This window comes from Pseudorca crassidens, chromosome 17, assembly GCF_039906515.1.
Source record: "Pseudorca crassidens isolate mPseCra1 chromosome 17, mPseCra1.hap1, whole genome shotgun sequence".
Lineage (NCBI taxonomy): Eukaryota > Metazoa > Chordata > Mammalia > Artiodactyla > Delphinidae > Pseudorca > Pseudorca crassidens.
In genome coordinates, this window is record NC_090312.1 from 68,204,903 (window position 1) to 68,349,081 (window position 144,179).

The 144,179-nt window shown below is 42.4% G+C and overlaps 3 protein-coding genes across 8 annotated transcripts; 2 read left to right on the forward strand and 1 right to left on the reverse strand.

The window, feature by feature from the left end:
• Positions 1 to 904: 904 nt before the first annotated feature.
• On the reverse strand, positions 905 to 28,183 carry RDH10 (retinol dehydrogenase 10). The gene is made up of 6 exons (XM_067712060.1): positions 27,545 to 28,183; positions 25,679 to 25,914; positions 5,475 to 5,573; positions 4,117 to 4,262; positions 2,401 to 2,532; positions 905 to 2,294 (listed from the first exon to the last, which is right to left on the reverse strand). The coding sequence occupies exons 1-6, from the start codon at positions 27,831 to 27,833 to the stop codon at positions 2,171 to 2,173; spliced, it is 1,026 nt and encodes a 341-aa protein (XP_067568161.1). The 5' UTR covers positions 27,834 to 28,183; the 3' UTR covers positions 905 to 2,170.
• A 1,104-nt stretch (positions 28,184 to 29,287) lies between these two features.
• On the forward strand, positions 29,288 to 32,962 carry RPL7 (ribosomal protein L7). 2 transcript variants are annotated; one of them, XM_067712061.1, is made up of 7 exons: positions 29,288 to 29,554; positions 30,346 to 30,454; positions 30,730 to 30,896; positions 31,423 to 31,560; positions 31,653 to 31,762; positions 32,098 to 32,307; positions 32,605 to 32,962. In XM_067712061.1, exons 1-6 carry the CDS (start codon positions 29,541 to 29,543, stop codon positions 32,304 to 32,306), a joined length of 747 nt encoding a protein of 248 aa, XP_067568162.1. In that variant the 5' UTR covers positions 29,288 to 29,540; the 3' UTR covers position 32,307; positions 32,605 to 32,962. The 2 variants fall into 2 exon arrangements, with proteins under 2 accessions (XP_067568162.1, XP_067568163.1); XM_067712062.1 differs by having other exon boundaries at positions 29,529 to 29,547.
• Positions 32,963 to 34,956: 1,994 nt separating this feature from the next.
• Positions 34,957 to 113,609, forward strand: C17H8orf89 (chromosome 17 C8orf89 homolog). 5 transcript variants are annotated; one of them, XR_010936465.1, is made up of 7 exons: positions 58,132 to 58,170; positions 58,728 to 58,881; positions 61,129 to 62,914; positions 71,090 to 71,128; positions 73,107 to 73,294; positions 97,783 to 97,949; positions 109,605 to 113,609. XR_010936465.1 is itself a non-coding variant. In XM_067712063.1 (6 exons), the coding sequence occupies exons 1-5, from the start codon at positions 35,044 to 35,046 to the stop codon at positions 73,244 to 73,246; spliced, it is 696 nt and encodes a 231-aa protein (XP_067568164.1). In that variant the 5' UTR covers positions 34,957 to 35,043; the 3' UTR covers positions 73,247 to 73,294; positions 109,609 to 113,609. The 5 variants fall into 5 exon arrangements, 1 of the variants encoding a protein (XP_067568164.1); XR_010936463.1 differs by lacking the exon at positions 109,605 to 113,609 and adding an exon at positions 106,381 to 109,594; XM_067712063.1 differs by lacking the exons at positions 58,132 to 58,170; positions 71,090 to 71,128; positions 97,783 to 97,949 and adding exons at positions 34,957 to 35,213; positions 57,007 to 57,173 and having other exon boundaries at positions 62,570 to 62,634; positions 109,609 to 113,609.
• Positions 113,610 to 144,179: the final 30,570 nt, after the last annotated feature.

The following is a 144,179-nucleotide window of genomic DNA, read 5'->3' on the forward strand; positions in this document are numbered from 1 at the left end:
TAACAAACAAGAATAGAAATAGGTTTAAGTTATAACACATGAGAATAAAATTAAATGTAAAGACGACTTTCCTCAGTCTTAAGATTAAGTGGGTTGTTAGAGTAGAACGGATCTCTGTAGGATGGTTGGAGGGTGCTAGGGGTTTACTGATGGGCAGACCCAGAGAACCGCTGAAAATAAGTCTCCACCCCACATTGTTATGAGGTTACTTCAAAGTACAGTTGACCCTTGAACAACACAGGTTTGAAATGCACAGGTCCACGTGTACATGAATTTTTTCCAGTAGTGAATACTGCAGTACTACACAGTCCAAGGTTGGTTGAATCAGCTGATGGGCAATTGCGGTTAAGGAGGAACCACAGATACGGAGGGCTGACTGTAAGTTACACATGGATTTCTGACTACACGGAAGTCGGGGCTCTAACCCCCGTGTTGTTCAAGGGTCAACTGTTCTTAAAATCCAAAATGGAAAGTAAGAGGCGGCCAGTGCCTCAAGTGTTATAATGGCTTCAGGTTTAGCTGTCATTTATAAAAAGAAATTCAAACACAGAATGAAGCTGTTCGTTAAGACCAGTGTTGGGGACACTAGCAGCGAGCCAGCACTATCCTGTATGTGGGTACAGTGCAGATTTGAGCTGTGGTGCAGCCAGACAGCACACAGGTATTGGGATTCTTTCTATCCTCTCACTTTCACTATCAACAAGCTCCTGATAAAGTCTCTAATCTAAGAAGATGGTAACATTGGAAATTTGAGTGTAGGGCAACCAAAGCTATCAATGTCTGTTCCTGAACACTATCCCGTTCAAACATCTCTCTTTGAGGTGTGATATGGCATGGAGGAAAAAAAGAACACAATGTCCCTGCAACAATGCTGGTAACTAATAATCACACAGTCATTTGTAGGTAAGTTTTCTTTAAATTTAATCAGTCCTTTATAAAATTTCCCAATTAATTAGTAAAAGATGGCTTATTTTAATAGCCTAAAACATTGGTCACTATTTAAACAGGACATTCTAAAAAAAAAAAAGCAATCACATAATAGTTTATAGTAATTTACAAGTGGATGGTATACATTTAGATATAGAGGTAGAAGTTCACTTTTACAACGTTTCACTAATACACATTTACCAAATTCAAGGCACAAAATAGTTTGCTTTACAAAAAAATACTGTAAAAATGTCATTTGCTGTTCTACAATGTGAATAAAACTTTCAAAAGAATCTTTACACCCTTCCATATGTACTCCACAGTATAAGATTTTTTCCCCCTTGCTAATCATAGTTGGCACAAAAATGGGGACGTTTTTAAATGCAGAAGTTCCCATGTTTAGAAACTGTTTCTTTGCAGAGCTGCTATGTATTCTAGATCAAAGTCCATCCAAAGAAATGAAACACAGCAACTTCCTGAGGAAAGGGCACTTTCTGTATGCAGCAAAATTCATAGGTAGAAAATGTATGATCTTTTTTTGGATCAATAGGTCTCCAGGGGAATAGATACTCAAGGAAAGATCTCAGAGACTCATTTTAAAATTCGACCAACACTGTAGTCGTTATGACTTTAACAAAGAGACCTGATCACCTTTACTGTAACAATCAGACATCATCATCTACTTCCAATTGATAGAGATTTCAAAATGCCATTTTCAAAGAGCTGTACATACAAACACAATGAGAGAGCCACACAGGCTTTGCAAAACTGAAACTTCGAAAACATGAGAAAGTATAGCACTATCAGTCCTTGAAGTTGCAAGGGTGTCGATTGGCTAGAGATTAATTACAAGAATTAATAAACTCTATGGGAATTAAGAAAAACCACACACATGAAACACACTGTCGTTATCATCTCGAGACTCCCTGCTCATTCAGAAAAAATAATGGTAGCCTGGAGACATCACACAGCGCTTGTCTAAAAGATAAAACTGGTTTTAGGGTTCTGCCGGAAAAGGACCCCATTGGCAACAGCTTAAGCTCATTTACGCTGATCACATTTTCCAAGCACTCTAGTCGGTTAATTTACACTTTATTTTTTTAAAAAGTTGATTTGGGAAAAAAAAAAAAAAAAAGTCAATGCGGATTTAGAATCCAGAGAGTATCAGTCATGCTGATGTGGGTCGGAATGAGATACCTTGATCGTCTTCTGGTAGAAGTGATATTCCATACAAAAAAGATCCTTAGATTCCGTTTTTTGCTTCGTTATTGTTTGTGGCTTGTTTTCTCTGAGCGATAAAGGGGTACATACACTTGTCCGCTCCTAGGAACCGATACATACACACAACTGCTTCGAAAGGGAGGATGCTGAAAAGGAAAAGTCACAGTGAGCCCCCGTGAGGCGTGGTGTGTTCCTTACGTTACGGGGCGGACTGGGGAAGACCTGCCGAGGAGGGAGCCCCCTCACACTTACCTCTTCATGAAAGTCACGATGTACATGAGGCGGGGGGTGCAGATCATGGGCTGGTCCGTGAGGATGGCCTTCATAGCCTGCTTCACGCAGTAATCGGGCTTCAGAGGGGGCAGGAAAGGCTCAATTTCTTTCCTGAGAGTTACAAATTCAAAAGACGAAATTAAGAATGAACACAAAATAGGGAAGACTGGAAATACACATCAAAACACGAAGGATGACGTTATCTGAGCAACAGAATTTGGAATTCGTTTTGTTTGCTTCGTTGTGCTTTTTCTGTATTTTCTAAATTTTCCTACTATGCACACATTTTATTTGCATAGTCTGGAAAACAAGTTTAAAAAAAAGCAGAATTGGTCTGCTTTTCTGTAAAGTGAGAAAGTCGTGTTTTCAACATGCCTTGAAATGTATTTCAAATTACTTTTTTTTTTCTTTCAATTGAAAAAGGAGAGGGTGTCTGGCATAACAGACACTAAACCCAAACAAGATGCCAAACTTTTAAGTATTAAGTGTAGTTCAAATGATGGTGTGTAAACACCAACATAACCTTTCGGAGTGAAATATAAGTCAGCTGTGTGCTTTCCCGGGTGCCTGGAGAGGGAAAGCCGTGGCATTTTCTCCGGGGGTCTCTGAAATGAAGTGCACAGAGACACCCTACCTTCAGCTGAATTCATCCAGGCACCCACTGAAATAACTTAATACAATTTATTCTTTTGACTTTTCATCGTCCCCCCCCTCGCGCCCCTCCGCAGCGCTGGACACCTGCTGTGATGCTAAACAGGATGCTAAACAGTCTAAGCTCCTCAGACCCCCAGCGTCCGGTCCATCCGTAAGAGGCAAAAAGCAAAGCAACACACACCCCGCCCACACGCGGGAAAAGAGGCAGGGCTGAGTCCGTTCCTGGTCCAGACTTGGAGTCAGCCTGAGATGGAAATGACTCAAATCACCTCCACCTGCTCAGAGCGTGGCCAGGCTCAGGATGTGTCCATATCGGCCCTGACCCATGGGGAACTCGTTTGGTTCTCTCGCTTTGCCTGTCAGATTCGTCCAAGCAGAGATCTCACAGTCAGCATGTCTTTACAAGTGTCCTCTTGATGAGTCACGGCTTTGTTTACTCCGCTTAGCTCAAGTCAGATGTGACTTGACATGGCTATTCCCACACGCCTCCTCCCTCCAAAGTGTGGTGGTATTTCATTTCATGTTTAGAAAATCTCAACGTTTCTTCTCATTCTGTCAGAGTGAATCTAGCTACATACACTCTCTGCAAAAAGGAAGTTCCCAAACCTGGGGTGTCTCATTCAAGGGTCTTTTTGGAAGAAAGACCACCCTCTTCTATGGCAGTGACATTGTTTCGTATCCAAACCAAAGTCGCATTTATGTACTAACGTTAATATTAAAGAAAGAAAATCACTCCTAAAGAAGTAGCTTCTAAGGAAAATCCTGAGTATTTGCTCTTTGAAGGTGCAGAGAAGCCGTTTCCTACTGATGCTCATAGGCTACCTTCTGTGAGCTAATCCCAGTCCTTGCTTATCAATCGTACACGCCTCAACTTTACAGACCTTGACCAACGAAAGCTACAAGTGAGCTGCCAAACGACAGATACTGAAGTGCGAGGTGGGTTACGGCTGGAGATCTGACTGATTCCACATATTCTCCCAAGATGGAAAGAGGATTTGTTAGAACCGCTTCTTGTCAGTATTAAGGCGCGTCCTTACTGACCTGATTCGGCAGCCCCTGAACATGCCAGTGTCTACAAGGTAAGGGCAAACCAGCGTGGTTTTAATTCCATCCTTCTCCGCAGCCTTTAACTCATGGCTCAGGGATTCATGAAAACCCACGACTCCAAATTTACTGGCGCAGTAATCCTGAGGCAGAGGGGAAAGAGCAGAAATCCTCAGTACGTGTCCACATCCCTGACCCATCCCAAGCTGCCCTGGTCCCGTTACTCCGGTTACATGTTTGATATAAAAGGTTACAGGTGACTAAGCAAAGAAAAGGAGAGCATTTTAAAAGACAGATATCTGATGTGGTTTGGTGCAGAAATAATATTTTCAAAGTAACAGCAGAAACAGATGAACACTTTCTGCCACATCAACGAAGTATCAGGTTACTTTGGGGAAGTTACCACAAAGGACTCTATGAAAGCGAACGAGCTGGAGTTAAAAATGGAGAGAGGCTCGCTTTGAAGTGTCTGGAAAATTTACAAATGGTCTCTTGTTCAGTAAAGGAGACTGAAAAACCAGTTTGTTTAAATTAATGCTAGGAGAACAAAGGCGAGTTTAGCTGGGGTTATAAGCTGTTATGATCCCATTTTCTTTTTAGGGCCAAGTGAAAATGGAAATGATAACTCTACCTTGTAAAGTTAAACTAGAACTTAACCCAAGGACTCACGGTATAGGAAGAAAGTTCTTCTCCATTACCCAACTTTAAAATTAGGAATTGAAACGTAGAATGTAGAAGCTGTCTCTTCTGCATCCTTTTGCATATTTGCATGGGATGCTGTTTTCAGTTTTCCGCTACAGGCACCCGTGGGATGAACAGCACGCAGAGCAATATACGTACACACGCTTTGTAACTTGAATTTGGTGAAGAACAGGGTCTGATTAAGCCCAGTTCTACAGACTTAGGATGCAGACACCTGGCATCAGCCCTAAGCATCTCATCTGATGAGCTAACACAAGACAGCTCGCTTTTGGCAAGTGGACCAAAACAGAATGTCAACCTTTGGCCTCATTTATCTGTTCCCTGTGGCACTGCCACTGCCCTCCAGTTTCATCCTGACCCTGCACCTTCCCACTATTGTCAAGCACAACTGCTAATGAAAATGGGGCCATACTGAGGACGGGCCCACCCACTTCTGCTGCTGCTGCTGCTTTGTCAAACTAGTAGAAGTGACTTTATGGCAGAAGACGTAGAGCCACGTGGGTTGCTGGGGAGCATTCCACAGGCAGCACACAGGTAGCGTGCTTCCATGGCCTTTCAGGAACATGCGGGCAGCAGGTACCCTTCCTAGGACTTTGGTGTATTCTTCTCGAGATAAACCGACTGAAAGAAGGACATGCTTTATCATGACAAACCTCAACTCCAGCAGTACTGAACAATCCCAGGGAACTTGCAACGGTCACAATATGACCATGATTAATCTCCAGCATGGTAGGAAGAAAAGCCTTAGTGGTCTGAAAGAAAAGGAAGATTCAAGCTTTAGAACTGACGTTATGGGTTTCACCTAAAAAACAACAGCAACAAAAAACAAACAGAAACCCCACAAACCCAAGATCACGAAACAAAGTTTTACCCACACGTTACATTTCCCAATCTGTTTGAAAATATTTTACATTTATCAAAAAGAGAAGATCCTTTAGGCGTCTGGTTCACTTAGCACCGTATCATCGGCATGGCAGGCCTGTTATAAGCCGTGACCAACAAGACTGTAACACAAGAGCTTTCGGGGACAATGTCCAGAGATGAAAAGAAAGCCATTAGGAGAAGGCTCTTTATCACCTTTCAAGTGATAGTTATCTGCTAATCTAAACTACTCCCAGGTCAGAGATCTTTTCATGCTCTGACACTTCAGTGCAGCCTCTCATGGTCTGTGAGGGACCTCCCGCTTACCCACGAATAGAAGCCTCGTGTACTGTTTACCTCATGGCTGTGTCTACACAGCAACAGACCCATGAATGAAGAGATATTCCAGAAGCATCTTCCAGCATCCAAGCTGTATTATCCAAGTATGCTCACAGGAGGTAAAGTATTTTAGGTGTAAAAAAAGGAGGGTAAGGTACAGAATCATTTTAATGAAAAATGTGTCCTAACACTAACTCTGCTGTGACAATTTATAGCATTTGAATGACCACACTCCACTGTGGGGTATACTGGGGGGTGACTTCCCCACGGAGGCAGGTGACTGGCCACTCAGGGGGCAGAGCACGTGGCAGAAGCTCCAGGGCAGTGGACCCAAAAGGCGGCGTCGATTTCTCATTCACTGAACTTCTCTTTTCTCTCTAGCTTTCTTGCCTTCCAGATGCAAGGTTGTATTTTTTTTTTTTTAATTACTTCAAATTGCTTAACATGATCCATTAACTACTCCACCAGGCTCCCAACAGTTTTATAACCTGCTTCTTAAAAGAAAGCAGCAAAGAGCAATCTGTCCACTGCTGAGTTATAGCCCACTGCCAACACAGCTTCCCATGATTTATTAAGTTAAAGAAACCCAAACACTGACCAGTGGACTTAAAGGAGAGTTGCATTCCCTTCTCAGAGGATTTCCCGGCTAACAGATCGCTGAATTTTTGCATACATAGCTTATCTGTTTTGATAGCTTCTGCATGTACAAGATCAAACAGTCATTCCATTAGTTTTGAAATTTTTCCATGTCCCAATCCATGATGCGTTCAGTTGCCAGATGAATCTTTGTGAAATACCCCAAGGTCTTCCCCAGTCTGACTCCTGATCATCACATAACCCCCTGGTCCCCACTTATATCCATGTGTCTGGGCCTCCTCACTGCTGTTACCTGTGTCACGCTTATTCTCACCTGTAAGGTTTTACCCATGATCTCAACTCTTCTCTGACAATCTACCCCGATGCCCTGCTATATAATTCAAAGTGTAATATTCATCACATATTTACATGGCCTCTCATGCTTTTCAAAGTGCTTTATGTTAATTATGTCACCAGAGTCTCTCAATAATTCTCTATCACAGGTAGTTATGGTATTAAGCCTTTATCTAATATTATCCTATTCACCTTGACTTTGTCCATATTTCTTTAAGACATATAATCAGTATCATTCACTGTAACATATAATTATGTTCTGCGGTGCTTTGTTTTGTTTTGTCCTTTCAGTCTACAGCACCTGGAAACTTCAGGCTTTAGAGCTTATATATGGGGATAGAATTTCAATATAGTAACATCACAAGGAAGCTTATCTATTCCAATCTAAACTACAAAACACATCCTTAAGTAATCAGGCCTGTAAGTCTTATTTTAGATATCTGATTATAATTAATTGTTCCTCAGTTAGCTAAAAGGTATAAAATTTAGTCTTGACATTATCCAGAGACCACGTCTAAGTTTTAAAAGTTTGCTCTAGTCTTGAAAGACAGGGATAGATTTAGTATGAAGGTCTTATTTTTAAGTTAAGTAAGTAGAAGGACTCAAGAGTACATCCTAAGAAATTACACACAGTACAGAATACCAGTAGGAATTTTCTACTTGGTTACCTGACAAATCCGGATCGCTGACCGTGCTCGTTCCCAGCCTGTTTCCACACTAACTCTACCCGGTGGCCAGGCCTGACTAGAAACCCAGACACCCAGTGGGCGGGCTCTAATGACTTCTCCATGTTCGTGTTCCATGTTGGTGCCTGCAGGTGTTAAATGACTAATCCAGATCCCCAGCACATATGAAGGTAGGTGACAGAAGATTACCAAATTCCTCACTGTTTTGATTTTATTTTTTTAAGCCTTCATTGAATTTGTTACAATATTGCTTCTGTTTTATGTTTTGGTCTTTTGGCTGCAAGGCACGTGGGATCTTAGCTTCCGGACCAGGGATCAAACCCGCACCCCCTGCATTGGAAGGCAAAGCCTCAACCACAGGACCGCCAGGGAAGTCCCTCCTCACTGTTTTTAAGTTTAATTTCTTGCAAAGTTCTGAAGCGGATTCATGTCCCCTCCTGACCTGGCAGAATTAGCTTATTCATTCAACAAGTATTTCCTGAACACCTACTACATGCAGGTCTTGTATTATGATCTGGCCAAGCGATGACAGGTAACATGGCAGCAGGTCTCATTCCCGTCTCTAAGCAGAATTTATCCTCACCAGCATGTAACTGTGTTACATCAGTACATCAAATATATAAGTTTTAGTTTATCCTTTACAAAAGCAGGGTGCTATAGCTACATATGCTAAAAACTGTGATTTGGGGGGCTTCCCTGGTGGTGCAGTGGTTGAGAGTCCGCCTGCCGATGCCGGGGACACGGGTTCATGCCCCGGTCCGGGAGGATCCCACATGCTGCGGAGCGGCGGGGCCCGTGAGCCATGGCCGCTGAGCCTGCGCATCTGGAGCCTGTCGTCCACAATGGGAGAGGCCGCAACAGTGAGAGGCCCGCATACCGCAAAAAAAAAAAGAAAAAACAAACAAACAAAAAAAACCTGTGATTTGGGCCTGCTTCCTTCCCTTCACCCCCCCACCAAAGTAGTTTGGAGGGACATTTAAGCTACTGGTTTTGCACTTAAAGGAAATAAGAAAAAAGAGAGAAACAAAAGAATCCAAATATAGCTATGTGGCTAAAGTCTTTTCCAACTGTGGGTTGTAAACATATTTTTTAGGGAAATAGGCTTCACTTTAAGCTGCTAGTAAAGTGTGGCACAGGTCTGTCTGTTTTAGTATGAAGCTTTCTTTTAAGAGGAAGGGGTTGATTTTTTTAAAAAAGGGCTGTGGCAGGTCAACACTTCTTATAAAATCTGTGCCTCCTGCCTCATCCGGGACCTTCTGTAGAAACAAAACCAGCGCGCCACTGTGCTTTCTACATGCCAAGACAAAGGTCTATGCTCTTTATTTAGAAAGGCTCACCACTTACACGTCTACTGCTACAGTTATTACAACTACTAGCAATGTCGGAAACACCAGACAAGGTGCTGGGGAAACTGGGAGGGGAGGAAAGCCATCCAAGGGCCGGGAGGCCTTGGGACCCAGACTGGTTGTCTTCCAAAGCTGGTGGCCACCACTGAGCTCCTACTGGATGCCGGGTGAAGGCAAGCCTGGGGGAAGAGCGTTCATACCGGGGACACTCAGGTTTCCTTTTAAACCCGAGCTTGCAGGGCTCAGGCTGGAGCCTGATCCATGTGACCGAGCACTGAGGCTGTTAATCATTTCCTTTGCTGCCTGAGTGGAGGCGAGCAATTACCGCCCGGGCCTTCTTTCCACAACCAAAGCCCTGCCTTGTGTCTGGGGCACATTACCAAATGAACTTTGATCAACACGAAGTCTAGTCCTTACGTTATGAGAAGAAGTGCTGTAAATGGGTGGTGAGAAAGCATCGCGCTCTCGGGAACTTTCCCGAGTAACCCGACGAGTTTTCTTTTCTAATTACTCTTGCCCTCAACAGTCTGGTGGGTGACATCTGAGCGAGCACAGCACAGTCTGTCCTTGACACCGTTTGACAGCACAAAGAAATCTGGCACTCTGTGATGAATTATTAATGTGCACAAATATTGTAGCACGTATGAAATGGGGACCAGCAAGAGGTGAAGTGCTAGTTGCCATGACACCAGTCAGTTCAAGCTCAGGTTCGTGATCTTTGTCTGAGACGCGTTAGAAGAACGAGCAAATCTGCGGCACACACCCAAATGGCTTGAGTGTAAATTCACGCACGTGCTGCCGACAGTGAATCTGAGACGGGCAGCTCCGCCGGACACCGGGACCGTTGTGTTCTCTTACTGTAAGGACGAATTATCCAGATCGGGAGTTACCAGCTGCTAAAGGGATGGCTAAAGGGAGTACATTTGATCAGTCACCAGAGTTAGCTGGTCCCAACAGTGGGTGGCAAGGTTAGCTAGATGTTTAGTCTAAGTCAGAGAACCGCACTCTGAGCTCTGTCCTCTTATTCAAATGTCTGAGACACAGGGGAGGACATCTAGATCGTCATGAGGAAAATGTGGTTGACTCTTGACCTGGGGGCGGGGGAGTCTCAGAGTCAGCAACCAATTTGTATGTTCAGTGAGACAATTTAGAATTGGAAGGGACCCAGGGATTATTTTATCTGCAAAAGAGAAAACTCTTTCAGTAATGGATCCTGGCTAAAAAGTATGATGATAGACCTTTGGTTACCTGTGATTAATTTTATCACAAGACCATATCCAACACCATAAGCTGCCAGGCTGACAGGGTTGCTAAGTGACTAAAAAGAAAAAAAAGAAAGGAAGGAAGGAAGGAAGGGATGAAGGAAGAGGATATTCAGACAGACACTGACATTCCTACGAAACATGCTTCACAAGTTTAATATCTCCATAGCTCCTCGGGGTTCCTCTTCAAAGCACTGGGCACTTTGAAAGATAACTGTAAAGGTCATATTTATAATATAAACAAGAACTTCTTAAACAGAAGTGTGACTGGACACAGACATGACATGTCATATCTTGAGAAATCTTTGAATGTTAGGTTTACGCCAAATTAACTCCCAACAGTTCCAACCCTCCAGATCATTCCTGGTGCTCTTAATGACAGACTGCAACGCAGAGCCCGCAGCTGCACTGTCAGGACAAATTAACCTAAAGTTAAACAAAAGAGAACGCGAAGAAATGTGGTATCCGGCAAAGGCCGACTTTTGAAATTTCAAGATTGACGACACTTTAAAGGTATAGGTAAAACACTCAGAATGTTTTCCATATTTGCAAGCTATTCAAGGATAATGGATACTAAGGGAAAAGCAAAGCTAATTCCTCACAGTTAGGAAAAGGCCTCAAACTCTGTTTTTGTGCATTGGCATGACTGTCCTGTGGTCCATTCAAGAAAAGGTATCTTTTTAAAAGAATCATTTTGAAGTGTTTCTCTCAGTTGAATGTCCAAGAAACAGAAAACTTTCATTTCTAAAGGGGACCAAAAATCGTATTACAATGGGAAAAGGCTTAACACCATGAGCACATGTACAGTACAGTTTTCTGATGTATTTATGTTTAAGGATTTTCAGAGTCTCCAAATAGCAGCAATATGTATGATCTGGAAAAAATGCGATCAAGGCTCCATTGAACAAAGAACGTTTAACTGGACATCCCTATGGTACCCCTCCAAATGGTTCAGCGACTCTCCTCGGTGTTTTGCTGTTTCCGCCCGCCGCTGTGAGAGTAACTTATCTTTGTCGGGATCACAGAGGAACATACTGCTTATTTACAAGGCTAAAATGACATCTGGTGGCACTCTTCTATGAAAATTCAGTCACTTCTCCTGGAAAACGATGATTCAAGAGTACAAACTATTGAAGGTGCTGAAAATACAGGGAACTGGGCTTAAAAGGCTATTTAATAGGGTTAATCATTAGTGTGCTCAAAGATTAAAGAAAGGGTGACTTACTCCCAAGCTAATCTGGGAAAGGAACCCATGGCTAAGTATTCTTAATCCAGTAGATTTACAGGTATCTGCTTCATCAACGTACTGAGCACCAAACTCCAGAAACTTCACTTTGACCACAGAAAGTGTAACTTGAAATTTTTCATTACAAAACTGTCTTCAACTAGGAAGTAAAACCCAAATCTGTATTTGTTAGCAATAAACTGACTTTAAATACTTTCGTTGCAGTTGACAGCACAAATTCTGAAATTCATGTAATTCGATGACAGCTTTTTTTTTTTTTTTTTCTTTCCTATGTGGGTGTGTTTGTAGAGACAAGAAAGGTCTCCAGACAAATTGTGCAACAGAGCCCCAAGGTACTGAAACCTGGAACGACCCTCAGACTTAACAAAATGTTCATGAAAATCTCTACCTGCTGGACACAAAATGTTCTCTCTTTAGCTATAGAGAAGAATTTGTCATAAACATCAAATTCACATCAATGTTACATCTACTGTCCTTTTTGTTATTATTTTGAGGCCACAGGGATTGGTTTAACATTTAGAGGCATCAGCAGTTAATACTTAACGCACATGCACGAGTACACGCCTACAGTTGCCCTGCAACCAAGAAGCTGATAAAAGAGCGAGGCTTTTCAAATGAACACCTAGATGATGACGCCATTAGTTATTCAGCAAAAATAAATGCTTCACTAACTTGCCTTCCCACTGTTAAAACATGGGATGAATCTACCCCAAGGCAGCAACTCAGATATCAACACTCCCTGACACTTCGGAGTTCCCTGTGCAGAAATACCAGAAAAGGAGGGGACTTAAAACTCAATCTGTCTGGAAAGTACACTGGCCTTTAGGGTCCAGAAACCACATGGTCCTGACTGTCAATCACTTAACCTTCCTTGTTACTTGACCTCTCTTGGCTTAACTCATTTGTGAGACAAAAAGGAGATCTCCGAGGTTTCTCAGCTCAAAAATGTTACGACGGCTCATATCCAATAACTCGTTCTTTCTTACCACGTGTTCGATACACAAGTCGTAACACAGAGGTATTAGTTGCCTAAGACTTTCATAAATGACTCAATAAGGTAGCAACTCCATTAGTGCAGTTGCCAGTATCTGGTGAGCAGTAAAAATATCTATTCATTCAACACTTATATGTTGTCATGGCTGTGCCTTTTCAAATAATGCAATGTGAATCCATGCCTCTTACATGTTAAAAAAAACTACAATCATCGTTTTTCTGTCTTTTACTTGAGTCCATGGAAGCTCGATGTTTTAAAAGGAACAATGAATGCTGCACACTGGTTCTGAAAGGCTGCTTTCCCTGACCCTCCCCCTGGCTGAGTCCTAGATGATCAAAGGAGTGTTCCCCAAGCCCCTGACCCGATTTAGTAACTCTTTACAGAATAGTGAAAATAGCCCACAAAATTGCAGCCAAATAGCCTGCTAAACAACAGGTTGTCATTAATCCCTCTGCTTTGCTCCGAACTCAAATCACATCGCCGAAACTGTAATGAAAACAGACCTTCCACAGGGCAGAGGCTTCGGTTCTGCTCGAGTGACTGGCAACTACTTCCATGAGGCATAACCACGTGCATGTGAGCTCAGCCCCTGCTTAGGCCATCTGAAGTGGCAGGACCCAGCCCGCGCCCAACCCAAAGGCCACAGCCCAGCAAGGCCCCCGTGATCCCCTTCCGTCATCCTTCGTATTTCATCTGTGCAAAGGGTTCAAATTCTTCTCTGCTTTCCAGGGTGCTTACTGTGGAGGCTTTATAGAAAATTACATCTTTACCTAAACTCCAGATACATAAAATCAAGAGGTTACTCCTGAAAACTCACTTTATTCTTAGGCACGCACTGTAACAACTTAGAACTTACTCACTGTGTAAGGGGGTCTATGAGATACCTGTATTGTGCTAGGCATTGTTAAAAAAACAAAACAAACAAACACTTTGCAAAACTCTTAAAGACACTTAAGGATTGTAAAAAGCCACCTTTTCTAGAAATCAGTTCTCAAACGATGCTACACATTGGAATTATCCGGGGGAGGTGTTCCTTCTGAGGCCCAGGCATACCCGGGAGGGAATCTGGCCGGGGAAGGCGACACTCCCCAGGTGACTTGACTATGCAGCCACGTTCGAGAGCCAGTGTTCTAGAAGAGGGCATCTCAGCCTCAGCCCCATGGACATTTTGTGCTGGGTAATTTTCCATTGTGGGGACTGTCCTGTGCGTTGTACAGTGTTTAGCAGCATCCCCAGACTCTACCCACTAGATGCCAGTAATAACCCCACCAGTTCTGACAAGGGGAAATGTCTTCAGATGTGGCCAAATGCCCCTGAGGGGAAAAGAGCCCCATGAGAACCACTCTTTAGAAGGAACGTGAACATTAGCAAATCAAGTTCCATATAGTCCCGTGATGATTTTTTCTAAGCTCTAAGTCTCATATTGTAATGACATTTTCTAGCTTTGCAAGACATTCTAGGCTTAAAAAAATTTCACGTCTTAAATATGGGCTCAAAAGCCCATTGTAGTTTACATGCCAATACCTTCAAACCACCACTCTACCACTAAATTCAGAAATACCATTGAAGGGAGATAATGCTGACAGTCTGCAGGGGCTAGGAGCAGAGAAGCAGGGTGCACGAGAGGCAAGGTCTCTGCCCTCCTGCAACCTATTTCCAGACAGCTGTTTGGTCCTGGGCAGGAAGAACATATCTCTTCAGTGCATAGCCTTGACTCTGTACCATGATGTTTATGGCTTTGGAAACTCCATCCTGGGCACAGCAACCAAGGGGGATAGTGAGCAAGAGAGCACCTGGGCTCCCCCTTTAACAATGGCCTGGAACCCAAATAAAAAACCAAAAACAACACCTAGACAAGGCGGACCCTAGAGTGCATGGTGTAGTATTTTCCTAGTCTACAAAATCCCTAAAGGGCTAATTAGCTCAGGGAATAAAATAAAATAAAAAGAAAAGCAGAGAATATTGAGAAAGTGGGAAGGGAAATATGTGCTCAAGAGCCATTCCTCCTCACACTTTGATGTGCACAAGAATTACCTGGGATCTGAATCAAATGCAGACTCTGATCCAGTAGGTCTGGGAGAGGAGAGGGCCTGAGAGCTTGCTTTTCTAACATGCAGCCTGATGGGGTGATGCTGTTGCTGCCATTCTGGACCGCAGGCTGAGCCTAAGGTTGTAGCCTGAGCCAGGTCACGTCTACGCTAAACCTCAAGTGGCTTCAGATCAATTTCTCCTAGAAATTCAGCAAGTAAAGGCAGACTAACTTCTCTGCCCTCTATCCTACCTGTGTTCTCTGAACCACAGTATTTATTAGGGGTTGAGAGGCCCCATTCTCCACTTCCCACATCCTTTCCCCAGTAATGTTTATCAGACAAATGCCAGTTCAAATTGATGCCAAGATCCCTGGGAGCTTTGTATGGGCAACTATGGGAGTTTACAGACTGACTGTATGTATATTTGCCTTGGATCCATTTTTAGCACTAGCAAGCCCCTCTGCTGTGGTTTGAATGTTTGTGTCCCTCCAAAATTCATGTTGAAACCTAATGCCCAATGTGGTGTTGTTAGGTCAGGAGGCTGGAGCCCTCATGAGTGGGATAAGTGCCCTTATAAAAGAGACCCCAGAGAGATCCCTCACCCCCTTCCACCGTGTGAGGTTACAGCAAAGACGGCTGTCTACAAACCAGGGAGTTGGTCCTCACCAGACACCACATCTCCCGGAGCCTTGACCTTCGACTTTCAGCCTCCAGAACTGTGAGCAATAAATTCCTGTAGTTTATAAGCCACTCAGTCCATGGTAATCTGCTAGAGCTGCCCAAATGGACTAAGACACCCCTGACCCCATTAGAACAAGCTCTCAAAAAGAGACCTAGAAGATTTCAAAATCCTTCCCCCTTACTCACAGAGGCTTTGAGGGCTTAGCTTTCAAGACACGGAATTTAGACCCTTTTAGCCTCAGCATTTATTTACCTTTTAAATTTTCCACATTTACCTTTCTGAAGCTTTCACGCTTTGGTAAGCCTGTGAGAAAACCCTACCTAGGAAAAAGTTACCCCTTTAAAAGTCAGACACTTGGGCCACAAGTTTGGACACCATCAGCTGGCCAAAACTGCACAATTTTGAGAATCCATGATTAGCATTTCCAAAGCAAATCTCACACAGTTACCTGGAATTCTGCTCTCAAAAGAATATTATGTAACAGAATAAAGGTTTTATATTTTCCAGGAGATAAGCTTAAAACAAACAAAAGTCTAAACTAAAACCACACTGTTATTGCCATTTCAGTTCCAAGTATTTATAGAACTTTGTTCAGCCAGTCTTTGTAGAAGAGCCCTTTTTATTCATTACTTTTTATGTCTGTCCTGTCAATGTTGACATGCAAACTAGGAAGAGAAGGAAGCTGAGTGACCAAGGATACACCACACTCTTGTCAATGCAGTAACCATCTCAGACACAGACCATGGAAAATTACAGAAAAGGGAGAGAAGAACACATGAATTGGGCTTTGGTAATAAAATTCTAGTGTGGTATTGGGTCTTTAGAATTTTACATGTTTGTCTAATTTATGAAGCAAACTTTCCGGGGATATTAAGCTAGGGTTAATTAGTCATTGCTAAACTAACCATGCTAATAAAAAAAAAAATCTACATTTGAAGGTGGATTCTTACATTATACCACAGGGCACAAGCATAAATGACTCCTAGGAGAATCTACCAGGAGCTTTGAACATGTAGCCCAGATAAGTATTTGTAGAGCTTCTAAACTAAGTCCTAGGCTGAGGGTCTGGGTCCTAGCTTCTTCCTTCCCCAGTGGTGACCTTAGGCAAGTCCCATAACCTCTCTCGGTTTGTTTCCTCATCCATAAAAATGGGGATATTGGCTCTACTTAATTCAGAGTTGCTATGAGGAGCAAATGAGAGAGAAGTGTTTATGAAAGGGCTTTGTAAAATTTAAGTGCTATGTAAAAGTAGAGTAAACGTACCCAAGGCTAATTAAGCATATATTTATAGGCAGGCTATTTGGGTGAGAAGTGCTATCTATTTTGGGTTATGTCGTTTCTTCAAGTTCCTGCAATTCCCGGTTCTTACTGTGTACGGCTCGCAAGCCTCCCTGCCCTCCACGTAGTGTCAGACCACACTTCCGGCAAAAATCCAGGACCTGACCACTAGAAGCAGCCTCACAAACACAGGGCTAACAGCCGCTTCAGCTGCCTGCCCCCTTCCTCCGGAATCCTGGGAGATGCTGGGAAACAACCGACACTTTCCAGTAACACCACTTCTCGAATCCTTTTCTTTAGTTCTACTGGGGTCAGAAAATCAACGCTTAAAAAATACAAGTTACACTGCTTGATGGAGAAGAGTCCAGCAAATGTAAAAATACTAAAAGTTAGTACAGAACTATTTAAAAATAATTTATTACACCTGATGTTTCTCTTTCCCAAGAGGTTGTAGAACTATCCCCATTAAAAAAAAAAAAAATCCTTGAGAAATCAGCAGGGGGCAGTATGTTAATTACAATTTGCAGGTGGGAAAAAAATTCAGGCTTTGAATTTTAAGTTGCACTTGTCCTCAAAATACCCATGTGCTTACATAAGTTACACCACAAATATTTTCCCAGTTACACTGATTTGGAAGTGTTATTTTGAGCCCCATTGTTTAGAATAACACTAAGAAGCTGAACCGTGTTAATATTCAGAAATTCCAGTACTAAGCCATTTGAAGGAAAGGCAAGAAATTCACATTTTTATGCAAGCAGCAAATGAGAAACACTGTGGTTTCCCCAAACCCCCAAAACGCCAATGTTCACGATGTTAACACCGTTGTCACCTTTCACACATCTTTGCGCGATCTTTGAAAGTTTCACAGACCAAGTCACGTTGTGTTTCCAAATGTGAATTCACTGTAAGTGGCTTGTCAGTTGGGCTCATTTGACAGCACTCAAGGTTGCAGCAGTAATTGCCCTTCCTTGTTAAATATTCTAGCAGCACTTGCTGCGGTGTTGAAAGTTTTATCATCATTATGAGAGGATATTCTTTTTTTTTCCCTGTGGTTCACTTAATTTTAGCTTCAGAGCATTTAGGAAAATGGTCCCTGACAGGTGTGAACTTGAGTTTTGAGGGAATTGACAAATAAAGTAAAAAAGAAAAAGAAACTCAAGAACGGGCCATGCTGGGTAAGAGCAAGTAAGAGATGTTGGCATCCTTCTGTTGGAAGGCACGCCTGCCAGTGCTGTGATGGTATAAGCCTGCGTAAACCCAGAGGTCCAGGTGATGGGAAGCGGCTGGCCATGTGTGTCAGGGTAAATGAGATTAGGTCCTAAGGCCGTACTCTGACAACCTCTACTCTAAACAATGGTGTCTGAACAGGGTTAGGTCAGCTGTATGCTTTATCTGTCTACCATATATTTTCAAAGAATGAAGTAAAGGACTCCATCCTCCAAGTTATTTTCTGGTTATGCTTACAAGGGGTCTCCGCCTAAAAGGAGTTTTTAGCTCAGTAAATAGAACTATAAGAAGGGGTTAGTTCTTTGAATAGCTAACTACGATAGTAACTTCTGAGATAAGAAATCAACTAATTAAACCAAGAGAGATTCACACATTTTAATCTGATTCCTAGAGTAACAGGCTCAAAACATTGGATTTAACCCATTCAGTTGAGGCAGGGAATAGGTCCCTGTTTCTTAAGGACTATCAGTTTGTCATACTCCAAAGATCAACGACAAAAGGCCCTTTATCTTGGGACAATTACTGGCTGTGTGCGGAAGGAAATAAGATACAAATCCATCCTGCCAGCACACCCCCTAGTGGAATTTCAGCATAGTACAACTTGGGGGTCCAAAACCATCCCGGGGATTTAGGACTTCACACAGGCTCGAGCGCACTTTTCCAAGTGCAGTGTCTGTAGCTGCGCCAAGGTCAGGAGCTTCCTTCCCTGAGCGCTCCAACACAAGCTAGCAAACCGCACACGTCCCCTCTGCATCCAGCCACGCAGGCAGACAGTGGGGTTAGACAGAGGCAACTTGCCTACTTATCTTAATTGAAATAGGCTTTAATTTTAGTTTCTGAAAGAACTACAACAGAAATTTTAGATGAATCTGCTATTAATATTCCTCAACTCAAGAAAAAAACCTAAATAAAAAGGGGTTTCCTACTTTAAAAAAATCATTCCACCTTCCCAGTGAGGTTATTAAACTGCTTGGAAAGTGTTTTCTGATTGTCACATCTTAGGTATGTTCAAGTTACTCAAGTCAATTCACTAGAATTTGCCAAAGATCTTGAAAAATCTGAAAAATGGTTAGGGTAAAAACAAACGAAAAGGAAGAGAATAAGTTGAGAATGTGAGCAGTGAAGCATTTAACCGTAGGGTCTGTAGCCCTCCTGGGGCCGCAGTGACCCGATCACGCATCGGATCCAGTGGCTGAGGGCTCTACCGGGCATTCTCCACTCAGTCTTTCTGAAACAGCTGTCCCAGCAGTGTTAGCCTTAGCGCAGACTAACGGATGCTTCCACTTTGACGTGCCGTATAGATTAATTTCTACCTGGGCAGACACTGGATAAAGCCCTGGATGTAGAAATAATGAGGGAGAAAAGAATACCAAGTTTGCTTCCAGGAATCTAGATAAACAGCACATAATCAAACAAGAGAGGTCCATTCCCTGAACCAGGAACTTGACACTATTCTACAAGGACTGCCCCCTTAGTATATAAAGACACTATGAAGTCAACGTGAAAAGATTTTGAATGTATTCGCTTTTCTTTCTCAGGAGTAGTGATACATTTTGTCTGAACTATTCAACTTTTGTCTCCCCAGTAAGACAGGACCCAAATGGCAGAAGAGCTGAGTGTGCCGGGCCCCTTCAGGCCCAGCGTGGTGTCCAGCCTGCCTGGTGTTTACAGTCTGCCAGGGGGTGTAATAGGTGATGAGCTTGGAAGGCAGGTGGAAAGCAGCGCTGGAAGGCCTAAGCTGCCATGCTCACAAGCCTGGACTTCACGCTGTGGACAATATGGTCACACAGGGCTTGGGGTAGGTTCTAGTCAGCATCATCTTTAAGCAGGCATCTAACAAACTCAAGTCTGCTTAGATCACCCTGGGTTGGAGAGCAAAGACTGGAAACTGGAGAGAAGTTCAGAGATTCTTTGTAGAGGCCAGGCAAGAGGTGAAAGAAGCACGGAGGAGGAGGCGGGAACGGAAAGGAGGGGATCAAAGTACATGATAGCAACAGATCAGTCAGGATCTGGTGACCCATGAATGTGTGCGGGATGGAGAATTAAAGACACTGCTGATGTTTCCAAGCCTGGTACTGGCCACACCAGGGAGTTCAAGAAGGGGCGAAGAGGAATTCGTTCAGTTTTGAGGCTTGCTGGTTTTAGGGAATGCGTGGAAGAGCTGAGACAGTTGTATGAACTTGGGAACTCTTAGAAATCACAGTTGAAGCCACCGAAGTAAACAGATTACTCAACTAGAGGTGCACAGTGAGAAGAGGTCTGCGCGTGCCGTACTAAACCACCATCGTATCTCGGAGGTAGGGAGGCTAAGAGGATTGGGAAGACAGGAAGAGAAGCAGGAGAAAGGGGGCTTATCATGGAAGCTAGAGCACCAGCGTTTCAAAGAGATGGTCAACAGGCTCACGTTCTGTAGAAAGGTCACGTCACACATTGGATGTGGCCATTAAGCAAGCCCCTGCTATTTTTTCATATGACACTGGTTACTTAGCAATATTTTCTAAACAACTCAGATAACCAGACACAGATTACAACATTTATCAAAGGTGTGGGGAAGATTTTTATAGGATGGTTCCCTGCTCACACCAGTTATGTAAAGTGACAGTTTATCATGTCATAGATGTTTATTTCTAGTAGCCCTAGATTTGGGTCCAGCATGTAATATATCAAATATAGAAACTTAAAGCTCAGTGAGCATGTGATCTTATTTTACGTTAGGAAAGAAGGCTGTGAAATGACCCTGATAGGTACAGAGCTCCAAGTATCCACGCAGTTGCTATCTAAAGAGATGTTTTACTCGGTGTTTAACTGTGACCGTGAGAATTAATAAGATAAAGTATGCTGACCCTATGTCAATTTACAGTTTGGTTCAAGACACAAAAAGTTTATTTCTGAAGCTCAAACATTTGATTTTTATGCATGTGAATTCATTTAATAACAAAAGCCAGCTCTAGTACAGACTTGAAAATACACCATGAATTTCAAGTTTTTAGTAGGGAAAACAATACTCCATAGAATTCTTAATATTATGCTTCGGAGTAGGAAGTATCAGTCAAATAATTTTATAAGAATAGAAATGTTTTTTTTTTTAAAATTCTAAATCTAAGAAGCCTTGACCACAACTAGATTTCTCTAACCAGAGATCAGAGGAATATAGTATTTGAGATTAAAAACCAGTAAATCACGTAAGAACTTAAGCATTAATGATTAGGGACCATTCATGAGATATTAGGTACAACCACAGCACTAATGTCTTTAAGTGCTACATTACTCAGATCTAGCTGGTGGGCTTTTACTTTTCCTGGATGGATTTTAACTAAATAGACTTTAGACACTTGGATATAGATAAATGCCTAATTCAGTAATTAGTATTTTAAAACTGTGAAACCTTTTAAGTTAAGTGGTCTATTAATTAACTACCAATTATCTTGTCTGACTATCATATCAATAGAAGTAAATTACCGACTAGCGATTTGACAGATTTAGTCCTTTACCATGCAAAACTTCTTCAGAACATAAAAGGCCTGGAGTTAAATGCTTTTGCTTCCCCCTTTTGGTTAATCGGGGATCAATTTGCTGCTCTCGTATAAATGCCAAGTGCAGCTCTTTGGTCAAAAAGGATCTACAGATAAACTTTGTCTTTTAGAAATGGCAAGCAATGATTTTTTTTTTTTTAAGATTCCTCTTAAAAAATAACAAATGAAGCAATACTTAATGTTTTGGGCGAAACATGTTTGCAGTTGCTATATAGAGGCCAACTCTCCATATTTCAAAGGACACTAGAGAGGCATTTTCAAGCTTTTGCATCTCACCCAGGTACAGAGAGAACCTGAGTGGACTGTTTCTCTGGCTTATGCCAACATTCAAGTGCACTGTACTGTACACATTCTCACGTTCTTGTCCTAACTGCGAATGTTGCACAACAGATTATGCTGATTAGAACCTACCTCAAATCTATCACTTCTTGACTGGTGACCAAGGGAAGGTTCCTAGGAGAGCTGCTGGTGATAGAACACTGGATGGTAAAGTATCACAGCAGACTGGGGGGCTGTGCAGAATAATGCCAAGTACTGCAAAAGCTTCTAACGTGTATGCAAATAGGTTCGAGGTTAAGAAGCAAGGAAAGAACTGCAGCAGGAATCCTCTCCTTGAGGCTCGGCCACTGGCAAATATGAATGACTGCCATATAGTCAAATTGAGCTGATTCAGATTGCCTTCTCAAAGTCGCTAGCCTCGCACCAATGAGCAGAGTCAATATACTACAGTAAAAAGCAAGCTTACAGGTAGGGCAGGGAGAATGGAAAAGTTGTGGAGGGAAACAAAAGGAGACAGACACAATAACGAATGTGAGACAGCCTCACTTTGAGATCCCGTCAATCTTATGCAGCTTGAATTAGTCCAACATAAGGCTTACCCTTTGAAACTTCAGAAGCCAGACCCATGTGAGCATTCTCTGAATAGGTTACCTTCTAAATATTTAAGCGGAAGCTTAGCCTATACTATCAAACATTTACTGAGTGACTAGGAGTAGAGTTTTGTTCCTGGCAGGGGAAAACAAACAGATGGCCATAACAAACTGCCTACAGCCAGCTTGCCATCTACTTGGGGATCTCAGGGCACAACGAATCAAAAGTTACACCAAAGAGCACATACTATGCGCAGAGGATGGGGGAGACAACAAACACTGCGAGAGATCAAGGGAAAGAAGAGGCAAGTCATTGAACGGCAGCTTCGCCAGAAAACAACGGGTTGCACAAGATGGTCTCTAAGGATCCCTGCGGCTCTGATAAGCAAAAATGCCAGAAAAGGGCTGGAGTGGGGATGGAGGTTACATGAAGAACTTGAGCCAGGCCTCAAAAGATATGCGGAGCGGAGAAGTGGGCCTTCCAGGCTGGGGGAGTGGCACGAGGCATGGTTCAAAGGAGGAGCCCGCATAGCTCTTCAGTGAACGTCCGCATGGTTTCTAGTTCGCTGCCTATGACTTTACCTCTGGGTCAGGATCAACACGCTCTTTATTATGTTATGAACACAGACACCAACTGCTACTTAAAAGGCTGGTTAAAGATGATCTGCTCAAATGATGAACAAGTCTTTGCTCAGCTGATCCACTCTTTAAAATGTATGGGGCAACTTCTTTTCCCCACCCAGATGCAGCAAAAAGACATGCTGGTTATTTTTTCTGGAAGGGAAAAAGCACATGCCAATACATCTGAGAACAGTTACCGTGAACATTTTCACCTAAGGGGACTACTGGAAGGGAAACTGAATTCAGGTGGTAACTTGTACCACTTAAACCTCGCCCCTCAAAACACACAAAATAAATCACTATAAAATTATAGTAAGTCTTCTTTTAAATTTTGGTTGCTAGAGCTCTTCTTAAAAGGTCTGTAAGTCTTGGCAAGAAGCCAGAAATTCCAACTCTAAAATGAATTTTTTGACTCAATTTAGAAAATAAATTCTTAAGTTTAGATGCTTAGGGGAAAAACAGCTGGAGAATTCAGGAGCCTCCCAGATTTTAATATGAAGTGACGTCATTACTGTCAAAGCTTCCAAGAACTCTCTAAATTGATGTTAAGAGACGTTAAGCAACATCTCTAAGCAAAGTAAGGACTCTGAGAAGGTGGTATGTTCCTCCTTGGTATAGAGATTCAGGTCCACAGTAGTTTATTTCGTTGGAAATTTGATTTAATTTTCTACTTAGAAGTATATCAACTGATGTGCATTTTCAAAGCGAAAGCAATGGATTTTCTATGCTTAATACACTCTAATTAGCTCTCTTTTTATAGGATGTCTAGCAAAAAGAAGCTTCTTTTCTCTTACAAGTACCTAACTGCTTGTAAGAGCAATTGTATGGAGTTTCTTTAAAAATCTCGTTATGTTTGGGACTTCCCTGGTGGCACAGTGGTTAAGAATCCACCTGCCAATGCAGGGGACACAGGTTTGATCCCAGGTCCAGGAAGATCCCACATGCTGAGGAGCAACTAGGCCCGTGTGCCACAACTACTGAGCTTGCACTCTAGAGCCCACGAGCCACAACTACTGAGCCCATGTGCCACAACTACTGAAGCCCACGCACCTAGAGCCCGCGCTCCGCAACAAGAGAACCACGATAAGAAGCCCACGCACCGCAACAAAGAGAGTAGCCCGCCACTCGCCGCAACTAGAGAAAGCCCGCTCGCAGCAACGAAGACCTAATGCAGCCAAAAATAAATTAAAAGAAAAAAATCTTGTTATGTTTGAAATTGTACAATTCAGCAAAATATTCATGCAGAGAAGGTAGGCAAGATGGTTAAACTTCAGAGTATTTTGTGTAGGTAAAAGTTCATATTTTGGAAACCATACATCATCTCAGTCAAAGGTTACTGGAAAAAAACAATCCTGGTGTTGGTGGTTCATAACTAGCTGACCGACGGCTGGATATCTGTTTAAGGATGACAACGTGACTGAAATCAGCTGGTGTTTCTCTGGCAGCCTCATCCTTACCAGGCTTTAAATATGAAAACTACAGTCTACTTGCAATTTATGTGCATCTTTTATTTCAAGTGGTGGCTGTTTGTTTTACTCAGAATTATAAACACACAAGATTCTTGATACACTGTATTGCCAAGTTTATTCTGTTGTGCTGGCTTTTACTCACCTGATCCACTCCTTTGTCACTTGCCGCCTGTTCCTGTGGACCCCACGGCAGCAAGGACTTATATTCAGTTCCCCACCCCCGGTGCACACACACACAAGCACACTCAAAGCCCTCCAAACTGTATTTGGTAACCTCCTATGCGTTTAAAACATAGATATGAGTTAGCTCATGTCATTTAAATGTTCATTTCTAGAGCTCTGGAAATGAATTAAATAAAGCTCACGTTTAAAAATACAACATTAAAATAAGCTTCTTCCAGGGGCAGAGAAATGGTTTAATGTTCAAGGAGCAACATTTGAATAAGTACTTCTATAGCTAGATTAAGTTTTTAAAACAGTTGCTAAAAAATTAATGAGGTTTAATGTGACCTATTTAGGAGAAACAGTTCTTTGTTGTGTTCTGTTAGAAGGCTAAGCCGCCTATGGGAGAGAAAAAAAAAGAAAAACAACAAACCTATTTCCTTACCCTTTCTTTATTGGATCCTACCTGCCTACAAAAGAAAAGAAGAAATACTATGGGGGAAGAAAAGCAGAAAGTGGGTCAAGAGTGTACAGTTATAGGGGAGAACTTCACACCTACCATTACTGAAGATAAATTTAGTTGCAAAACTGGGGTTAGTTTTGCCCCCAGAGCAGAAGGCCCTCCCCTCTCATCTATTTAGATGATGTAATAGCTCTGATGATTAAAAGCCGACATGGTGCATGTCCCCGGTTTGCCAGGTCTCACAACACCCCTGCCCTCTACATAGGGACTCTGTGGTCCTATCAGGGTGACTTCTGTTCTCCAAAGAGACGCATCCTCTAAGCTGAGAAAGTGCTGAGATATACCCCAACAGGACAATGTCACAGACCCTGGGGACAGTCAATGGATGGTAAAGGAACTGCCAGGGTGGCCTGACCACTCCCATGGGACCACAAATGCTGATCTCAGAATCCCTGGCACTTTCTAAAATGTGGCTGAGCAGTAATTTGGAAGCCTAAACTCTGACTTTAGGAATTCATAAGAACAACCAAAGTTTTACAAACTCAACAGAAAGTAAAATAAACAAACCCAGGGTTTTATGCTCCCTCTTGTTATTTTTATGGCAATCTTCCAAACTAGTTCAAAATGTTCAGTCCTCTACTCTCTCCAGAAATACTGAATTGGAGGGGAAAAAAAAAAGAAAACAACGATTTAATAGTAACCGGCATACGTTGTAATTCACCGGGGGAGGAGTGAAGTGGAAGTAAGCTTTGTGGTGAAAGAGTGCAGGTGGCTTTCAGGCTGGTCCCGAAGTCTCACTCCCTCCCAGCCTTCCTGCTGAGTAGGGCCCAGTAATAAAAACAAGCATGTTTATATTTACCCAGAAGTGTGCGTGGCAATTGACCATCATGGTTCTCTCAATGAGCTCATCAGGACATTCCAGAAGGTGATGCCCAGAGACCACGCCAGCATTATTGACCAGGACTGAGACCTCGCCAACCTCCTTGCGGACCCTCTCCGCTGTCAGGTAGACATTCTCTCTCTTTCCCACATCACAGGTGTAGGTAAAAACCTGCAGGTTACAGTGGGGCAGAATTTCTTCCTCACCATTCCCAGCTGTCCTCAGAAGTCCAGATGACGAAAAAAAATGGAACAGAGAAGGGATGGGGGGGTGCAAAACATGAGTCACGTGGCCATCAGCAGGACAAAGATCACACAAAACAAAAATCACTACAGTGAGCTTCAAATTTCTAACACCGTAAGCCTTGCCAATGACGGAGCTTACAGCTGCCTTCCTCCCCCAAAAGTCTTTGGGAATTACAGCAATTTACTGGATAACTCTGCTTAGGGGAAAATCATGTAATTGTGACAAGCCCAATACAAGTCAGACCTCATGGGATCGGCTTCCCGGAGCTAAAGACACCTGGAATGAACTGATCTCAGCCCAGAGAGTAACACCCCCTCCTCCCAAAGACATGCACTACACACTCCTCTTTTTGGGGGAACAGTCGCCAGAAACAGCTCTTACTCTTTAGTATGTGCACCCTCAAAATGGAAACTCATCTCAAGGTTCACAAATCAAAATTGTAATTAATGATCTGAATTCATCCAAAGCCAAGAAATCAACCAAGTTTCTGATAAAAAAGTGGGACTCACACTGGTTTGGTCTAACTGGAGTAGCTGAACTCCCCAAAGAAGCATTCTTATATAAACCAAGTTTACAGGTAAATATGCAATTTTACCATATAAGAACTCAATTTAAAAACCAAAAAAACCTTCCCTGGAAAACGACTGTTCCCTTTTAGGTTTAGGCAGGGAGCACAAAAATCTCTATTTGCTACCCTCTTACCAATGGTGAAAACATACTAGTTTTCTGACCTAAAAGGCAAGTGCCAATAATTTTGGTGACAAATGATCAACATGGGGGAGGAGTGGTGCCCAAGTTAATCTTCCAGATATAGTTCAATGTTTTCCCTGGAAACGAAAAAATTGTCAAAAATGCAAGAGCCATTACCAAATCTCCCAGACCCAAACTTATGGTCAATTATGGTCTCCGCTTTGGCTTTAAAAAAAAAAACTCAGATTCAGGTTAGTTAATAAATATCCAGAAATGCAGATTTCCTAAGGTTATCAAAAACATGGAATGAATTTTACAATAGGGCTTGAATCCTTCAAGCGTTTTCCCTTAAGAGAGGAGGTTACCTTTCAATCAGGCTGAGTATGTAACTAAAGTACTGACTTATCTCTGGTGAAACAATGTTAATTATTTTCCCGTGGCTAAAGTTATAGTGAAATCATCAATGCCGCCCTAGTCTCAGCGGTTCAGACCGCAGTAACATATACACATGCATCAGTAGAGTCTGAGAACAACTTCCCAAAGACACTAGTTTCCCGTTCGCAAACGAGACTGAGACATTTCTTTAGGATTCAAACCGGTGGTAACAAGTTCCCTCGCCTTCCTTAGCCTCCGAGGGCTTGGGAAACCGCACAGTCGTGCTCCAAGGGACAGGACCTCCGTTAAGACAAGGCTTTGGCGCACTTTCTCCCTCCTAATACAGAGGTGATCGTGTTCCTTTATTAGGGGACAAATTCTACTCGCAGAGGACCGGGCTGGGGTGGGGGTGGGGGGTTCTCTTCCTCGAGAGCAGGGTTGACCGTGACAGTGGGGTTTCGGGGCCCTCCAGGGTAGGGCGCGGGGGTGGGAAGAGGCTTGACCCAACAATGCTCGGGTGCAGGTCCCAGTTACCTTGCAGCGCCGCGGCGTCCGCCGCCTCCAGGTCGCGGTAGATGTGGCGCACCATGCCCGCCGTCTCCTCGTTGCTCTGAGTGTTGATGTCCCAGAGCACCAGCAGGGCCCGGCGCCGGGCGAACTCGAGCGCGAAGAGGCGGCCCAGGCCGCTGCCGGCGCCCGTAATGAGGCACACCTGGCCAGCCACGCTCTTTTCCTTGGGCCGCACCAGCCAGCGCGCCGCGGCCAGCACGAACGCCCAGAGCACTTTAAAAGTCACCACGAAGAACTCCACCACGATGTTCATCGCGACGTCCGGGGCCCCGCACGAGCCCAGCGCCCGCGTCCGCGCCCACCCCGCGCCCCGCAGCCCCCGAGATGCCCGGGGGCGCTTGTCAGAGCTCCTGGGACCAGAAGGCTGCGCCCCGCGCCCGCCCCCGAGGTGCCCGCCGGGATGGAGTGCGCAGCGCCGCTCCCCGCTTGCGCGGGGCCACTCCCGCCCGGGCTCGGCGCGGTGGCCCCGGGCTGTGCCCGCCGCGGCAGCCGCCCGGCTCGGCGCCTCCTGCCGGCTGCCGCCCGCCTGTCCCGGAGCGCCCGCGCCGCAGGCCGGTCCCGCTGCAGCGGCGGTGACAGCCGCGAGTTAGGCGGCGCGCGCTGCTCTCATGGCCAAGCCGCCGCCGCCGCCGCCGCCCGAGCGTCCCCGGAGCCGGCGCGGCGGCTCCCTCTCACTCCGGGGGAGGGGCGCGCAGCGGAGACGGCACGGGCCGGCCGGCCGCCGCGGGAGTTGTCAACTTGATCCAAGTTGCGAGAGGGTAGAAGAGTGGGGTGCGGGGCAGCGGGAACGCCAGGAAGGGGCGACTCGCTCGGTGCAGGAGAGCGCTCCCCAACGTCTTGCAGCTGCCTCCGCGGTCTCGTGTCCCCCTGCCCTGCACTCCCCGCGGCTGTCACTCGGGCACCGGGCTCCGAAGCGCAGCGCCGCTTGCAAGTCGGAGCGCTCCCGACCGCCTCTGAGAAGGCTCCACACTCCGCGCTATATAACCCGCGACCGGGAAGAGCCGGCGGCGGCATCGGCCCTCCCTCGGCTCGGCCCTCCCCGCCCCCGGGCGCACCCCGCCCCCGGCCCAGCCCCCCGCCCGCTCGCCGTCCGCCGAACCGCGGCGGGGCAGCCCCTCTCACATGGCCGTGGCCGCAGCCTCCAGCCCTCCTCGCACCTCCCTTCGCGGTTCACGCCCCCTGCCGTGGGGTGTCCCGGCCTCCGCCTGCCAGACCGGACGGTCGGCAGTGCCCTGGCCATCTTCCTTTGGCCGTCCGCTCCTCGCTTGTCCCCGTCTCGTCACTTTCGTTAACCAGGGGGCTCTGGGTGGCCCCGCCTGCGATCAGGCGCTGCGGAAGACAGCCCTGCAGGCTGGAGGAACGAAGAGAAGGACCTCGGCAGCGCGGCAACGGGCGTGCCGGTTTTCTACTGGGGTTGGCAAGGAGCCGAGAAGGCGGTCAAAAGCCGGCAGCAACTTCGAATCGTAGGCTTTGGAACGTAGGCTCAAAGGCTCTCAATTTCCCCGGCTGGATTCACCACCGCCATGGTTCCCTACCGACCCGGTCAAGCGTTGCCCTCCCGCCAGGCGGGCCGTGAAAGTGATGCATGCCGGGATTTGTAGTTCGCGCCCCGGTCGCGCGTCATTTGTATATATTACTGGGTAGAATTCGAGCCGTATCCTGTCAACGCAGCCCAGGGATTAGGACCCCGAGTAGTCAAGGTATCGGCACTCTTTGCTCTCATCATATTGGTTAAAGAGTCTAACCAATGCATTAATTTTTCCCGTACAGATTTTACTTGAAACTTGATCGTAAGAGGCTGAATCAGGCAGTTCTTAATTCTGCTTCTGCAATACGAGTTCTCAGTTCTGAGTTTTTTTCTGGCTTATCCTGGGACACCTATGAGTCTTGGGGCTTCACGCTCGCCGTCTTTAAGTGGAACAGCGCGCATGCGCGAACTTTCTCTTTCCCGGCTGGAACCATGGAAGGTGCTGAGTAAGTTTCTCCTCGTCCTTTCGAGAATCCTCCTCCATCCCCGAAACCAGAGGCTTTTGTCTTACTCTCTCTCTTCCCATCTGTAACCTGTCTCTTTGTCGACTTACCTGTGTGTTTGTGAAGTTGTGTGAAACTCCTGGTGGTCTTAGGCTGAAATGGGCTTCAGGAGGCCTTGGGGCGAGGTTTTGGAGTTACCGGGAACGAGATGTGAGAGCTGAATATGTGCGGAACCGACAGGTTGTCCAGTCTCTCGTCTTTTGAAGGAGGCTCAGAATCTCTGAATGGGGTTCTTTGTCCTTAGCTGGCATTTGTCCGAAGCGTCCCTGCCGTCAGGTCTCTGCTTACAGCATATGGAGCTTGAGGCTTGAACCAGGGTTGTCGTTGGGGGTTTGTTTGAGGTTTTTTGTTTTTTTTTTCTCTTGAGACTCTTAAGTTCTCTTAGACTCACACTCACTAATAGTCTAGGGATCAGTGTCTTGCGGCAGCCTTTTACTCTGCACGGTTTGCTCTCGGCATTTTTGTTGTCGTGGGACCCCGGGAGTGATGGTAGATTAAATGTGAATATGTTATTTTTGTGACTCGTTTAAAGAAAGTGGTCCGTGTTAAAGGTAAAGATTACTGGTATAGGAATTTTCTAAAATCTGCCTCTTACACCATAGTACGCTACAGCGGTTAAAGAAAGGTACGTTTGAAGTCAGTGGTGATAGTAGTAAGAGGGAGCGCTCAGTACAGAATGGGAGTGCTGCAGTGCTGTGAGCTTTCTGAATTAACGCTCTGTCTGCTAATGTTAGGGAGAAGAAAAAGAAGGTTCCTGCTGTGCCAGAAACCCTTAAGAAAAAGCGAAAGAATTTCGCAGAGCTTAGGATCAAGCGCCTGAGAAAGAAATTTGCCCAGAAGATGGTAAGTAAACTTTTTTGAGGCACCAAGTTAAAAGGCCCTACGATTGAAAATGAGGTGAATGTTTTTAACAAGGCTTGTTTACTTCAGCTGCTGTACCAGTGAGCATGGTTAACTTAGAACGACCTTTCCAAGTGAAGTTAGTTATCTCCCTCTTGCAATGTTAACGCATACTGTAGTGAGAAAGCTTCAAGGGAAGGGTTTTCTTGGAAAGAACTGATACTGCTAGTTGTGTTTGGGAGCTAAAAAGCAGATGAACAACTGATGTTGGTTTTCAGCTTCGAAAGGCAAGGAGGAAGCTCATCTATGAAAAAGCTAAGCACTATCACAAGGAGTACCGGCAGATGTACAGAACTGAGATTCGAATGGCTAGGATGGCAAGAAAAGCTGGCAACTTCTACGTACCCGCGGAACCCAAATTGGCATTTGTCATCAGGATCAGAGGGTAAGTTCAGTTTTTACTGCATTCTGGTTTTCAAGGGAAAGCTACACAATCCCAGTAAAATTTCACAGTACTTGTGGGGACCTTGGTTGTAAAACATTGGAATGAAAATATTTGGGTGGTGAGGAGAGTAATTTAGTGATTGTAAGCCCTGTGCCCTAAGCATCTATCCATTCTCGAATTGAGCACTTGAGTTCAGTGTCCTGGAGGTTACCTTCAAAAGCAGTTAAATTGGAGCCTCATAAGTGCTGTGACAAAGATGTATGCAAAACTAGCAGTAATAAGAGTGTTAGGGAAAGTTGTAAACGTGAAAGGTATGTGTCAAAAGACAGTTTACTTGCAGGGGAGGCAAGCTGGCAGAGGTAATAGAATACAGCTAACTAAAGGGAAAAGTGGTCTTTGTAACATGCGAGGCTTCTTATTTAGGTGTGACACGTGTTGCCCAAAATTGTAATAGTTAGTTTCTCGTCTTTTACTAGTAAAAATTCTGATAAAAGCTAAATGAATTTTTTGTATTTTTTCATTGCAGTATCAATGGTGTGAGCCCAAAGGTTCGAAAGGTGTTGCAGCTTCTTCGCCTCCGTCAGATTTTCAATGGCACCTTTGTGAAGCTCAACAAGGCTTCAATTAACATGCTGAGAATTGTGGAACCATACATTGCATGGGGGTAGGTGTCTTTGATTTCTGTTTGGTAAACTGGCAGGTGTTTTGACAGTGATAGTCTTATTGGGTCATTTATATCTGTATTTCCATATTTAGGTACCCAAACCTGAAGTCAGTAAATGAATTGATCTACAAGCGTGGTTATGGCAAAATCAACAAGAAGAGAATTGCCCTGACGGATAACGTGTTGATTGCTCGATCTCTTGGTAGGTTCTACCTCTTTGGGGAAAAGTTACTATTATTAATTATAAAAGTTATTGTATCAGACAAAATGATATTTTTTGGCATCTTTTGGCCTGATTTTTCTCACTATTATGCATCTTCCTTTATTCCCTACAATATTTATGAAAAATGGAGGTATGATTTCGTTGGCTTGAGCTGTATCTTTGTAAATAAAGTCATGTATTTCCTTCTTTGTTACTTTACTCTTGATTTATTTCTAATTCTTTATGTCACAGCCTATCTTAATGCCTTAAAAATTTAATAGTCTCAAAATAAACAGTTTTAGTAACTTTAAATCATCTTGATGATTTATGTTCAGGCAAATACGGTATTATCTGCATGGAGGATCTGATTCATGAGATCTATACTGTTGGAAAACGTTTCAAAGAAGCAAACAACTTCCTGTGGCCCTTCAAATTGTCTTCTCCACGAGGTGGAATGAAGAAAAAGACTACCCATTTTGTAGAAGGTGGAGATGCTGGCAACAGGGAAGACCAGATCAACAGACTTATAAGAAGGATGAACTAAGGTGAGCAGCTACATCCTGAAAGAAGCTTACTTAATACTGGAGGAAAAATGACTATTGTGGTAAGGGTTTGGTTTGAGTTCTAAGCAGTATTTAGTGGGGCGGGGGGGGGATCAACCATCATATATGATCGCAGTTGGTTTGGTTTCTCCTTTTGAGGACATTTATGGAGGGAAGAAAAAGCCTTTTTTTCCTTCCTACTTAATAGTGGAAACTGAATTGGTGTTTCTTACAACTTCCTGGTTTATGTTAATTCTTAGTTATTAAGGTGTTTAATGGGTTTTTTTCCCTTCCTTTCAGGTATCTACCATGATTATTTTTGTAATCCGGTCAGTTAATAAACAGTGACTGCTCTCAAATTGAAATGTATTGTTGTCTTGGTGACTTTTTGTTATCTTTTCTCAGCCGTCCCCTAACTATTGTGGCACATCTTGGTGTGACACAGTTAAGTCACATCAACAGCCTGTTGCGTGTAAAACTTAGGGTCCAGTTTGTATCTTGTGAAAAACATTCCTGGGGTTTATTGAAGATTTTCCTGTACGAAGTCCTGATTTTTCACTTTTGAGTTGGCCAAAATGGGTCTATTCTAAGAAAGCCCATTTCACAGGCCTTTGTGCATGAGTAAAGGTTCAGTTTACAAATAAAAATCCGTTGCTGAAATTCCATTTTCTCAGGCTTTGGCTTGCCTATAAAGTAGTGAGTAAATGTGTCATTTTCTTTTTGCATTTCACTTTTATGTTTTTGCTTTGCATCTTCTACCCATACTTACGTGAGTTCCTAATAATTCCACTACGTATTGTGTCTGTCAAGAAGGAAGAAATGAAATGTGCCCATGGATGCAATTTATTTGGAGCACCTAAAGAACTCATGAGAATACTAGTGAGCAAAAACTTGAAATAGAAAGGCTTTTATAAATAACATTCCCTGTATGTTTTTATGTATCATCTCACCTAGGCTAGCAAACCTGAAAGTTTTAAGTGTAGTGTAACAGGAAGTACATAAAATAAAAGTAAAAGGGTTTATGATTCTCACTGATAGCGCCAAGGGTATTACGCCGTATGAAATAGATGCCCTATTCTTTTGATTTTGTTGCACCAGAATCATCACTTTAGTATTTGAAAGTTGCTAGACAACTACATTTAAATTCTTGGATGTTGGAAGCTATTTGGATTAGTGAGTTTAGGGTCAGTGAATCCTGGAGGGAAATCAAGGTTATTAGTTTATAAAACCAATGTTACATGTATACATGTCTATAGTGTTTTGCAAGAAATTTAATATCTTGGTAAACAGTTGGATCAATGTATAACAAAATCATACATTAATCTCTTGGTGGAGCCTCAAAGTCTTTAAGTTTTGAAATTACCTGTTTTGTTTTACTGCTTTGGTAGGTAACTACACAGTATAGCCCACGAGTCTTTGCACAACCAGTATTCTGAACGGTAGGAGTGGCTCAGAAGAAAACATGTAATTACTGTAATAAAGTTGATCAGGTGGCATATTGCTAACTACCTAGGCATGTAGGATTTGGAATAGTAATAGAAATGGCATTCTATATATGGGATGGTGGTATTTAATAATGTTTTTTTCAAAAGAATTAACTTTTTAAGAGCAGTTTTAGGTTCACAGCAAAGCTGAGTGGAAAGTACAGAGTTCCATTATACCCTTCTGCCCCTAAACAGCCCGTCTCCCCCACTCTCAGCATTGAGTGGCACATTTTTTGCAGTCCATGGATGTTGACACATCATTACCCAAAATAGCAAATACTGGTGAAGCAGGTGAGGGGGATAGGAAGATCTGTAGGTATATGGAGGGGAAAGAAACAGTGTTTGGGCTGTACATGTCCTCTGCACACGTTTGTTTTCAGTCCTGGAAATTCACTGTCCACATAGTTTCCGAATGTGGCTAGAGGACCAGAGAATAGGGAGATGTATGAGAGAGTTTGGAAGTGGGGAGGACATCTGGGAATATGGTAGATAACTAAAGCAATGGGAATAAACAAAAAAAGCATGCTGTCAGGTGACAGTTACAGCTGTCAGATTGCTAGGGAGTAAATTGGGATAATCATTTGCCTTCACAGGATTGTAAGGATTAAAACTGAACATGAGAATATTTTGTGAACTATTAGAACCTGTTGAAATGCACCTTAATATCTTATTTTACTTAACTCCCCTGAAAGTGGTGTCACTTTCTACAGGAGATATCCACATCCACTAGAAGGCTAACCAACCTCTGATGAAAGTCTGGGCCACCCAGGTTCTACTTATACAAAGATTCACTTCACATAAGTACATTGCCTTTTTGTACCCTTCAGAGTTCCAGCTTTATTAGGTCTTTCCCTAGCTACCCTAGTTTAGTTGTTGCCGGTGTTTCCTGGTCTTGCTTACCTTTGAAGTTTCCTTTGTGGTAAACTGGATTAAGAATGCTGGCTCTGGAGCCAAACTGCATGAATTCATATCCAGCTTCCACTTAATAGTTTGAGCCATTAAATTACTTCATCTCTGGTTCCTTACCAGCAAAATGGGGGAAATAATAGTACCTAACTTTCATAGGATTTTAGTGAAGATTAAATATGTCAGGTCATGGAAAATGCTTAGGGCAGTGCCTGGCCCAAAGTGCTTAGTAAATGCTGTCTGCTGTGTAACTTGAGCACTTAGCAGGGGTGTACAAAGGAAAATAGCCTCTGCTTTCTTGTGTTAATGGGCAAGATAGACTTAACACAAATATAAGTGCTACACGAGGATGTCTAGGATGGGACAGATTCTTGAAGTGTCATTGGGGACCACCTGCAGGGGAAGATTGACAACTTTCTGTTCCCGCTGTTTTCCTTTACAGATTTGGTATCAAACTAGCCGAAACATACACGTGCCTCATTCAAGTGCTCCCTTCTCTTCAGCAGTTAACTTTTTAAGGTGGGCTTTTATTCATCCTACCCAGTACCTGACATAACTTATAGTAGGCACTAAGTATTTGTTTTCTATCACTGCTGTCACAAATTAGCACAAACTTAGGTGACTTAAAACACAAGTTTCTTAACAGCTTTGAAGGTCAGAAGTTCAAAATCAGTTTCACTGTGCTAAATCAAGGTGTCATCAGGCCTTCCTGCCTTCCGAAGCCTCTAGGGGAGAATCCGTTTCCTTGCAGTTTCCAGTTTCTAGAAGCTGCTTACAATTCTTGGCTTGTGGCCTCTTCTCCATCTTCAAAGTGTAACCTCTGTTTCCATCCTTCCATCATCTCTGGCTCTGATCCTCCTGCCTCCCTCTTTTATGGACTTTTGTGATTATGTTGGGCCACCCAGATAATCCAGGATAATTCCCCCTCTCAAATTCCTTAATACTGAATATAAGTACATCTGCAAAGTCTACATAAGGTAGCATATTCACAGGTTCTAGAAATTAGGGCAGGGAGATATTTGAGAGGGCCGTTCTTTGATCTCTAATGTATGGCTCTCAGCTATATTTTTTCTTGTTCCTCAAAAATGAAAAGCTTCTAATGTACGGTCTTGGCGCTTGAAATCTTGTGTCTGGAACACTCAGCCCTGAGGAGGTCTGTGTACTTGGCTTTTTCATTCTGGATAAAGATCTCTGACATCTCTTCATGTAACCTTGTTTTTTGTTTTTTTATAGTATCTTTTACTATCAGAAATCATTTTTCCATTAACTTGTTATCTGTTACTTTTCCCAGCCACTCAAGATTTGAGTATCAGGTTTGAGTCTTAGCCTCCTCTATTCCAGCAGTTAGAGAACAAGGCCTAGTGCATTGCAGGTCCTTTGCTTTTTTGATTGAGTGAATCAAGCCTTTTATGGACAATAGCCATTTAAAATTTTGCATCTCCAGTGTTAGCACATTTTAGTCCTTGGGTGTTTGGGTGGGGAATGGTGAGAGGAGGAGTGGAAGCTTATGGAGATTAGATAGATATTGTTTTACTCAGGAGGACTTGGGAAAATGAGTTTTATCGTGTAGGGGTAATAGTATGTGAAAATATGTTAGAGGAATATAGGAGATGGTTCCTGCTGTGAGGATTAGGAAGTTTCACAGAGGAGGTCGAATTTGGGCGCCTGTTGGTAGAAGAGCATGAGCCAAGGCAGAGAGTTGGGTAAGTGTCAGTGAGGGGTGTGGTAGCCAAGAGGAGGGGACAGCAAACTCAAAACAGACCGATTTAATAAACATTTGGTCATATATTGAGGGCTAGTGTACACTTAATCCACCTTATCCTGGGTGGGTGGTTCTCCACTGTGAGTGCAACTCCAGAACTGAATTCTTAATTGGTTTGGGGATGGGCCCAGGCTTTTTCCCTTTAAAGTCTCCATGTGATTTTTTTTTTTAACATCTTTATTGGAGTATAATTGCTTTACAATGGTGTGTTAGTTTCTGCTTCACAACAAAATGAATCAGTTATATATATACATATGTTCCCATATCTCTTCCCGCTTGCGTCTCCCTCCCTCCCACCCTCCCTATCCGACCCCTCCAGGCAGTCACAATGCATCGAGCTGATCTCCCTGTGCTATGCGGCCGCTTCCCACTAGCTATCTACCTTATGTTTGGTAGTGTATATATGTCCATGCCTTCCTCTCGCTTTGTCACAGCTCACCCTTCCCCGTCCCCATATCCTCAAGTCCATTCTCGAGTAGGTCTGTGTCTTTATTCCTGTTTTACCCCTAGGTTCTTCATGACATTTTTTTTTCTTAAATTGCATATATATGTGTTAGCATACGGTATTTGTCTCTCTCTTTCTGACTTACTTCACTCTGTATGACAGACTCTAGGTCTATCCACCTCATTACAAATAGCTCAATTTCGTTTCTTTTTATGGCTGAGTAATATTCCATTGTATATATCTGCCACATCTTCTTTATCCGTTCATCCGATGATGGACACTTAGGTTGTTTCCATCTCCGGGCTATTGTAAATAGAGCTGCAATGAACATTTTGGTACTTGACTCTTTTTGAATTATGGTTTTCTCAGGGTATATGCCCAGTAGTGGGATTGCTGAGTCATGGTAGTTCTATTTGTAGTTTTTTAAGGAACCATGTGATTTTTTAATGTGCAGCCTATTCTATTAGGGAAGTATACCACTGTCCCCATTTTTTAGACGAGGGGCTAACTTTCCCGTCTCCCAGGGTCACACAACTAAGTGATTAGGTTCCAGGTCTAATGTGAGTTGGTTTTCTTAACCAGAGGAGCTAGGAAATGTTAGTATCAAACTTAATGAAAACAAAAGTGGTGTGCTGAGAGCAGTTTCAGGAGTTCTGTGGGATCCGAAACCGCAGCCCAAGTTTGCAGCCCTAGTGGAGGGGTCAAGAAATGAAGACAGGGTTTGGAACAACTTGGCAAGAGTATATATACATAGGCTAAGCCACTACTGTCTTAGGCCGCTAGGCTTCCCAGCTAGGGAGGATACGTGCGCCGAGACTTTCACCAAAGAACCTCGACAGTGGAGGCGTAGAACGCGGAATCCGGGAGCGCACGATGAGGGAACTCGGGAAGGCTACGTCTCTTGCCGAAGATTGCTCTAGTCAGGTACTGCTGGTCCACTCTCAGCAGTACTCTGGAGAGCCTGGTTAGTTTGAATCTTAAAAATGCAACCCAGAGAACCGAACCTCACCAACCTTGTCCAACTGCCCACTACCCACCCTGTCTACAGTGGGTGGCGCCACTTTCGTGCCGCACTGACCTGGTGTCACGACTGAGGCTCGTTTCCGCAGCCTTCTGCCACCCCACCCCCTGCAGCCGTGACTCCGACTGCGGCGGCCCCCTACAGTAGTTCAGTGAGTCCTAGCGGTCTCCCCAACGCCCAGGCACCATCCTGGCGCGGCAACCTGACTTGCCGCCCGGAGTCCTGCGGGACGGCGCCGGGTGACCGCCCGGAAGGCATCCTGGAAGCTTCGGGCGCGTAGCAACGGGCGCGCATCGGGCTGGCGGGGTGGCGGCCGCAGCAGCCTCTCGCCGGGCGGGGCGGGGCGGGGGTGCGCCGCGCTCCCGAGCGTCGTCGGGCTGCAGCCCGCCGAGCATGATCGTCCCGAGAGCGGCGCCCGAGCGAGCGCGCGGCCGCCCGCCCCGCCCCGCCGCCGCAGTCAGCCCAGCGGTTCTGCAGGTCTGGGTCGGTGGTTCGGCTCAGCTCCGGGCCGCCAATGGCTCCCGCGCTGCCCGGTGCCCCCGCCCCAGACCTGGGCGCCGCCGCTGCGGGCCAAGCCGGAGAAGAAGCCCCTCCCCTCCACGGCGGAGCTGCGGGGACAGTGACTGCGACCGGTCCCGGGGAACCCCGGCCAGGGGCGTGCCGGGGGTGGAGGGGACGGAGGGTGGCCGGGTCAGGCTTGAAAGGGAGGTGGGTCCCTGAAGTCAGCTGGCTGGGCCCCCTCCCAAGAAGGGCATTTATTCTAGTAACGCACACGGGTCGCCCCAAGGATCCTTGTGATGCTCTTGGAGGGGAGCTGGCGGGGAGGCCGGGGCTGAGGACCTGACGGGGAGGCTCCGGGCGGCTCGGGTGCAGGAGTATATAGACTTAAGAGGTGAAAGCCCTCTTTAGTTTCTAGTCCTTTCTTTACTTTCTAACACTTCTTACAGTTAATTTAGTATTTATTCTCTTTTCATTTGTTTTTGGTCATCAGTGGAATATATGGTTTCTTTTGAGAAATTGCTTTTTTTACTTAAGATGTGGAGAATACCTTTCACAGCAGTTTACTTAGGTCTTCGTTGAATATTTCATAGATGTGTCACATAGATGTATGATTATATGGTATAGATGTATCATAATTTATGTAACCATTTCTCCTGAAGATCGGTTCCAATTTTTCCTTATTACAAACAATGCAACAGTGAGCATTCTTACACATGGGAACAGTTCTATAAAGTGAATTCCTTGAAGCAGAATTGCTGGGTCAGATGTATGTACGTTAAAAACTTTTGGTGGGATCTTGCCTTCCAAAAAGTCTTTACTGATTAACATGTCCATCAACAGGCTGTGGTGAAAAAAACCTGTATTTATTATCATCTAGAAAACAAATCAATATCTCCCACTAATTGAGTGTTTATTACATGCCCAGCACTGTGCTGAACATTTTGCATGCATTTTACTTTTATTTTTCTTTTATAAATTTATTTAATTTATTTATTTTTGGCTGTGTTGTGTCTTTGTTGCTGCGTACAGGCTTTCTCTAGTTGCGGCGAGCGGGGGCTACTCTTCGTTGCGGTGCGCGGGCTTCTCATAATGGTGGCCTCTCTTGTTGTGGAGCACAGGCTCTAGGTGCGTGGGCTTCAGTAGTTGTGGCTCGCGGGCTCTAGAGCGCAGGCTCAGTAGTTGTGGTGCACGGGCTTAGTTGCTCCGCGGCATGTGGGATCTTCCTGGACCAGGGCTCGAACCTGTGTCCCCTGCATTGGCAGGCGGATTCTTAACCACTGCACCACCAGGGAAGCCCCTGCATGCATTTTATTTATTTATTTTATTTTTTTAACTTCAAAAGTAGCATTTTTAATTTTTGTGGTAATTTTCAAAGCCACAAAATCCTGCATGCATTTTAAAATTTAATCCTCACTAACCCTATGAGAGTCGGAGGCACTATTATTTTCTTCATGACCCCATGGTTATGCAGCTATTGAAGTGCAGAGCCAAGATTAGAATCCTGGTTCATTTAATTGCAATGCTTATGTTCTTTGTCGGATCTGAATTCCTGGTCAGTAATTGACTGGGCATTGTGTTTCATTGGGTTGTTTGAGGATTAAATGAGATCACGCGTTTAGTGTTACAGTATTATTAATATGTGGTTCCTTTCTCTACTAACTCCTGTAGAATTGGACATGGTCCGGTTCTTCCTACGATTCTGGTTCCTCTGGATCATTTGCCTTTCCTGTCACTTTTCTGCCTTTTCTTTATCTTCCTGGCTTGCATATATTTTAAGGGAATCTGGTTTTCTTCTCCCTGGAAAATCTCCTTTGCCAACTTTATCCAATCTCTGGCCTTAATTCTCACCAGTAAATCGATAACTCTTAAAAGCTTCATCTCCCAACCAAACCTATCGTCTTCAATATTCCTATAGCTTAGATCCAGGTTATATATCTCCACCTGAATGTCCTAGGCTAATTTTATCTAAAACTGAGCTGCTTGTTGCCCTCTGCCCCCAGACTCGCACTTTCTCTGAATTTAATTCATGGTTCCATAATTCTTTTGGTCACCCTAGTTCACAGCCTCAGTCCTCTTTGACTCTTTTTTTCCTTTCCTGAACCTCCAATATTCAATCAATTGTCAGTGTTGTCAAATTCTCTCTACTACTCTAATTTAAGCACTCTGAACTATTATATGTAGTCTCTTAACCTGGCTCCAGTCTCTGCCATCTTAATCTTCCTAAAGCATGACTGTGAATATGCCACACCTCTGTTCGAAAACCCTCATGCCTTCTCATTGCTAAAAAAGAAAGTACAAGCCACTTTGGCTGGCGTTCAAATGTGTCTGTGGTCCTGCCTCAGTGCTGAACCCCTCCTCCACTCTCCAGGGCAACTTTCACATCTTTACCTTTTCCAGCAGGGTCTCTACCCACATTTCTATCTAAATGTCATTTTCTAGTTTCTTCCGAGTCTTTTTTGAACCCCCTTGTGAAAGTTATATCTCCCTCCTTTGAATTCCTCAGATGTGAGATACTGTATATCTGTCCATCTAGCTCCCCTAAGGCTGTAATGTGACACTTTGCCTTATACTATAGTTGTATGAGTGGCTACAGTTCTTCCTTTTGGACTGGAAAATCTGTGAAGGCAGAATCTCTAGTTCGCCTTTGTATTTGTCATGCACATGGCACATAGACTTGCAGATAGTATATGCTTAGTGAATATATTTGAGTAAGTGAGCTAATATATTCACCCTTGGGAATAAAAAATTGCATGTATTAGGGTATTGATAGCTATAACGACAAACAGTCCCCAACATTTTAGTGATTTAGGATACAGAACTTTAGTTCTTGCTCACATAACAGTTCCAAGGCAGGTGTTCCTGGTCAGCAGGCAGCTTTCTTCCCATTGATAGTAGGACCCAGACTCTGCCATTCATTAGCTTCCCTCTCGGCTAACTGCGGCCAGCAGGATGGGAAGGAGGAAGTATGGAGAAAGCAGGCCTGGGGGAATTTCCTGGCGGTCCAGTTGTTAGCATCCTGACTCTCACTGTCGTAGGGCCTGGGTTCAGTCCCTGGTCGGGGAACTAAAATCCCACAAGCTGCGTGACCTCAAAAAAAGAAGAAAAAAAAAAAAAAGCAGACCTGCTTCTGAAGTTTCTTGCACAAAGTGTCACACGTTGCATTCACTCCCATTCCAACCACAAGGAGGTAACCACTTTCTAGGAACAACTGTATTCTCCGGAGGCACCAGAATTTTGGGCATCCAGTCTTCTCTGCCACAGTCCATTTCTATTTATCAAAACCCGTGGGACTTGGCTTGAACAACCCTTGCCCATAAACAACAGCAAAACTCTCCTTCTTCCCCAGTCTGGTTAGGTCAGCAAAGGCCCTGTTGTCCCACAAAATCTAAACACAGATTTATCATCAATATGTATCATAGTGAAGTGTAATTGTTTGGTTACTTTGTTCCCCCAGTAGACTGTACGCTTTTGCATCCTAATCATTTTTGTATTTCACCTCCTAGCACAATGACTGGCATTGCAAATATATAAATAACTAGCTTTCTCAATGAATCTACAACTTGCCTTTCTTTATGTTCACTTGATGATTATTTTGGTTTAATCAAAGCTAAAAATAAAGGTAATCTTACCATCTGCTCTTTGATGTTGGGCTATTTTCAGCTTTTTTGCTTTTCTATTATAGAAAATGTAGGATTTGACATCCTTGAAGGTAAATATTTGGATGTATCATTGATTGTTCCTTTAGGATAAACTCCTGGAAGTGAAATTGCTGAGTCAAAAGTATATAAAATTATAAGGACACATGTATTGCTAGGTTGCTCTCTGGAAATATACTAATACTTCCACTGAAACCTTATGAGAGTAGCTGTTTCCTTGAACACCATCTTACACTGTCCAGTAGTAGAGAAAAAAAGTTTTGCTATTTTCAGGGCAAAAGTTGTAGCTCATTGTATTATTTTGCTTTTTTTTTTGAGTATTAGTGAGGGCAAACTTTTATTGACCTTTTTTTCTGTAATGAGTTATCTGTTCTTTAATAAACACATTATCTTGGGGTCCACTTTCCTATTGATTTTTAAGTATCTTTACATACAAGAGAAATTAAATTCTTCAGTTCTTTATGTCATCGTTTGAAGAGCTATTCTGGGAACTTCTGGTCAGTGTGGCAGAGGAAGGCGACATGAAGAAATTCCATACTGCTTCCATATATTTCAAATGCGGGGTAAAGTATATTAAGATAATTTATGGCCATGTGGCTGAGCTAGGAACCAAGAGGAGGAAACCCCCAGGTGGCAGAAATGAGGGAATGCTCACACAGGAAGGCAGCGTTGAGCATCTGCTGAGAGCTGGGAGTCACAAAGGAGTACTGTTCCAGTTGCCATGGATGCATCACAAACTTCTCCAAAACTTAGTGGTGCAAAACAACCCTTTATTGTCCTCATGGATTCTGTGGGACAGTGCAGGAATTTGGACAGTGAACGGCAGGGACAGCTTGGCTCTGTTTCACCATGTCTGGGGCCTCAGATGGAAGATTTGAAGGCTCGGGGCTGGAGTCACCTGCTCACTCACTCCTGTGTCTGGTGGCTGATCCTGGCTGTGGACTGAGACCTCAGCTGTGGATGTCAGATGGACCCTTTCTACGGTGGCCCCTTCCTATCACTTAGCTTCCTCACAAAATTGTGGCCGGGTTTCAAAGGTGAGTGTCCTGAGAGAGCTAGCTAGTGGAAATCGTATCATCTTTTATGACCTAGCCTTGAACATCACAGTGTCAATTCTACTGCATTTTATTGACTAAGGAAGTTAGTTTCAGAGAAAGGAACACAGACCTCACCTCTTGATTGGAAGAGTGTCAATGTGACATTGAAGGAAGAACTTGCAGAGATGATATGTATTGGTGCATCCTTCTTTGGAAAATACAACCTGACACAAGTACCTTGACAAAGTGATGATAACTAGAAAAATACCCCTCATTGGCCTAGGGAGACTGTAAGGAAGCTTGCCATCCACTTGAACTATGGTAGGAAAGGGTCAGCTGCTAGACATTAGAGCATCATACCCCGCACCAGCTCAAGTCTGAGGTCTGAATTCACTTTACTATATGACTCAGGGACCACAGTCTAAGAAATTGGCATATTAACTGGCCTGACACCTCTGAAACCCAGGGCCAGGCAGAGACCAATGGGAAGTATACAGAGAGATGTATAGCACAGTTTCGACAGCTCAGGGAACACTGGACTCCTGTAGATAGCAATCTCTCTAAAGGTGAGCTCGCAGTCAAAGATTACAAATCATATAAGGAAATGGAACCACAAGGAAGGAGACTTGGTGAATGCAGCAAATGGGAAAACTAAAAATAATAGACATCTTGGAAAAAAATTTAATATTATTCAAGGAGAGGAAGGAATGGAAACTGTAAGGCAAGAATGGGACAGTATGAGTAAGAACAGGAGAGATCTAGGGCTGCATATTTACCCTGACAGGGAAAGAAGCAGCACTGAGTCAACCAGTACCTCCTGGACCCCAGGTATTAGTTGACTCTTGTCCTATAACAATAACAGTCATGATGACTATGATAATAATAGCAGCTGTCGTTTGTTTCTGTGTATAAAAATACCTTACTGTGGTCTGAACTGAAGATTCTTCTTTGAGATTAGAGCAGTGTACTGGGCATTTAGCTAGGTGCTTTTCTTAAATTCCCTTTAAACTCCACAATAACTCTGTAAGGCAGAGATTATTATTCCCTAGGTAGGGAGACTGAGGCACAGAAAGGTTAACAAGAAAATAAGTGGGTTTTTTCCATCCAGGATTGGGTGACAGGCATGGGGAAGGAGCAGAGGGCTTTAGGGTGTATAGGTGGGTGTGGATATATTGTAGAAGCTATTGACTCTTTATTTCTTCATTTCTTTTTTTTTTTTTTTTAATTTGGCTGCTTTGGGTCTTCGTTGCTGCGCGCGGGCTTTCTCTAGTTGTGGTGAGCAGGGGCTACTCTTCGTTGTGGTGCGCGGGCTTCTCATTGCAGTGGTTTCTCTTGTTGCGGAGCACGGGCTCTAGGCGCGCGGGCTTCAGTAGTTGTGGCTCGCGGGCTCTAGAGCACAGGCTCAGTAGTTGTGGTGCATGGGCTTAGTTGCTCCGCGGCATGTGGGATCTTCCCAGACCAGGGATCGAACCCATGTCCCCTGCATTGGCAGGTGGATTCTTAACCACTGCACCCCCAGGGCAGTCCCTATTTCTTCATTTCTTAAATCACAGGCTAGTGTGTTCTTAACTTAGAGAATGCTTAAGTAACTCTTCCGGTGAGTTGAATATTTAAACACAAATGGGCTAATTAACTGCTTATGAATTTTGGGAAATGGGAAATACTTGTGTCCAGATAAGAACTTTGCATACAGTTTTAGCAGTTACTTTCCCTAGTATTTTGCATGCTTCTTATTTTTAATTTTGCTAGAGCTTAATCTTAATACTTTTTAAATTGCTTTCCTTTGTCCATCTGTCCTCCCTCCTAAAAAAATAAAGAGCAAGAATTTGATAAAATTAATAGTTATTTTTTTTGTTCCTTGTTATATACACATTAGAGGTAAAGCATTTAACCCTCCCAAACCTCAGTTGTTTAATTCAAAAATTAGAAGATTAGGTCTCTTACTGGTCTGTAAGTCAGTGATTTCTGTTGAACCAGTCCTTAATTTTCAAGTAAAATTGGAATTCAGACAGCAGTAAGATATTCTTTTTATACAGATGTATAGACCTGACTGAAAACCTATGCTTACCTTACTAAATTTCCAATGACTTTCACTTATCTCCTTCCTCATCTTTAGATTTTGGCTTGTGGATGTGGGAGTATGGACAATTCTAATTCCAGGAATTCTTCCATAAGAATGAATTTTTACTGCAATGACCGAGGCTGTTTTTATTTTTTTCTCTCTCTGTTTGTTTATTTACTTAGGCTGCACTCCGAGCCTTGTGCGATCTTCCCCGGGGCCTCAGGCAGTGAGAGCCCAGAGTCCTAACCACTGGACTGCCAGGGAATTCCCAGCCCAGGCTGTTTTTAAAAACAGAGGTTTTAAATAGTTGTTTTTCATTTCACTGAACAATTTTATTCTCCATCACTAAGAAATTAAAGATTTTCTTGATACTATAGGTTCTTAATGAAAGTTCCTATATTAACCTCAGCAACTTTTCATTAACATGCTAGTGTTACTTCAGTGTGTTCAGTCTCTGTTAACAGGTACCTCTTACCTTCTTAGTACTTTCAAAACTAAAGATAGATCTAACCAGATTTCTGTTGAAGCCACCTTTTATTACATTTAAAACATTTTGGGGGCTTCCCTGGTGGCGCAGTGGTTGAGAGTCCGCCTGCCGATGCAGGGGACACGGGTTCGTGCCCCAGTCCGGTCCGGGAGGATCCCGCATTCCGCGGAGCGGCTGGGTCCGTGAGCCATGGCTGCTGAGCCGGCGCGTCTGGAGCCTGTGCTCCGCAACGGGAGAGGCCACAACAGTGAGAGGCCCGCGTACTGCAAAGCAAAACAAAACAAAACACATTTTGGCTAAGGATTCTGCTTTTAAAAGCAATATGCTTAACGGACTTCCCTGGCAGTCCAGTGGTTAAGACTCTGAGCTTCCAAAGCACAGGGCATGGGTTCGATCCCTGATTGGGGAACTAAGATCCTGCATGTTGTGTGGTGTGGCCAATCAATCAATAAATAAAATATAATACATTCTTAATTTTTTAAAAAAGCAGTATGTTTAAAATGCTGAGTAGTGCTGATCTTAAAAGAATAGTCCAGTGAAAGCTAAAGCTTTTTGATGCCTACTCCGTTCCAGGTGCTGTATTAAGTGGTTGTATCATGTCCTTAATGAGCTGGGTTGTTGATGTTGCATCATTGAAAGAGGCAGTAGTACATGCGGGCAGAGTCCAGAGGAACGCTTAGTAGATCATTCTTTAAATCTACTTACATATATTAAGTGCTCGGAAAGGTCTGATGAATGGATGAATTTATCATGTGACAGGGTCCCTGGAAGAGTCTGTGGCCCACATTAATGGAGGGGGATGTTGTGGCTTTGCCACTATTTACCATCAATATAGATTCTACTGTACTGATTATTCAAATTTTTCTATTGGGCTTGGAAAAATTCTCTATTATAACAGAGACTATCGTTACAATGTGGGTTATTGTAGTAGTATTTGACCTATAGTTAACTGATAAGTTTTCATCTTGATTTTATACTTTAGGAGAGCAACGACTTATTGCCTGTTTTGTTTTTGTTTTTGTTTTTTGCGGTACGCGGGCCTCTCACTGTTGTGGCCTCTCCCGTTGCGGAGCACAGGCTCCGGACGTGCAGGCTCAGCGGCCATGGCTCACGGGCCCAGCGACTCCGCGGCATGTGGGATCCTCCCGGACCGGGGCACGAACTCGTGTCCCCTGCATCGGCAGGCGGACTCTCAACCACTGTGCCACCAGGGAAGCCCTTATTGTCTGTTTTTAAAGAGTTGTGACATAACGACCCAAAATCTGTCATACTCTGATACCTTTTGCTCAAATTCTGCTGGACCATTATTAAATAGGTCCTGTATTATGTTATCAGACATGGAGGGAGGGAAAGACATGTTCACATGTTTAAATAGATATTTTGCCTTAGCCAGTGTGGCAGGACTGCTAAAGTTTTCTCACAGCGTCTGTTCCCTCGTCTTTCTAGTAAAAGGACCCCTGATTTTTCAGCTGGGTACGTGATGCCCAGAATGGAAGATATTTTATCACTTCCTTTTACAGCTCGCTGTGGCCACGTGACTACGTTCTGACCAGTGGGATGTAAGCAGAATTGTATGACTTCCAAGAAGTGACTTTAAAGAGACGGAGAGTACCTCTCTCTCTTCCCTTCCTTCTCTCTGTAAGCTGGAGCTCAGTTTGGTAGTTTTTAACCGTGGAGAGTGCCCAGCGTATCCAAAGGTAGAAGGTGGTGGATAATAAAATCCAGCGTCCCAGCCCCTGAGCTGTGACAGTTAGCAGCTCACGGCTGACCTTCTTTCATCTCTACTCTTACCACCACCGTCACCCTCTCACACCCGTTGTATTGAAGCAAATCGCAAACATTTTATCATTTTATCCATAAATATTTCAGTACGTCTCTTTAAAGATAAGAATTCTTTTAAAAACACAAACCACTATTTTCAAAACAAAACCCACTGTTACACCTTAAAACATTAATTGTGATCCCTTAACGTTACCAAAGATCCAGTCAGTGCTCAGATTTCCATGATGGTCTCATAAAGGATCTTCTTTTTTTTTTTTTAACAGTTTATCCAAATGAAGTCCATACATTGCAACTGTTTGCCATGTCTCGTCTCTGTTAATCTATATATTATCCCTCCCATCTCTCTATTTATTTATAACAATTTATTGGTTGAAAGAACAAGATTATTTGTCACAAGTCGAAACTCCACAATCTGTTATTGCTGATTGCATCCCTGTGATGCCATTGAATATGTTCCTTTGTGCTCTATATTTTTTTCTAAATTGATAGATCTAAAATCTTGGTCAGCGTCACGTTTGTTTGTTTTGGCAAGAACTGCCTTTGATAAACATTGCTGTATCTGTCCGGAAATATATACACACACATACACACACACACACACACACACATACGTGTGTGTGTGTGTGTGTGTGTGTGTGTGTGTGTGTGTGTGTATATATATATATATATATATATATATATATATATATATATATATATATACAGAGAGAGAGAGGGATTTCAAGGAACTGGCTTATGGGATTATGGGGTCAGACTGGCTGGAAACTCTCAGGCAGGAATTAATATTGCAGTTTTGAGGTAGAATTTCCTTCCTCAGGGAAAACTCAGTTTTGTTTTAAAGCCTTTCAACTGGTGAGACAAGGTCCACCTAGGTTTTTGAGGGTAATCTCCTTTACTTAAAATCAACTGGCTGTAGGTCTTCCCCACATCTACAAAATACCTTCACAGCAACACCTAGATTAGTGTTTAATTCAATAGCTGGGTTCTAGAGCCTAACCAAGTTGGCACATAAAATTAACCATCACAATTGCCAAGATCCGTTAATTAATTAAGGTTTGCAAGACTATAACACTGTAATACTATCATTTCTTCATTTCGTAGCTGGGATACTCTGTGAAGAGAAACTTCCCTATCATCATTCATGTGGATAAATGCTTGATTCCTCTAGTACATGACCCGGGTTTCAAATCAAGTTGATTCTTCAGTGCCCTCCGAAGATGATGAGTGAGGTGTTGTTTTCTTAAAGTATCATTATAAACATTTAATATATTTGTATACCTTCCAAGTATATTTCATATAACGTATACATGTTTAATATATTTCAATTCATTACAGTTAATATCTTATTAATATTTATACTCTTAGCTTTGGTTAGTTGGATTCTCTTCAAGTTGGTGACTACCATGATCGTAGTCATCTTAGATTCCTAGATTTCTGGAGTGAAAAGATGTACTAGGTTCATCTTGTACATTTCCTGCCACAGACCTGGAATTAAGTATTTCTTCAAGGGGCCCTAGCTGTTTTTAGTTTTGGATTTTTTTTTTAAGTCAGGAATGGGCCCACAATCTAGTTACTAGTTTCAGTGGACAGAGCTAAGAAACACTTTTTTTTTTTTTCTTTTAAGATAGAAGTCTTATACTGATACTTCCAATTCATATTTAGGACTTTGGGGTTTTTAACTTACCATATTGATGTTAGATCTGTATCTTTTTCTTCCACACGATAATACTTGTTCACATCAGCACTGATATGAATGTTCATTTATTCAAACAGCCATCTTGAACTCTGAAGGTAGATACTGTATGTTCAGGGTGGTGGAGCCATAAGATAAAAGGAGCCTGGGTCCCTGGTACCTTGGCACCATCCCTGTTGTGGGAGAGGGGGGTCTGTCTAGGCTTTTATTTAAGGGAAAATCTTCTTGTTTAAGCCACTTGTTTTGGATTTTCTGTCATTTGAAGCTAAATAATACAGGAGCTATAGAGGGGTGGGATAGGGAGGGTGGGAGGGAGATGCAAGAGGGAGGGGATATGGGGATATATGTATATGTATAGCTGACTCACTTTGTTATACAGCAGAAACTAACACACCATTGTAAAGCAATTATACTCCAATAAAGATGTTAAAAAAAACAAAAAAATAAAATAAAATCGTGATGGTTGTACACATCTGTGAATGTACTAAAAACCATTGAATTGTACACTTTAAATGGGTGAATTGTATGGTATGTGATTTATATCTCAATGAAGCTGTTAAGAAAAAATATAATAATACAGGAGCTACCATGGGTTTCCAATTTTTAAAGGATTCATGTATAGTAAATGCATGTAACACTAAAATATTACTGAACTTAGCCTTCTCGTTGATAAAGACCTCTAAGAATCTTTCCTTCACATTGCTATGAATATCAGTAGTCATTACTGCACTGTAGAATTGTGAAGGTCCCAATTATAGCTATATTATCCTTTCTTTTTTTTCTTTAGAAATTGGTTTGGTAGGAGTGAATACATTCTTATGTCTGCTTGTTTCTTGTTTTTTTTTTGGCTGTGCCACATGGCTTGCAGGATCTTAGTTCCCCAACCAGGGATTGAACTCGGGCCCTAGCAGTGAAAGTGCTGCATCCTAACCACTGGATCGCCAGGGAATTCCCTATGTCTGCTTGTTTAAGTAGTGGTTTTTTTTCTTAATTGTCTCCAACACATATTTTATATTGGCTGTGATGTGTTATGTGTTAAATTGTACCCCTCTGCCCCCACCCCCCAAATTCATATGTTGAAGCCCTAACCCCAACCTTGGAATGTAACCTTATTTGGAGATAGGGTCTTTACAGAGGTAATCAAATTAATATGAAGTCATTAGAGTGGGCCCTAATATAGTATGACCAGTGTCCTTATAAATAGGGGAAATTTGGACACAGAAATATGTACAGAGGGAAGACAGTGTGAAGACACAGGGGGAAGGGAGTCATCTGCAAACAAAGGAGAGAGGCCTGGAACAGATCCTTCACTCACAGCCCTTAGAAGGAACCAACCCTGTCGATGCCTTGATTTTGAACTTCTAGCCTCCAGAAACATAAGACAATAAATTTCTGGTTTTTTAAGCCACCCTGTGGTACTTTGTTATTGTAGCCTAACAAAGTAATATATATTTATTGTTTTCTTGGTTCTGTTTTCTTATTCTGTCTGCTACTGTTTAACGATGACATTTTATTTTTTTTATAGATCTTTATTGGAGTATAATTACTTCACCATACTGTGTTAGTTTCTGTTGCACAACAAAGCGAACAGCCATATGCATACATATGTCTCCATATCCCCTCCCTCGTTTTTTTTTTTGTTTTTTTTTTTGCGGTACGCGGGCCTCTCACCACCGTGGTCTCTCCCGCTGCGGAGCACAGGCTCCGGACGCGCAGGCCCAGCGGCCATGGCTCCTGGACCCAGCAGCTCCGCGGCATGTGGGATCCTCCCGGACCGGGGCTCGAACCCGTGTCCCCTGCATCGGCAGGCAGACTCTCAACCACTGCGCCACCAGGGAAGCCTGACATTTTATTTTTTATCTTGAATTTTAAAAAGCAGATGTTCTTGATCCTTACTCTTTCATCTCCCCCAGGAAAATGCTTAATCAATTATTTTCAACTTCTGTGTTTTCAGTGTCTCTCTTTTAATTGTCTTCATCCTCAAAATACTATACCCATGCTCAAGAGTCTCTCGTGTTTAGATATAGCTCTTTAGACATTATCGTTCTCCAATGAAATTGTTCACTGCTTCCTTTTTCTTAAAACTCTCTTTGCCTTTGATTTTTATCGGCACCCCATCTTGGTTCTTCTGTCTCTTTAACCTTTCCTTTTCCGTCTCCTTTGTGGTCAACCTATTCTTTGCCTGTCCCTCAAATACTGGTGCCCTTGGACTTGCTCTTATTCTTAACTTTTCACTTGTACCCTCCACTAGCCCTGGACAGCCTTGTCTGTTCTCAGAACTTTAACTATGCTGATGACTACTAAATCTGCATCTCTTGGCTAAACCCACTCCCACCTCTGGACCACATGTACCTTGAGCTCATTTTATCCACAGCTGAATTTCGCTTCTCATTCAAGCTGGTTCCTCATCCCTCACTCTTAACATCGTGAATGGTGCCAGTCAAATACAGTTCCCAGGTCCTCTAGATGCTACCACATTAAACTCTACCCAGCTTGTGTCTCAGTCTGCTCTTTCCTTGGTTTGGGCCCTCACTACCATTCACCTAAACAAGTGTAATAGTTTCCTAATTGGCCTTCTCATTCCCATCTGTCTTCTAATATTGCCAAAGTTAAAGCAATATTTTAAAATCTTAGGTCTAGTCCTTCACCAGCTCCCACTGTTTATAGCTGTGGCCTCTAAACTAGAGTGCATGCACCTCAGGGTATGATCCATTGAAAAAGAAAGTAGAGTTCCTGTAACATATATATTTTAAATTTCAGAAATTTCATCTAGCATAACACCTAGTAAGTACTCAGTAGATGCTTGTTGAATGAATTAGAGCCGGGGCTGGCAAACTTTAGTAAAATATGTACAGTAAGTATTTTAGACTTTGTGGGCCATTGAGTCTCATTTGCAACTACTTAACTCTGCTCTTGTAGGCCAAAGGAAGCTATAGGAAATATGTACAAATGGACATTTGTTTCTGTGTTCCAATGCGAAGGTACTTACTAAAACAGGTAGCAGGCTGGATTTGACCTGGGGACAGTTTGCTGACCCCTGAATTAGAGTATGGGAGAGGGGGAACTGTCTAGTGACAAGATTGCAAAGGTAGGTCGGGAACAGATCCTAGGGGATTCTGTTTGCAAAACGAAAGAGCTGGCAAAATAGAGTTTGGAGTTTTATTCACATACCTGTGTCAGAGACAGACAATAAATAATGACATATAAATACATTATTGTAAACTATGATAAGTGCTGTGAAGAGAATGACAGGATGCTATTAACATGTAGCCGAAAAGCCCAGAAGGCTGCTTGTCCACTCTATAGTGATACTAACTGAGGCAAGAACTGGCTGAAAGGTTTTAGCTCTTCTGCTCCCCCTTCTGTTCTCCAGGCGAATAGAGATATGTGAAGAGGTAAGAATCGTCTTTTTAAAAAGCAGCCTTCTGGGGCTTCCCTGGTGACGCAGTGGTTGAGAGTCCGCCTGCCGATGCAGGGGACATGGGTTCGTGCCCCAGTCCAGGAAGATCCCACGTACCGTGGAGCGGCTGGCCCTGTGAGCCATGGCCGCAGAGCCTGTGTGTCCGGAGCCTATGCTCCGCAATGGGAGAGGGCACAGCAATGAGAGGCCCACGTACCGCAAAAAAAAAAAAAAAAGCAGCCTTCTGGGCTTTTCACCTACATGTTTATAGCATATTGCCCATATAAGTGTGGGCTCATTTCTGGCCTCTATGTTCTGGTCCATTGAGCTATATGTCTGTTTTTGTGCCAGTACCATACTCCTTTGATTACTGTAGCTTTGTAGTATAATCTGAAGTCAGAGAGCATGATACCTCCAGCTTTGTTCTTCTTTCTCAAGATTGTTTTGGCTATTTTGGACCTTTTGTGCTTCCATATACATTTTAGAATTATTGGTGGGCCAGGCTGGGGTCCACAGGATCCTGGGGCTGGTGCCCACCCACTGGTGGGTGAGTCTGGGTCCTAGGCCTAGTTCTGGCCCACTGGTGGGCAGAGCTGGGTCCTGGGGTCTCTGGCTGTAGGGCCTTGCATGTCCCAGGGTTGGTGTGTTGGCCTGCTGGTGGGTTGGACCAGGGCCCTGGGGTCCTGGGGCTGTTGCCTGCCCACTGGTGGGTGAGGCTGGTCCCAGGACTAATGCTGGTACACTGGTGTGTGCAGCTAGGTCCTGGGGCAGCTGTGGGCTCAGGGGTTCTTAAGGCAGCCAGCCTGCTGATGGGTGAGGTTGCCTCCCTGCCTGGCCAGTTGCTTGGCCTGAGGCGTCCCAGTAGTGATGTCAAAAGGCTGATGGGCAGGGCTGGTTTCCAGTGCTAATGAACTAGAGGAAGGACTCCAAAAGGGCACTTGCCAGCACCACTGTCCTTGTGGTAGAACGAGAGTCCCTGAATGGCTCCCATCAGTTATGTCCCCAGGGTGAGCTCCAGGGGACTCCTGCCTCTCTAGAAGTTTCTCCAAGATAAGCAGGTGTGTCTGACCCAGGCTCCTTTCAGATTACTGCTTCTGCCCTGGGTCCTGGATGTGTGAGATTTTGTGTGGATTTTTAAGAGTGGTGTCTCTATTTCCCACAGCCCTCTGGTTCTCCTGAACTTAAGCCCTACTGGCCTTCAAAGCCAAACATTCTGGGAGCTCATCTTCCTGGTGTAGGTCCTCCACACTGGGGATCCCAATGTGGGGCTCAGATTCCTCACTCCCTGGGGAGAACCTCTGCAAACTGTAATTATCCTCCTATTTGTGGATTGCCCACCTGGTGTTATGTGGTCTCAACTGTACCACATCTCTGCCCCTCCTACCTGCCTTGTGGTTCCTTCTTTATAGCTTTAGTTGTAGATCTTTTTCTGCTAATCTTCTGGTCTTTCTCATCTATAGTTGCTCTGTAAATAGTTGTGATTTTGGTGTGTCAGTGGGAGGGGTTGAGCTCAGGATCTTCTTACTTCACCATCTTGGCCACACCTTCTTTAATCCCTGTGTTTTCTTTTAGGAGTTTTACACTTTCAGGTCCTAGGTTTATGTCTTTAATTCATTTTGAGCTGATTTTTGTGTATGGTGTAAGATAAGGGTTAACTTCATTCTTTTGCATGTGGATATCCAGTTTTTCCAACACCATTTGTTAAAGGGACTATCCTTCCCCTATTGTGTATTCTTGGCACTCTCGGCAAAAATCTGTTTACTGTATATGTATGGATTTATTTCTGGAGTCTATTCTGTTCCATTGACCCAAATGTCTGTCTTTATGCCAGTATTATATTGTTTTAATTATTTTAGCTTTGTGACATATTTTGAAATCAAAAAGTTTGATGCCTTCAACTTTCATCTTTTTCAAGATTATTTTGGTTATCTGGGGTCCTTTGGGATCCATATTAATTTTTATTTATTTATTTATTTAAATTGAGGTATAGTTGATTTACAATACTGCATTAGTTTCAGGTGTACAGCAGAGTGACTCAGTTATACATGTAAATGTATATATCTGTATTCTTTTTTTTCAATTCATTTCCATTATAGTTTATTACAAGATATTGAACATAGTTCCCTGTGCTATACAGTAAATCCTTGTTGTTTATCTATTTTATATATGGTAGTGGGCATCTGTTAATCCCATACTCCCATCTTATCCCTCCCCCCTCTTCCCCTTTGGTAACCATATGTTTGTTTTTTATGTCTGTGAGTCTGTTTCTGTTTTGTAAATAAGTTCATCTGTACTTTTTTTTAGATTCCACATATGTGATATGGTATAATATTTGTCTTTGTCTGACTTACTTCACTTAGTATGATAATCTCTAGGTCCATACATGTTGCTGCAAATGGCATTATTTCATTCTTTTTTATGGTTGAGTAATATTCCCTTGTATATATATTTACCACATTTTCTTTATCCATTCATCTGTCAATGGACATTTAGGTTGCTTCCATGTCTTGGCTATTGTATATAGTGCTGCTATGAACATTGCAGTGCCTGTATCTTCTCTAATTAGAGTTTTCTCTGGATATATGCCCAGGAGTGGGATTGCTGGATCACATGGTACCTCTATTTTTAGTTTTTTAAGGAGCCTCCATACTGTTTTCCATAGTGGCTGCACCAATTTACATTCCCACCAACAGTGTGTAGGAGGGTTCCCTTTTCTCCATACCCTCTCCAGCATTTATTATTTGTAGACTTGTTTTACAATGGCCATTCTGACTGGTGTGATTTGCATTTCTCTAATAATTAGGGATATTGAGCATCTTTTCATGTGCCTGTTGGCCATCTGTATGTCTTCTTTGGAGAAATGTCTTCTGCCCAGTTTTTAATTTAGGTCTTCTGCCCAGTTTTTAATCAGATTGTTTGTTTTTTTGATGTTGAGCTGTATGAGCTGTTTGTGTATTTTGGAAATTAAGCCTTGTCGGTTTCATCATTTGCAAATATTTTCTCCCAATCTGTAGGTTGTCTTTTTGTTTTGTTTATGGTTTCCCTTGCTGTGCAAAAGTTTATAAGTTTGATTAGGTCCCATTTGTTTACTTTTGCTTTTATTTCTATTGCCTTGGGAGACTGATCTAAGAAAATACTCCTACAATTTATGTCAGAGAATGTTCTGCCAATGTTCTCTTCTAGGAGTTTTATGGTGTCATGTCTTATATTTAAGTCTTTAAGCCATTTTGAGTTTATTTTTGTGTATGGTGTGATGGAGTGTTCTAAATTCATTGATTTATAATCCATATGAATTTTTAAATTGTTTTTAGTAAAATTTTAAATTCTTTTACATTGGCATTTTGATAAGGATTGCATTGAATCTCTGTAGATCATTTTGGGTAATGTGGATATTTTGACAATATTAAGTTTTCCAATCCATGAGCATGGGATGTCTTTCCATTTGTATGCATCTTCTTTAATTTCTTTTATCAATGTTTTATAGTTTTTCAGCATACAAATCTTTTACTCCCTTAGTTAAGCTTATTCCTAAGTAGTTTACTCTTTTCGATGCTATTATAAATTGGATTGTTTTCCTAATATCCTTTTCAGATAGTTTGTTGTTAGTGTATAGAAATGCAAGTGACTTTTGTTTGTTAATTTTGTATCCCTCAGCTTTCCTGAATTCCTTTATTAGTTCTAACATTTTTTTGTGGAGTCTAGAGTTTTTGATATATATAAGATTATGCCATTTGAAAACAGGGACAGTTTTACTTTTTTCTTTCCAATCTAGATGCCTTTTCTTTCTAATTGCTCTGGCTAGGACTGCCAATACTATGTTGAATGGAAGTTGTAAGAGTGGGCATCCTTGCCTTGCTCCTGATCTTAGAGGAATGCTTTCAATTTTTACCTTTGATTATGTTAGCTATGGGCTTTTCATATACAGCCTTTTTTATGTTGAGGTAATTTCTCTCAGTTCCTAGTTTGTTGAAAGTTTTTAGTATGAAAGTGTGTTGAATTTTATCAAAAGCTTTTTCTGTATCTATTGAGATGAGCATGTGATTTTTTAATCTTTCATTCTGTAATGTGGTGTATCATATTAACTAATTTTTGTATGTTGAACCATCCTTGCATCCCAGAGATAAATCTCACTTGGTCATGGTGCATAATGGTAATAGTTTTGAGAGAATCCTAAGCATTACATTGTCATGTACATGATAATTTGCTGTTGAACCTTAGATTTTTTTATATTGCCAAATATCTGTAACCTCAAATTTGAAAGAATTCATTAAAATATAAAATATTTAAAAGAAAAAAGTCTTACAACTTATTTTAGCTATGTTCTTAAAGGCCTCTTGCTTTAAAATCCCAAGAATATGTATTTACGTGTTATAAGTAAACTTTTCATTTAAATCTATGTTAGTATTTAATTTGTATGATGGAAAACAATTTCTTTTTTTGTATTTTGTGTCCTGAATCCGGTGCAGCATCTTACTTTCATCAGCACTGTTGAAAAAAGAAGAAAAAATGCCAATGCTGCCTCCTGAAATCAAATTTGAACCTTCTAATGTCACCAGAAATTCCCTTGACAGTTGTTTTCTTTTTGAGAGAAGTTGGAGGAAAGCAGTTTTAGAAACACAAAAGATGAGGAAAGGTAACTTCATTTTATACTTATTTTACTTACAAAAATATAGAAGTAGTACCTTGAATTTACATGTACTTTTTTAATCAGTCAAGAGACATTAAATAATTTTTGTAACATTTAGGTAAGAAGGATAATACCATAGGCTTATGGAAAAGAAAAATGGAAGCAGATAAGGAATAATTTACTTAAGGTCATTCTATAACTCATGATAAAAAACAAATTCTAAAGAACTACTCTTGATCTCAGTGTAGTGCTACCTCTGTTGGATCATACTTCTTTTTGTAAGTCATGTTTGTTTTAAAATACCTCAAGTTGGTATTTATATTTTAAGAAACTCAAATCTTTAACAGCACCTTTTTGTATTAATAATTCTAACCCAAACTTTATTTTTTGAGTGAGCTATGTGGAAAGTATCTTATATCTTATAGTTGCTCAATAAAGACTAATTTCAGAACTTTTGACTTGTATATGAGTGTAATAACTTTCCCCCTTAATTTCAAATTATAATTGTATTTTTTGTTTATACTGAATTTTGCCTTTGGCTTTATTAATGGAGATAGAATTCTTGAAAACAGCAAAATTCAAACTCCCCAGCCATTTCATCACTCCTGGTTTTGACTGTGTGTTACTGTATTTTTTCATCGTTTTTACTAGATTCCTATTAAAGATACACCAGTTTATCTGTTCTCCTACCTCCAAATCTAATTACTGAAAAGAAACTCTACATGATTTTGATCAAGAGAAACTATTTTTTCCAAAAAAGAATAATCAAAGGTTGAAAAATAGCATTTTGAGCATTTAATATTACTCTAGTCCCATTAAATGCTATTTCTATTGCTATGCTAGATTTACTTAGTAGAGAAAGCTTAGAAAACAATTCTCTATGTTTAAAAATCATCCAAACCTTTAATCTCTTAATCTTCTTTTTCCATTTACTGTCTTCATTTTGAATTTTTTTTTAAAGAAAGAAAAATTTGAACAACGTCTTATACCAGTGATACCTGAGGTCAGTAGAAGAAGCCCTCCTGATGCTTCAGATGTTGCTGTTTATAGATTTGATGGGGGACTTTGCAGAGTGAAAGTTAAAATCAATGCCTGAAATGGAATTCTTTTCTCTCTCACTGCTAGCTCCGATAATCATGTATTTGTACCTCTTGATTTCTACACAAAAGCAGGAAGGTGAAAGGATTTAAAGTAGCAGATATTACAAGATTCTTGAAAGTGCCTTTAATCTGTCTTTCAATGTGAATGTATCTAATGTTCTGGGAATTCTGATTAAATAAAATAATGAAGGACAGTGATGACTATGGGAGATCTGTGAAGCTGCCCTTCTTCCTTTTTCTAATAGTTCTTAGCGCCTTAGTCAGCCTTGCCTACAGTCCCTGTCCTTGGAATTGAAAGGTATTCTCTTGGGAAAGATGCTAGCTCAATTACAGTAGCTTAATTTTATTTTCTTAATGACTGATTTGGTATATTTATTATACATTTTAGTATATAGTAAAAAAAATTATATACATTTAATTAAGAAGTAATACAGATGGTTATTATACTATTTTTAATTAGAATACACCACAGCATTTGGTCTAGAAGAATTCAAAGAATGTGTCAAAATGCCATATTTACCAGGATTGCAAAATTGCCAAAAAAGTGTAAGTTCCACTCCACCAGAGGTTCATAAAAGACTCCTGCATGCTGATACCGAGATGCCTCCTGTCAGGTAGGTCATTTCTTTTCGATTCTCTTTTGTTGAATATTTATTTATAGTAACACTGCTGAATGTAGAGGTTTTTCTGGCTAGTGAATCTAATTCTTTCTTGCCTACTATTTTTTGCATAAAGGATTTAATTTTAAAAAATCTCAATTAGCAATTTTATTCAGTTTGACCAGTAGGTACTTTTTTCTGTTTTCAAGTGACATTGCCAGAAGGAATTTAAGGACTTACTTAAAAAAATCTTTATTTCTTTAGCATAGATTGCTCATGAGAATATTGGAATTTTTAGCAATATAAATAAATGAACTCTTTGCAATATTAACAGGTTTCTGTACCCTGAATAGAGAACCTTGTGTTTCATTTCTAGTTTGACTGAAGTGGTGTGAGGGGAGATCCTGAATGAGATGTCAGCCTAATGAAGACCTTGCATTGCTATCAGATGAAATGAGTTTGTCAGCCAGAAAAGTCCCACTGACTTTGAATACTGGCATTTAAACACGTTATGATAAACACCTTTCCTACTTTAAATCAGGTTGCCTGACATAGCATTAAAAGAAAACTTCTTTCTCCAAAGGGACCTGTAAGTTAGTAAGACAGTCTCATATCCTATTTGGTTTCTGCTTTCATTTATTTATTTATTCATCAAGTATTTATTGAATGCCTAGTACTAATTCATTTTTCCAGCCTAAAAAAAGATGAAGCATTTATAGCAGGCTGAGTTGTAGCTCTCTTTAGGGGAGAATGTATATTTTCATATTATCTCCTGCCATAGTGTGCTTTGAAGTCATCTAGTTATGCATAGCACACACATATTGGAATTTCAGAATATATTTCTTGAGTTATCCACTAGTATTACTGGTCTCGTTAATTACTCTGGAAACAAATTTTGGTAATATAAATAAAGAATTAGAATATACTGAAAATGAAAAGTTGTGGATAGTTTATATCTAAATTATGAAAATAAGAACTTTGTAGAAAATTTGGGGAAAAAATAAAAATAATTATTTGATAATTTATCCATCCTAACATATCCATTTTTATTGTTGGAGGTTCTCTTCTACCCTCCTTCATTTTGGATTTTTATTGGAGTTGTGATTTTAGTGTACTTACAATTTTTTATTCTGCCCTTTTTTACTTAATATTACACGTATGCATTTTTTTCATGTTATGACATAATCTTCAAACAGTCTTTACTGGCCACATTATATTTCATTGTTAGAGCCATAGTTTATTTAATTTCCCTATTGTTGGACTTTCAAGTTGCTTTGACATTTTTTTGATTTTGCAAATAACACCATAATGAACAATAACATACATAAAGCTTTTCCCATCATTTTTTTTTTTTTTTTTTTGGCGGTACGCGGGCCTCTCACTGTTGTGGTCTCTCCCGTTGTGGAGCACAGGCTCTGGACGCGCAGACCCAGCGGCCATGGCTCACGGGCCCAGCCGCTCCGCGGCATGTGGGATCTTCCCGGACCGGGGCACGAACCCGTGTCCCCTAAATCGGCAGGCGGACTCTCAACCACTGCGCCACCAGGGAAGCCCCCCCCCCCATCATTTTTAATATCATTCGAGGACAGATTGTCAAGCTATAAAAATATAAAAAGCAAAATTACTCTTTCTGAAGTGAGGTTATGGTGAAATAAGGCAGAATCAGAGATGGCAGAAGAGAGATTGCGAGTTGCTAGTGGAGTAGATGGTAGCAGTTAAAGAGGAGGGATGGCAGGGATGTAGAAAGAGGAGACACCATTGGAAACATGAATATGAAACCTACTTAAGGGCAGTGAGTTTCCACTGTTACCGAGACACCTGTATCCCTGACACTTAGCTCACTCTTGACCTCTGGGCAAACGTATGTAGGGCTGCCTATGGCCGTGGACTTGTCTCAGTACAGACCAGTCTTTCAATGCATATGATCATCTTAAAGAAACTGGAAACCCAGAAAGCACCAACAATTAACCCATTGGGCCTCTAGATTTTAAGTCTTCAATTTGCTTCCTTTTTCATCCGATTTCAGTTCATTATTTTTTTCATTTGCAATTTGGCTGTTTGTGAAATGATCCCTTAATATTTTATGTTGACTTGAGTGTGAATTTACTTAATTTAATGAAGAATAATTTGACTATATTATATTCGTGTTATGACAAGTGTTCTTCAGACACAAAGTGGAAGAGTGGTGGCTGAGTGTCACACTGCTTATGAACTGCTTGGCGAACGTAAATGTTGGTTCTTTTCCCTGTGTCTTTATTTTAGCCATTCTACTGAGAACATGTCGGGTTGCCTACAAGTATTTTATTCTCTGCATATTGAACAACGCCTTGTGAAAGAACAGTCTTGGCAAAGCAGGGAAGTACTAATTTTTGTCTGTCTTGTATATAACCCTGTATCCTTTTTTTAAAAAAAATCTCCATATGTGGATATTTGATTTAAAAACTCTGATAAAAGTTTAGTGTGTTTTTAAATTTCTTAAATGATAAAATTTTTCAGTGAATCTCAAGGCATACTTTGGTAATATAACTGAAAATAGTCTTCGAGGTGAAGTGGATTTAAAAATTACAGCTATCCTGCGGTATGACAAACTGCCTCTAGCTGGCAGGCTAGCAGACCTGAAACGATGATTTGTGAGTTTAATTCCCTTAAATTAATATTATGAAACTGAAGCAATATAACCTCTCAACTCACCAGTGTTATCTTTAAAAGTTCCATGCAGCCAATACACAAAGATATTTGTTCTGATATTGGACACTGTTTTTTAAAAATGGATGTTCTATGTTTTTTGAAGGACATAAAGCCCTTCACGCTAAGGAGATGAATCATAGAATTTCAGTTATCAGTCAGTAGGTGGAAAAGAATCTGAGGAGTGTCCGTAGGGACCACTAAAACCTTATCACATAACAATCATTAAGGCTGGTCTTGAGTTCCAAACCTCAGTGTGAATACTAGGTCGGCTCATCTTGACTGTACCCATATTTGACAACTAGGAAGTGTGATGTTGCCATGGTAATAAGTTGCTAGGATACCTCCAAGCAGCCGTGTAAGCTGACTTCATTAAACTGTATCACATGGATTGAGAACTAATATATGTTTTGATTGAATAGAGAACAAAAAAAAAAAAGTTATAGCTGACTTCTAAAGTTTAATGAAGTTACAAGAAATTTGGAATTCTCATGGGTTATATCGCCCACAGCAGATTCAATCGTGACATATTTCCTCTAATAACCTACTCATTATCTATATCTATTCCAATAGGAACAAAAGTTAATTATGACAAAACTCAGATTGTGGTAATTAATAGGTAAAAAGAGCACAAATAACTGATAATTGGTATCTGGCATATCTAGATACCCTGTTCATCTAATCTTGAGTCCCTTCCTCTAGCATTTCCTGAATCATGATTAGTGATAAGATAAAGGTGGGAAAAGTCAGACCTAACACTCAGCCACTGGTATAATTTATTAACAAAAATCGAGATACTGAGTTGGTTCATATCTGCTTCTGATTGGATTATTTGTGATAGAAGGAGTTTCCTTGATAGAAGGAGTTTCCTTTCTTTAACGTTTATTTAATTTTCATATGATGTCCTTCAACAAGTGAATTTCACTGAAAGCAAGCTTCTTATCTCTTACTGTATTTAAAAAAATTAATGTACCCTGGATTTATGTAAGAGTGAATTTATGATAATATATAATTTTAGGTTAAAGAAGACTAAGCCAGCATGTACTGTGGCACTACTTCAGGAGAAATCAAAAGATAGGCTGGGTCATCTTTTTCTCCTACCCCATGTCTTATTAACTATTCCATACTTATCTTTTCTAAACTTCCTTTCTTTCCATTGCCTTAATTGTCTTTGTTTTGTTCATGTTTCTTTTAAGCTTTGTTTATAAACTTAGTGGATGTTGTGTTCAATATATACATACCATTATTATCTCACGTTGGAGGATGGAGGGAACAAAAAGTGCCTACCGAACTGAGAAGGCATCTTGAGACCAAAAGCTGAGGCGGGCAGCTCCACATAATCAATGGATCAGCTTATTATATGGTAACTTACTCACAGGATGGGATTGAGCGGACAGCCATCTGGAAACGTGTAGTCACACTCCACACTGCCGAGGGGTCATTGAGACAACTTTATAGTTAACCTAGGGCATGGGGAGTGTGTGCTTGAAAACAGGAAGTGTATTCCTAAGTCAAGATTTATGAATGGGTAACTATTCTCATGGGCGCCAGGAATATGTCAGGGAGGTCTTCATCATTGTTTGGAGGCTAACAGGGCATAGAGGTCACGTGGTCCTAATGATTATTAAGCAATATCTATTAACTACAAAGCCCTTAACAACAGAGAAGTGATTGACTGCACAGTACAGTCCCGGGTAAGGTCAGTGGGAGGACAGGAGAAACTGTGTGGACCCAAGATGGCATCAGTTATGCTAACAGGCATACCTCTCAGGACCCTGGGATAGGCCCTCATCATCTCTCATGTGGACCGTTGCATAACCTGCAAAATGGTCTTGCTTTAAGAGTTTCTGACCTTGGAAGTCCTTTAACACTACAACAAAAGCCTAAAACTTGGCCTCTAATCACATCACTCCCTTCTTCAAAAACAACTTGTTGGGCTTCCCTGGTGGCGCAGTGGTTGAGGGTCCGCCTGCCGATGCAGGGGATACGGCTTCGTGCCCTGGTCCGGGAAGATCCCACATGCCACAGAGCGGCTGGGCCCGTGAGCCATGGCCGCTGAGCCTGTGCGTCTGGAGCCTGTGCTCCGCGACGGGAGAGGCCACAACAGTGAGAGGCCCGCATACCACAAAAAACAAAAACAAAAACAAAAACAAAACAACTTGTTACCTACAGACTAAAGTATGAACTCCTTAGCTTGGCCTTGAACTCTTTACCGTCTTCCCCTAACTTTCCTTTCCAGCCTTATCTTCTAATTAATTTTTTCATGAACCTGTGTACCTATAACATCCAACTACAAAAACCTATCTATATGCCAACAGTTTGGGTTCCATAAAACTACTCCATGGTGACTAAGAGACTTTACAGCACCAAGGAGCATTTCCACCTATTTGGAGTATGAGTTTGTCCTTTGAAGCTTTAAAACCAGACATTCTCACTTCCACCTTTCTGATACATTTAATCAGAATTTTGTTTTTCAAAAACAGACACTGTTGAGTCAGTTAGTTACACTTTTAATGATGCCTACAAGATTTTGGAGAATTTCCTGGCATCTCTGGTATCTACACTTACTGCCTCATTCCTTGCTTCACGTGTTACAGATTCATGGGGCAACATATTAAAGGAACCATTTATGGCATATGACACAGTGCATATGTCTAGCATTTATGTTCTCCAATAAATTCTTAGCCATTTCCTGAAGTGATTTTACCCAAAGTCAGTGGTGAAGATTCTTGAGCTGTACAGTCAAACATCTTTCATTTTGTCATTATATTTTCTTGCCTTCTGTTGATTATTATCGAAATAGGATTTTTCAACAGTGACAGTATTAACATTTTGGACTGGATAATTCTGCTGTGGGGGTCTGTCCTGTGCATTGTAGGATGTTTAACAGCATCCATGACCTTTACTCACTAGATGCCACTAGCACCTCCCAAGGTGTGGTAACCAAAAATGTCTCCAGATGTTGCCCAATGTCTTTGGGGTGGCAAAATCACCCTCAACGGAGAAACACTGTTTTAAGCATTACATCTTTAACATTATATGTTACCTGTTACTTGTCCTTCAGACTATCAAGTGTTTCATCCTTTACCTGTGCACAACAGTTATTTCCTTACCAGCATAACATGTTTTAAACCTTACTTATTTTTAATTTTTGTCATAGTCATAGTTGTCTTCTTATAGTGCATTCATCACTTCCATGATTTTGCACTTATGGAGTAATGGAGTTAATAGAGCACCTCCAAACAAACAACAAAAATGAAAATTACTAAGTAAGACTTCTATTGAGATTGTCAGTGGCAGTCAGATTGATTTGTTAGCAGCTTTGTAAGTTTAGCCTGTGGAAGTTCATAAACTTCTTGGATATTTCCTTTATCTGAATTTCCATCAGCTATAAACAACTTCTGTAATCAACAGGTAACATGAAATAAAAATATAAATGTTAATTAGAACAAAAGACATTTGTTTTGCATCTTGGCCCAAATGAATATTTGCCTGCCTATTTTCCAGTAGGCCAACTTTATGGTTCTTCTGGGCTGGGTACTATGTCTTATTCACCTTTGTATCTCTGTAGTGCCTGTACCAATCCTACAACATATGGAGCCTTCAGTAAATATAAATACTTGTTGCTTTTCCTTCAGAGTCATATAAGAAGGCAGTTCATTCGTTCATTCATTCATTCACCAAACATGAATTTAGCATCTACTCTGTGCCATTCATTGTTCTAGTTCTTAGGCCTAGAGTACGTCTCTCAACAAAACAAAGATCCCTACCCTCGTGGAGCTTACATTCTAGTGAGAGAATACAGCCAACAAACATTAAATATAATAAACAAATCCATCACACAGTATATTAAAATACATACTATTTTTTTAACTTACTTTTAAAATTTTTATTTTATTTTATTTTTATTATTTCTGGTTGTGTTGGGTCTTCGTTGCTGTGCGCAGGCTTTCTCCACTTGCGATGAGTGAGGGGCTACTCTTCGTTGCAGTGCACGGGCTTCTCATTGCAGTGGCTTCTCTTGTTGCAGAGCACGGGCTCTAGGTGCATGGGCTTCAGTAGTTGCAGAATGCAGGCTCAGTAGTTGTGGCTCGCGGGCTCTAGAGCGCAAGCTCAGTAATTGTGGCACATGGGCTTAGTTGCTCCACGGCATGTGGGATCTTCCTGGACCAGGGACCGAATCCATGTCCCCTGCATTGGCAGGCGGATCCTTAAACACTGTTCCACCAGGGAAGGCCCAATACATAGTATTTTAAAAGGTGGAAGTGCAGTAGAAACAACAACAAAAAATAGAAAAGGGTAAGGTAGATCAGGAGATCTGGGGAGAGAAGGATGATTTACAATTTTAAATAGGGTGGTTGGCAATAATATTTGGGCAAAGATTTGAAAGAGGTGAGGGAGTTAAACTCTGGGAAAATGTTATTCTCTTGGGGCCAGCAAAGGTCCCAAGGTGGGATGGTACCTGACCTGTTGGAAAAAAACATCAGGAGTCAAGTATGGCTAATCTCAGAGGGTGGAAGATGAGGTAAGAGAGGTAAGGGAGTATCTGACCTTGTGGGGCCCTGAAAGGGACTTTATATTTAACTTTGATTGAAATGAGGAGCGATTACATGATTTTAACAGAAGAATGATTTTAATGTGATCTGATTTAAAGTTTGAAAGGATCATGTGGTCACACCTTTCAAAAAAATGGCCCAGAGAACTTCCATCTCTGATTATGATGGAATAACTTATATCAGACCAACTTTACTACCAAGAATTCGCCTAAGAGCTAATCATAAAAAATAATTTAGGGCTTCCCTGGTGGTGCAGTGGTTGAGAGTCCGCCTGCCGATGCAGGGGACGCGGGTTCGTGCCCTGGTCCGGGAGGATCCCACATGCCGCGGAGTGGCTGGGCCCGTGAGCCATGGCCGCTGAGCCTGTGCGTCCGGAGCCTGTGCTCCGCAGCGGGAGAGGCCACAACAGTGAGAGACCCGCGTACTGCAAAAAATAAATAAATAAATAAATAAAAATAATAACTTAAATATATTTTATGATATATAAAATAAGTATAAAAGTAATATATTACATATATATTAATATACAGTAAAAACATTTTTTAAAAAAATATAAAATAATAAAAGTATTTAAAAAACAGTGTTTTAAGTTGTCAAGAGCAATCATTTCCAACTCAAAAGGCTGAGATTCTGAAGGAATAACTGCAGAGAACTGAGCCCAAATGTCTGTGAGCAAATTCCCCAACAGGTGTTTGCCTGTTTCTAAGTGACATGTATGCTGGGTAATATTTTAGGACATGAAACAGAAAATAGCTTCTTGGAGGCTAAAGGACTGAGCAGAGATTTCAGTAACTTAGCATTTGCCAGGGAGACAGAGGTGGGAGTTGAAGGGAGTTTAAGGCTTGCCAAGATGGAAAGCCCTTGGCAAAGACAAGCTTTCAGTTGAAACTGTTGAAGAGCTACACACTGTAATAACGGCATACAATAGACTAGCTTTTAAAAAAGGCTAAAACCCCATTTTTTTTGACATTTGGCATGCTATTTATTTCATCTTTAGCTCATCCTTTTACACTTTCTATTTATTGTGTTAAAACCCAGTTTTGACTGGATTAAAGTGATATGCCTACCAGAAGAAAATTAAATTTTCTTTGGAAAACTATAAGATAAACCAGAGCCTTACAGGTTTGTGTACACAGTCTCAAGCATTCAATCAAAACTTATCAGACATTAAAAGAAATATACCTTGGACTTCCCTGGTGGCGCAGTTGTTAAGACTCCATCTGCCAATGCGGGAGACACGGGTTCGAGCCCTGGTCTGGGAAGATCCCACATGCCGCAAAGCCACTAAGCCCGTGTACCACAAATATTGAGCCTGCATGCCACAATTACTGAAGCCTGTGCACCTAGAGCCTGTGCTCCACAACAAGAGAAGCCACTGAAATGAGAAGGCTACACACCGCAATGAAGAGCAGCCACCACTCGCCACAACTAGAGAAAGCCCACATGCAGCAATGAAGACCCAATGCAGCCGTAAATAAGTAAATAAATAAATAAATTTTAAAAAGCACAACTTATCAGGCAAAGAATGACAAAAACCAAGAGAAGAAACAGACAATATCAGCAGACCTACAAAAGATCCAAATAGGCATTATTTGACAGGGATTTAAAAAACTATATTTAATATATTCAAGATAATAGAGAAAATGATGAAAAATTGTATCAGAGAATTAGAATCTATAAAAAATAAATAGAAATTATTGAGCTGAAAAATACAATAATAGATTAGATTTAACAGATGATAGGGCATAGGCAACAAAAGCAAAATGAACAAGTAGGATATATCAAACCTACAGGCTTTTGCACAGCAAAAGGAAACAACAAAATGAAAAGGCAGCATATGGAATGGGAGAAAATATTTGGAAACCATATATTTTATAAGGGGTTAATATCCAAAATATATAAGGAACTCCTACAACTCAATAGCAAAAAACCAAATAACCCAATTTAAAAGTGGGCAAAGGACCTAAGTAGACATTTTTCCAAAGAAGACATACAAATGGTAGTAGATACAGGAAAAGATGCATAACATCACTTGTCATCAGGGAAATGCAAATTAAAATGTAGAAAATAAAAGGAAGAAATAATAAAGAGCAGAAATCAATGAAGTAGAAAACAAATATTCAGTAGAGAAAATCAACAGAGCCAAAAGTTAGTTTTTTGAAAATGTGAATAAAATTGATAAATGTGCAGCAAGTCTGATGAGAGAGAGACAGAGAGAAAGAGACAGAGAGAGAGAGAAATTACCAATATTATATAAGAAAAGAGAAAACACAACTTAGAATTGACACTGGTGAATTCTTCCAACATTTAAAAAAAAAACAAACTATGTTACATAAATTATTCCAGAAAATAGGAGAAGAGGGAACACTTAAAGACCCAGTTTATGAGGTCTCTAACCTTGATTCTAAAACCTAGCTTTGACATTATAAGAAAGTAAAATTATGGACCAATTTTTCCTATAAAATAGAAGTAAAAATTCTAAACAAGACACTACCAATTCAAATTCAGCGATACATAAGAAGGATAATGCAACACAATCATATCAGATTTACCTAAGGCATGCGAGATTGATTTAACGTTAGAAAAGCAATCGGTGTCATTCATCTTATTAATAGAATGAAGGAGAAATCTCATATGTTCACTTTAATAATTGCAAAAGATATTTTAATGAAATTCTATATTCATGATTAAAAATATTTTTAGCAAACTATGAGAAGGGAACTTTCCTAATTTGATACAGATTATCTTTTTTTAAACTCCTACAGTAAACAGTATACTCTTAAACAATTAATGGGTCAAAGAAGAAATCACAAGGGAATTTAGAAAATATCTGGGGACAAATGAAAACAGAAATATAACCTACCTATAGATTGCAGCAAAAGCAGTGCTAAGAGGGAAATTTATGGTAAACACATAAAAAAAGGAAAAAGATTTTGAATGAACAACATAAACTTATACCTCAAGAAACTAGAAAAAGAAGAATAAACTAAGCCCAAACTTACAAGAAGGAAGAAAATAATAAGATTAGAGAAGAGATAAATGAAATAGAGAACAGAAAACAAATCAACAGAATGAAGATTTAGTTTTTAGAAAAGATGAGCAAAGTTGACAAATCCTTGGTTAGACTAAGAAAAAAAGCAGAGAAGACTCAAATAGCTAAAATTGAGAATGAAAGAAGAGACATTTTAACTGATCACAGAAATAAAAAGGATTATAAGAGGCTACTGTGAACAATTATATGTCAACAAATTGGGTAACCTAGAAAAAAATGGATAAATGTATAGAAATATACAGCCTACCAAGATTAAATCATGAACAAATAAAAAACTGAACAGACCTATAACTAATGAGGAGATTGAAGCAGTTATCAAAAACATCCCAACAAAAACAAAAAAGCCCAGAAATCTAGGGTAAGAGGATTATAATTTAAAGATGACCAGAAAGTTGCACATTTGCTCATATCTTATTGGTTCATACTTATTAACAAAGCTCTACTTAGCTCTGAAGCAAGCTGAGAAATGTAATCTCTACCTGGATGACCTTGCGCTCAGTAAAATCCTGTTTTGGAAGGAGTAAAAAGTTTTGAAAAGATCATTAGTAGTCTGCCATAATTCTTTTTTTTTTTTGCGGTACACGGGCCTCTCACTGTTGTGGCCTCTCCCGCTGCGGAGCACAGGCTCCGGACGCACAGGCTCAGCGGCCATGGCTCACGGTCCCAGCCACTCCGCGGCATGTGGGATCCTCCTGGACTGGGGCACGAACCCGTGTCCTCTGCATCGGCAGGCGGACTCTCAACCACTGCGCCACCAGGGAAGCCCCATAATTCTTTTATAATTAAAATTTCTAACATTCTATTACAGATATTTGGAAATATAGTTAATTTTTGCAATTTGATCCACATTGCTAAAGTCCCTTATTATTTCTTGATATATATTATACATTTTATACTGTGTATACATACATATTATATATGATATATATAAATTTTTGAGTTCTCTACATAGATTATCATAATCATATGTGAATAATGTCAGTGTTATTCTTTCTTTCCAAATCCTATGCCTTTATTTTTCTGATTTTTCTAAGCTGGCTAGAACCACCAATACAATAGTGAAGAGAAATGAAAAGTCAGCATCTTTGACTTGTTTCTGATTTTAAAGGAAATGCTTTTAATGTCTTCTCATAAAGAATGACGTTTGATATATGTTTTGGGTAGATATCCTTTATCAAGGTAAAGAAGTTCCCTTTAACTTTAATTTGCTGAGAGTTTTGTTTTTTGTTTGTTTTGTTTTGGGTTTTTTTGTTTTTTTAAATATAAATGAAAGTTTAATTTTATCAAACATTTTTCTGAATGTGATTTTCTGTTTAATTTTTTTAAATAAATTTCTCATATTTTTAAAAATATTTATTTGGCTGTGCAGGGTCTTAGTTGCAGCATGCGGGATCTTTTTAGTTGTGGCATGCGAACTCTTAGCTGCAGCATGTGGGCTCTAGTTCCCTGACCAGAGATCGAATCCAGTCCCCCTGCATTGGGAGCGCGGAATCTTAGCCACTGGACCACCAAGAAAGTCCCCTGTTTAATTTTCTAATGTGGACAATAACATTTGTAGATTTTGTAATGTTAAGCCACTCTTACATTCCTTGGATACCCCCATTGAAGGCATGATGTATTATCTTTTTTTGTGTACTGCCATATTTAATATGCTAATATTTTATTGGGTTTTAAAACCTATGTTGATGAGTGAGCTTACCACTAATTTTCCTTTCTGTCCTCTGCTTGTCTGGATTCAGTGTCAAGACTGTAATGGCCTCATGGAATGAACTGGGGAGTATTCTGCTTTTTCTATTCTCTGAAGGATATGACCTAAAATTGGCATGATCTCTCCCTTGAAAGTTTGATAGAGTTCATTTGTAAAATCATTTGGATCACTTGTTTTCTTTGGAGGAATCTTTTAATATTAATTCAGTTATTTTAATTTTAGGACTCTTAAGGCATTCTAATTTTCCTTCCATCAATTTTGGTAAGTTATATCTTCTAGAATGTTTTGCATTTTGTCTAAGTGTTCAAATTTATTGGCATAAAGTTTAGTCTTTGCTCTACCTATACTTCTCCTCATATTATTTATTTGGGCCTTCTGTCTTTTTTCAAATTAATCTACCTGGAAGTTTTCCTTTATTATTAGTCTTTTCAGTGAAGAACTCTTGTCTTTTTAAAAATCTTTCTAATTGTAAGTTTGTTTTCTACTTCATTGATTTCTCCTCTTTCCTGTATTGTCTTCCATGTTCTTTGGGTTATTCTTTTCCTAACATATATCTTATATCTAGCTTACTAATTTTCAGTCTTCTTTTCTAACACAGGAATTTTAGGGTATAAACCCCTCTATGTTCAACTTTTGTTGCATCACACAAGTTTTGTAATATTTTCTTTATCATTTAGTTACAAGTATTTTTAATGTTTATTACAATTTCTTTTTTTGATGGATGAATAATTTAGAATGTGTGTATACATTTCTAAATATTTGAGAATTTTAAGACTTATTATTAACAACTTCCAACTTAATTGTATTGGTCTGTATGATACCAATTCTTTTTTTTCTGTTTTTTTTTTTTTTTTTTTTGCGGTAAGCGGGCCTCTCTCTGTTGTGGTGGCCTCTCCCGTTGCCATGGCTCACGGGCCCAGCCGCTCTGCGGCATGTGGGATCTTCCCAGACCGGGGCACGAACCCGTGTCCCCTGCATTGGCAGGCGGACTCTCAACCACTGTGCCACCAGGGAAGCCCGATACCAATTCTTTAAAGTTTTTTGAGGTTTGCTTAATGCTTAGAATCTAGTTATTTTGTAGCCAGAGAGTCTAAGTGTCAAGTCCATCTTACTGCTAAGAACTGGAATCCTGATCAATTCTTCCCTTCTACTCTCAGTCTGAAATTCCCACTCTCATTACACACCCAAATAAAACAAAACAAACAAAAATTCCAACCACATTGGAGAATTGAGGTCAATTTTTGTTTTTGGCACGTGAAACTGAAGTTAAACAATAGTATTTTAAAGCAATATGGATCAGTGTATTATTTTCAAAGCCTTGTATGCTTCCAAATAAAAGTATTTATACATATTACATATTTAGGGCAATATTTGTGATTACATGGGAACTCCAAATTGATGCATCTGGGTTTAAATCCTGCCTCTAACAATGTCTAAACTCTTTTTTAAAATCTGTAATCCAAGATAGTACTAGTTACCTACTTCATAGTATTGTTGTGTGGATGATATAGATGAAAAATACTTGAAATAGAGAGATCATTCAATAATTGTTATCTGTTATTATTGTTATTACTATCCTTCAAAATAGAAGCTTGATTAATGCTGTTTCAGTTAGTGAGTGACTTATTTTACTTTATAATTTTACTCTTTCACCTCAACATTTATGAGAAATCGTTTTGTTTGGAGACAGTAGCTTGATAAGCATGTAAGGTATGAAATGAGTTCTTTATGGAGATCATGCCTTTTATTTTGGAATAAATTCCACAGCCATCCCATGTTTTAAGAAGCATACGACAGACTCAGTTTTATATCATTAAATATAAACATTAAGCATTTTTTAGTTAAATATTTTTTGAGATGACTTGCCATCCCAGTCACTTTAGAAAGTTAAGTAGCTTTCATTTCTACTTCAAAGAATGTGTTATATGAAGAGCTAATGGTGGTTTTTTGTTTTTTGTTTTTTCGTTTGGCTGTGCTTAATTTCTTTTTAACATCTTTACTGGGGTATGATTGCTTTGCAATGGTGTGTTAGTTTCTGCTTTATAACAAAGTGAATCAGTTATACATATACATATGTTCCCATATCTCTTCCCTCTTGCGTCTCCCTCCCTCCCGCCCGAGCTAGTGGTGTTTAATGGTGATTTGAGGAACAGATATTTGGTGTATACTCTCTTAGAGAATATCATTCATGTGTGCTTAATTTAATTGTAATAACAGTTTTGGGGTTTTTTCTTTACAGGTTCTGGCTTCAGCGATCCTCTCACTGGAGCACCATCTCAGTACTTACAGAGACTTTCTAAAATGGCCATTTTGGAGTATGATACCATTCGTCAAGAAACAACCAGAAAATTTGAAAAGAGCGAGAAACAAGAGCTTTGAGACTGCTGATTATCCTTTCGTGGGATGCTTTCTTCACTGACTTCTAAGGTTTGTCTTTTTCCTTTCTTTTCCTTTTTTCGATATATGCTATGATGTGCAGTGACTTACATACAATGGAAATGTAAATAGGAAACAAATATTTTCTGTTATATACGGCATATGTTGTATTTTGTTAATCTTACAGACGTTTAAGTTATTATTTATACAGTTTATATATGGGGACATAAGCCTAAGAAGAATTATATTCTATGAATTTTATGCACATTGGTTATATCTTTTGATTCAGTTTGATGAATGTTTTTTGAGTATCTGCACAATGACGTTTGCTAGGAGCTGCAGAAGATTCAAGAATGAGTCCTCACTGTTAGGGTTAGAGGCTCCCCATGAGAACCCCTTCTTTTCCCTGCTCGAGCTTGAAAGCAGTTGCGAGATAAGTATTCAATCAGATGAAAATGAAAATATTAGTTTTGTTTGCTGATAAAACCTGGAAGGGAAATCCTGGTTTAGATGTGTGGCAACAGTGGGTTTCCTAACACTGAACTTCAGAATTGGGCAAATGTACACACTCAGGTATTGCTCACCTCAGGCTCACCTGCTGAATTGGGCCTTTACTACCAAGCAGAACAAGGCATCTCTGCTGCGTAGACAGGCGGATCCCTGAGGGGAAAGTGGGTGGGAAGAGGGACTCGCTCAGTCTCTAGGGGAGGAGGAAGAAGGTCTAGGTCAAGAGGAAAAACCCCTCCTCAAGAAAGCCTGAGGTGTTTGTCAATGCAAGTCCCTGAAAAACAGGGAGAAATCAAGGATACCAATGGCCGATCCAGCAGAGAATGAGAAATGGGCCATAGGAGAGCAACACAGTGTTAACAGAGGAACGAAAATGAGGCAGTGATGTCCAACAGGGAGCTAGAGAAAGCTTCATGGAGGATGCAGTGTTAGAAATGGGCCTTAAAGACATGAAAGATGGAGGGAGAAGGCATTTCTAGAAAGATGGAATAACATAGCAAGGACATACTATGCATTTGGGAACGATATACTTGGCTGGAGCTCTAGGTGGTATAGGGCAAACTTCATCAATTCACGTGCCTACAGACACCAAGCCAGTAGCGCATTGAATGATACCAATCAGATGAAGGCTGTGGTGACCTGGGTCATGTTTCTCCATTCATAAACAGGCACTCACTGCCTAGTTTCAGCCCTCTTGTCGTGTGGGAATGTGGACCCAAAGTTGCCAGATATTCTAACCTTTCATGAGAAGCCAGAATCTGGATTTTTGTGAAATCTTCCAATGTGTAAATATTAGCAACTAATTCAAAATAAGCAACTTATAATTAAAAATTTATAAAGCCATTGTGCAAGCCAAAGAAAATTACATGGGCAAGCCAGATCTGGCTTTGCGGGGCTATTTATTTAAATTTGTTTGTTTATTTATTTATTTATTTAGGGCTGTGCTGGGTCTTCACTGCACGTGGGCTTTCTCCAGTTGCAGCAAGTGGGGCCTACTCTTCGTTGCAGTGCACGGGCTTTTCATTGTGGTGGCTTCTCTTGTTGCAGAGCATGGGCTCTAGGCGCGCGGGCTTCAGTAGTTGCGGCACATGGGCTCAGTAGTTGTGGCACATGGGCTCAGTAGTTGTGGCACATGGGCTTAGTTGCTCCGCGGCATGTGAAATCTTCCCGGACCAGGGCTTGGACCTGTGTCCCCTGCATTGACAGGCAGATTCTTAACCACTGTGCCACCAGGGAAGTCCCTGTGGGGTCATTTATTTATGCATCCTCGGGATCAAAGGACTAGAGGGCGATAGGGCTCATAACTTGATCACATCTGGTAGAGAACCTTCAGATGCCAAGTATGAGTCTGTATTTCCTCTGTTTCACAATGGAAGATTTTGACAGTGAAAGTAAATTATTGCTTTTGTGATTTAGGAAGATTCATCCAGGTTTCATTTGTAGGCTAGATTGTAGTGGGAGGAGACTGGAGATAGGGAAACCAGTCAGGAGGTTTTTATAAAAATTGAGGTAGGAATCTCTCAGTAGAAAGGTAGAAATAGGAATGGGAAGGACAGATTAAGATAATTAGGACATCAAGGCAAAGGACTTAAGATCCTTTGATATAGGCTATCAGGAGAGGAAGGATCAAAACCAGCTTATTTCTGGTCTTAGACATAAGATTCTCAGGAGATGCTAGTTTGGGGGAAAATGAGGATGAGTGCAACTTTGGGTATATTCAGTTTAATGTGCCATCAGGACGTCCACAGAGAGATGCCAAGCAGGTAGTTGAAAGCAGATGTGTAGTTCCAGAAAAAGATACTGACTGGAGTTAAAACTTTGAGAAACATTTGCATAGCCAAGGCTGTGTTTTCCCCAATAAAAGAGGAGAGAGAGAAAAGAACCCAAATTTATAAGGGATGAGAGGAAATAGGTAGAAGACAAATGAAGAAGGAGAAGGAGAAGGAAGAGAAGAAGAAGAAGGAGAAGAAGAAAAATAAACTGTCACAGATGTAGGAGGACGAACATATTCTATGTCCTTGCATGCTCTATATTAATGTATAAAATACACTATTAATGTGTTTATATGCATTACATGATGCATTAGTTTCTAGGGAAATAACCAAGTAAACTTAAGTGGATGTGTTTTTGCCTACATCTGAATTTTGACTGAGAATGATTTATATATTACCTGTACCTTTTCTATGTTCTGACCACCTCCTCCAAGTGTGGCCAATGATTTAAGAAATGAGAAGCGGGAGAAAAGGTTTTCTCAAACAAAAATTTGATGAACTTTTAAAAAAATTTATTTTATTAAAGTATAGTTGATTTACAGTGTTGTGTTAATTTCTACTGTACAGCAAAGTGATTTAGTTATGCATATATATACATTCTAAGAACACGGTACAATTTATGTCAGAGAATATTTTGTGGATAGGCACTTCTAAACACCTTTGATTATCAGATGGATTTCATTTATTGAGCTCCTACATGTACTCTAAACATTTAATACTTTTGTAAACCTTATGAAAACCCTAAAAAGTAGGTAGGTGATATTATTCCTATTTTATAAAATAAGTAGATCGAGGATTGTTTTATACTTGGTCTCCAGCTAAAAATAGGAGAACTAGAATTCTAACCTACTAGGATTTAAAGCCCATATACATAAAATCAGTAGAATAATAATTGTTTTAAAACTTAAACTTAGTTGATACAGCATGGTTTAATTACTTAAAATTTAGAGCAAGATAGTAAATACTTGCACAGAAAATAATATCTCCTAGTATTGAGTTGAGTTCCTGACTTATGACACTAACACATCTTGGAGCATTTATACCAGTAGAGTAGAAAGACCCCTCCCCCATCTCCCCTATGAAAGAGTTCAACTGAAGCCAACTCAAGAAAGGAGTGGAATGTTTATTTCTTTTTAATAAGTGAGATATGCTAACGATAATTAATCATCTTGGGATTGAATTTAACATGTTTTTCATTAAATCTTAAAAAAAAAACCCAACAACACAGGCTCTACTTCCTTACATTGCATTTACTCTTTTTGTTCCTCATGAACTTTTTAGAAAAACCAACATGTATTTGGTACTCAGAAGGCTCAAATCGTCCCCAGTTGAGCACACCCAAGATTTAGACATAAAGATAAGATGCCAACTTCTGATATTGTAGCTACCGTGGATGTTAATTTTATGCTTGGGATGAAGACAATGTTGCCAGCATGACCCTTTTGCATTTGTGATTTGGAAATTCCTCCAGTGTAAGCAATATCAGTCACAATTTGGGGAAACTAGACCTTACGATAAATATTTAGGATGGAAGAACGGAGTCCTGATTTTAGGATGAGAAAACAGTTCTTTACAAAGAATGATTACTTCAGTGAAGGACAAACCATTAGTCAATGATAGTTCCGAAGACATTTCCTGAGAAGACATTGTTCATCAAGCAACATTTTAATATGTAATTTAGACTCCTGAGTACATATGGTCACCGTGAAGCAGATGCCATGTCTTAGATTAAGGAATGGGTATGTTAATTAATATCTTGTGATTCTGATTCACAGTCTCTGTGAGTTTGGTTGATGTGAATTGGTACGCAGATCCTGATCATCCTGGGCAAATTAATGAAATGAGGGTGTTTTTTTTTTACTAGAAAAATAACTTTAGTATTTTTGGAAAAATAGTATACATTTTTAGGAATGTCAGCAATGTAGAAAAGTACAAATAAAAAGTTTACAAAACACTTCAAATCTCACCCACTCATAAATAACATCAGGTAAACATCTTTCTCTGCATATATGCAGATAGATACAGAAATACCTGTATTAAAACGGATCATTCTGTGCCTCCTATGTTTAAATAAAGTTAATTTTACTCTTGTAAAAGAAATAAGTGAAACTGAAGTCATTGCTAAAATCCAAATGTTATTAATTTTAAAATATTTTACAATATAGGTCTAGATCTTCTTTCCTAAAAGAGATTTTTTTTTTTTCCTAAAATATTCCTCTTCAAGAAACTTCTGGTTCTGGTCGAAAACATTTGTCAACTTAGAAAAACCTACCTAGTCTTCTAAAGATGAGTTTAAAAAGTTTCCAGATACTGCCTTTGTTGCAAGGGAAACTTAAGCATAAGTACTACACAGAGACCTTGGGACTTGAACTGCATTCTCCACTAGGATTGGTCTCTGTTTCACTTAGTCACTCACACTTATAAAGGGTCTTCTATGGGCCAATAGTCACCGCACCCAAAGATAATTAACCCCTTTGCAGAACCAGCAAATCTTTATAACATTAATAAAGTGAACAAAATGTTGAGAGAGACAGAGAGATTCTTCTGTAAGGTTTTTCAAAGTTAAGCGTGCATCCAGATCTGGAGAGCTTGTTAAAATACAGATTCTTATAGGTCTGGGGTGGGTCTGAGAATTTGCATTTCTAACAAGCTCCCGGGTAATGCTGATACTCTGATCCACGGATCACACTTGGAGTAGCCTGCCTGAGAATCACCTGCACTTAGAGTTACCTGGTGCATTTTTGAGACACACTATAGTCCAGGCTCTACTCCCAGAGAATCTGATCTAGCTGGTTTGGGGTGGCCACTTACATGGGTAAGTTTTTAAATCTCCCCAGGGATCCTAATGTGCAACTAGGTCTGAGGATTACCATCGAAATGTTAAGAGATTATGAAAAATATCAAGAAATTGAAATAACCTTTTTCCTTCTGTTCAGAGCTTTATGGACACTATTACATTGTCTCCCGGCATTAGTTGTTGCTGTGGAGAAATCTGATTCTTCACCATTTTTTAATCCCTTGTAGATTATTTGCCATTTCTGCCTGGATGTCTAAAGATTTTCTTGATTCTTGAAACTGAATCAGAGTATGACTCACTGTGTGTTGTCCTAGATCAAAATTTCCTGGAACATAGTATGTTCTTTCAAAGCTGCATATTCCATTTTTTCTACATTTTTGGGAAATTTTTTCTTTCATTGTATCTTTGAATACTTACTCCTTCTGTCCCATATTTTTGAATTCTCTACTTCAGGAACACCAAACATGCCTGAGATCATCTTTATCTGTTTTCAGTATCTGGCGAGTTGGAAAATAAGATTTATCTGTATTTTTCTATTTTCTTTCTGATTAATCTGTGGAATTTTTTTTTCTCCCCTAGCTGTGCTGGCTGTTGATGATTTTAGTGTTTCTTCTAGGTCAGCTATTCTCCACTGTGCCCAGCAGGGTGAAGGTATTATTTTCCCATTTTATAGACAAAGAAATTGTGATTTAATAACTTACCCAAGTTTCCACAGCTCACAGGTTCCAGAGCCCAGGTTTGAACCTGGGTTTACCTGAATCCCAGGTTCCTGCTTTCTCCATCACAGTACAACCCTCTTTGAAAATGTTATCTTGAATGTCCTTCCAATTCAAAAAGTGCTTGTGGGCAGGTCCCTGCCTGCCCTACTCAGACTCACCCATTGACAACAATTAATGGATGGGCCATTTGTGCTGGGTGCTAGATGAGGGCTGTGGGGACATTGTCGCCTGTCGCTAATTCCTCCTTCCTCACGCCATGTAGGGCATGAAGCTTCAGAGTGACGGTCTAGCATTCCCACCTCAGAAAACAAATAGAAATATTATAGAACCCTAAGGAATAGTTTAAAATTTAAATAATCACTGGCATCTATATAGTGATTTATGGATTACAAAGCCCTTGCACACACAGTTTCATTAGCACCTTGGAAGATGACGTCACACAGGGATGTTACGTATGGATGACTTCTTGGATGAGGATAGCAGAGGGTTCCCTTGGTGCCACACGGTTACTGACAGGCAGCTCCACTGTATCTTGCCATCAGAAACACTTTCTAAATCTTCTTTAGGTCCATTGTAGACTCATATAATCAGCCATATAATTTCAAGTGCTTGACATTTATTTGTTTTTTCCATCTGGATTTTCCTCCTTTGAAAATCAGGGTGGACTGCCAAGTGAAATTATGAACTGGCTCCTGTTGGAATGGGTTTGGGGTGTTGAATAAATGACTGATGTCAGCAGACACCCCGAGTCAGAAGAAAGGTGGACTAAGACCTGCTTTAGAATAAATATTTGTGATTCCTCGAGCAGTTCTTCCCTCTTAATGTATGGCTTTTTCAGAATGCTTACGGTCTGTGTCCTGACTGATGCCTGTGTTTAAAGAAGTATAGAAATTGCCACCAGTGCCTGGTGATTCCATCAAACTATTCAGCTAAACACAGAAAATGTACGAGTTCACAGTTACAGGCATAATTTACCTTCCTCAGAATACAGGTTGATACCCACATAAAATGGACATGTGAGGAGAAGAATGCTTTTGATTCATGGCATGTTTTTCTTGTGTTAAATTTTTAATCTGAAACTAAAGAGATATCAGTCTGTAATTTTTCTACAGCTCCACAAACCTGAGTATAAGCTGAGATAATGTGCTCATGAAGAGAAACCAAAATCCTATCTTCCAAAAAAACTGAATCTGGTCAAATAAGGCCGCCAGGGACCTTATCCTAAAATTGATAACTCTGAGGGATATGACAGACTTAAAGTCCATGCTTATGGAGCGGTGTTTTGGCAACAACAAAAAGATGGAAGAAAAGACATCTCTGGCACATGTCAGGTCAATTTCATTTACTGCAAATGTATTTTAGCAGATTAAATACGTTCACAAATTGATTTAGCACATACACTTGAAACAATTATGGACGGCTATCCATCCCCCCGCTACAGTCTTGTTTGGACAGTCTTTCTGTGTGTGTGGTAAAATACACATAACATAAAGTTTACTATCTTAGCCATTTTTTTTTAGCACACATCCTGTCTCAATTTTATTAAGTTTAATATACATTAAATTTTCAATCCCATTCATTAAAACCATGCAGATTCAATGTATGCATTTCTACAACTAAAATTCCCTTTCTAGTGGATGGCAGAAAGAGGAAACACCAACATATTGATGATTCAGTATTTTCGGAAGTTTTTTTTTCTTTTTCAATATCTTTTTTTTATTAGAGTATAGTTGATTTACAATGCTGCATTAGTTTCTGCTGTACAGCAAAGTGTATCAGTTATACATATACATATTTTAAGTGTTCAATTCAGTGGCATTAATACCCTGCCATCGACAGTCTTGCATTCTCTTGGTTTTTTGTTTAGGACTGACTTCCTTTCTTCTCTCCTACTTCACTTCTGTCTTCTTGGCTTGACTCTGGCCATCCTAACCCATAGGCAAAAAATTCTGACGCTTTGTACAAAAGCAAAAATAGAATGGTCCACATAGCACCCCTGGCAGGATATCTGATCAAAACCTGACTTCAACAATGATGGAAATTGGTCTTGGAGAAAGAGTTGCAGGCTCTCAGGGAAATGCAGGCACTCTGATATGTGTACGTAGACTGAATAGGGCTGAAAGCAGAGTCCTGGTCGTGCACTGTGGTGGGAACTCAACACACAGTGGCAAGATGTAGCCTCCGCTTTGGGAATGGAGCCTTCCAAGAGAGGAAGACAGGACACTCCTGTTACAATGTAGTTCGATCCCCTGAATTCCTGTGAAACCTGTTCAAGGAATCTTTTTTTATAATTTGGTAAAATTAGAAGTCTACTCCTATACAACTTTAGCATAAGTTGTAGATGGCCTTGGGTGAGCATTTCCATCTAAGCATAGGGTTTCCGCTTATTAGAGATTATTTAGATCAACTCGACAACCGCCAAGCTGACCACGTGCAAAGCACAGCAGAGGACATTTAAAGGGAAGTAGGATACAGCTCTTGCCTTCAAGGATTTTACATGCTAACGCAGATGGGTGAGCGTGGATAGCTGTGTGATGGGATGGCATAAATGTTGTAAACTTAGGTAAATACACAGCACTGACTTTCCTTGAGACTTCACTTCTGGTATGGAAGGTATATGAAACCAATAAGTGAAATACAGTTATGAGGAAATCTTCAAGAAAAATGACTAATTAATCAATTTACTTCAATATGAATTGATTTCGCATGTATCAGGCCCTACGTTAGTGACTGGAAATCCAAAGAAAAATGAGCACAGTCCCTGTCCTTGAGAGTCTGACACACAGGAAGGGGAAGCTGACAGCCACTGACAACACAGTGTAAGGAGAAGCATCTGGTCCCCCTGGGTCTCTGCATCCCTTTCTTGGGTGGATCTTCTCAGGATCATTTGGGCCCTGGAGCATCCTGATCACTGAAGTTGTTGAAGGAGTAATGGGCCTAATCCTGCAGTGCTTGGGTAGACAGGGGACAGAGGGGAAGGGAGCGGAAGGGGGAAAAGGGCAGTGCAAGGAAGGGCAGAGGAAGGAAGATCGTCTGCCACGAGTCCAGATGTATCGCCACCTGCTGTCTAAGTGATGGCTCTGCTACGGCTGAAACTGATAGCTGCCTCTTTAAGATGGAATAGTTAAAGCTTCATTTGCTGAGAACATTGGTCAACCCTGCAGGTGAACTCATCTACCCCTTTCTACTTCTTGGCAAGCCAAACCGTAGGGTGTGGCTATGGCCTGAAATAACTTCTAGTCCCTCCTGAGATCCAGCCCAGGGTCAGGGAGAGGGCCTCGGGGGCCAGACTGAAGCCCCACATGGCCGACTGGTTCCTGGGTGCCACATGTGTTGCTCTCAGAACAGTTGGGGAATGTGCAGTATCCTGGACCTTAGACCACCCAGCAACATGGTGAGTATCTTTGCCCAGCTGGATGGAGTTCTGAGAGTCACGTTAGAATACGGGTTGACCACGTGGTGTCTGATGTCAGGCTGCCTGGGGTCAAATCCCCACTCTGAAACTTGCTAGCTGTTTAACTGTGGTCAGGTATCTTTGCCTCCCCAAGTGTCACCTGGAAAAGGGAGAAGTTAAAAAAAAAAAATCCAGAATAATAACAATACCTACTTCTTGGGGCTATTGGGAGAGTTAAATAATGTATATGAATCGCCGAACCCCATGTCAGCCACTTGGTGTTTAATTATGTTATTTTAATCCTTGGGGATGGTTCCCACCTTGGAGTGTCAGGGGTGGTGTGGAAACAGACGCCCTGCGTGAATAGCGCTGTAACCCGAGAAGGGCTGATCAGACACTCTCCCCAATTTGGAAGGGGTTGAGTGGGATAAAATTACCAATTCCTGATTTTCTTTTCAATCTTGGCAGAAAGGGTATAATTTTTTTTTTTTGCGGTACGCGGGCCTCTCACTGTTGTGGCCTCTCCCGTTGCGGAGCACAGGCTCCGGACGCGCAGGCTCAGCGGCCATGGCTCACGGGCCCAGCCGCTCCGCGGCACGTGGGATCCTCCCGGACCAGGGCAGGAACCCGCGTCCCCTGCATCGGCAGGTGGACCCTCAACCACTGCGCCACCAGGGAAGCCCAGAAAGGGTATAATTTTAATAAGATGAAAGGAGGCTTGCAGGTTCCTGACAACGAAGAAAATCACAGGCTACCGCCGTGTATTCACACCTTCTCTGGATCATTGTAAGGAAGCGGATTAAGGAATCCACAGGGAAGGGAGACTCTGGTGCTCCCCACTGAGACGTGGCTTGCCCTCAGGGGCACAGGCAGGGGAGAGGAGCCCAACTCGAGTCCTCTTCTGATAACTGCTGATGGTAAGATGGGGGTGGTGGTACAGGTGTGCTGGGGGAGACTTTTCTGAGCATTCCTGAGTTCTCCCGCCAGGCCTGTGGCTCTGATTTCTTAAATGACCTGTTCACAATTGTGAACTCAGGGGAAAGTGAGTATGGCCCTAGCTCCGTGTTTGAAAGATAATAAGTAAATGCTCATATCAGAGTTTAAATGTTGATACGTATTCTCTTAAATGAACTTTTACATTGGCCCCTTCTTCTCGCCTTCACTTGCCAAGTAAAGAACAGCAATATCCAACCCTTGTTACTATTTTGGTTCAAGAAAACAGCAGAGAATCTAGGATTCCTTCCCACACACCCCTTCTGGCAGCCCTCTAGTGGCTTTCTCCTCACAGTGTTTTCGTTTGTTTGTTTTTTCCCTTTATTCACAGCCCTATTGCCCAGTGCTTAACCCTGATACAAGAAAGACACATATGACCAGTGCACTTGAAATTGCCAGTCACTGAGTGACTTACTATATTCTGCCTCTGTCTTGAGAACAACAACTTTTGCTGTCTCCTCCCTCACCCCCACTCCCCTAGTTGCCAAGGAAGTATTGCTAGAAGTCTGAGAACAGCAAACCATAAGAGTTGTTAGATTGCTAAGAAGAAGTGTGACATCTCCTTGGAGACCTGAGGATGGGTCCAAAGCAGGTGACTTTTAGAAGATGCGCAGATCAGTAACTACTGCTGTCGTCTGCCCTGTCGATGTCAGATGCTAAGTATTTAACCAACATTGTTTCATTTATTCCTCACAGCGGCCCAGTGAGCCAGGTATGATTGTTATTATTATTATCCCCATTTTTCAATGAGGCTCAGAGAGATTAGGTAACATTCTTGAGGTCTCATAGCTGGTTAATGCTAGAACTAGTATTTGAACCCATGTCTGTCTTACACCAAAGCCCATGCTCTTAACCACTCCAGGATGCAGGACCCTTTGTGGGGTTACACTCTACTCAAGCAACTTATAGTCTAGAATGATCTGGAATGCACGTCATTGTGTCTTAACACACCATCACTGTTTGTTTACCAAGCAGAACATATGTAGCATCTGATTTTGTCACAGGAGGGAAAAGTCGCACTGGTAGACTCAGGTCCCAATGTGACTGAGGCGCACTTTCCCCAAAGGCAGTCGCGTGAAGACGTGAACATTTACCCCGTAAGCAAAATGACAGGCCCAGCACGGTCCTACCAGATGAGGAAACAGCCTGGGGACAGGGGTGGACTGGCCATGCACTTTTACTGCAGAGGGCCTGTGTTCTATCCCTGGTTGGGGAAATAAGATCCTGCAAGCCACGCGGTGCAGCCACACACACACAAAAAAGATTTGATTTGTGAGCTGTTGCAGACAAATCCCAATATTTTTATCGAATGAAGAGTACTGTTTTCTCCAGGGGCGGCCAAGTTGCAGGCCCATAGAGTGACGGAAGGGTGGGTTCCGCTAATTATTGCAGATTCCCTTCCACAATTCAGCACTAGCTGTGTTATGGGTGGTAACAGGATAGGCACTGTGACAGGAGTTAGGAACGCAGAGATGATTTGTCCCTTTGGCCCTTCGTGGAGGGAAAGCCAGACCCACAAGCAAACAATTCTAATCCTGAAGTCCAAGTGCAGAAGTGGGAGTGTGCGTAAGGTTCTGTGTGAGCACGGAAGTTAGAAGGGCTAATTTTCTTGGAAGACTTCGAGGAGAGTCTCAACTTTTGGAGGAGGCTTTGTGCATAGAGAAGAGAAGAAGAGGTCGTGTCAAGGGAACAGTATATTCAACGGCTTGGAGGTCTGACCGTGTGGGTCATTACTGCGAGATAGTGAGTAATTTGTGACCAAGGCATCGGATGTGTATGGGGAGGTGAGGAAGTTGGGGACCCCCCCTTAAAAAGGGTTTATGACAAAGATATGCAGCAAATCTCTTCGTGTTGTAGTTTAAACACAACTTCATATAAGTAAAAGTAGGAAAAAAGGAAGCAGTATAATGTTCATGACCACTCTTTTTAGAAAAAGGTTTATCTTTCCAAATATTCAAGAGCATAATAATTCCTTTGGGTCATGGTCAATTTCTGGACACTGAGCTCTCCATTCAAGCAGAACTCTAGAAAGCAGAGGGATGTTCTTTTTACAATTACATAGAGGCAAGACTGGTGATCATTTATAAGAAGGCACTCTGGCAAATGGAGGTGGGACTCTTGAATATTTTCTTGATCTTGGGAGGAAAGAAATTTAAAAACAACACTTCAAGATAAAATAGATAGGACAAAGAGTAAATCCACAGAAGTTTTTGTTTCCTTACTCTTATCATTCAAATAACTTCCATGAATTAGTATGTGCGTGCAAAGAATCCACTGGAAAATTATTTCTAGCTATTTACAAGGTTGCTCTATTTCATAATTGTAAGCTTTCAAATGGACATTAATAATGAACTCCAAATGCCAAATGAAAAACTCAATGCATGTCATAAGTCATAGGGCTTCCAGTCCATTCCAGTCTTTATATCTGCTACTCAATTAATGATGACACGTAAGCAAATTAGAAACTACGGCAAAAAAAAGGAAACTTAATTTGAGAATGTGCTTTGGGATAACGCTAGAGTGGTTGAAAAAACGCTGGAGGTTCTGGAACCCCTAGGACATCTCCTGAGGGATTTGGTGCGTCAGTTTCAAGTTTGGTTCTCTGAGCCTCTCCCAGAGGATGAGTTCTGTCCAGTTCTGGCTCCTGACCCACTCAGAAAGGTCCTCAAAGAAAGAACAAGTTTCTGGAATAAAAGAAAGACTGTTGGCAATTCAACCTTTCCTCTTTGGCGATCACAACGAGAGGTAGAACACATAACAGAATGGCTTAATTTAAATGACAAGAGGAGATAATGAAACATAAATACAAAAACATAATTCCAATTCCAAGGAGAGATGAAAATTAGCATCAATTCCCCACTTGGGCCCCTTCTGTGTTAACAGAGTCTGTACTGCCCAAGGAATCATAGGGCTGGCCATTATCTTGGAAAAGGAATTTATTATGAGCGTAATGATGTGTGTTCTCAACCATTTTGTGGATTTTAGTTTTCAATGCCCCTCTTTCATGTTTCTTGAGTTTTTCTGGGACAAGATCTCTCCCTCCCACAGGACTACACATGGCCAAATTCATTTTACATTGGATGACAAATTGCATTTGAATTTGTAGGGTTGAAAGGTCAAGGCTGTTCTCTGTTAGTCAGCCAGGCTCCCTCCTGGTGTTTCAGTCATGAGACTGTGTTTGAAGGTCCTCTGAGCCGCTGCCTCCTCCAATCCTCATGAATACCTAATTCTGCCCTGACTTGTATTCCTAATTACTGACTCTACCCGCAGGAGGGGATCATGCCAGGGGATTGACAAAATAAACTGAAGCGGGCCCAGCTCCATATTATTCATCCTGGGGCAGTCAATAGTCAACCATAACCCAGAATTTTGAAAAAGGTCCATTTTCTGAGCCCGTGTCGTGCCCCAAGCTGTCAAGCAGGGAATGCTCCGTGAGAATCAGCCTCTTTGCCAGAGCTCTGTACGTCCAAAACATTAATTAGCAGGGAATTCCCTGATGGTCCAGTGGTTAGGACTCTGCGCTTTCACCGTTCAATCCCTGGTCGGGGAACTAAGATGTGCAACTGTGAAATGCATGAAGGATGTCTCTAATCTGAGTAGCCCGTGGGCCCACCAGCCTTTAGCACATAACCTTTACCTAGTGGAGAAGGTTTTGTTGTGCCAAATTGACATTAATTGGATTAAAAGTGACTGACCCCAAGGTGCGTCGATCTCCTATGAGGACTCTGTCATGTCTCCGCGTGTGCTATGTATAAACATCACGCTGCGTACATACAAATGCACATGAAGAGAAAACACACATCACTCAGACCATGCTCATTTGAAATGTTGTGCCATTCACACAGATACTAGTTAGAATTTAATTTTGTACTCTCTGCAATAAAATGAGTTTTCATAGACCCTTAGTAGTATAACAGGGATTATAAGTAAAATACTCAGGAAAATTTTTTTTCCAAGTACTTATAAGCTCTAGCAGAAAGACAAACAACTGAAATGCTAATTCAAGTCATTTTTACATGGTCATTTAAGGAGATCCTTTCAAGATGTTTACTAGGTTATATTAAGAGTTGTTTCGGGACTTCCCGGGCGGTCTGGTGGTTAAGACTCTGCGCTTCCACTGCAAGGGGCACAGGTTTGATCCCTGGTTGGGGAACTAAGAGTCTGTGCGCAGTGCAGTGCCTGCCCCCGCGATAAAAAGAGTAAATAAAGTGTCAAGAGGAAAAAACACGAACCTAGAATTCTATACCCCATGAAATTATTCTTCAAAAGTGGAGGGGAGATAAAGACCTTCTTAGACAAACAAAAAATGAGGGAAATTGTTGCCAGTAGATTTGCCTTGTGAGAAATATTAAAAGAAGTTCTTGAGAGAGAAGGAAAACAATATAGATCAGACACTTGGATCTACATAAAGAAAGGAAGAGCATCAGAGAAAGAATACGTGAAAGTAAAATTAAAAAGAAAAAACAAACTCTGTTTCTTCAACTAGTTATTCACCCCTTCTTTAGCCTATGCCACAGAGTACCCTAAATTAAACAGGTTTTCAGAAATGTCTGTTGATAATTCTGTCTAACATTATGATAGTCATCATGTGTAGTTTAGTTAATAAATGTATATTAAAGTAATAAATATATAATAAAAAATTCCACAAACTTTTTCCTTCAATAAGTACTTAATAATAGCTATCATTTATTAAGCCCATATTTTATTAGGGTGCTAAATGCTTTATATCCATCATCTTTTAAAATTTTTCACCAGCCCTGTGATGTAAGTGTAAATATGATATTGCAGATGAAATTCAGAGAAGTTAAGTAACTTGCCTCAGCTCACACAGCAAGTGAGTGGCAGAGCTGGGATTCAAACATGAGTCTTCCTGATTCCAAACTCAGGACTTTTAATCACTATGATGTACCACATTCAGGGCATGGTTAAACTTGTCCCCCATGTGTCTGAATGGGTAGAATTTTTACTGACTGTACCTATGCCCCACAAGGCCTGGCCTCCATTCAGTCCTTTAGCAAACACTTGCCCTGCCCTTGTGGACACTTTAGATGAATGAAGAGCCAAGGTTAAAGTCAAAGCAAAAGGTAATATCTATCATAGGAAAGACTTGGTAGCAAATTTATGAATCAGATTTTGATAATCCAGTGTGAAACAAACCCCCAGATCCTGCTTGCTTTTGTTGGAATATGAAAATATTGACTAAAAAACTTAGCAGTTATTGTTCATACTTTTGTAGAAGGCAGAAGACTTTAATTAAAGTGATAATTAATGTGGAAAGTAGAAGTGCGAACATCTTATTCATTTTTTAAAATGCACACTTTAGTTTTGTCAGAGTGAAAGAACCTAAACCTTTCCTTAAAAGGTTTCAGATTACAGATCCTAATAAATTCTTTTTAATTGATCTGAATCAGTTCTTTAGTCTTTAGATACATTCCATGTATAAAAATGTGAGAAATCCACTTCAATTCTTCACATATTTCTCGACCATCTACCTATACCTTTCTCTGAGATGGATGTTGGAGATACTTTTCTTTAGGGACCCATAGGTAGCAAGTCAGGCAAATGTACACGCAATGAGTCTGGAATTGAAGTTTTTTTTTTAAATATAAATTAATTTATTTATTTTTGGCTGCACTGGGTCTTCGTTGCTGCGTGCTGGCTTTCTCTAGTTGCAGCAAGCAGGGGCTACTCTTCGTTGCGGTGCATGGGCTTCTCATTGCGGTGGCTTCTCTTTGTTGCGGAGCACGGGCTCTAGGCGCACAGGCTTCAGTAGTTGTGGCTCACGGGTTCTAGAGCGCAGGCTCAGCAGTTGTGGTGTACGGGCTTAGTTGCTCTGTGGCATGTGGAATCTTCCCGGACCAGGGCTCGAGCCCATGTCCCCTGCATTGGCAGGCAGATTCTTAACCACTGTGCCACCAGGGAAGTCCCTGGAATTGAAGTTTTTAAATGATGTTTATGAACATTATGACTCACGTAAAAACATTGGCCTGAGCACTGTCACACCAATATTTGGCTTCAGCAATAAGAGAATAATAATGAAGTCATGAAGCACTTTCCTTCCTTCTGCTTGCTTGAGTTTGATTTACTTTTCTTTCTCTAGTTTCTTACGTAGTTGAAACTTACATTATTGACTTGAGATCTTTTTATTTTCTAATATAAGCATTTCGTGTTATAAATTTCCCTCTAAGAACTTTAGTTGCGTCCCTCTAATTTTGGTATGTTATGGTTTCTTTTTCACCTTATTAAAAATATTTTCTAATATCTCTTGTGAATTCTTCTTTTAACCAAGGATTATTTAGAAGGATGTTGTTTAACAGGAAGTATTGAGTGAATTTTCTAGCTGTGCTTGTGTTATTGATTTCTAGTTTTAACCTATTGTGGTCAGAGAACAGACTTTTTGTGTGATTTTAATTTTTAAAAAATCATGGAAGCTTCTTTTTCCATCTTTTTTTTTTTTTTTTTTTTTTTTTTTGCTGTACGCGGGCCTCTCACTGTTGTGGCCTCTCCCGTTGCGGAGCACAGGCTCCAGACGCGCAGGCTTAATGGCCATGGCTCACGGGTCCAGCTGCCCCGCGACATGTGGGATCTTCCCGGACCAGGGCACGAACCCGTGTCCCCTGCATCAGCAGGCGGACTCTCAACCACTGCGCCACCAGGGAAGCCCATGGAGGCTTTTTTTATGACTCAGAATGTGGTCTATCCTGGCGAATGTTTCATAAGCATGTCAAGTGAATGTGTATTCAGCAGCTGTTGGTTCAAGTGTTCCCTAAATGTCAATTAGGTCAATTTGTTTAATAGCGTTGGTTACTATAGCTTATTGATTTCCTGTCTACTTTATCAATTATTGAGAGAGAAGTACCAAAATTTCCAATTATAATTGTATATTTATGTATATTTTTTTCAATCAGTTTACGCTTTCACATATTTCGAAGCTCTGTTAGGTGCATGCACATGAAGGATCAGTACATCCTTCTGATGAATTGACAGCTTCATCATTATGCAATGTCTCCCTTTATCATTGGTAATATTCCTCTTTTTCTGAAATCCATGTTGTCTGATATTAATGTACCCACTTATGCTTTATTTTGAGTAGTAATTTCATGGCATATCTTTTCTCTGTCTTTTCATTTTGAACCAGTTTTGTGTTTCCCTCTTTTTAAAGTGGGGTTCTGATGGACAACATTATACTTGGGTCTTGTTTTTTTTTTAATTAATTTATTTTTGGCTGCGTTGGGTCTTCATTGCTGCCCATGGGCTTTCTCTAGTTGCGGCGAGCGGGGGCTACTCTTCGTTGTGGTGCACGGGCTTCTCATCGCGGTGGCTTCTCTTGTGGAGCACAGGCTCTAGACGCACGAGCTTCAGTAGTTGTGGCTCGCAGGCTCAGTAGTTGTGGCTCGTGGGCTCTAGAGCGCAGGCTCAGTAGCTGTGGCCCACAGGCTTCGTTGCTCTACGGCATGTGGGATCGTCCTGGACCAGGGCTCGAACCCATGTCCCCTGCCTTGGCAGGTGGATTGTTAACCACTGTGCCACCAGGGAAGTCCACTGGGCCTTGTTTTTTAATCCAGTCTGAGAATCATAGCCTTTTACTTGGGCTTTAGCTACACCTGTACCACTAAGAGGGTCTCTCTCTGGTCTCTTTCTCCAATCTTTCTCATAGGCACTGGCTACAGGCCAGTGGTAAAGAGCTTGCAAGTGCAGAGTTCTCTTGCGTCTGGTGATCCTACCTATTCCAAACTGACCAGCTAGCCCACACTGGCTTTTAAGAATATGTCAAAATGTTAGATAATTTCTTTCTACCCACTTGTATGGCAACCACCTCTTCCTTCCTTGCCCAAAACAATATTTGTATCCTTACAGTCGCCTTGTGACCTCAACTCCTTGATGTGTTCAAGAAAATTATGATTTTGTAGATTATCTGCCATTTTCTCATTGCTGGGGAAGCTATGTTCTCTTGCACCCTAAGCGGAAGCAGAAGCTTCCTGGAGGGTTTTAAGCAGCCAAGTGATATTATCTGATTTAATTTTTTTTTTTTTTTTTTTTTGTGGTACGTGGGCCTCTCACCGTTGTGGCCTCTCCCGCTGCAGAGCACAGGCTCCGGACGCGCAGGCTCAGCGGCCACGGCTCACGGGCCCAGCTGCTCCGCGGCATGTGGGATCTTCCCAGACCGGGGCACGAACCCATGTCCCCTGCATCGGCAGGCGGACTCTCAATCACTGCGCCACCAGGGAAGCCCGGATTTACATGTTTAAAAGCTCTCTCTGGCTGCTTTGTGGAGAATGCATTTTAGGGTGGGCTGGAGTGGAAGTGGAGAGACCATCGAGGAGCTAACAGAGCAGTTTAATCACGAGACAACGGTGGCCTGGACGAGGCTGGTGCCGGAGGGGAAAGAGGGGTTTGGGACATATTTTAGAAGTAAACTAAGAGGATTTGATGATGGACTGAATGGGAGGGGGGAAGACTCAAGGATGACTCTTAGGCTTAGTCTGAGCAAAGGAATGAATGTTGGGGCCACTTACTGATAGGAAAACAGATCTGGGGGCAAATCGAGTTCTGTGTTGGAGATGTGAAGTCCTCGATCAAGTAGAGGTATCAAGTCAGAAGTTGGATCCTCAAGTCCAGAGCTCAGAGGAGAGTTCTGGGCTGACAATTTACCTGTGAGAGTTAACAGTGTGGAAATGATACTTAAAGTCCTGGGACTGGACGAGGTTACCCAGGGAAAGGAGATGATAGAAAATGTCACCCATTTGACATAGGTTGGAGGAGGGAGCATAAAGGAGACAGAGAAGCAGTGGCCAAGGACACAGAGGAGAGACTTTAATAATCCCTTGAAGGAAGATTTTAATCTAGACTTGGTAGGAATCCATAAGCCACAAAAACACTGTATTTCATTCAAGAGAAACTGGAGATAGTACAACTCTATTAACTCTTTTGATTATTAGGTAAATAAGACTGCCAGTTGCTTCTGGAATCTTGGGCCTAAGATCTTTCATTGATCCCAGGCAGGAGTCTGCCACTGCTGGGAGGCATGGGGACGCTCAGTAACAAGGGTTATTGTAGTTCCATGCATGGGTAGCTTAGCGAAACTTTATTAAGCTTGGCGGGTATGTGCACATATCAGAGGCTTGATCGTCCTCTTTAAATTTTCCCCCCTCCTTTCTCTCCCTCTGAGGCAGATGCTCCTGGCCTGTTGGGTCCTGGCTGCATCACACAGATTCCTTTCTTGGTCTTTGCATGTGTTATTGTGAAATTTAAAGCTTCTTCAGAGGAGACATGCTCTATTAAGTAAGAGAAATGTGGCTAAAGGAACACAATAATGAGGCTGATTAGATGTTTTTGTTGGTGGTGACCTTTCTACTTAACTCCGAGAATGTGTTGTTTTGGGTTTTAAAATACATCATAGGGACTTCCACTCGAACGAGACGTGTGGGTGAGTTGCAGGCTGAATGTGTTTGATTGGCGTGGAGATAGACTTCAGGGCAGCACAACTTCCCATTTAATATTAGACATCCTGTTTGAATTAGGATTCTCCAGGAAAACAGAACCAATAGAATGTGTGTGTGCATGGGTGTATGTGTGTGTGTGGAGAGAGAGATAGAGATTGATCTATATATCTATAATCTATAATCTGTCTATCTAGAGACTGATTTTAAGGAATTGACTCGTGATTATGGAGACTGGTAAGTCCTAAGTCTGCAGTTTGAGTCTGACGGCTGACAGACTGGAGACCAAAGAAAGAGCAATTCAAGTCCACAGGCCACCTGCTGGTAGAATTTCCTCTTGTTGGGGTGTGTCGGGGGAGGACATGTCAGTCTTTTGCTCTAGTCAGATCTTCAACTGATTGAATGAGACCCACCCACATTATGGTGGGCAATCTGCCTTCCTTGAAGTCCACCGATTTAAATGTTAATCTATCCAAAACACCATCACAGAGACATCCAGGATAATGTTTGACTGCATATTTGGGAACCTCATGGCTCAGCCAAGTTGACACACAAAATTAACGGCCACCCTAGTTTTCAAAACTCTTTTTCTACTGCAAAAAGCTGCTTAATAACCCAGTCTCTCTGCCCACCCCAAATGCCTGCTAATTTATAACCCTGTGAAGTTTGGCCACTTCTCTTACTTGGTTGAATCTTCAAGGTCTCATTTTCCATGCCCAAATGACTTATCAGTGTGTTTAGAGTACTGGGGCCAGATGTTAAGATGACCATTTCCCCCACTCTGTTACATCTATAAAACTGCTGTTGATGTAATGGCAATTTAAAAATCTTTCAGGATGTCCTGTTTTAAAGAAACTGAACAATCACTTGCATTGTTAAAACCTATAATAACTTATAGTATAAAAGGACTTATTGTAAAGAGTCTATTAAAAAGGAGAATTCCCTTATGCATTTAAAACACGATTGTGTATAAAGTTTGGTTTCACTGCAATCTCTCAGGACACACTGATAACGAAAAACCAGGCACAACTGGGACTTCCCTGGTGGCGCAGTGGTTGAGAGTCTGCCTGCCGATGCAGGGCACACGGGTTCGAGCCCCGGTCTGGGAAGATCCCACATGCCATGGAGCAACTAAGCCCGTGCGCCACAACTACTGAAGCCTGCGCTCTGGAGCTTGTGAGCCACAACTGCTGAGCCTGCTCTAGAGCCTGTGAGCCACAACTACCGAAGCCCGCGCGCCTAGAGTCCATGCTTTGCAACAGGAGAAGCCACCGCAACGAGAAGCCTGTGCACCGCAACGAAGAGTAGCCGCAACTAGGGAAAGCCCGCGCGCAGCAAAGAAGACCCAACGCAGCCAAGATAAATAAATAAATGTATTTAAAAACCCCACAAAAAGCAGGCACAACTAAAGTTTGCCTTTTATCAAGCAAGAGTTCATGGTGTGTGTCCAGAAAGCTGGAGTCTCCTCTTGTACTTTGCGTTTGCACTGGGTCAGTTCTATCTCATGCCCACAGCTAAAACTACCTCACTCCTGGCCAACCCTAGAGTGGCTGGGGACACTAGCTACTTAGAGGCAGAGATGCTTTTTCCTATGATTTTATTTTTAATCATTAGTACTCACATGTACTTATTAAAATGATAACAGCTAATAGTTTTGGATACCTGCAGTGGGCCAGGGCCATGCATTAAGCACAGTATATGCTTTGTCTCGCTGAATTTTTAAAAGTCACTCTTTTAAAAAACTTTTACTTTATTGAAGTATGGTTTATTTACAATGTTGTGTTCATTGCTACTGTACAACAAAGTGACTCAGCAAAGTGTGTATATATATATATATTATAATTATTATTATTTTTTTGCGGTACGTGGGCCTCTCTCTGTTGTGGCCTCTTCCGTTGCGGAGCACAGGCTCCAGACGCGCAGGCTCAGCGGCCATGGCTCACGGGCCCAGCCGCTCCGCGGCATGTGGGATCTTCCCAGACCGGGGCACGAACCCGTGTCCCCTGCATCGGCAGGCGGACTCCCAACCACTGCGCCACCAGGGAAGCCCTATATATTCTTTTTCATATTCTTTTCCATTATGGTTTAGTACAGGATATTGAATATAGTTCCCTGTGCTATACAGTAGGACCTGTTGTTTATCCATCCTGTATATACTAGTTTGCATCTGCTAATCCCAAACTCCCAATCCTTCCCTCCCTCCCCTCCCCTCCCCCTTGGCAACCACAGGCCTGTTCTCTATGTCTGTGAGTCTATTTCTGTTTCGTCGGTAAGTTCATTTGTGTCACATTTTAGCTTCCACATACAAGTGATATCATGTAATATTTGTCTTTGGCTTACTTCAGTTAGTATGATAATCTCTACGTCCATTCATGTTGCTGCAAATGGCATTATTTCATTCTTTTTTATGAGTAATATTCCATTGTACGTGTGTACTCTATGTTCTTCATCCAGTAGTCTGCCAGTGGACATTTAGTTTGTTTCCATGTCTTGGCTATTGTAAATAGTGCTGCTATGAACATTGGGGTGCATGTACCTTTTTGAATTAAAGTTTTGTCTGGATATATGCCCAGGAGTGGGATTGCTGGATCGTACGGCAACTCTATTTTTAGTTTTTTTGAGGAACTTCTATACTGTTCTCCATAGTGGCTGTACCAGTTTACATTCCCACCAGCAGTCTAAGAGGGTTCCCTTTTCTCCACACCCTCTCCAGCGTTTGTTATTTGGATTTTTACAAATCACTCTTATTAGGTACTTTTATCAGCTTCATTTTACAGATGAGGAAATGGAGATTTGACTACTGTTCCCAAGGTCACACGGCTGTTTGATCCTGAAGCTGGGACTTGCATGCAAAAGGGTCTGAGTCCAAGCTTAGCCAACATGCCAGGCCCTCTCTTAGCCAATATGGCAAAACACTCCCCAGCCTCTCCCTGACCATGTGCTGAATATTCTGCTGGATATCTCCTCTAGCAAACCTGCCGGTTTTGCAAAACTTTAGGGATTCAATCAGATTACCTACTAAACCGCTTCATAGCATTTTACAATAAAATTAAGAACTCCCTTTTTTCTCCATGCCTTTTCACAAATCAATTTTTAGTGTGTGGGAGGGAGCCCCTGGGGGGTGGGCAGATTCTTAAGGCTCCAGCCTGCAGAGTCTGTGGAACAAAATTCTGCCTCGTTCATCAGCCACGTAGCTTGGGGCCAGTGTTGGCGTCAGCCTGGCGCTGTTCATGGCAAAGGCTGAGGAATCATCCTCCAAGGCTGCCACCTGCTCTGATGTCTCAGTGGCTGTTATCTGTCTTGTTCTGAGAGACTTTTAGAAAAGAAGCTTCTTGGACAGTTTCCTGAGAAGTTATCCCAGAACCTTAGAACTATCTAAGTCAGGAAGAAAAGAAAAATGTAAGACAGAACGACAATAAGAACATCTGGAATTTCACACCGGGCAGGACTGGTGATGATATGCACGATATCTATGGAGAGGAGGAAAATGAGGACTGTCACTTGGTGTTTCTCTTGTCACCCCTGCAGTAAGGGGCACATAGCGAGTCAGCCACAATGCCACCAAGCTCCTCCTGAGCTCTTGGGAGCCTGAGAGGAGTCTCTGTTTAATGCGTTGCACAGAAAGTAACTAGGCTGGAAGTGGATGATCCCAGTGGGAGGGGCTGAGAGCAGCCTTCCACTGCCCTGGCGAGAGGACACTGGCCACCATGGGGGTGGGGACCTGGACACACTGAACTGAGCAATTCAGCAGCAGTGGCAACAGCGTCACCATACTCTTTCCTACCAAGGAGCACAGGCAGCCAGAGACGTTCAGGACATGTTGAAGTGCAAGACAGCCTTCCACTCAACACTTAGGAGACTGACCAAGTGCAAGTAGAGCCTGAGAACGCTGTAGCAGACCACCCAGCCTAAGGGTGGAGGGAGGCCCAGCTGGACCATGCTACTCCCTTCGCCATGCAGATGTTGGTTAGGGAGGGTACTGGCCGGGTGGGTGCAATTTACATTGTTAAAATTGCTCTTAATCATTTCTTTTCCTTGTTATCCAAGTAAAACACAGTGATTGCAAAGGAAAGAGAGAAGGAGGGAAGGAGAGAAGGAAGGAAGGAAGGAAGGGGGGGAAGAAAGAGAAGGAAAGAAAAAAAAAGGTGAGCAAAAAAACAGGGGTTTGCCATTTGGGGGAGCTGGGTGAAGGGCACGTGCGCCATGTCTGTACCATTTTTTGCAACTTCCTCTGAATCTATAGTCATTTCCAAATAAAAATAAAGGAAGCAGGAAATCCCATAATTCACTCCACGGAAATCACCACCATTACTATTGCAGCATATGTCTTTGGTTAGTGTTTCTGTATAATTTGTTGTAATTAACAAAGGCCTTCATACTTTTTTGGGGGGAGGGTCTCCCTTTGATTGTTCACAACAATCCCACAAGGTGTAGCATCAACTTAATATTTATTGAGGATGGTAGCAAGCAACACAGACATTGTTACTCTCAGATACCAGATAAGTTAGTGGTATAAATAGAAGTAGGATGAGACCTCCAATTCCCTGTTACCATCCTATTACAAGGGATGCACACGGTGTAAAAGCCCTCTTAGTGCTGACTGCAACTTCCCTCAGCCAGCAGGCAGAGGCGCCACTGGGAGAGGAGGCAGGCTGGTTCCTCAGGCAGGGTCTAAAGTACTGGTGGTGCCTTGGGGCCACATGGGCCAAGAGATCCAGATATGCAATTCCAGAAACTGTTCATGCCAAGGGGCGTAACTTCTCCTCACCAAACCTGCAAAGACTGACATGTCAACCAGCTCTCCAACTTGTTAGTCCACGAGGAGATCCATGACTGCCAACTGTCATGGAGGTGTGTGTCAACTGTTCAGTTTTAAGATGTATCTTTCCCCCTCACGTTTTAACATCCCTGACACAGGGATTCATTCTACAACCACTGCCAGCCAGACAGCAGCTCCGACACAGTTGCTGTTGCCTGCATATAGAAGAATTTGGGTGTTATTTCCTGTGACATGCCTGGAAAACTACAGCCATTCATGCTTCAGTCAGCAAACAAGTGAGGACCACTTAGGGGGAGAATAAGAGGTATAATTCTTTTGTTGTTGTTTTGTTTTTTCCTCCTTCCTTTTCTTAAATTTTTAATATTTTATTTTATTTTATTTTGAGTCATGATTCTTGTCTGAAAACTTCTACTGACATCCATCTGGTAAAATCAAGAAAGCACTGGAACCAAAACCCTCCAAACTGGTATTGACAGCTTGAGAAAACTTGGAAGAAAATCTGAATGGATTTCTTTCTTTCTTTCTTTTTTAAAATAATTTTTTAAATTTTTAAAAATTATTTTATTATTTTTAATTTTATTTATTTTTGTCTGTGTTGGGGTTTCATTGCTGCACGTGGGCTTTCTCCAGTTGCGGCGAGTGAGGATTAATCTTTGTTGTGCTGCGTGGGCTTCTCATCGCGGTGGCTCTTGTTGTGGAGCGCGGGCTCTAGGCATGCGGGCTTCAGTAGTTGTGGCACACGGGCTTCAGTAGTTGTGGCTCCCGGGCTCTAGAGCGCAGGCTCAGTAGTTGTGGAGCACGGGCTCAGCTGCTCTGCGGCATGTGGGATCTTCGCCGACCAGGGCTTGAACCCATGTCCCCTGCACTGGCAGGCGGATTCTTTTTTTTTTTTTTTTGCGGTACGCGGGCCACTCACTGTTGTGGCCTCCCCCGGTGCGGAGCACAGGCTCCGGACGCGCAGGCTCAGCGTCCATGGCTCACGGGCCCAGCCACTCTGCGGCATGTGGGATCCTCCCGGACCGCGCCACGAACCCGTGTCCCCTGCATCGGCAGGCGGACTCTCAACCACTGCACCACCAGGGAAGCCCCGGCAGGCGGATTCTTAACCACTGCATCACCAGGAAAGTCCCCTGAGTGGATTTCTTAGTAGAACACTTTTCTTTCTCATAACATTTTTTTGAAGATTTTTTTTTTTTTTTTTTTGCTGTACGCGGGCCTCTCATTGTCGTGGCCTCTCCCGTTGCGGAGCACAGGCTCCGGACGCGCAGGCTCAGCGGCCATGGCCCACAGGCCCAGCTGCGCCGCGGCACGTGGGATCTTCCCGGACCAGGGCACGAACCCGCGTCCCCTGCATCGGCAGGTGGACTCTCAACCACTGCGCCACCAGGGGAAACCCCCTTTTGAAGATTTTTAAACTTACAGAAAAGCTTAAAACGTTATTTGACAAATACCTAGATATCCTTCACCTAGATTTTCTTAATGATACCATTTAGAGACATTTGCGTCTCCTCTCTCTGTTTTTTGGGGTGGTTTTGTTTGTTTATTTATTTGTTTGCCGGATCATTTTGAAAATGATGTGCAAATATCATGACACTTCACTCCTAAATACTTCAGCACGTATCTTTTAGGAACAAGGACATTCTTTTCGATAACCGCAGATTATTATCACGCTCAGGAAATCTAACATTGATATCTTAATATTATCTGATATGCAGCCCATATTCAAATTTCTAGTGGAAAGAATACGTGTATCAGTTTTATTCTCTTTTAAGAAGCTGCGTCACCAACATTGTTGAAAGTAGAGGATGACTGTGTAGGAAAAAACAGAAACATCAAAGGCTCTGAATCTAAAAGTGATTCAGAGAATTAGACACCAGACATGAGAAAGCTTTAGGAAGCCATTTTAGCCATTTTACTTCCCTTCCATTTTTCCTTTTATGGGTGCACAAGGCTTGACGTATTAATAAAATCTGTATCTCAATAAGTCACAAATCCTCTAAGTGATTAAATGCCGAAGGGATAGGAAAGCATTGTATTATAGTGTAATTGGCATAATTGTTTTTATTTTGTGGTACGTAAAATGATGGTGCATCTAACATATGATGAAAAACTTTGGGCAGCTGGCGGTTCAGAGCCAAGAAGAAAACATGGCGGTACATGATCTTCGTTGATCGTCCTGAGTGTGACTGTTTGCACACCTGATCCCCAGCGGTCAGGGCAGGATGGCCCCCACTCCTGCATCCATCGGCTGGAGACAGGCTGACCCACTCTCACTCTCCTCCTCCCCTTTCAGGACTCTGAGTGGGGGGGTGGCCTCTCCAGCCATGTCTGTGGTCACAGTCTCTCTTCAAAAATTAAGTTGTGCTTTCAGTCCACATGGACCAGCTCTTCCCAGCTCACCTCTGTCTGAGCTACTCTCCTGGCGCATCCTTCAACTTGCTCAGCTGGCTGATCGCACTCGTTTGGAATTTATTCTTCCCTGTTCTGCTCTCTCAGAGCTGTTGGATTTCTGCTTTCTGGGCTCACCTTCCCCGCAACCTTCTGGGTTCTGGCTCCCAGTGCCCTGGATTCTACTGTGCGCCATGAGTATGGTTGAAGTTAGCAGGTCCCACTCCAGCTTTTCCCAACACAGAGGTGCAGGGAAGCCCTGAACCAGTGACATTTGACCTTCTCTTCAGGGAAAATTTCAAAACAGTGAATTTGCCTTTGTCACCTTCTCACCTGCCACCCACAAGTGACTCCTTCCTCCCTTCTCCAGAAACCCCCAAAGTGCCTTTCATTCCCTTCCTTCCTGTCTCCTGCCAAACTTCATACCCCAGCAAAAGTTTTCTGATAAATTAACCCGTGCACAGGTGTGAATAACTCCCTTCTGTTGATGGTTTGGGAGCAGATTCTGTAGAGAAAGGATAGGAAGAAAGTTTTTGTTTTCTGGAAATACTCAAGCCCTAGCAACCCGGGCCAGAGGGGTGGGAACATGTCCTTGCTTGATAGATCCAGGGAATTGTTTAGTGGGACCTACAGAACTGCTTGACCAGACTCTACCATTTGAGTGCAGAAATGCTTGCTTTCACCTGGCAAAATAGTATTTAGTAAAGTCATTTAACTACAATGAATTTTAATAAATTGTAGTGCGTTGTCTAGCTATGGTTTTTGGTTTTCTAGCAAACTTTCTTCCATCTCCCTCCTTTTGGTAGCAGACACCCTCCCCACTGCCCCCTACCCCACCCCGCCCCGGCCATAAACGTGTGGGTGCATAGCCTGGGCTGAGCCAGTTGGAGAACTCAAGGCTTCTGGATCCTGACCCAACTGGGGCTATTCAAAATCCTCCTGCAAGAATCAGCCATGTTCTCAAAGTGGTGGAAGAGAGAAGCTCTCCTTTCAAAGGGGTTGCTATACTTGGAGTATGTGAATCTAGAGATGTCAGCATCATTTTCCTTTCCCCAGAGACAGAGATAGAGATCTTTCTTCAAAATAAAGGCAAGACTAAAGAGACAGAAGGAAACAGGAAGTGATGAGAAACAGAAAAAGAGAAGTCTAGTGGTACTAGGTCCTCTGTCCCTGAAGGTCCTCTGTCCCTGAAGACTGGTTTCTACAGAAATTATTCCTTTGATGCTATGAGGTAGATCCCCTCCCTCTTTTTAAAATCTAGTTTTAGTTGGGTGTCTGCCACTTGCATCCAAAAGCATCCCAACGAATGAAGCCATTGTATCCATTCATGGCCCCCAAGCACTGTGTCAGGGACACTTGGCTGTACCTTTTCTTTGATTACAACACCGTACTTTCCCTCTGTCTCCAACAGTGTTTGCCCACTAAATACGTTTGCTTTTAAACGACTGAAAAGACAAAGGGGGACTCTGCTGCTATCCAGTATTCTTTCTATTTTACCACTGCTATGATTGGTGCCTTCATTTACACACACACAAGCCACACATACACACTCACAACCCATGTCAGGTCTAGATCACAGATTACAAGCTCATTTAATTACAGAGGTGAAGCAGGTAATGTGAAATGAATGAGGAGAGGCAGATAGATACTCTGGTAATACAAGGGGTAGTAGAAAGGCTGCAGCAAACTGAAAGGAGGATGCTCTGCCTGAAGGCTGCCAAATTCAATTGAAAACAACAGCCGCAGCACCGTGTGGGCCACAGTAAACACGTCTGTGGTTTGCCCTGCAGGCCGCCGTTTTGCAACTCCCAGCCTAGACTGTATCTACCTGCCTCCCTCTCTTAGTCAAGAGGAGATTCTGGTTATGAAGAACAGAGCTCCGCTCGAGATACCTCGTGTAAAGGACCATTGCTTAGAAGAGTATAACAGATAATTTCTTGGATATAAGATCCAAAGTTCATCCAGCCTCATGGGAACAGGGATGTGGGCACTGTTCAGAGCCAGGTGTGTTCTCTGCTCTGAGTACTGTCTCTCTGTTGTACTTCAGAGTCTCGAGGGAGTGTTGACTCGCTGCTGGCCGGTGGACCAGACATCCGTTCCTTGTCTGACAGGCATAGGCTGGAGACGGGGTCATGGACAACCGTGCCCAACTAAACTTCTGTCTCCAGCAGAAGCTCTGGATTGGGGATAGGGTTAGGGCTGGGCTGGGGCAGACAGTTGAAGTTGCTTCATACTGTGGCTTTGCCACTCCAGACATCATCAACGCCACAGTTAGTTCGGATTCGGCGCATTGGTTAACTTTGCATATTTCCTTCTAAATTTTTTCCCAATCTGAAAGAGGATGTGGGGCTTTGAATAGGAAGTATGGTACCTACCATTAGTCATCGGTGAACATTCTTCTGAACTTAAACTGGGTCGGCTCTTACAGCATCTTTTCTCTGTCCCCTTGGTGATCATACGTCTCTCTTTCCAAACCTTCTCTTCCTCTTATTCCCACAGCAGTCCTGTCTCATCTTCTGCACAGATTAGTATAAAATGTCTGGTTTCTTCTACCTTGGGATAACCCTGAATGTCATCTCTTAATTAATCTTTTCAAAGTGCCATTGCAATTATATTACTCTTCTCCTGGGAAGGTACTATGGTTCTCCACAGGTTTTTGGTCCTAGAAAAGTTAACTAACATCTCTGGATCTTGTACTTTATTATAAAATGGTACAATATTACCAGTCTCGTAGAGCTGTGATCAGGGCTAGAGATAATGTCCCGAATGCCTGGGACAGTGCCTGGTAGAGTGTAGGTGCTCGATCAATGTTCATTTGTACTTCACATTTTCACACCATTTCCTGAGTCTACGTCATTTCCACAGAGAGACCTCAAGCTCCTTTAGAACATTCTCTTGCTTTCTTCCCCTTCATTATCTACAGCCTTGGAACTTCTAGATAGTTGGAAGAGCCTGGCACCCCATACACATTCAGTGAGGCGTGGGCAATGAAGCTAAAAATGGTGAGAGCAGCGTCTGTAGGAGAAGCGGGAGGGGGTGGGGCCCCTGTGGCCAGGAAACAGGTCACTGCCATTGTGCTCATTCATCCCAACCCCAGGGGAGGCCCGAGGGTGGAGCCCATTGTTTCCCAGCACCTACAGGTTGATTCCTAGGCGGCTAATGGGTTCCAAGCTTTCCTGACCCTGCTCAGGGTGCTTCTGTGACACCTTCCATAGCCCTGTCACCGCACGATGAGGACTGTGGACACTTACACTTCTCTTCCCTAGACAGGACTAGGAAACCGCACGGTAGGAGGTTAACTAACAGTCCGTACGCTGCTGACGATTCCCCACCAGGGTCTGGCTCCCTGGACGCCTGTGTGTGTTCCTCGTCCTTCCTGGGTTACCAGGAACAGAAGCGCACTCACTCGACTTCAAGGGCATTGTTGTCAGGACACCATAGAAATAAGGCCAGAGGAGCCTCTGCCACAGGGCCCAGCCTCCTGGTCACCATGAAGAGCTGGGGCTCACCCAGGATGGACGTGGTTTGGGAACGGAAAGGTCTGTGTTCTTCTGGTGCCCCATCAGCGGCATGAGTACCCCTTACCATGTCCAGATCGTCCTGTGTTTTCTCAAATAGTTTTTTCAAGTTCTGCTCCTTCCACTACTGTTCAAGCCTCTTATTTGTCTCCTGTTCCAACTCCTCAGATAATAGGATTCGAGTAATGTACAAGGTCATTGTCATGCCTGATGGGCAGTTTTGACCCCCACCCTAGGTCCTGAATGGGTTGCCTCAGGTCTGGTGCCCACCCTAGTCCAACAAACTGTGGCCAGGGTGGAGGGGTCCCAGGCAGCAGGAAGGCACCCACAGGAACCACGGAGGGAGTGTGGGTCTCAAGAGGGTTTGTGGCTCAGGACTCCTTACTTTTACCCTTGTCCCATAAAAGATGTCAAATAATAGTCAATATGTATGGAGAATATATTGTTTAGGGAAACAAGCTATTTCTTTTTTGAAACCGTCTTGAACTTTACTGCTTTCCCCTTTCAATTCAAGCTCCACACTACTGCTAAAGTTCTCTTTGTAAATGTGTATTAAATCACATCAAGAAAAAAAAATCTTGCATTGGTTTTCCATTACCTTCAAGCTGAAATTTTAACTCCTTGGCATGACGTTCAAGACCCTTATGATCTGGTTTCACTGGTCTCATCAACCTGTTTCACTGGTCTCATCTACTCTTCCACTGCACACACCTCTCACCCCCACAGTACATACACACGTGCGCACACACACACATACACACACTGTGCATATAGACACCCTTTGCTCTAACCGTGTCCAAATTTTGCAGTCCCCTGAATTTATCATATTCTCCCATGTCTGGAGGCCTTTCTAGAATATCTTTCCCTCTCTCTCCTGTTTAGCTTCTGTTCGCCCTTTGGGATTCCAGTTTCTTAACACGGTCTTCCCTTATTGTCCAGAGCTGACTTGGATGCCTTCTGTCACGTATGCGTAGCCTACGACCCCACCTGGAGCAACTCACCACACTTCTTTGTAACTGTTGATGTACTTGTTTATTTTCTCTGCTGAATGACAGACCTACTGGGGGGCAGGAGCTATATTGTATTCACCATGATATCCTCCCATTTTATGGGAGCTCAAAAATTTTTTGAATGAATGAGTGAATGAATTTCCTCCAAAACAGGTTCCTGTTGCAAAAGTAATGAAATGAAGTTAAGAACATGTGCTTTGGAACCTTGAATCCCAACTCTGCCACTCACTAGCTGAGGGCCCTTGACCTCTCTAGGACGTGCATTGTTTGTTGGGTAGAGTGAAGGCTTGGGGGTTGGGGTGTGTGGACTGAGGTCCTACTCTCTGGGTTCTAGACGCTCAAGGACAAGTGTCCACATAGGGCCACCCAGCAGAGCCTAAACGGACCTTCCCTGCTCAGGACAGCTAGTCACCAGGCATGGGACAAGACTTTGCTCCCTCCTCTCAACTTCTGCAGCATGAACGACATCGTTCAGTAGCTGCTTCTCTTTGGCATTTTTAAGAAATGGTGACTTGACTCAGTTTATTTTCTATAACTGGCCTTTAAGAAGAACAAGCTTTAGGATTTCCCTGGTGGCACAGTGGTTAAGAATCCGCCTGCCAATGCAGGGGACACGGGTTCGAGCCCTGGTCTGGGAAGATCCCACATGCTGCAGAGCAGCTAAGCCCGTGCACCACAACTACTGAGCCTGCACTCTAGAGCCCGCGAGCCACAACTACTGAGCCTGCGTGCCACAACTACTGAAGCCCGCATGCCTAGAGCCCGTGCTCTGCAACGAGAAGCCACCGCGACGAGAAGCCCGTGAACCGCAACAAAGAGTAGCCCTAGCTTCGCAACTAGAGAAAACCCGCGCACAGCAACAAAGACCCAGTGCGGCCAAAAATAAATAAATAAATAAACATTTTTAAAAAAAGAACAAGGTTTAAAACCTGGGGACTAGCCAAAAAGGGGGAAAACGGGACTCTGCCTACAAGTCCTCACTTTGTCCTTGTGCTATATGTCTCACTACATACTCCCTTTTCTTTGAAACTTTTCTTTTGAAATATTTTTAGATTTTTCCTACTTAAATCCTCTCCTTGATTTGGAATTTTTCTGGGATGAACAGTGTCCCAGAGACTTCCTTCTTTCTCATGATAGTATTAAAATTTTGAAGGACCATGAAATGCATGGAACGCCCAGAGTACCTGCATCCTGGACAAGGCACAGCCACACCCACCCGTTGCCATGTCTGTGGCTAGAATGTGTTGACCTGAGGCCCAAGCAAGTGATTTCAGTTAGTTGCTGATATCAAACCCCTTGCCTTTCAAGTTGAATATCGGTCCGCCTGGTCATGGTGGCCAAGAACTCTGAATAGAACATAAAGACGAGGTGGATTATGGGCCTCCAAGTGCCCCTCAAAGGCAAACCTTGCCTTTAACTGGGTTTTTATGTGGATATTCTCTCCCGTTATGGTGTTCAATACCCCTTGCCCTGCACGCCAGAGCTGAGTTATTGGTGGGGGAGTGTTTACTAGCCTTCTGGGGATAAGCTTTTAATCACCTGCAGAGAGCAGTTGGCCGCCTCTAAAAACACTTCAATAAATTGGGATTCAGGCCTTAGTTGGCTCAGCCCTTGTCAGCCCCAGGCTGCCTTGTGCCAAGATGCACTGAAGCCAGAAATGAAGGTCAAAAAGTTACTAAGCATTGGCATGTCTTGCTTTCTGGCTTGTTTGGTAGATCCTTATTAAAACATAGGTGAATGTTGGCTGGCTTCTTTCTCGCAGTTATAAATACTGTACTGTCCGTTTTCATTCCTTTCTTCTCTGCCCACTTCTGCAAAGATGGTTGTGACGGGGGATGGACAAGCTGAATGCATTGGTAGAGCTGTCACCTTAGAAGAGGGATTCCGGACGTCCCACACGATTAACACTGATGGTGCACATCAAGGGAGTGGTGTTATGAGATCACCTGGAAGCTGGCCAGACGGACCAGAGCAGTTATGGCTAAACCCTTCCCTGGAATCCAGCTCTTCTGGGAGGGCTTCCAAACAGCGGCTAAACTCTGAGTCCACTAGATGGCACAGTGACACCGGCACACACATCGTGGTGAGCCTCTGGGTGTCCTGCACTCACTGTTCTGGGCTTGATCCCTCTTGAACAAAAGTTGGAGGCTAGTTATTGAGAAAGGGAGCTGGGGATAAACTCCTCGAAGTCCTATATCTTGGCTCTATTTCTCTAAATCTTCATATAGCCGTTGTGAAAATTGTGTGGATTTTGTAAAACTGTGGACAATAATGAATGACGAAGAATGATAAAAATACCTAAAATCCTTGATTATGTAGCAGAAGTGCCATAGAAAGAGGATCTAACCATCTCTGATACTTTGAAAATGCATCCTAACATTTTGGGGAAAATATATGTCTTAACTAGCTCTTGTGTTATCCCAAGTAGTAAGTACTTTATCTGCATTAATTCCATTAATCCTTATAGTAACTTATGAGGTAGGTGCTATTTTTTTTTTCTTTTTTACAAATTTATTTATTTATTTATGGCTGCGTTGGGTCTTTGTTGCTGCTCTAGTTGCGGCGAGCAGGGGGCTACTCTCTGTGCGGTGCGCGGGCTTCTCATTGCCAGGGCTTCTCTTTGTTGTGGAGCACAGGCTCTAGGCACGCGGGCTTCAGTAGTTGTGGCACGCGGGCTCAGTAGTTGTGGCTCGCGGGCTCTAGAGCGCAGGCTCAGTAGTTGTGGCGCACGGGCTTAGTTGCTCCGCAGCATGTGGGATCTTCCCGGACCAGGGCTCGAACCCGTGTCCCCTGCATCGGCAGGCGGATTCTTAACCACCGCGCCACAAGGGAAGTCCCGAGGTAGGTGCTATTAACATACTAATTTTACAGACAGGAAAATCGAGGCACGGAGAGTTTAAGTTACTCACCTACAGAGCTAATAAGTGCTGGAGCTGAGACTCAAAGCTTGAGAGTTTGAGCTCCAAAGTTCATGCTCTTAGGGATGATACTCCTCACAAAAGAGAAGTCTGGGGAGCCCTGCCAAATAAGCTTTTATGCTTTCTCATGACAAAGGAACAAGCTTAGGTTCTAAACACCTTGCTTCCTATTATGTCCCCTTTAACATTACTGGCCTGGGACATCGATGCTATGTGTCAGCGTATCTGTATTCTCAGCGTATTTGTTATGTTCTGATCCTACAACAAATGCCATCATCCTTCTAGAAATCATGCTGCAATAGCATAATGTTTTGTCCTTCTCTTCCGAACATTGCTTAAAAAAAGCAAAAGCCCTGACTTGTTGATTCTCATTCTGACTTTCAGTTTCAGATAGGAAAATTAATATGCTAAGTCATTTATCCGCATAAGGACACTTAGGCTATGACTAGAGAATTTACTCCTACATTCATTCCTCCATTTATTCTGTGATGTTGACAGAATGTATGCAGCGTGCCTGGCCCTGAGTTTAGAGCGATAACTCAGGCAAGTGTGCCACCTTCACATCACTCACAGCTCGATACGAGAGGCAGACGTGTGAACACAACACGAGAGGCAATCCTGCTGTGACTGTAGCAGAGCTTCGGACAGTTGGGGGAGAAGGGGCGCTGCCCAAGTCTTTGAGGGGTGGGAGCAGTAGGACAGCCTTTGCAGAGGACTGCGAGGCAGTCTCTTGGGTGGAGGCGTGAACGATAAGCAGGGGTCCTCTAGGTAAATACAGCGTCCCCAGGAAGAAAGAACACAGCGTGTTCCCAATGCTCAGAGCTTGGAGACTGTAAGAAATGAGCCTGGAAAACACCCAGAGGCCGGTCGCAAAGTTCTCCATGAGCCATCAAAGGTGGAGCTTTATTCTCTAGCCGATGGAAAGCCACAGTGAGCTTTCCAGGAAGGGAATGATACCATCAGATTTGTGTTTTAGGAAGAGGACTCTGGTCTGAAGGATAGACTGCAGGTCAGGGGGGCAGCAGCCAGCCACATTGGAGGCAGAGACCAGTTAGATTTTTGCAGGAGTTGAGATGAACTGAGACAGTTAGGGTGAGGGACCATGAGTGATATGGGGGTCAGAACGAGCCTCCCCCAAATGTATCACTCTTGGATGAGGACTATTTTGAACTAAAGGCAATCGAGACCCTGTGGGTTCAAGAGAAACTACTGGCCCTCCCCTAACTACCTACAAGAATTTAAATTGGGGATTTTTCCCAGCCAAGAGTTATTACTGGAGACAAATTTTATCCAAGTGGTCCCATCTGTATGGCAGGGCAAATATCTAGATACCAAGCATCTGCTCTTCCTCTTATTGTCCTGTGAGGGACCTTCTTTCCTTGGAAGCCCCAGACTCCTATACCATTTCTCACTCAGGATGGCATATAGACTTCATTTTACCTTTCTGTCTCTGACCCTTTCATGTGTGTGGGGTTTCTGTATGTGCAAAATTAAATCTAATTTTCTCCTGTTACTCTGTCTCATGTCGATTTAAGTCTTATACCAACCAGAAGAACCTAGAAGGTAGAGGAAAGTTTTCTTCCTCCTTAACAGTAGGATAGGGGAAAGGAGTTTTAGGGACATTTCAGAGATAATGTAAGTAGGGCCTTTATTTATATATGGAGGTGTGAATTATTTATAGCCAGCTTTCTCCCACGAAGGATTTGGGGTAGAACCGTAGGACTTGATAATGAGATGAATTCAGGGGCTGAGGGAGAGAAAAGGATCCAACAAGATCCCCAGTTTCTGGCTTGGACAAGGAGGTGGATGGGGTACCATCAGTCAACATGGAAACTGAAGAGAAAGAAGCCCATACTCAAGGGGATGCCCAAGGTTTCATTTCAAACATATTGCATTTGAAGTATTGTGGACAGCCAAGTGGCTCTAAGGATCTGCACCCTGTGGGAAAAGTCGAGGTTGGAAAGGTAGAGTTTGAAATTATCAGCACATTGGTGGAGGCTGAGACCAGGAAGGTGGATGTCATTACAGGGTCTGATAAAAATATGAACCATTTTGTTTAGTTTCCAGATGTTTAGCTACTTAGTTTCTTATAGCTCTGTCTACATTTTTTTCACCTCTCTTCAAGATAGGTAGCTCCAGGGAATAATAAGAGAACTGAGAAGAGTACGGTGTCTCCAGGATTTCTTTGGGTCTGCCTTTCCTTCCGTGCAAAGTCTGTGTACATTTTATATTCCAAGTTCTTCCCAAGATAACTCGAAGACTGGTGCAGAGGGAGAAGACCCTGAGCTTTCAATCACATCACTTGCAGACAACGCTCCACCTCCAGCCCCTGAGTACCACTCTGGCTTTTTGAAGAACTGGAGAGAACATGCTTCACTGGCAGGTGAAGACAGGGAGGGGGTTGGAGCCGGCTTCAGTCTTGTATTTATTTTAAAACTGTAAATGTTTAAAATATGATATGTAAACTTGCTTTCAGGCCACTTTTCATGGTAGGCGGCCTTGACAGTTAACCATTAGGTTTCTCTGGGACGGTGGAAACTTGTGTTCTTTTGGAGAGGACAGCAGAGAGACTGCTCGCTTGCTGGTATGGGGGGCAAGGCAGGTGGGTTTGCCATCTGCTCTCAGCTTTGGCAAGATGGAGGCATTGAAGGCAGCTGTGACAGCACTCGGGAGAAATTAAACAGGAGATAATTTATTCCCCCAACCTCAGGGCTTTTGTCATGGTAACAACTCCCAGACTTGGTGGCTTACAGACATTGACGTCTCCATCGTGCTGTGGAATGGCCACAGCTCTGCACTAGGCTGTGGGCTGACTATAGGGTGGCTTCTAGCATCTTCCTGTTCTGGGACTCGGGCTGCAGGAGCAACCCTTACCTGCAACCCGCAGCCCTGTGACAGAGAACAGAAGCACAAGAGGCTGAGCTAAGCCGTGCATTCTCCCTTCAGTCCGCTCCTCGGAAATGGCATGCGTCACGCCCACTTGAATTTTGTTGGACAAAGCAAGTCACGTGACCAATCCCAAAGGGTTGTGCTCTAAGGAAGGAGGAATTGAATACTTGAGCATAATAATGTCATCTGCCAGAGTTAGTCATTCTTTTGCTAAATACTTACTGAGGGCAAGCATTGTGCTGGAACTTGATCTATGGAAATAGATCTGTTCCCTGCCCTCATGGAGCTTACAATCCCACTTGGGACATAAATGATGAGACCAGAAATTACAATAAATTTGTAATTTTCAGTCCCAGATTTCAGGGCCCTCACAAGGATAGTGGAGGCTGCAGAAAGCACAGGATGACTGCCATAGGATGAATTACTCCAGGATGTTACCGTAGCAAGACCTAAACAATATTTTTCCCTGGATGGGGTAGGGAGTGGCGGAGAGATTCTGTTCTTCAAAACTCTACTCAGGTCACCAGCCTTCTGAGGCTCTCTATGGCCTTCTTTGCCGAGATAGTGTCAGGCCTGGTAGGTTACCTGCCTTGACACCCTTTGTCCCGCCTGCCACCTGTAAACCCAGCCCCACCTCCCTTCCCAGTCCGGTCAGGTCCTGAATCAGCAAGGACTTAAACGGATCCAGCTCCGTATTCGGGGGCTGAGGATCAAGTTACCCTGGCTGTTTGCCTCTCCATGACCAGCTGTACCAATTTGAAAAACTGGATTCCTGCCACATTCCTAAGCTTTTTCTATAACCTTCCAAACCCTTCCATACCATCACACCCATACTGCTCTGACCTAACATCCCAAGATTCCAACCCAGTGATTCCCTTCATACCTGTTAGACTCCCAGTCCCGGGGTTCCTAAACACCCCCATTCCCTCAACATCTTCACAGAGGCTGTCTCTCAGAAGACTCTTTCCTGTGGGTGCCACTTCTGCAGTCCTCTTGAACTCAGGACCGGGAGACCAGGGAATGTTCTCCTTACTCCCCACTGTGGCTTCCTATACCCTGGTGTGACACCGTGTGCTGCACCGGGTCTTCTGTGTGGCACACGGGATCTTCGCTGCGGCACGCTGGACCTTTATTTGTGGCATGTGAAATTTTTAGTTACTGCATGTGGGCTCTTAGTTGCGGCATACAGGATCTAGTTCCCTGACCAAGGATTGAACCCAGGCCCCCTGCATTGGGAGCGTGGAGTCTTAATCACTGGACCACCAGGGAAGCCCCGAAAGGAGAGATTCTTGGTTACGTATATGTAGATGGCTCCGTCGGGGTCCAGGGAAGACCCTGGCGGAGGCTGACGGCTGCTGTTCGTATTCACTGCTTGGTGCAGCCAAAACATTGTGCAGGTATCAGGAGGTGGGTCCAGGCACACGGTATGCAGATGATGCCCCAGGTAGGGGATGGCTTTGAAGTCTGGCAAACCAAGAGTTTCCATCAATGACTGGTTCAAATTTCCCTTTCATATGAGCTCTTGGCACCAAGAACAATACCCTAGATGTTGGGGTCCAACGTCACAGGTGAATATAAGTATATCCAGAGGTCCTATAGGAGTTTACACAGGGCTAGTTAAGCTGAAAGGAAGCCAGCCAAGTGGGGAAATAGCTCAAGAACCCTGTCTGCAGAGCTTTACTAAGATTTATTTGGAAAGTTATGGTCTCTCCCAAAACGAATCCACAGATTGCTTTGCTCTGATTACAAGAAGAACGTTGAGGTCTTTATTAACCGTCATCATTGGATTCCTTCTCTCCTTAAGGAGATTAATTAGGTAAATTTCATTACAGTAACATCAACTTTCTTGGAAAGAAACCATCCAACTTCAGAATGACTGTGAGTTTATATCTGGAAACTAAGCAATGTTAATGTTTACAGTTGAGAATGTGAAACATTAGGTTTTAATAGATGTTGATGTCATTCTTGGCATCCTGCAATGATATAAACTACTCTGTGAAGAGGTAACACGTTGTTAAATGGAACCAAAATGCAAAGAAAGGAGTTGGAATGTACACACACAGGGTTCATCCCTACCTCCCACTTACCCATCCTGCATCTGCCGTCTGAGCTGAACCAGAAAATTGTGGTTGGCGTGCCCCATCTATCGCAAGTGTCCGGGTAGAGAGACGAAGGAATTTCTCCCATTCTATTTAGTGCTTTGCTGCTCTAGTATTTTCAAAGAGGGCCAAAATGGCCAAGGAAAGACAGGTCAATTTTAGTCCTGGTTCTGCCACTAATTGTTTCATGTTCCTGGACCAGTCACTCCCTCTGTGTTGTTTCCCCATGCAAAAAGTGAGAAGTCTAGACTCACTGGCCTCCAATGACAAGCATAAAACTCTGTGTAAAAGAGATTTTTCCTGCCTTTTGGGTAGACTGTCTAATATGCAGCCATTTGACAATCCCCCTTCAACCCTGAGGGAGTCTGGGAAATTTGGGGCTGAATCTTTTTTTTTTTTAAACCCCTCTCTTTTCCCCTATTATTTGTTTATTTTTAAATTAACTCTGAGTTTATTTTTAAATATTTATTTAATATTTATTTGGTTGTGTCGGGTCTTAGTTGCAGCACATGGGATTTTCATTGCAGCATGTGGGATTTTTGTTGTAGTGTGCAGGCTCTAGTTGCAGCGCACAGGCTTAGTTGCCCTGAAGCATGTGGGATCTTAGTTCCCTGACCAGGGATCAAACCCATGTCCCCTGCATTGGAAGGCGTATTCCTAACCACTGGACCACAGGGAAGTCCTGGGGCTGAATCTTTAACCCTGCTAGGTGGGTGCTCGGGTCCTTGAACTTGCCTCATGACAGCCAGGGGCTGGGGCAGTTCTGAGATGGCCTCAGACACAGATTATGTAAAAATTCGCTCTACCTCCACCTCCCTCTCTCCTCTCTCTGCTTTTACAGTTTTTAAAGGATATCACTATATATTAGTGCATTCCTGCAAAGTGGGCAGGGCAAGATTCTTACATGGAATTGCTAAAAGAAGCTCATATGTGTTCAAATGGTTCTGATGAACCTAGGGGCAGGACAGGAATAAAGACACAGACACAGAGAATGGACTTGAGGACACAGGGAGAAGGAAGGGTAAGCTGGGATGAAGTGAGAGAGCGGCATTGACATATATACACTACCAAATGTAAAATAGATAGCTAGTGAAGCAGCAGCATCACATGGGGAGATCAGCTCGGTGCTTTATGACCACCGAGAGGGGTGGAATTGGGAGGGTGGGAGGGAGACGCAAGAGGGAGGGGATATGGGGATATATGTATACGTATAGCTGGTTCACTTTGTTATACAGCAGAAACACACTATTGTAAAGCAATTATACTCCAATAAAGATGTTTTAAAAAAAAAAGAAGCTCATATGTGTTCAGTAATTGAAATTTTCAGGCACAGTGTAGAATTTCTCCCCTAGTGCTGGGGAGAGGGGCATCTTTGTGATTTTTTTTCATGTCCCTAATATCATTCTGCATAATAGCCTCCCATAAATAGGCTACTTTGGTAGGAGTTTGTCAAGTTCCAGAATGACCTGAATGCCTGATTTTACTTTAATTTGATTCCCTAGGGAAGCATTAGGACTCGTCAACCTTTTAGTAGTGACCTGGTACTAAGCTGGACTCCCCACTTATGGAGCTATAGGGTGTATCTCTGAGGACCCTCCTGCACTACCTCTTACTTAAAATGCTGCGTGGATGGAACTTGAACAACCAAAGCCCCCAGAACAGATTTGCTCAGGCTTGGAGAATCCAGAGGGACCTGCAGACCAGAGGAGGGTCCGTCCTCCCAAGGAAGCAGGAATGTTGAGCGTTTTTGCACTGACTGCACGTACCCTCAAGATACCGTATTCTGTTCCGGATTCCACAGCTTTAGAGTGACAGGAGAAAACAACACAAAAGCTCAGAGGAGGATGAATAGATTGGAAAGTGTTATTTTATGCATGGAATGGAAAAAGTGGGTACATTCACTTTGAGGAGAGATACTTGAGGAGGTTAGTGATCACCTTCAAACACATAAAGATTATTTTACAAAGACTGGAGGACATTTGCTGTCCACGGAGGAAGGAACAGAAGAGGCACACACACACTCGTGCCCAGGTGGATTCAGGTGGCGTGAGGGAGGCTAGTCAGAGTGGTCAAGCCTGGGATGAGACCAAGGAAGCTGTCCCACGCCTTCCTCTGGGACCCCTGTAAGCAGAGGGAATTCTCCTCTTGCTCCTGAGGTTGAATTCCATGATGACAGCAGCAGAGGGACTAGATCATACATACACATTGACTCAACCCCAGTAGCTCTGCTTTTTCACCAAAGGGCAACTAAAACCCACCTACAGATTTATGGAAAATAGCATCGTGTGAGAGTAAAAACATGAGAAAAAAAAGGAAGTATTTTAACTGTCAGCTCCAGGAATTTTGAGTGTGAGAGCTGGGGACAGGGCTGGGGCCTCAGGACATGGGAACACCCAGCTTTGCTTCCCTCAACTATTTCTTTCTTTTCCTTTTTAAAATTTATTTATTTATTTATTTTTGGCTGCGTTGGGTCTTTGTTGCTGCGCGCGGGCTTTCTCTAGTTGTGGCGAGCGGGGACTACGCTTCGTTGTGGTGTGTGGGCTTCTCACTGCGGTGGCTTCTCTTGTTGTGGAGCACAGGCTCTAGGTGCACGGGCTTCAGTAGTTGTGGCTCAGGGGCTCAGTAGTTGCAGCACGCGGGCTCTAGAGTGCAGGCTCAGTAGTTGTGGCACTCGGGCTTAGTTTTTCTGCGGCATGTGGGAATCTTCCTGGACCAGGGCTCGAACCTGTGTCCCCTGCATTGGCAGGCGGATTCTTAACCACTGCGCCACCAGGGAAGCCCAAGACGTTTAATCACAAATTGCCTGACATTTAGTACGCACTAATGTTTCTATTCTTGGTCTATCCTGGGTCTATTGTAATGGTTTCATCTTACAGGAAGGGAAACTGGAACTATGAATGTTGGGTGGCTGCTCTACAATGACACAGTCCCTAGTGATGATGGTGGGGCAGGTACGCAGATGAGGGAGCCCTCCTGGCCATTGCCCATTCCACCACCCATTGCCGTGTGACTCATGACACAGGAGTGCCAAGACCAGCTCTACAATAAGAAACAGCTCAGCAAAAAAAAATGCAAGTAGCATTTGGAGGGTAAAGATAGGACTTTTTTTTTTTTTTTTTTTGCGGTACGCGGGCCTCTCACTGTTGTGGCCTCTCCCGTTGCGGAGCACAGGCTCCGGATGCACAGGCTCAGCGGCCATGGCTCACGGACCCAGCCGCTCCGCGGCATGTGGGATCTTCCCGGACCAGGGCACGAACCCGCGTCCCCTGCATCGGCAGGCGGACTCTCAACCACTGCGCCACCAGGGAAGCCCTACCTGCACTTTTATATTAATATTTATTAACTTTACATTAAAATGAAACATAAATATTTCTCTATATTAACTCATTTCTAATTATATAAATCTATTTAAAAGGTAATTGTATATCTTACCACGCAAGGACAGCTACCCCACTTCCCACAAATAGAAAGTAAATACAATGAAAACAAAACTGAGGTATTAAATTCTAGCTGGTAACTGTTGCTTGCCAAAGACTGAGCCAGAGGCCTGAGCTCTCTTTATTAAAAAGGGAGATTAGCAAGTGTTAGAAAAGTCTTAAAGATATATTAATCCCAAACTGATACTTTCTCTTTGACATAATCATGAGGGTTGAAAGAAAATTAAAAGACTGGCTAACTCTTTTGTAAGAAAACTTTGTATTTGGAAATAATTTCAAACTTATAAAAAAAAAAAAGGTGTAAGAATTGTACAAAAGAACTCCAGTAGAGCTTTTATCCACATTTACCAGTTTTGAATATTGGCCACATTTACCCTCTCTATATATGCTTATAACATTTTTTTTTTAGCCACTGAGTTGGTTGCATCAACCATGCCCTTTCTACTTCAGTATGTATTTCCTAAGAAGAAGGCTATTCTCTGTTATAATCACAGTAAAATAATCACATGCAGAAAACTTAACATGGCTGCAATTTTTCTATCAAACTGCAGGCTATAATTTGATTTTGTCAATTGACCCAGTAATGACATTTATAGCATTTTTTCCCCAGTGTAGGCACCGGTTCTGATCACGTATTGCGTTTAGTGGTCATTTCTCTTTACTCTTCTTTAATCTGGAGCAATTCCTCAGCCTTTCTTTGCATTTCATGACACTGACATTCTTGAAGAATGCAGGTTAGTTACTTTATAGACTGACCCTTAATTCCTGGTTGTCTGATGCTTCCTCTTATTAGATTTGGGAAAGATGGGCATACTTCTGATTCCATGCTATTTAATTCCATGTCCATGTTCCTATGAAACTGTCTCTTGTATCCCGGTGAGAGCCACACACGCTGACACTGACTGAGACTGAAGGAGACCAATTCCGTGGTTCCTTTTAGTACCTTTTAGTTTATATTTCTGAAGAAAGCCAGACCCTGGTTTTGACCAAGTCACATGATCTATAATGAATCACATCATCTGCAGTATTTCATGTTATTTCTGGCGCTACCAGAGGTTGAATAGACAGTCAAAAGTCTAAAGAGAAGTTCTTCATACCTTTCTCTGTCTCTGACAAGGGTTGGTAATGCCTTTTATTTGAGAGTCAGGCATGGCTGGGGAGAGAGGGTAAAGAGAAGAAAGGATACATGAATTACATGTATACATGAATACATGGATGGTTGTAGCAGTAATTTCTGCTCAATGTGACGCCCACTGTGAACAGAAATGGAAAATAAACAATGGGAGAGAAATGGCCCCTGGTGAGGAGCTTTTCGGGTCAGAGTGTAAGTCTTCGCAAGCACTTATGGAAGCAGCCAGCAGGTGGTAGCCAAGAGTACGATTCAAGCCTGCTGCCCCTTCTGCTGTACTAAGTATCTAATGTTTAGAGACAAGAAAATCAATTCAAAGTAGCATGGGTAAAAATAATTGATCACCTCACGTGTTTTTTTTTTTTTTTTTTTTTTTTTTGCGTTACTCGGGTCTTTCACTGTTGTGGCCTCTCCCGTTGTGGAGCACAGGCTCTGGACGCGCAGGCTCAGCCGCCATGGCTCATGGGTCCAGCCACTCCGCGGCACGTGGGATCCTCCCGGACCGGGGCACGAACCCGCGTCCTGTGCATCGGCAGGCGGACTCTCAACCACTGCGCCACCAGGGAAGCTGCATCACCTCACTTATTAAGCCTTAGGAATGGCTAGGGGCTCAAATGATATCATCAGGAGTGTCTTTCAGCTCTGCTTTTTTCTGTTACTTTCTTACTCCATTCGGATAGAAAGATGACCCCAACTAATTTGCATATTATCCTCCAAAGTGGACTCTGGATGACCTTGCTTGAGTCAAAAGTCCACCACTGGACCCATTATTGTGTTTAGGAAGATGGGATATTCTGATTGGCCCAGGATATATCACATACCTCCCATTCACTGAGGGAGGAGTCAAGGCATGTGATTGACAGTACCTTCAAGGGCAGAAGAGGCAGTTCCCCCAAGGAAAAGATGCCATTCAGGGGGCTTCCCTGGTGGCACAGTGGTTAAGAATCCGCCTGTCAATGCAGGGGAGACAGGTTTGAGCCCTGGCCCCGGAAGATCCCACATGCCACAGAGCAACTAAGCCCATGCCCCACAGCTACTGAGCCTGAGCTCTAGAGCCCACAAGCCACAACTACTGAGCCCACGTGCCACAACTACTGAAGCCTGCGCACCTAGAGCCCGTGCTCCTCAACAAGAGAAGCCACTGCAATGAGAAGCCCGCGCACCGCATCGAAGAGCAGCCCCGCTCACGGCAACTAGAGAAAACCCGCACGCAGCAACGAAGACCCAACACAGCCAAAAATAAATAAATAAACTTATGTTTAAAAAAAAGATGTTATTCAAGGAAAAAATTAACGAATATTCGGTACAAAGTTATGGTGCAGTATAGAGGATGATTTCGTGAGTTCTCTGATGTTGTATGAAGAAGAACTGATGCAGTGCAGTAGCTAAGATCCCAGGCTTTGGGTCTGAATCCTTACTGTACCATTCACTACTTCAATGGGCCATAGACAAATTCTCTCTGAACCCTAGTTTCTTCATTTGCAAAATGGAGAAAACATTTACCAGAATATCAGGGTTCTTAGTTGCAAACAAGAATTCTCTCAACCTAGTTTAAGCAGAAAGAGATGTATTAAGAGATAGTAGATGGCCCATAGGACCCCAGAGGATCTAGAGAAATGGGCTCCAGGGTACATTTCCAGGAGTCCCTCCCAGAATAATGCTCCCTCATGGACTTGATGGAGACATTGCTACCTCTACCCTACCATTCTAGTTGCAGCGGTGTGGAAATACTGTCTACCCCAGAAACATACTGCTTCCATGGGCAACTGTGTTGGCAAAGCAGAAGGCTCCCCGCCACACCTGTTTCTCTGCTCAGCTCACTCCTGAATCGAGCTCTCTCAGGGGTGTGTCAGATCCCTGGGACCGTGTTTATATGCACGGTGGCTCTATGGTGCGTGACCTTGGCAAGTTCGTGCACAGGGCTCCTCTCTCAGAAGCGGCCCGTGCTTGGTTTAATGGTCTGCTGCTGCTGCTGCTGTCTTGAAATTCTGAATAATCTTATCTTTGAACTTAGTTTTGTATGTGAAGCCTGCTGGGGCGATGAAGCACGTGCGAGTGCAGAGGAGACGCACTGGGTGGCAGCATATGCACACATGGGCTCAGGCGTGAGGGAAGTGTGGACCCTGAGCAGATGGTTTGGATGCCCGGTGCCCGTGGCCTCACCTGGGGACAGTCCTGGGTACTGTGAAATTCCCAGGTGGGAGCGGGCAGGGACCTGGGCCCAGATTGGTGGTGGTGATGGCAACAGCGACAGTAAAAGAAGCAGCAGCTGTGGTGGCAGTGGCCGCTCCCTGGGAGAAGGAGAGGGCTGCATATGGAGTAGGGCAGGGATTACGGTGGGAAACCAGGCGGTCTGTGCATTCTTGCAGCATCTATACAAATATTTATACAGTGAATCGAATTGAATCTAGATTCTCCAGCCTGAGAACCAGGATGGGAACTGCTAGTGCTTATTACGTTTTTTCAAAATAAAAGCTGTGTACACATAGACATTGCAATAAAGCGTACTAGGAAATAATTGGAATTCTTCCAAGAATTTAGAATCCGGTTTTTAAAACTGCTGCAACATTGCAAAGCAAATTGCCACCGGGTTAGAGAGGAAAGTTAAAAATTTTTAAGATTGCCATATTTGATGGAAAAGAAAATTCTTTTCATATGAAGCTTTGGATGAACCAATTATTAACAAGGAAGATAATTTTATGATTAATTTTTCTTTCTATTTGAAGATATTGTGACAGAATGTATGAACAGGTGTGTTTTGAATTATGCACAAATCATAGGACCACTTTCGGTTTCCTGTATGACCTCAACAAATTATAGGAATTGTCAGAGGAAACATCAAAATGTCATTGTATAAATTTACATTTAAAATTAATTTCAGACTTACACAAAACTGATTTGTGTGAGGAGTTAAATCTTTTTAGAAAATTCGTTCTGCAAGAATCGTCAACTCTAGATGTACTAAAATTTGTATTTCAAAATAATTTATTAAAAATTTATCCCAGTGTTGTCGGAGACGACAAAATACTCTTAAGAACGCCAATAGCAGTGGCGTCAGAAAAGTCCTTCTCAAAATGACAAATTGTGAAAAGTTATTTGTGATCTTACATTTGCTAAGAGCAACTGACTTCATTTTGATTATATTGATTGAAATCATGTTGTTAAAAGCATAAATTCTGAGAAGGTAATAAGTGAAGTTTTAGAAAAACAAGTTAGAAAAATCTTAAGATCAGTCAAGATATTACATTAATAAAGTATCTGCCTTTGAATATTATTTAAAATTATGGCGCAACTTTTTTTGCAATTTATAAATTTATGTAGGTATTAATGTATCACTATTACCCCACAGTGCATTTTATGAGTAATAAAATATGTTTAAAGAAAAATGAATTCTATTTTAGTGCCTTTAACTGTAACTTTCACTCCTACATTTTAATAAAGGACCACACATTTTCCGTTTTCACTGTACCCCACAAATTACGTAGCTGGCTCTGGTTACATGTCTATACTATAGGTATGAGTGAAGCTGGAAAGTATAGTTTTGGGGGGTTCCTAGCTTGAGAAGGAGAGCTTCATAACGCAAGAAACCAGCTAGTCAGGAATGACACAGTATCAGCCCCCCACCCACCTTCTTGGCTGCCAAGCCACTAACCATACTTATTTTCTCTCTTGGTTTGGTTGGCCCCAGCAAAGTCTGAAAGAGGATGAGATCACAGCATTAACCCTGCCGTTCTAAGGAAGGTTCAGCAAATCCCAAAGGCCAGGGTGGTGCATCAAACCGAAACTGGCTATCTTCTAGCTCTGTGAGGGGTGGTTTCCCTAACTATACCCGGCCCCCTGGCTCCAACTCAATGCTTCTGGGCACCTGCCTGCCTCCCAGAAGTCATTTTTGTTCTTTAGTGCTTTCCTAATGCTGTCTAATGCACAGAATGGATAAACAGCAAGTATTTACCTTTCTCAAAAATAGGTCTCAAGAAACTCTTATTGATCTAAAAAGGTTAGTCATTTAGTCTCACACCATTTTTATGTTCACTGAATGACTAGGTAATCCTAGAATTTGCCTCCACAAATATCCAGAAAGGAGAGGAAGAGGAACAAGTTGTTCTGGATTGAGGAATGAACTTGAACCTGTAAATCAGAAAGCTCCCCTCCAGGACTTGACAAAGATGCATTCGCCGTCAGTGTTTGGGTCTTGCTTTTTTATGCCCCAAAGGACACCATGAATACTTGTGTGTGTAGATGGCCAGTTTCCCAAAATTAACCTCTTTGTGTTTCATTCCTGCCCAAAGATAGCCCCATCAAGCTCCCTGGGAAAGCCTGGTGGCTACAAAAGCAGGACTGACCAGTCTTACACACCTGGAAAGAGACCATCGAGGCACCCTTTGTTAGAGTTTTAGAGATGGCTGAGACGAGTTTCTTCAGTTTAGAGAGAAGAACCCTTGTTGGTTGTTTGGAGGCAGAGTTGAGGTCTCCAGAGCCCGGGGCTCACCTGCTTCTCCTCCACACTGCTCCCCTAAACAGCACCAGAGAAACACGTGTCCAAGGGCGGCCATCTAACGGGCTTAGGGCGCCCATTCATCCTAGTACGTGGTGACCTCCTAGCCCAGAGCTTTCACAGCAGGAAACGTAAAGGAGGAAAGCTCAAGACGTGAACACAGCTGCTTAGATTTGCAGCTGGAATTTTGGGGTGAGGTGGAACAGGGGTAGGGGTCAGAAACTTGCTTCAGGCTAGGACTGGGAAAGGAGGAAAGTGAGTAGTGTGCATGTCATCTTTCTGCACGAGGGAAAAAGAAAAGGCATCTGACTTTAGCATCCCAAGAAATCTGTGTATGTGTATGTATGTGAGTGTGTGTGTGTGTGTAGCATACAGTCTAAGAGTGACGGTTGTGGGATCACACTGCTGGAAGAACTCCCAGCTCCATCAGTTACTGGTTGAGCCCTCTGGGCAAATCAAATCATGCCATCTCTCTAGGCTCCAGATTCCTTAGTTATAAAGTGGGGGAATTTTAGTAGCTACGGCATAGGGACATTGTGAGGATTAAAGGAGATTATCTATGCAAAGCACTTGGAACTGTGCCTGGCTATAGGTAAATGCCCCATCAAGGTGTTATCACATCTGTTTTCACATCAGACAGCGGCTGTGACCCATACTTTTCAAGCTGTTGGTTTTCTGGGATACCTGCCCGCCAAGCATGCTCTCCTGCTGTACACGGAGCTAACACCCTCCTATCCAGATTGTATGCTAGCACTTTTGTGCTTAGAAAGGGACCAGCCCACCTAATAGGTCCCTTCCTTCATGGGGTGATGCCTGCTCCCCTCACCCCCACCTCAAACGTGCCACTGACTGGGGCACTGACATGGTCAGACATCTACCAACCACAACCTCTATCCCCATCCCTAAATGATAGTATATTCTCCTTCCCTCCATAAGGACTCTTTCTTTTTTAAAAAAATTTATGTTATTGAAGTATAGTTGATTAATAAGGACTCTTATGTCTGAATTTTCCTATGAAATAAGTGAGATCTTAGAACTTGTTCCTTGTAGTAGATTTTTCAAAATAAAAAAATACCTTTTGTACAATTAGAACAAGATCACTTCATTAAATAGATTTTTACCCATCCATTGTATACGGAAACCAACCTTGCTCTTTGATTCTTCTTTCAAATAACTTTATCAGCCTCCTGAATTTCCTGGCCTTAGTGCTCTGGTAATTATAGCTATTGAAACGTCTTTACCAATCCAGGTTGTTCTGAACTGACTGGGCACCCAGAGTCCAGCCCTTCTGAGGCTCCAGATGGAGGTGGAACAGCAGAGGGTCAGAAGCTCTGGGGCTCTATGGCTGCAGGGAAGATTCTAGCCCAACACAAGAGTTGACCTAATCAGTAAAACAAGAAGTCCTGAAGGGACAAAGCCCATATTGAAAGATGGGTGAGAACTTTCTGGTGTCTGGAGAAGCTATATACTCTCATCAGGGGCTGAGGCAGCAGGAAACTCTGTCCAGCTGTAGCGCACAATGAAGAGCTTCTCTTCACTGCCTGGACTGAGGCAATGGAGGCCAACCAGGGGGGACCCGGTATTCAGGCAGCCCCCAGAGGGTCCACATCTCTGGTCCTGAAGAACACTTGCCTCCACCTGACCATTGCTTTTGGCAGGACAGCACCACCGGGGAGGCTGCACGTCCTCAGTAATCTCTGGGCTCAGGGCGAGTTTTTCGTAGGTCTACAAACGAGGGTAGAGTAGAGTTTGGGGTCATTATGGTGGCTGGAGCCTGCCCTTAGAGTGTGATGTGGCTTCCTCTGGCATGGCTGGCCTGGTCCCAGTTTAAGCGACCCTGACTGTAGATTTGGGATATTCTGAGCAGATAATTTTATAATATTCTTGGCTAACTTCTTAGCAGATCAGTCCCTCACTCACCCACACACTAATCCCAACACCTGCTCAACCATAAGCCAGACTTGTACCAAACAACAGGAAGACAGAGAGGAGACAGGGCCTGTCTTCACACAGTTGAGTCAACTGGTGAGAAATCTTAAGTGGTTGGGGAAATGTGATGGTTACTTTTATGTGTCAACTTGGCTAGGCTACAGTGTTCAGGTATTTGGTCAAATATTATTCTACAGTAGATATTTCTGTGAAGGTATTTTTTAGATGAAATTAACATTTAGACCAGTAGACTTTGAGTAAAGCAGATTACCCTCCATCATGTGGGTGGGCCTCATCCAATCAGTTGATGGCCTTAATAGAAAAAGACTGACCTCTGATTAAGATGGAATTCTGCCAGCAGATAGCCTTGGATTGAACTGTAGCGTCAACTCTTTCCTGGGTTTCCTGCAAATTTTGGACTCGCCAGCCTTCACAATCACATGAGCCAATTCCTTAAAATCAATCTCTCTCTCTCTCTCTCTATGTATATATATGTATATAAATGTATATGTATAATTCTATTTTTTCTATTTCTCTGGAGAACTGTGAATAATACAGAAATCTGGTCTCTTTTATTGCCCTCTTGATGAATTTTGCATTTTATTAAACAATTTTTATTGTTTTTTTTTTATGATAAAATGCACACTGTATTGAAAATACAAATAGTTCCAAGATGGCCACTGTAAACATCTTGCTGAGAGCCCCTCTCTTTTTTTCTGTGCATGTGTTGGCAGGTATACCCAACAAAACTCGGAACACGAGTCTTCATCCTGTCTTCTTTTTTTAAAAATAGCATTAATTGTAAGCACTTTAAAAAATGTCATTATAAAATATATGGAAAGCTGTTTAGGGGCTGCCCACTAGTCTTTTTTTGTTGGAAATTTCAGTTGTTTCCTATTTTCTGTCATTATAAATAGCTCTGCAAGGAAAGTTTTTGTTCATAAATCTATGTCTGTCTCTCGACTGTTTCCTTAGGGAAGATTCCTGGAAGGGGGATCACTTAGAACTCTGGCCTCATAAATAAGAGAATTATGAAAAATGGAAGGGGAAAAGCAATAAGTTAAATGAATTGGGTTGCTTGACTCATTCTAACTGAGAAAATAAGAAACACCTGACCCCCTCCAGGGCTGAACTCATGGTCATGGACATTACTTAGGGAAGCCGTGAGGCATGGTAGAAACAGGACTGGATTAGGAGCCAGTTCTGTGCCCACTTTGATTCTCTCCATAGCCAGGAGCTCCTGGGCAAACCTCTGACATGTTCTGCTCCCAGTTTTTCATGTAAAGTGGGGATATAGTAACTGCCCTGCTTACTTCCCAAGAGTTTGTGAAGGGCCACTGATGGAATGTGTGTGAATGGCTCCCACCCACATTTTTTCGAAAGCACTGCTTCTTCTGTGAAGTTGGCTTCAACTTTCCCAGGATAAGTCAGTAGCCTCTAGTCTAATGCTTTCTCTAAGCTCTTTACTAGCATATGTAATCTTGAATAACTATGATTTTTTTGCACTTCTGTTCCGCCAGCTGAGTCCGAGTCTTACCTTTTCTCCCCATTGGTGCTCAATAGAGTGCAAAGCACTCTACTAAATTCATGTCTACTAAAAGAAATTGTAAACTGCTAAATGAACATGATATCAACCATCAGCATTTATTAAGCACCAATGATATGTCTGAACTCAAGGCACTCACATTGCAGTAGAACAAATATTTTTAAATTTCAGGTGGCATTTGCTAAGTGCCCCATTGGCTGTGCAGACCCAAAAGTGCATAAAGCATAAATGTAACTTATTTTAAAATAGAGCTTTTGAGTGCTTCTACATCATTTCACTTGACTTTCTCAATAGCTCTGTGGGGAAGGAAGGGGAGCCATCTGTATTGTTACCTACATTTGTTAAGTGAGGAAATAAGTAGCTTCCCTGGTGGTGCAGTGGTTAAGAATCTGCCTGCCAATGCAGGGGACACGTTGAATCCAGGGTTCAAGTCCTAGTCCAGGAAGATCTCACATGCCGCGGAGCAAATGAACCCATGTGCCACAACTACTGAGCCTGCACCCTAGAGCCCACGAGCCACAACTACTGAGCCCGCGTACCACAACTGTGCGCCTAGGGCTGGTGCTCTGCAACAAGAGAAGCCACCACAATGAGAAGCCCTCACATCGCAACAAAGAGTAGCCCCCGCTCGCCACAACTAGAAAAAGCCCGAGCGCAGCGACGAAGACCCAATGGAGCCAAAAATAAATAATAATAAATAAAATAAATATATTTTTCAAAATCTTATAAAAAAAAAGTGAGGAAATAGGACAGATGATTTTCCCAAGTTCAAAGCCAGTGGTTGATCCAGAACTTGAACCCATGTTCTGCCCCCAGAGCCCATGGTGCTCTGATTTGCATTTAGCATTTATCTGATTTAGCATTTATCCAATGCTGCCTCTCTTAGAGATTATAGAAATCTGGTGAAATTTGGCAGAGACAGAAAGAGGTTGAGTGTAAAGTTCTGAAAAATTATTGGTAAGTAAAAATGAATAGAAAGGAATAGTAGCTGCTGTAGGTGTTTAAACATAAGAGATCCTGAGAGCTATGGAGTAAATGGGGCATGAATTACCCCTCGAGATAAAGAGTGTCTAGTGGGAGGGACGTGCAAAACCACTCTCATAGAATTAACATTTTACTATAAATGAAATAAAGGGGGGGGAATAAAGGACACATCTTTGGCAACCCTTCCTCCTTGTCACTATTTTTGGTTCCCCGTCTGAAGAAAGTTTTCAAGATTTCCTTGTAAGGACAAAAGAAAAAAATCATGCTGTGACCTCAGGACCTGAGTAGAAACAACCATGAGTGAATATTCCTCTTCTCCAGCGGTTGGAAAGAATTGGTTGCAGATTGTAAAATCTTCCCAGCCACCCACAAAGGGCATAAACTGATGAAATCACTTCAACAAGCTCAATAAGTGGTCTCTTGGAATCATCAACTCTCCATTTCAGATATGAAAAGCCCCCCGGGGTTTGCGCAAAGGGCACTCCCTATGAAGGAGTCAGACTTTCTTCCTTAAGTAGGCATTGGATCTGAGCCCTTAGGAGAGATGTTTGGTTATATGCATTTGGTTCTCATAAACTCTTTCATTTATGGAATTTCTTCTAGTTGGTGGAAAGAAAGAATAATGAGAATATCTCGCTCCCATGTATTCGGAGATGGGTTCTATTGTGTGAACAAGTTGCTGAGCAATAGGAATAAAGAGTAATTCTTCTCCCACGAAGGAATGTTGAGCTAACCCAGCTCATTTATTTATTAAACACACACTTAAACAATGTTTATTGTGTGCCAGGTAGGCACTTGACAAATACTAACTCATTTCAAACTCCTAACAACCCTCTGAGGGAAGTATTGTTTTACTCGTGAGGAAACTGAGACACACAAAGTTTAAACAACTGGCCCAAGGTCAAAGAGCTTGTCAGTGGACCCAGGGCCATGCCCTGGACTACCATGAACGCTCACATCTTCCGGGAAGAAGGTCTATTTGAAGAGAGAAGAACTTGGGAGCACAGGTAAGCACAGGTAAGATATTTATTAGATTTTTATAATAATAATATATTTTATAATAATAAAAATAATACTAAAATAATAATATATTTATTAGATTCAGTGCCCTGTACAGTTCTCCACTAAAAAGAAAACTCCATTTCCCTCTCTCCTGCTACTACTTCTGATGCCAAACGTGGATTTGAAAATTCCAGCCCTCTAATCAGGTTGCCCTGGAAACCCACCTCCCCTCTCCTTTGGGGCTTTCCGAAAGTCACCTCATTAACATAAACTCGGGTGTGGTGGAAAGGGGCTAATGAATAACAAAAGATGCTCCTTTCACCTTTATTAGTCTGGAGCTGTTTCTGGAGCCAGGGATGAAGAACAAAATATATACTTCTTATTATATCACAATAGCAGCGTATTCAATTAATGGTTTTCTGAAGGAAGGAAGGAAAGAATGAGGGAAAGGAGGGTGGGAGGGAGGGAGGAAAAAAGGAAGGAATGAAGGAAGAAAAAGAAAGTAGAAAGGGAGGGAGGGCAGGCAGGTGGCAGGATCATTATATACCAGGAAGAAAATGCTGGTTTGGGCATTTTCTCAAAAAAAAAAAAAAAAAAAAATGGTGCTACGGAAGATGAAGCTATATCTGATGCTCAGTTTCCTCATTTCTTTCATGAGGATTATCACAGCTAACTGCATTTGTTTGTTTATAAATATCCATCAAATCCGATAATGCCTGTGGAAGTACTTTAAAAAACAGACTGATATGTACATGAAGTACTTTTTTTTTTTTTTTTTTTTTTTTTGCGGTACACGGGCCTCTCACTGTTGTGGCCTCTCCCGTTGCGGAGCACAGGCTCCAGACGCGCAGGCTCAGCGGCCATGGCTCACGGGCCCAGCCGCTCCGCGGCATGTGGGATCTTCCCGGACCGGGGCGCGAACCCGTGTCCCCCGCATCGGCAGGCGGACTCTCAATCACTGCGTCACCAGGGAAGCCCATGAAGTACTTTTTAAATTATTATGATCAAACCAGCTCACTTGTTTCTGTTTTCAATTTTTCCTTACGCCACCCTTCATTTGACTTTGGGGTGAAAAGAAAAAAAAAGAAGACTCAAGAAACGAAAATCCTCCTGTTCTCCAGAGGTCGTTAAATAGCTACTAATCTTTTCCCCTTCGGCTGAACATTCCAAGTATGACACCACTTCCCCAAATGCAAAACATTCATTATTGTAATGATACCTTTATAAAGGAAACACTCTCTGAATGACATTAGTCCAAACTCTTAAAGTGCTTGAAAATCTTCAAGGCTTGAAAATGTTTTACTGGCTTGCAAACGCTCAGACCTTCTGTTATCTACAGCAGCAGAGTTTTACCTACACGAAGCTTCATTCTTCTACGCCCCTTCCATACTAGTCAGTTCTCACTTAATCATGGACTCATCCCGTTTGAGGCGTTGACTGCCTCTTTCCTCTTCCTGGGAGGGTTTCAACTGCAGACATTAAGGCCACAACACAGGAGGGCTAGGACTGGAGGGGGGATTGCCTGGGTCTCTGAAAGAATATAAGCTCTCTATGGAGTCTGTGTTCAAAGTCAAGTGTAACTTTTGAGCTTACCTCTTTTTCTGTGTTTCACCCACATTTCTGTTCTGTTCCCTCAGTGTGGATAATTGAGATTGAACCACATTTTAAATTCCTCTTCCCCCATTCATTCCAACCAGAAGTCAACCCCTACAACTTCACTGAAACTGCTCTAAGTTGCCCAAGTCACTGGACATATTTTAGATCCTGGGAATACAGAGACAACCAGGCCCTGCCCTTGAAGATCTTGTTGACCCTGAATTAGAGACACAGGTAAACAAACAGTGTTAAGACATAATAAAGTCTTGGGCAGGTGTTTGGGAGCACAGAACGCATCTACTGACCTATCTGGAGTGTTAGAGATGGGTGGGCAAGTTCTCTTGACATTTTCTCTTCTTTTGGTTTTTAGAATAATGCCCCTTGGTTTTCCCTCTCTCTGGTCATTCCCGGCCCATCTCTTTTCATAGTTACTTCCTCTATTCATTCTGTACACGTTGGTAGCATTCAGGTGTCCAGACCAAGGCTCCCATTCTTATTCCCCAGGCTCTCTTAGGACAAACTTATCCATAGTTCTGACCTCATGTGTCCCAATAAGTCGGTGACATCCACATTTCTATTTTCCAATGTGTACCTCTCTCCTCAGCTCCAGGTTTAATTGTCTATGTGTTCACCTGAATAGCAACAGGCATCTCAAACCCGACACATCCCAATCTGAACCCAGCATCACGAACCTTGTACTCTTCCTCTGTTTCCAATTTCAGCGGATGGCACCACCACTGCCTCACCCCTCCCAGTTAGAAACCTGGGAACCATCCTTGGCTCACGCAATCACCAAGTCCCACGGGTTCTGCCTCCCTACTGCCACCGCCACCATGGCTCACCTTCACTTTATGTTCCAGGCTCCGTGGCAGGCATTTAGGAGAGCCTTCAGGAGCTATGGTCCTGGCGACTGCTTACTTCCAAGGCTGGCCAGCCTGATCAGCAGATACGCTTGTCTTCTACTTGGCTTAAGACCTGGCAAGTGCCGTAGGTTGTGGTCAAGACAAGGGCTTTGGAGTCGGACAGATTGGGAGTTCAGACCTGGGTTTGCCATTTATTAGCTGTGTGAAAGGGAGCAATAACACTCATTGGGTCACTGAGGGGCTTCGTTGAGAAAATAAATGTCAAGTGTGCAGCATATAGTAAGAGCCCAATAAATTGCAGCTAATCCTATCATAATTCTTACTCCTAAATCCAAGAAACTTATCAAAGACATCTTTAAAATCTACTAATTTCAAAAGAGAACGATGAGGCTAAGTCTTTCCTTTCTACCAAAGAGCGGAGATGTTAGAAAGGCAGGGATTTGTTATTTATTTTTCCGAAGGCCACTTCCAACTGAATAGCCCATCATTCATGTAACTGGCCATTCATCTAATGGATATAAACACACAGCAAGATGCCTGCCCACTGGCCCAGGCCTGCTGCTGTCTCAGGTGGTCACTGTAGCACCGATGAGCCGTGCTGCACGCCTGCCACATGCCTGCCACACGCCTGCCACACGCCTGCCCCACCACCCTCAGAATCGGAGTCCTGCTTCGTACAGCTTTCTGAGACCAGCGCTCGGGTGTCTCCTTCACCTGTTCCCCGAATAATTGGGTCATCACCTGGCCATGCTTCTTGGAGAGAAGCAATTTCATTCTGGATCCACGATAATGTAATTAGACAGTGAATGAGGACCTGCTCTCGGCAGTGTCCTACTCCCCAGCTCTTTAATTTTTTCCTGATATCTGTTCTTAAATGCCCTCTTATTAGCAGCTAAGCCATAAAATGGAAAATAATCTTAATCTTTTCCTTAAGAGGAATGGGGAAAATATTACTGAAATGGAAAAAAATGATAGAGGAATGACTTCAAATTGCTTCCAATGCTTGGGAAATTCCAACCAGGGCAGAGTAGAAGGTATTTGTATTATTTTTTACATTTAAAAAGTTTAAAAATAAAGTCTGTAATATTTTGAAAGAAATTTCTATGCAGAGACTATAAAGACTGGACCTCCAGTAAAGTTTTTTAGAAACCTGAATGCATAACAGTGTGTGGTGGGAAAAAGGAATAATATGGGGACTTCCCTGGTGGTGCAGTAGTTAAGAATCTGCTGGCCAGTGCAGGGGACATGGGTTCAAGCCCTGGTCCGGGAAGATCCCACACGCCATGGAGCAACTAAGCCCGTGAGCCACAGCTACTGAGCCCATGTACTGCAACTACTGAGCCCGCGTGCTGCAACTACTGAAGCCCGTGAGCCTAGAGCCCATGCTTCACAGAAAGAGAAGCCACCACACGGAAAAGCCTGTGCACCGCTACGAAGAGTAAACCGCATCTAGAGAAAACCAGCGTGTAGCAATAAAGACCCAATGCAGTCAAAAAAATAAATAAATAAAATAAAATAAATTTTTAAAGCGATAATATGTTTGCAAAGATACTAGACTTCTCATGGTGTTTGGGTTTAAGTTAGTTATAAGACTTTCTTATTTTTTTTATGCATTGCAAAATTGTCATAGAGGAAAACTAGACCCAGGGACCTGAATAATTTTCTCTAGTGAACAAATAATTCCACACAAGTTATATAATAATGAGTCAGATTAACAGTTAATTTACCATTTAAGTGAGCAAATTCCAGTCCCTGAAACAAATATGTTCTATAGATTAAATAAACAATTCCCTCTTTTACATGCTTTGAGATTAAAGTTTACATTCCAGAAATTTTGTATTTAAATTTTAGGACCATCCTAGACAGAAAAACCCATGAAGAACTTGTGAATATTTCAGGAAACTTCTTGTTTCTTCTTAGGAAACGTAGCAATGATCATGGCCCATATCATTCAAATACAAATAAGACATTTTCCCTCTGTCTGATTTCTTTGTTCTTTATGCTGCTGAGATTATAGGGATGAAAAGTTGTTCAGCCCACCTGTCTATTAATGACTAGTACTTGACATAAGAGGATTTTGCCCCCAAGACATCCAGTTGATGCTAACCTATAATTTCTTCCAGGTTTAACCGAGACAAAATCAAAGTGTTTATGTCTCTATTTTATCATCACTGTATTTAATCAACAGTTGTATTTGAAAGTGACATTTTTTCCACTACAAAAATGATCCTTCCTCCTTTTTTTCCTTCCTTTCTTCTTCCATTTCTCCCTCCCTCCCTTCTTTATTTCTGTCTTTTCTTCAACAAATATTATTTGAGCACCTAATCTGTCATAATTATAACAGATTGGATGTTGGCGATGAAAGAATAATTCAGACAGTTTCTCACAGAGGAGGTGAGTACAGTGGAGAAAGCAGATATGCAAAGAGAAAATCATAAAAGAATGTAAGTGCAGTGACTGAGACTTATACAAGGAGCACAGACAAAAACCAAATTAAAGGGGGGTTGAAGGTCCATCAGGGACTGCTCTCCAGGAAAGTGAACCTGAGTAAGTGAAGGGGGGTGTGTGTAGGAGAGAAATGTGCTCAAGGCTTTCTGGTCAGTGAGCCTAGGCCAAGCAAGGACTAGAAGTCTGAAATAAGAGAGTAAGGTTGCAGAGTAAAACCAGGTCATCATATCTAGAGTGTGAATTGTGAGAGAGGAAAGAATAAAATGAAGTTAGGGAATTTGTCAAGTGCCAGATTATGGAGACATTTCTCCATATTAAAGAGCCTGGATTTGATTCAATAAGAAAAGAGAACAGACTTGTGGGATCCAGGACTGAAGGCAGAGAAACCAATGAAGAGATGATTACACTGGTCCAAGAGAAGTAAGAGAAAGTGAGAGTCCAATCTAGGGTGGTGAGGAGGGAATAGAGCCGAGAAATATTTAGAGAGTAAGATTGGCAAGTGTAAATGATTGTTGGACACGAGGGGAAGGAAAGTTGTGGGTGGTATCTAAGATAACCACCAAGTTTCTAGTTTGTGTGACAGAATAAAAGGTGTGCTACAAATAAGGGCAGGGTGGGGTGGGGCGGGGGTGGGGGGAGGCAGATAAGCTGGTTCAGAAAGAAGCATAGTGAGCTGCCTTTTGGACACTTTGAATTCAAATGTCAGTGGAGTACAGGGTAGAGGTGTCCAGAGGCAGTTGGGTGTATAAGTCTGGTGCTTGAAAGAAGGATCTGAAGAGGTAGATTTTTGAGTTATTGGCATGTAATATGTAGTAATTAACACCCTAAAAAAGAATAAAATCACCTGTGACTGCTCTGGGAAATTATGTAGAATAAGAGAAGCAGTCAGCTAAGGAAGAGACCTTAGAAACAGCAACATCTAAAGGATGGCTAGAGGGACTTCCCTGGTGGTCCAGTGCCTAAGGCTCCACGCTCCCAGTGCAGGGGGCCTGGGCTCGATCCCTGGTTGGGGAACTAGATCCTGCATGCGTGCCGCAACTAAGGGTTCACATGCCGCAACTAAGAAGTCTGCATGCCTCAACTAAGACCCGGCGCAGCCAAAATAAATAAATACATAATATTTTAAAAAATAAATAAAGGATGGCTAGAGCAAAAGAAAGCCCATGAAGAAGACAGGAAATAATAGTAAGAGGAGCATGAAAACAACTGAAGAAGACATCACTGTGAACAGTACGGGAGGGAAATGTCTCAAGGAGAGTGAGAACAAGAGTATTCAGTGGAGGAGAGGTCCATAAAGTAATCTGAAAAATGTTCATCAGCTTTGACAGTTAGAACTTCATTGGAGAGAGAGAGAGAGAAAGATAGAGAAGAGTAGGGGAAGCATTATTTCATTCTTTCTATGGCTGAGTAATGGCAGAAGTCACACTCCAAGGCTTTGAGGGGGAAACAGGAGCAAAAACTTAGAATCGGTGAATGTAGATTACTCTTTCAAGGTGTTTGCATGAGAAAGAGAAGAGAGAGAAATTTGACAGTAACCAGAGGGGAACCTGGAGTTGAAAGAGATGTTATTTTTCTCTGAGTCTGAAAGAATCTTCTTTAGAGGAGGCTGAAGGGGAAAGTCACCAAATAGACAAAGGTTTAAAAAATTCAGGAGGTGGGCTAGGTTGTTCAAGGGAAGCAGATTTTTGAGGAGGCGATGGAAGACATTAAGGATACAGGAGGAGATTTTGGTCTTGAACAACTCTTCCTGACTCTTCATCCTCTGAGACTGGCATAGGTAAGAATGGGTATGGCTGGAGACAAATTGGCGGCCTGGAGAGCAAGAGGTTAAAACAGATTGCCCTTGAAGATCTCTGTTTCCTCAGCGGAGGTCATCAGCTGAGAAAAGAGGGCTTCGTGAAGAAGCCTGTGGAGAGTGGTGAAGGCTAAGACCATCTTTGAGAAGTTGGGGGACGGAGCTGACCAAGGGCAAGTGCAACACAAGCAGCGTCCATCCTCAGAGTTGTGTGACTTTTCCCCAGCAGCACCGAGCAGACTGGGGGTAGCCTTAGAAAGGGGAGTTATGACCTGGATGTAGGCTTGGTGGCCACCAGCCCCAGAGTTACAGTAAGTCCCCTACGTACGAAGAAGTTCCATTCTGAGAGCCCTTTTGTAAGTCCAATTTTGTTCATAAGTCCAACAAAGTTAGCCTAGGTACCCAACGAACACAACTGGCTATACACCGCTGCTTTTACACTTGCTTCCAGACATCCTGGGCTTGAAATAAAGACACTATACTACTGTACTCTATACAGTATTGTACAGTAAAGTACACAAAAGCACAGCCACTGGTAGTAGATGAACGCAAGTGACAATGTACGCCAGACACGTGAACTAACTTACATGATTGAACATGTGAACGCACATTCGCATCTTTGAAAGTTTGCACCTTGAAAGTTTGTATGTAGGGGACTTTCTGTATAGGGATGCTAGGGAAAGAGAGGAGAGAAAGATGCTCACACTGTCAACAATGGGGTCCAGGGACTTCCCTGGCGGTCCAGTGGTTGAGACTCCACGCTGCCACTGTAGGGGGTGCAGGTTGGATCCCTGGTCAAGGAACTAGGATCCTGCAGGCCACATGAGGTGGCCCCCCAAAAACCCCAAAACAAAACAAAACAAAAAACCACAATGGGGTCCAGATGCAGAAGAGAAAGAAGAGATACCAGGAAGGAGTTCATCAACTGGGAGAGAATAGAAGGCAAAGAGACTAGAGATTTTTGAGGTTGAAGAACTGGTGTGGTAGAAATGAGTTTTTGAGAGAGCTACATTGTGCAGAGAGTAGAATGTTGCAGCTTAAGATTTCTGATATGAAAACAGTTCTAGTTTTGATAATAAGGTGGCAGGTGTGGTCCTAGAAATATATAGATATAGAGATGAAGATCATTAAAGTTAAAGAGATCATTAAACTGAGAAAGTATGGAAATGTCCAGGCAAGGGCATTATATCTGCAATGTATATGTAAGCCTCCCAGGTTCATGAGAGGAGTTGAGTGTAATGGGAATCTGTGAGCCATCTCTGAAGAGTTTAATGGTGGTAATTACTGATCTTCACTGCGTGCTTATGTGTTTCTAGGCACAGTTCTAAGATCTTTGTACGTACTTAAACCCTATGGGATAGGTATTGGGTTGGCCAAAAATTTCATTTGGAAGATGTTACAGAAAAACCCAAACGAACTTTTTGGCCAACCCTATATTAATATTATCCCCATTTTATAGATGAGGAAACTGAAAGATTGAGTTAACTGCTCACATGCACAACCTTAGTAAGTGGTAGAGCCAAGATTTGAACTCAGGCAAGCCAATCCCAAGATCCCACGCATGTAACTAGTAGTATATTATAAGTGATGAGTTGGCATCCAATTCTTTTTCTAGTAATGCTTATATCCATCCCTCTTCCTCATTCTCACTATTACTTCCCTGCTTTGGATTCTAATCACCTCCCACCAGGACCACAGGCAAGCTGCATGCGGGCCCTCCCACTGACTGTTGGCAAATAGCACAACTGCCACCATGGTCTGCCCACATCACTCTTCTGTGCCTGGTAAATCTTTCATGACTCCCATTTCCTCACTGGATCAGTCTGAATTCCCTTGTTCAGACTTTAATGCACGCTACAATCTGATCTTCATGCTCATTTCCAACTTGTCTCTGACGCTCTCCTAAAAGACCTTCTTACTGCGGCTCCAGGGCCCAGCACAGTGTCCCACATTTAACAGGCACTCAGCGATTACTGGGTGATGAGGAACTGGTAGATAACAATGATTTACATTTTTTAAAATAAATATAATTTTATATATGTTGGGACTTTTTTGTGTGTGTATTTTTTACTTAAAATAATTTTTATCGCCGCACCGCCCTGCTTGCGGGATCTTAGTTACCCAACCAAGGATCAAACCTGGGGCCCCAGCAGTGAGAGTGCTGAGTCTCAACCGCTGGACCACCAGGGAATTCCTATGATTGACATTTGTATGGAAGTTTAGGGTTTATAAAGCAATTTGTTTTGCATATAGTCTCCTTTGATCTTGGCATTGAGAAATGTGGCAGGTCCTATTCTCCCCATTGATGGAAGCTCTTGACAGCTGAGAAGGAAGCCTTTATCCTCATAAAGGAAGAGAATCTGGAAGAAGGACATTAAGACAGTCTGGGTCAGCATGTTCTCAGAACCATTGAGAGGATAAGTCATGAGCTAAATCAGAAGAAGGATATGAATTTTCTGCTTCCGTCAATGGTACTAGATAGTAATATTACCTTAGATTTGGCCATTTCATTCATCCATCTCTACCTGATAATAAATAGCTCCTTGAAAACAGAAACTCACTTTCATTGGTGGATGCCCAGACCCTAATACAGCATCCTGTAAACAGAAAATTCTCAATAAATATTTGTTGAATGAAGAAAATGATCTTTATTTACATATTGGATTATTAATTCAATTCATTTTAATTTACATTTACTGAGCGTCTAGTCCCCTACTGAGTAAAGTTCTAAAGAAATTTTTACAATATGGTTGCATCAAATTCATTTCTCCATTCCTAGTTTTTCACAGATAAATCAAAAGTAAAATGCATATACAAACGAGCACCAAATCCTTACAGGGTTTTGAATTGATTTGAATTTGATATATGTCCTCTGCCAGAGGATGTTATGTTCTAGGGTAGACTGATGACTATTTAGAGTACAGTGTAGGGCTAACTCTTATATCATACCCTGCCCTCAATCCCTACATGATTGGAGCCATTATTAATACATTTCCCTTATATTTATCTACAGTTTACAAAGCATGTTCACATACTATAGATTATCTAAGCTTCTATGGAATAACTATGATTATCTCCATTCTACAGATTCAACCTTCATTTAACAAATATTTACTAAAATAAACCAGATACTATTCTAGCTACTAGGTTAAGAATTGGGTACAAAGTTCTCTACCCTGATAGGACCTAACATTCTTGCAAGGCAGACGGACGGTAAACAGAGAATGAAACAGAAGATAATGATAAAGGCCATGAAGACAATGAGATGGTGATGTGACTGAGAGGGACTGGTGTTGGGGAGAGGAAAGTCTTCTCTGAGGAGGTCACAATTGAGCTGTGTCCTTGATGGAGATCAGAAATCAGTCATGGGAAGACCCCAGGGAATAGTGTTCCAGACAGAGGAAGTGGCAAGTTCAAGAACTTCAAGGTGAAAATCAACTTGATAGGCTACTCAATAGTCTGTAATGGCCTATATGGGAAAAGAATCTAGAAAAGAGTGGATATATGTATTTGTATAACAGATTCACTTTGCTGTACACCTGAAACTAACACAACACTGTAAATCAACTATACCCTAATAAAAATTTTTAAAACAGAGAGAAAGAAAATCAACTTGATCTGTCCAAGAGACACAAATGAGACCAGTGGAGATGAATGAGATGAGACTGGATAGGAAGGGACCAGATCGAGTCGCCCTCCTAGGTTATGACAAGGCAGGGTTGGATATTATTCTAGTTACAGAGGAAATCCATGGAGGGTTGCAACCAAGCGAGTGACTGCTGGGGGCCATTTACCTATGGACTCCTCGTGCTCCTACACGCTACATGTCTGAGGTCCTCTGAGCAAAGGCACTTATGCCCATTGTTTGCATGAGGAGACACTCCAGGATAGCAAAGCTTAGGGATGTCTCTCTTTTTCTCTGGAGACATCCCAGGGTAATAAAGATAACGCCCTTTTCTTTTGCTCTCTGGAGGAGCTTAGCTTACATTCCAAAGTAATAAGTAATCTCTCTCTTTAGAGGGGAGGATGGGCAGGTTACCAGAAGCCCTATATAAAATCAGATTTTCCTAACTTCAGCGTTCCTCTCCTCTGATATACCCCACTGTATGTGCAGGAACATCTGGTCCTTGTCACGTTGGTGAACCAAAGCGAGATATTGCTCTGGCTGCTGCTTCTGCTATAAGAAATGGTCTTTGTCTCTGGCCCAGAGATACAGAGGTCTTGTGTCTTCTGTTGGTATAAACATAAACCTGTGATGTGGTAGGCTAACTTGTTAGCTTGCAAGTGGAGTAAAATCTCAGACCCTCCACAGTTTCTGATTTATTAAGGACCTAATACAATTTGCTCTGGGAAAGGATTTTATCATAAGGAGACTGAGGGTTAGAGAGCTGAGATGCTTTGCCTGAGATGAGGTGGACCAAGGTTCTCATTTGGACTTCCAACACAAGGAAGTTTTTTAGGTACTTTTTTAGTGCTTTCCAGAAGAAACCATCTTGGCTACTCTGAGTTTCTCTTCTGAAACCTCCAGGTGTGTCATCATATAGTTTGCGTTCATAGATTATTCATACCAGTCTTCTGAAGGAGGGCTATATCCTCAAAAGGTGATTCAAATAGATTCACAGACACAGAAAGCAGACTTACTGTTACCAAAGGGGAAAAGGGGGAGGGGATAAATTAGGAGTTTGGGATTAACATATACACACTACTATATATAAAATAGATTAACAACAATGACTTACTGGATAGCACAGGGAAGTAGATTCAATATCTTGTAATAACCTATAATGGAAAAGGATCTGAAAAAATATATATATATAGTTGACTAAAAAATGCACAATGTGAGAGTTGTGAGTTAAGTTGTTTTTTTTTTAATAAATTTATTTATTTTTGGCTGTGTTTGGTCTTCCCTGCTGCACGTGGGCTTTCTCTAGTTGCAGGGAGCGGGGACTACTCTCCGTTGCAGTGTGCGGGCTTCTCATTGCAGTGGCTTCTCTTGTGGAGCACGGGCTCTAGGCGTGCGGGCTTCAGTAGTTTTGGCGCACAGGCTCAGTTGTTGTGGCTCACAGGCTCTAAAGCGCAGGCTCAGTAGTTATGGCGCTCGGGCTTAGTTGCTCCGGGGCATGTGGGATCTTCCCGGACCAGGGCTCAAACCCGTGTTCCCTGCATTGGCAGGTGGATTCTTAACCACTGTGCCACCAGGGAAGTCCTGAGTTAAGTTTTATTTGGGACAAAATGAGGACTGCCGCCTGGGAGACAGCATTTCAGATATCTCTGAGAAACTGCTCTGAGGAGGGGAGGGTGGGGCCAGGATATATAGGAGTTTTGCAGCAAAGAGCAGGTAATTGGGAATGTCAGAAGATTATTGTTAAATAAAGAAAACCAGATATCTCAAGTTAAGGAGTTTAGCGCTTTTCTATTTATGGGAAGATGCAAGAGTCTGGGCTCACTGAAATCATTCCTTTGATGTGCACCTGAGCTATCTTGGGCCCTATTTTCACATCCTGAGTTTCCTCAGGGCTCACCAGCTCACATCGGAGGACTGCAATCATCAGTGACCGTGACATCCTTTGTTTATTGATACGGCAGGAAATATTCCATTTATAAATATTCCATTTATCTATATATACATATATAAATATCAAACTGAATCACTTTGCTGTACACCTGAAACTAGCACAACATTGTAAATCAACTATACTTCAACTTAAAAATACAGATTAAAAAAAAAACCTTGCTGATTAAAGGTTAAAAAAAAAAAAGAAAAAAGTAAGGTGATTCAAGAAATAGCCCAGGGGCTTCCCTGGTGGCGCAGTGGTTGGGAGTCCGCCTGCCGATGCAGGGGACACGGGTTCGTGCCCCGGTCCGGGAAGATCCCGCATGCCGCAGAGCGTCTGGGCCCGTGAGCCATGGCCACTGAGCCTGCGCGTCTGGAGCCTGTGCTCCGCAACGGGAGAGGCCACAATAGTGAGAGGCCCGCGTACTGCAAAAAAAAAAAAGAAAAGAAAAGAAATAGCCCAATGAAAGAAATACACAGAAAGTCAGGAAGTTCCACCATAGACTTTATGAAAAACAAGGTAAATAGACTAGTTCTAGGATTCTTTTTAAAAAGAAGGGTGAAGCTTGATGGATTCCCGTTGGAACTGAGTTTACTACGAAGAGGAGTTCATATAAAGCAGTCCTCACGTTTTGCGAAAACAGCATCTGAAGATGCAGCGCAAACCTCACCACCCTTCTCTCTGTGGGAGACTGGATGCTCCATCACATGTAAGGCGGAACCGCCTCCCTCAGGATGCAGGGCTCAGCTGGTGTGGGCGGCTGTGTTCGTTTCATGTCACCTGGAAAGAGAGAGCAGTCATACAAGGAAGACTCTCTGGAGGCCTCTTTTTTTGTTTTTGTTTTGACTATGTGTGTTGAACACAAAGCAAATGGCACCCTTGACTGAACTTACTATTTCCAGTTCTTACTGAACATCTGCTCGCGAGTAAAGAATACTGTTTGGATACAAAATCAAAACAAAACAAAAATCCACATTAAGGAGGGGAAATTTGTACGTTCTTTTGCTGTGTCCTTTTCCACCTTATTGATCTCTGAAGTCTCCTGAGGTCTCAGGGTTTACATATTTCCATCATGGACTCACAATTTCAAAGGAATTTGTCACGTCAAAATTTGTTCTGCATTAAGCTGCCACTCGCCGCGGTATTTCCGAAATGCAGAAACTCCCGAGAACTGAGCCTTTGGATAAATTACAATATTCTCTGGGTGGCCATCAGGGCAATGGTTCTCAACCTTTTGTACTGAACATCTTACCAGTTGCTGGAGGAAAAAACCTTGTTTCTATCATTGTAGAAGAAAAATGCTACTTTTTCCAAAAGAGTATTTCCACGTTGACATGCATTCGGTCAGTAGTTTAGAACTTGTATGAAAACACTGCATACCACCAGCTGCTTCATAGGACCAGCTTACAATCTGTTGATGGTAGATTCGAAGGAATGACACCTTGGAAATAGGTGTTTGGTGACAGTGGTTTTAGGTGAGTGACATTTGATTGAAGCAACTTGTAAAAATGTTGATCTCATTTATTTTATTACTGGGACTCTCTAAGAAAGTTCCTGGTTGTAAATTTGTGCAGGCTGCAAGTGCTGTGATCTTACATGCAAGGTCTTACTTTTGTTGTTGCTGTTGTTGTTTTAGTTCACAGCCGCTCTAGTCACAACAGCCAGGACATGGAAGCAAGGTAAGTGTCCATCAGTAGATGAATGGATAAAGAAGATGTGATACACACACACACACACACACACACACACACACACACACACACACAATGGAATATTACTCAACCATAAAAAAGAATGAAATAATGCCATTTGCAGCAACATGGATGGACCTAGAGATTATCATACTAAGTGAAGTAAGGCAGACAGAGAAAGACAAATATTATATGATAGCACTTATATGTGGAATCTAAAAAGTAGTACAAATGAACTTATTTACAAAATAGAAACAAACTCACAGACATAGAAAACAAACTTATGATTATCAAAGGGGAAGGGGGTGGGCAGGGATAAATTAGGCATATGGGATTAACAGACACACACTACTATATATAAAATAGATAAGCAACGAGGATTTACTGTATACCACAGGGAACTATATTCAATATCTTGTAATAACCTATAATGGAAAAGAATTGAAGAAAAAGGAATGTATATATAGATATATAACTGAACCACTAAAAAAAGAGACATAAATGACATATAATGTTGTATTACTTTAAAGTGTACAACACAATGATTATATATATATATATATTGCAAAATGATTACCAAGGTAAGTTAACATACATCATCTTGTATAAATACCAATTTTTTTCTTGTGGTGAGAGCTTTTAAGATTTACTCACTTAACTTTCAAGTATACAGTACAGCACGTTAACTGTAGTCACCATGCTGTACATTGAAGCCTTGGAATTTATCTTATAACTAGAAGTCTGTACCTCTTCACCACCTACACCCATTTCACCCACACCCCCTGCCCCTGCCTCTGGGAACCACCCATCTGTTTTGTTTCTATGAGTTTGGGTTTTTTTTTTAGATTCCACATATAAGAGAGATCATACAGTATTTGTCTTTTTCTGTCTGACTTATTTCACTTAGCATAATGCCTTCAAGCTTCATCCATGGGTGCAGATATCTGTTCAACATAGTGTTTTTGTTTCCTTTAGATATATTCTTAGAAGTGGAATTGCTGGATTCTCAGTCTGGATTTTAGCACCAACCTTAATTCAGTTATTTCTAAAGATTCTCCAACACGAACCTCCTTACACAGTGTTTGCTAATGACAAATGAGTAGAGAAAGTGGTTCTTGAAAATAAGATGATTCACAAGGTGGATAATTCTTGGGCAAATATTCAGGAGCTGATGTATCATCTGTATGAGAAGAACAGAAAGCAATGAACTGAAATCAACAATTGATTTGATTTATGGCATTACGTGTTTAGCAAGGTGTTATGTACGCAGATATGATATATAGATATGGCAGATTTGGAAAAGGAATTTAAACAGTTAAATAACATGAAGACACAGAATTGGGCTTGTTTTCCTTCCAAGTATTTTATTTTACCATGATCCAATGCTTATTGACTCAACACACATGTAAAGGAAACATGTCACTAACTAACGTTTTCTAATGTACTCAGATCCTCCAACTTTTAAGTCGAGAAGGGAGGCGACAAGGGGCAGGAGGGAGGTGGGAGGAGAAAGATGAGGCAACTGATAAAACTTTGAAGGATATCTTCTCCATCATCATATTTAATTGAATGTTAATCTAGGGAAAAAATTATGATGAAATTTGGCTCTGTGAGTTCAAAGCACATTGAATCCTTTTATAGGATGTAAATCAGCATAAGGTTCAACTTTGACCTACCCGCTTAAGACATATCTTCACTGATTCTGGTCTTAACACCAGCAGGGGGCCAGCCCATCATGGTGCTTAACATGTGGATCATTCTGGGTGAGCCTTCACTGGATTCTGCGATCACACACAGAGCTATCTGTGATCAGGTGGATCCGCACAACCTGACTTGGGATGTTGTCATAGGTGGGACATCCTATGACAATGGTGGGATGGACATCGATGGGATGGGTGCTCATAGGTCTCCTCCAGGGTCAGGGTGGGTCTGTCCCTCACCTGACCAAGTTATGATAGCGTTTCTTTAGGCATTGTGCTAAGTGCACAGAACATTCATACCATCCAGGGTTGGCTGTAGACTCTCACGGGTGGAAGAGGATGTAATTCACCCCTCCGACCTTAGTCAAAGCTGTGTTTAACTCACCCGTGTCAGTGGACTGTGACACATCAAGTTTTCCAGGCAAACATCTCCACTTTAATAGGGTCCCCTGCAGGTGGGCTCCTTACCTGCCTCCACTGTTTTCTCATACCTATCAGAGAACCCAGCACATTGTAGACACTCAAGATATAGTGACGGACGGTTCTTACAACTTCCTTATTAACAGTTTAAGAGCCAGCAAGCCCTAGGTTTAAGAAAGCTCCAATCGTCCCACCTGTATTTATTGGGTGCTGTTTCAGCGGCAGGGACTTCACCGGATATTAGAGACGGGATGGTGAGTAAGAAGAGGTCCTTGCTGTTAAAGAATTTAAATCCAGTTTCCCTGCTATTCAGCCCAAATATTTCTGGCTTTATCTTTGTCTTATTAGTCAGGATGCCCTGCACAAGGGCCTTATCCTCATTCTCAAGACCTACCTCTTGCTCTTCTTACCCTGAATGCCCTCCACCTGGTCCCCTCCCATTGGGTGCCCATGTTCTCACTCAAAAGCCCGATTCAGGTCCCTCTCCTCCACAAAACTCCCCTGATATCACCCCTCCCACTGCTCTCCCTTCGCCCACCCCACCCCCATGATCTTTATCACGTTATGTTTTGACCAGAAACAGGGAGTTTAATGACACCACTTGTGGTTTTACACTGTTTCTCGAGGCTTATTTTATTTCCCGGTGAGAATGGTTTAACTGTGGACCTTTTCCCCTACTTCTTCACCTCCCGTGGTGCTCACGTTGTTCTGAGTACATGATGAACGTTCAATAAATACTTGATTGGATAGTGTAGTCTATTTTTTTCTTGTTTTATTAGTATATAGAGAGACCATCGAGACTCTCTTATTAACAATAAACCGTCACAGACTTGAAGACTATGGTTGCTCCATTTTTCTTTTTTCTAGATCACACAGCCCCAGTTCTCTGCATAATTCCTGCTGGATCTCATCTTCTACTTGTGACTAGAGCTGCATTCTTGGAAGTATGTTCTTTGGAACACCACATGAAAAAGTATTCTGTGGTTAATTTGAGAAACTCTGTTCTGTTTGTTTACTGTGGCTACTCAGCTCCTTTAAAACCTTCAGGTATATTGTGAACCTTCTAAAGGTGGGTCTGGTGTGCCATTCTTAACACTTAGAAGTTGGGGTCTTTATTTTCTT

Bases quoted from the DNA above. Each gene is read 5' to 3' on its own strand.
- C17H8orf89 (XM_067712063.1), top strand. From the start codon at position 35,044: ATGTCTAGGATGGGACAGATTCTTGAAGTGTCATTGGGGACCACCTGC. The intron at 57,174-58,727 runs GTAACTTCATTT...ATTTTTAATTAG, and splicing joins AACACAAAAGATGAGGAAAG to AATACACCACAGCATTTGGT. The intron at 62,635-73,106 runs GTCATCTTTTTC...TTTTCTTTACAG, and splicing joins GAAATCAAAAGATAGGCTGG to GTTCTGGCTTCAGCGATCCT.
- RPL7 (XM_067712061.1), top strand. The intron at 30,455-30,729 runs GTAAGTAAACTT...GTTGGTTTTCAG, and splicing joins AGAAATTTGCCCAGAAGATG to CTTCGAAAGGCAAGGAGGAA. The intron at 31,561-31,652 runs GTAGGTGTCTTT...TTCCATATTTAG, and splicing joins GAACCATACATTGCATGGGG to GTACCCAAACCTGAAGTCAG.
- RDH10 (XM_067712060.1), bottom strand. From the start codon at position 27,833: ATGAACATCGTGGTGGAGTTCTTCGTGGTGACTTTTAAAGTGCTCTGG. The intron at 25,915-27,544 runs GTAACTGGGACC...TTCTGAGGACAG, and splicing joins GGACGCCGCGGCGCTGCAAG to CTGGGAATGGTGAGGAAGAA. The intron at 2,533-4,116 runs GTCAGTAAGGAC...TGTAACTCTCAG, and splicing joins TTCAGGGGCTGCCGAATCAG to GAAAGAAATTGAGCCTTTCC.